The sequence below is a fragment of the Ochotona princeps genome, chromosome 16 (genome assembly GCF_030435755.1).
Source record: "Ochotona princeps isolate mOchPri1 chromosome 16, mOchPri1.hap1, whole genome shotgun sequence".
Taxonomy (NCBI): Eukaryota; Metazoa; Chordata; class Mammalia; order Lagomorpha; family Ochotonidae; genus Ochotona; species Ochotona princeps.
The window spans coordinates 56741980-56863875 of NC_080847.1; the positions used below are offsets into that span (position 1 = coordinate 56741980).

Here is a 121896-nt window from a genome sequence, read left to right on the forward strand (position 1 = left end):
GTGCCAGAGTCTTCCAGGAGCGCGCGGAGCCGATGAGGGGAAGGCCGAGGGAAGGGGCCGTGCGGTGGGCAGGGCCAGGGCCGCGTCAAAGAGTCAAAGGGTCAAAGGGTCCCGAGCAAGGCCAGGCGCCTGGGGGACACACTCAGCCCGGGCAGGGCGCGCCGGGAAACTACAACTCCCAGGCTGCCCCGCGGCGGCGACGCCCGCGGCCAGCCCAGGGCGCGGCCCCCGCGTGCGTGCGTGCGTCCTGACGCACGACGGCGACGCCGGGGTTTGTGTGCGCGAGAGGCCGCCGGTAAAGGTTGGGTGCCGCGCGCCGGGGGCTGCCGGGAGGGAGCGCCCCCGCCCCTCCCCGGCCCCCCGTCCCGCTCCGCCGCACCGGGGCCCCGCCTTCCCGCCAGCCCCCGCGGGGAGGCCCGGGCCGCCCCGTCCTCGCTCCCGGCCGGGGCCGCAGGTGAGACCGGAGCGCGGGGTGGGGGAGGCGCGGGGCGGAGACGCCGGGGGGCCGGGAGCGTGAGACCGGAAGGGGCGCCTTAAAGGGGAGGGCGCCATTTCAGCCCGCCGGGCCGGCTCCGCCCTCTTAAAGGGCAGGACGCGCTGCCCTCTGCGAGGGAACCCCGCTGTTCCCGGGCGGGGAGGTTCCGGGATGGGCAGGGCGGACGCCCGAGCCCTGGGCGCTGCGGAGGGCTCGCCGGCTGAACCCCACCGAGGTGGCCCGTCCGCAAGGGAACGTCAGCCCGCCGACGGGGCGTGGACCGGCTTGGGGGGGTGCCTGGGCATCCCCGGTGGGCGGCCGTGCGCACCCAAAGTGTGGACACCCGGCCCCGCTCGCTCCTAGCGTGCATGCGGCCATGACGAGGAGGGCGTGGCAGCGGGTGCCACCGGGTGCCCCCAGAAGGCAGGGTGGCAGCCTGCAGAGTCAGAAGGGGGAGCCGCGAGAGGCTTTATTAATTAAAATTGTAAAAAGGTTCATTTATCATGTACTTGAAAGACAAGGGGCTCTTTCATCCACTGGTTCTCCCCATCACAGTCACCATGGCCAGGTGTGTGCCATGGAACCCCGAGCTCCAGGCAGGGCTCCCCTACAGGTGCAGGGTCCCCAGGCTAGGGGCCGGCCTGCACTGCTTGCCCAGGCCACAGGCAGGGAGGTGGATGGAAGTGGAGCAGCCGGGACATGAACCGGTGCCCACATGGGACGTCAGGGCTGGGGGCGAGGGGAGGTGCGACCCTGCTGCTGAGGGTCCCTGGAGCTGCACCGTCAGGGACTGCCGGGTTGGAAGGGAGAGGCCGCAGCAGGGGTGGGAGCCGGCAGGCGCAGGCTGTCGGGGACCGGATCCCGGCTGTGATCTGGCTGGTCCAGGGGATCCTGCGGACAGATTGTGGACAGAGGGTGACGAGGCCGCGGCCTGTGGAAGGACACAGCTGCCCGTAGTGGGGACTGGGGCTGTGGACGGAGTCTGGCTGGAGTCCAGGTGGCAGGTCCCTGCGCACCGACTGGCAGGGGCCTCAGGAGTCAAAAGGGGTCCCCAGTGGCAGATGGGAGACTTGAGTTGAGAGGATGGCCTGGGGCACAGCTGGGGCAGCCGCTGGGGGCAGGCTGGCTGTGGGTGGAAGCAGTCGTCCTTGCTGGGGGGGATAGAGGCCCACGCACAGGCTTCCTGTTCCTTAACTATGGGAAGAAGGACTGGTGGGAGCCGCAGTGGGGTCAAGCGCGGGTGTACGCAAGGCTTGGTGGTGTGGGCAATGGACCAGGCAGCTGACAGTTCTGAGCCCAAAACTGCCACCACCAGACAAGATCCTGCTCAGCTGTGAGGATGTCCTGTGCCCCGGGGGCCTGTCCTGTGGCCCGTGGGTCTGTCTTGTGCCCCGGGGGCCTGTCTTGTGCCCCGGGGGCCTGTGCTGTGCCCCGTGGGTCTGTCCTGTGGCCCGCGGGCCTGTCCTGTGCCCCGGGGGCCTGTGCTGTGCCCCGTGGGTCTGTCCTGTGGCCCGTGGGTCTGTCCTGTGGCCCGGGGGTCTGTCCTGTGCCCCGGGGGCCTGTGCTGTGCCCCGTGGGTCTGTCCTGTGGCCCGCGGGCCTGTGCTGTGCCCCGTGGGTCTGTCCTGTGCCCCGGGGGCCTGTCTTGTGCCCCGTGGGCTTGTCCTGTGGCCCGTGGGTCTGTCCTGTGGCCCGGGGGTCTGTCCTGTGCCCCCGGGGCCTGTGCTGTGCCCCGTGGTGAGAAGAGACCCTGGCCTCTGCCCCTGCAGCTGACTGACACGCCTGGGTTCTGCGGGCGTTGGGAACGATGAGAGCAGCTGGGAGTCCCCTGTGTGGTTGAGTTGCTTTCCTTTTCTCAGGAACTGGCATGATCCAGCCAGGGGGAGGGGCTGCGGAGTGTTATGGGGGGAAGAGAAACCCCGAGTACCACAGGGTGGGCGTGCGCAGAGGGGATGCCTGCGGGCCTGTGCAAGCTGGGGGAGCGGGCTGCTGGCCCGGTGTGCGCAGCGGAGCTCCCGGCTCCAGGCACGCAGGGAGGGTGGTCAGCTTCACGCGGAGGGAGACGGGAGTGCAGACACTGTGCTGGCGGCAGCAGTGGTCGTGGTACACATTATTTAGGGTGAGCTAGGAGGCAGGGTGGTGGCGGCCACGGCCCTGGGGCTGGAGTCGGAGGAACGCAGGCGGGAAGGAAGCTGGGTCGCAGAGGTCCCTGGGGGGGTCTCCCCAAGGAGGGAGTGCAGCCCCGAGGGCTCCAGGGAGGAGGCCAGTGCTTCTGCTCAACTAGCCACCTCCCCCCAGCCAGCAGTCCCTTCCCCGGCACACCTGGCCACTGGAAGCTTGAAATCCGAGGGCGGAGGTCCACCCCCAAAGCCGCCAGTGAGGTTCTGGGCTGAGCAGATTGGATAGGCGGGCCCGTGCCCCAGCGTCCCCCTGACTCCGAATCCCTCCGCCAGGTGTGATGGTCGGCTCCCACGCGGACATGGCGCCTGCTTCTACCACGGAGGGCGCCGGCGAGAAGCCGGGCCCCGCGGCCCCCGCCCCCGCGGCTCAGTATGAGTGCGGGGAGTGCGGCAAGTCGTTCCGGTGGTCCTCCCGCCTCCTGCACCACCAGCGCACGCACACGGGCGAGCGGCCCTACAAGTGCCCAGACTGCCCCAAGGCCTTCAAGGGCTCCTCGGCGCTGCTCTACCACCAGCGCGGCCACACGGGTGAGCGGCCGTACGCCTGCCCGGACTGCCCCAAGGCCTTCAAGCGCTCCTCCCTGCTGCAGATCCACCGCAGCGTGCACACCGGGCTGCGCGCCTTCACCTGCGCCCAGTGCGGCCTGGCCTTCAAGTGGTCCTCGCACTACCAGTACCACCTGCGGCAGCACACGGGCGAGCGGCCCTACGCGTGCCCCGACTGCCCCAAGGCCTTCAAAAACTCGTCCAGCCTGCGGCGCCACCGCCACGTGCACACTGGGGAGCGGCCCTACGCCTGCGGCGTGTGCGGCAAGAGCTTCACGCAGAGCACCAACCTGCGGCAGCACCAGCGCGTGCACACGGGCGAGCGGCCCTTCCGCTGCCCGCTCTGCCCCAAGACCTTCACGCACTCCTCCAACCTGCTGCTGCACCAGCGCACGCACGGCCCTGCGCCCGCTGTGCCGGCCCCCGCGCCGCCCCCGCCGCCGCCCCCGCCGCCCTGTGAGCCCTGCAGCGGCAGCAAGGTCTTGGTTGCAGATGCGTATCTGCCGCAGCCCCTGCAGCCCCACAGCCCGCCCGTGCCCGCGCCCCCGCCGCCGCCCCCGCCAGTGGTGCCCGAGCTGTTCCTGGCCGCGGCCGAGACCACGGTGGAGCTGCTGTACCGCTGCGACGGCTGCGAGCAGGCCTTCTGCAGTGAGGAGCTGCTCCTGGGGCACCAGCCGTGCCCGGGGCCCGAGGTGGCGCCGCCACCGCAGGACGCCCCTCCCGAGCCGCCCAAGGCCGACCCGCCCGCGGCCCTGACCCCGGTGCCCTCTCTGCCGCAGCCCCCCGCTGCCGCCGTCTCTGGCTTCGCCTGTCTGCCGTGCGGGAAGTCCTTCCGGACAGTGGCTGGCCTCTCTCGCCACCAGCACAGCCATGGGACCGCCGCCGGGCAGGCGTTCCGCTGCGGCAGCTGCGATGGCGCCTTCCCCCAGCTTGCCAGCCTCCTGGCGCACCAGCAGTGCCACGTGGAAGAGGCGGCGGCGGGGCGCCCGCCCCCGCAGGCCGAGGCGGCTGAGGTCACTTGTCCCCAGGAGCCGCTGGTCCCCACCACCCCTGCCCCGCCACAGCCCCCGCCTGCCCCGGCCTCCGCCGAACGACCCTACAAGTGTGCCGAGTGCGGCAAGGCCTTCAAGGGCTCCTCGGGGCTGCGGTACCACCTGCGGGACCACACGGGCGAGCGGCCCTACCAGTGTGGCGAGTGCGGCAAGGCCTTCAAGCGCTCCTCCCTGCTGGCCATCCACCAGCGCGTGCACACCGGGCTGCGCGCCTTCACCTGCGCCCAGTGCGGCCTCACCTTCAAGTGGTCCTCGCACTACCAGTACCACCTGCGGCTGCACTCGGGCGAGCGGCCCTACGCGTGCGGGGAGTGCGGCAAGGCCTTCCGCAACACGTCGTGCCTGCGGCGCCACCGCCACGTGCACACGGGGGAGCGGCCCCACGCCTGCGGCGTGTGCGGCAAAAGCTTCGCGCAGACCTCCAACCTGCGGCAGCACCAGCGCGTGCACACGGGCGAGCGGCCCTTCCGCTGCCCGCTCTGCCCCAAGACCTTCACGCACTCCTCCAACCTGCTGCTGCACCAGCGCACGCACTCGGCCGAGCGCCCCTTCGCCTGCCCCGTGTGCGGCCGCGGCTTCGTCATGGCCGCCTACCTGCAGCGGCACATGAGGACGCACGCCCCTGCCAATGCGGCCGCCTGCCCCTCAGCCCCCGCCGCCCACCCGCCTGCCCCGCTGGCCGCCCGGGATGTCCATGTGCTCCCACACCTCCAGGCCACGCTGTCCCTGGAGGTGGCCGGCGGCACGGCCCAGGCCCAGCCCCCAGGCCCAGCGGCCCCCAACTCCCAGACTTTCCTCTTGGTGCAGACGGCCCAGGGCTTACAGCTGATCCCCAGTAGCGTCCAGCAGCCCGCGCCCCCCACGCCGCCTGCGCCCCCCAAACTGCTCCTGCTGCCCCCCAGTGCTGGCGGTGGGGGCAGCCGTACGAAGCCGTGTCCCCGGGCAGCGGGGAAAGCCAGTCAGGGGCCCGGTGTGGTGTGGCTGCCGGGCCCTGGTGGACTCGGGGGACAGGGCGGAGGCGGTGCAGGGACCAGCACGACTGGGCAGAGTCTCATTGTCCTGCAGAACGTGGGGGCCGGGGAAGCGGGGCAGGAAGTGAGCAGGGTGCAACTGCAGCCGGTTCAGGAGGCGCCCGCCGTCCAGCTCCAGCCTGTGGCAGGACAGCTCTCGGGTCCCGGCGGGGAGGCTGTGACTGCTGAGGCCCCCAGCCTGCTGGTGGTTGAGAGTGGCGCCGCGGAGGAGGCAGGGGCTGGGGAGGCCAGCCCGGGGGTGGTCCAGGATGTCCTCCTGGAGACGCTGCAGACGGAGGAGGGCCTGCAAAGTGTGCTGGTGCTGAGTGGGGCCGACGGGGAGCAGACCCGGCTCTGTGTGCAGGAGCTGGAGACCCTGCCCGCCCCCTGCCCGCCTGGCCAGAAACTCCTCATCATTCGCAGCGCCCCCGCCACCGAGCTGCTGGACAGCGGCGGGGCGGCCACGCTGCAGCTCTTAGCCCCGCCGCCCCCGCCCGGCCCGGGGCCGGCCCCTGCCGCGCTCCCCTCCTCCCAGATGGTGCAGGTGGTGCCCACGGGCGCCCCGCAGGGCCTGCCCTCCATCCACATCGTGCACACGCTGCCCTCGGTGCAGCTGGTGCACACGTTCTGACGCCCCGCGGGTGCCTCTGGGCCGCCTCCCAAACCCCGCTCGCTGGCTGGCTGGGCTAGGGGCGTAAGGGCGTGGGCAATAAAGACCTAGGATCTCTGCTCTCTCCTCTTCCTTGGGGTGCTAAGGGGGTGCCGGGTGGGACCAGACGAGGGGCTTGCAGTGCTAGCGCAGCCTCGGGGTCAGGAGCCTGGTCACTGGCGGGCCAGGAGGCCCAGCTGGAGAGAGCCGCGTCCCGCAGGGCGGTGCCAGTGCGGGCGAGGGTTCCCCGGCGGCGGCGGGTGCAGCGCCAGCGAGCCCGGCTGCCACCCCTCCCGCCAGTGCCCGGGCGCCAATGGGCGTGCGCCCGCAGTCGTCACCGCCCTCCCGCGCCCGGTTGCCGGGCGACGCGGGCACGTCGCGCGGGGGCGCACTCGGCCGTGCTGGTCTCCATCGCTGCTTCTCCGCTGGGGGTCGGGGAGGTCACGCGACGGGGTCACGGCTCCAGCCTCCGTCCCCCCTGCCCGCTCCTCCCGGGGAAGCTTGGCCACGGCCCGCTCCTCCCCTCACCCCTGCGCGAGTCTGACGCCACTTCCGCCCGCGACCCCTGCCCGACCCCGCTGCCCCGCGCCTGATCGCAGCGAGTCGCAGCAGGTGCTGGCGGCTCCTTCCGTGCCGCTGTGGGGGCGGGAGACGACCACCGGGGAGCTGGGGACAGGCCCCCCTCCTGGGGCTGCCCAGACGCATGCGGAACCGAGTAGTTGCCCGGGGGAGGGTCCTCAGCGCCCTGGGACACGCTGCGATGGCTCCGCACCCCGGGGTGGGACAGGGAGGACGGGCGGCCTCCCCTCTCTCCTCGCTCTGACCTCCATGTGATTTTGCCAGGTGCACGAAAGCAGCTCCCTCGTGGGGTGGTGGGCGCCTGGAGGGCTGCCATGGCGCCCAGCCACCTGTCAGTACGAGAGATGAGGGAGGATGAGAAGCCCCTGGTCCTGGAGATGCTGAAGGTGAGCCCTGGGGGCCCGTGCTGGGGACACCGAGGCCTCTGACACTCCCCAAGAGGTGTCCTGGCTGGGACTTCTCGCACCAACGGTTGGAGCTGGGTTCCCATGCCCTTAGCCCTAGGTTGGCCTAGGCTCCCCGGGGCAGGGCCAGGCTTCAGCCTGCACCCCCAGCTCTGGCAGCCTGAGCCAGTTCCCATCACGACCTGCTCCAGCCTCCTGCAGGGCTGTCACTGCCCCAGCCCTTCCCCTCCCGCTCCTGAATCACCCAACAGCCAGGGTGCCCCCCGGCCGGCCCAGTGCTGTGCTGGCTGAGGAACCCCTCCCTGCAGGCCGGCGTGAAGGACACGGAGAACCGCGTGGCCCTGCACGCTCTGACACGGCCGCCGGCCCTGCTGCTCCTGGCGGCTGCCAGCAGTGGCCTGCGCTTCCTTCTGGCCTCCTTCGCGCTGGCCCTGCTGCTGCCCGTGTCCCTGGCTGTGGCAGCCCTGAAGCTGGGCTTGCGGGCCCGCTGGGGCTCGCTGCCTCCCCCAGGCGGCCTGGGGGGACCATGGGTGGCCGTGCGGGGCTCAGGGGATGTGTGCGGGGTCCTAGCCCTGGCCCCCAGTGACACCGGCGCTGGCCGCGGGGCCCGGGTCACCCGCCTGTCTGTGTCTCGCTGGCACCGGCGCCAGGGCGTGGGCAGGAGGCTGCTGGCCTTTGCTGAGTCCCGGGCTCGGGCCTGGGCGGGGGGCTCTGGTGAGACGCGGGCCAGGCTGGTGGTCCCTGTGGCTGTGGCTGCCTGGGGCCTGGCAGGAATGCTGGAGGGCTGTGGCTACCAGGCGGGGGGCGGCTGGGGCTGCATGGGGTACATGCTGCTGAGGGACTTCAGCAAGGACCTGTGAGCCCTGGCCCCCGGAGCATTCGTCGCCTTTGTCACCACAGCCTTCTGGGGGCAGCATCTAATGAGCACCCACTGTATGCTGGTCTCACCCACACCCTCCACAAGTGCCCAGCACACCAGGGGCCAGGAAGAGGGAGTCCCCAGGGCAGGAGCCCTCAGCTGCCCATCCATCTGTCCGTCCACCGCTGCTGCTGAGTGAAGTCAGTGGGGAAAGAACCCCCTTCCCTGCTGTCCCCTGTGCCCCGTCCCCTGTGCCCTGTCCCCTGTGCCTGACCCCTGTCCCCTGTGCCTGACCCAGCCCAGCCCAGCCGACCTCATCTGTCTGCAGCGAGAGCTTTCCCCGGCTCAGCCCGGAAGAGACATGGCGGGAGGGGGGTGCTGAGCGGGTGCAGCTGGCCGGCGGGGTTAGGATCGACGTGGAACATCCCCAGAGGGACGAGGCCCCCGAGGAGGGGAGCCCATTGGAGCCTGTCCTGGGGTGGGAGTGTGCTGCTGAGGGCCCTGGGTACGGGGAGGTGGGCTGCCAGGCTGGGCAGAGTCCAGGCGGTGGCTGTGGGCAGCAGGAGCTGGGGGCAGGGTGGAGACACAGTGTCTGTTTTTGTGCTGTTAATAAAGCCTGAAGCTGCCCAGCAGCAGTCTGATGCCTTTTCCAGTCTGTCTCTGTTCCCCCCCGCCGACTCCACCCCCTCCCTGGCTTCTGTCTGGCTCCCCCCACCCCCGAGCTGACATTTGCTGTTAGTGTTTGGGGGGAGGCGGTGAGCTCACGGAGCCCCAGCCCCTGCCAGGCTCTGAGTCACGCTCCCTGTTACTGAATTTTTTCCACCTCACAGCTGCCTGCTGTGGGGAGTGTGTGTGTGTGTGCAGCCCCTTCCCCACACTCCCCCCACTCCACTGCCCTCTGGGGACCCCAGTTCAGCTCCTCTTGCCTATCAGATTGGGGGCCTTAAGCTCTCTAGTCCTTGTCTTGGCCTGGCGGTCCCTCCTGATGTCTGGCTGCAGGCTCTCTTGCTGCTGCCCCTGGACTCCCAGACCTGCCTGCCTGGCCCTTGCTAGGGTCTGACCCCCTCCCACTCCTGGTGCCCTGGTTGGTTCCAGGAGGAGGCAGGAGGGTGAGGGGTCCCATGTGTCCCCCTGTGTGCCGTCCCCTCCTCCGGAGCCTGCTGTCCATCCGACTGTCAGCTCCCAGGCCGGCCTGGCGGGCTTGGTGTGGGTGTTTGCCGTTGGCCACCCTCCCTCCCGCCCGCCACCCCCCTCCTCCCCACGCCTCAGCCGCGAGCCAGCCCCTCCCGCCCTCCTGTCCCCTGCCGCCTCCCCGCAGCCTCTTCCTCCTGGCGAAGCCTCGGGCCCCTGCCTGCTCCTTCCGTGGGTCCCGGGCGGGCCGGTGGGCAGGCAGGAGCCTCTCCTTCCCTGTCCTCCTCTGCTGCCTCCTCTCTCTTGTTCCCACGTCCCCTCCCCTGGACTCTGCAAACATGAGGGTCCTGGCCTGCCTCGGTGAGTGACCCTGCCCCTCGGGGCCCCGCCCCGACCCCTTAAAGCATCTAGTTCAGAGCCCCAGAACTTCCAGAGTCGGGAGCTGGTCCTTGGGGCTGCAGGAGCACCTTGGTATCTAGCTGTCCTGTCTGACCCTTCAGAGACTCAGCCTCCTCCCATGCAGGTCACCCAGCCAGCTGACCTCTGGCCGAGCAGCCCAGTGCCCAGCCCCACCTGGCTCTGCCCAGGCTGTGGCTCCCCAGTGTGGGGCTTGTGTGTCAGAGATGTGGCTGTCCCACATGTGAGCGTGTGCATGTGGGTATGGGTGTAAGTGCCTGTGGTGTGAGTGTGTGCGAGTGTTTTGGGGTGACCAGGGTGAGGCCCACCCTCACACTGCTGTTCCCACCTGTTGCAGTGCTGTTGCTTGGGACCCAGGCAGTGGGTAAGTCCCCTCCTCCTCCCTGCCCACCCTCCTGCTGGTCACCCCTGTCTGACCGGCGTCTCGGAGCGCCTGAGTCTGGCTGTAGCCCCAGGACAGCCTGCAGCCCCTGCCATACCCCAGGCCTCAGGGGTGCCCCTACCTGGGGTCACGGTGTTTCCCTCCTCACCTAGAGCGGCTGCGCCTGGCTGACGGCCCCCACGGCTGCGCCGGCCGCCTGGAGGTGTGGCATGGCGGGCGCTGGGGCACCGTGTGCGATGACGGCTGGGACCTGCGGGACGCTGCCGTGGCCTGCCAGGAGCTGGGCTGTGGCGGGGCGCTGGCCGCCCCTGGGGGTGCCTTCTTTGGAGAGGGCACAGGGCCCGTGTGGCTCAGTGAGCTGGCATGCCGGGGCAGCGAGGGGCACCTGGGTCTGTGTGCCCACCGCGGCTGGAAAGCTCACATCTGCAGCCATGAGGAGGATGCTGGCGTGGTCTGTGCAGGTGAGGGCAGGTGTCGGTGTGGGAGCCCGAGTCCTGGTCCTCCAGCCCTCCAATCCCCGCAAAGTCTCTCCCTGCCCTGGACCAGCATGGACCAGCATCGCTTCGGCACTCCCGGCCACAACCACACGGCTCCTCTGGGGGTCCCTATCCCTGTCCCTCTCCCCAGGGACTCCTGGGGGTCTCCACTCCCACCTTGTTTCTCTCTTCCCTAGGGCAACGTGTGGTCAGTTCCAGGGATGAGCCGGCTCCACCCCTGCCCGAGGAACCTTGGCCTGGCCTGCCTGTGGAGCAGAGCCCCAGCTCCGAGGAGCCCCCTATGATTCCGGGTGCGCCCAGGGGACCCCCTCCCTGGCTCTCTCTTAGCTGCTCTGGCCATGGGGCAAAGGGATGGGCAGGTTCCCACGCTGGCCCTTCCAGCCCAGGGGCAGCCCGTGTACGACAGCCCTGGGAAGGGGCTCTTGGGTCCAGCTCCTGACCTCCCACCCTCTCCCCTCCCAGTTCCCCGCCTGGCTGGAAGCCCTCAGAACGGCCCCCGGAAGAAGAGCCCCCGGCCCAAACAGATCAAGTCCACCCGGGCCCCCTTGCTGACGGCTGTGGCCCCCCGGCAAGGTGGGTACCCTTCTGGACTGGGAACCCTGGGCTCCCCCATCTCTGTGTTGCCCCATCCCACTTCTTTCCCTTGCTCGCTGTCTGGGTCCACTCCTGGCTGGATTCCGGCTGCTTCGTGCGGTCTCTCTCTCTGGAGGCTGGGATGGGGGACCCCAGGCCAGTGCCCCGCCTGGGCCTCCATTTCCCCAGGTGACAAATAACATGGGGTAGGCTGACTGCTTCTCCCAAGCCATGGTCGGGCCCCTTGGGCCCCTCACTGCCCTCCCCACTCTGCCCCCAGAGCGGCTGCGCCTGGTCTCAGGCCCCCACGGCTGCGCCGGCCGTCTGGAGGTGTGGCATGGCGGGCGCTGGGGCACCGTGTGCGATGACGGCTGGGACCTGCGGGACGCTGCTGTGGCCTGCCGGGAGCTGGGCTGTGGGGGGCCACTGGCCGCCCCTGGGGGCTCCCGATTCGGGCCAGGTGCGGGGCCCGTGTGGATGGACGACGTGGGCTGTGGTGGAGGAGAGCAGGCACTCCGGGACTGTCCACGCAGCCCCTGGGGCCGGAGCAACTGTGACCACAGCGAGGACGCGGGGCTGGTGTGCACGGGTACGTTAGGCGGGGCTGGTGCCCCACTCCATCACCTCCCTCTGCCCGGCCATGGCCTCGCCACCTAGAGTCACCATGCTGCCTTTGGGAAAGAGGCCAGGGACAGAGACCTGGGCTCCTGGTGGGGCCAGCCACCGTGTCTCCCTGATGGAGCCGGAAGACTAGGAGTGCCCTGTTTGGGGGCTCCAGCTAAGCCCCAGGGTAACAAGGCATGTCCATCCACTGTTCCCCCACCCCGCCCCATTCCCTGGGAGGGCAGTGACTTAGGGGTGTGGGAGAAGCAAGGGGCTGGGGCCAGTGGTGGCTGAGACTGCCCCACCTCACCGGGGCTCCTCCCCTCTGGGACCCCCTCATCTGCTCTTCCCTCCCCTCTGTTCATGAACCCCACAGACAGCTGCTGGGTTCACAGCGTTCATTGTTGCTGGGGTGGAGAGCTCAGGGCTGCGGGTGCCGAGTGAGTGGTGGGCTAGCCCCTGTACCCCCACTCTCCTGAGCCTCCTGGCAGCCCAGGGGTACACTCACCCTCTGACCAGCTGTACCCTGAGACCTTGAGCATGAAGCCACACAGGGACACGGTGGAGCTGGGATGGGCAATTTCAGGGTGCTGGGGCACAGTGGAGTTCACCATGGGTAGGGTGGGTGGGAGGCCTGTACCTTGCAGCTGTCCTTTCTATAGGGCCTGGGGCCCTGGGGTGGGGCCTGTGTCTGCACAAGGTGGGTGGGTGGGGATGTCCCAGCAGAGGGTCCCTGGATGCAGCTCGTGGCCTGCTCACCCATCCCAGCTTCCTTTCTCTCTTGCCCCACCCCACCCCACCTCAGGCCCAGCCCCCAGGCTGCGCCTGGCTGACGGCCCCCACGGCTGCGCCGGCCGCCTGGAGGTGTGGCACAGCGGGCGATGGGGCACCGTGTGTGATGACGGCTGGGACCTGCGGGACGCTGCCGTGGCCTGCCGGGAGCTGGGCTGTGGCGGGGCGCTGGCCGCTCCCGGGGGCGCCTTCTTTGGAGAGGGGGCCGGCCCCATCATGCTGGACGACCTTCGGTGTCGAGGGAACGAGACGAATTTGCGCTTTTGCCCAGCCCGGCCCTGGGGCCAACACGACTGTCACCATCGCGAGGATGCTGGGGCTGTGTGTGACGGTGAGGGGGTGAGGGGGAGACTGGGTGATGGGGTGTGTGGGTGAGGGAGTGTGGGGGCGTGTGGGGGGTCTTGTCCCTAGGCACCCTTCGCCCCAACCCTCCTCCTGGTCCCCATCGGATCAGCAGTTCCCAGCCCTGGGGACAAGCTGCGGGCAGTGTCTGTGGGCCTCCACGCACTTCAGGCGTGAGTGGGATGGACCTACTGATGTCTTGTGGGTGGGGCCAGGGCACAGGAGGTCCCCAGTCCCCGAAGATGGACAGTGCTGAGTTGAGCCCCAATCTGGTAGCAGCCCTGACAGCTGCCTCCACGCTCTACCCTCACCTTGCCTTCAGCACCCCCGAGTCACAGCCTCCTCTCTGGAAGTGAGGTCCGGGCTGGGTCAAGGGAGAGACTTGGTGGTGGGGGTAGCTGTGTGCACTGGGCAGGATTGGGGAGCCAGCATGGGGTGGGGTGGGTGGGAGCTCACAGCCTCTCCCTGTGCCCTAGGCATGCCGCTCGGCCACATGCCCCCCACGGCTCCCATGGTGGACAGCAGCAACAGTTCCGTGCCCAGCGAGGCTGCCCCCAGGCCGCTGCCTACAGCGGCAAGCCAGGCCCTGGCAACAGCAGGCGTTGCACCTCCTCAGCCCTCTCCCGCCGGCCCTCAGGATCCAGGCCCAGGTGCTGGTGAGTGTCCCACTGCTCCCTCAGGCAGCGGGGTCCTCATGTCCCCCGGCTCTGAGACTGTCTCCCAGGGGCCCCTGCTTAGAGGACACACGCTCTGTCTTGATATCCTTAGTGGGGCAGCTGGGACTTGAACTGGTGTCCATCTGGGATGCTGGTACTGCAGGTGGAGGCACAGCAAAGGCTCCGCTTTCCGTGTTTTGGAAAGACTGAACTAAAGATGGCTGTTGGTTCTTTGTGTTTGTCCAGGTGCAGTGAGGGCGGCAGATGATGAGGTCCCAGCTGTTGGGGTCCTCAGGGGGAGGGGCCGCGTGACACAGGCCATGGGGAACCGGTAGGCGTAGGGAGCAAGTGAGGGCGCCAGCGAGGCCGGTACACAAGCAGGGACAGCTTTGTTTGAGTGGGCTTTGTGGGCTCCAGGGTGGACTAAATAGCCCTCGTCGTTTGGTGCCCAGTGCAGCAGGGACCAGGGCGGTGGGTCAGGCCCCAGGGGAGCGCGTGAAGGTGGGTAAGGGCTCTGGATTCTGGGCAGGGGGTTGCAGTGAAAGGCACGGTCATTGTTCACCATCTCTAGGGATTAGCAAGCCCTGGAGGGCACTGATGCCTTGAGCGGCAGCAAGGTCCCCAGGCTGGCAGCCATCTCCAGGCTGGGCAACGGTAGCCACCGTCGTGGACAAGCTGCGCGCCAGCGTCTCAGGCTCTCCTCACGTCTGCCCGGCTGCACTGGCTGCTCATTGTCACCATTTTCCATGCTTTCCACGGGCAGATCAGGCCCTGCTTGTCTCCTGGTGTCTGGTTTATTTCACTTAGCCCAGCATCCTCAAGCTGTATGCATGTTATCACGAAGGCCAGGACCTCCTTCCTCCTCTGAAATGTTAGTTCATATGTGAAAAGCAGAGCTCAATCTGTCTTCACGGGCTGGTTCACTCCCCCAATGCCGACGGCAGCCAACACTTGGCCAGGCGGCAGCCAGGAGCAGGCAGGGTCATCTGCGTCTCCCATGGGAACGGCAGGAACCCAAGGATTACATCATCTGGTCTCCTCAGATGCACCGGAACCAGCAGATGGGACACAGGCACCGCAGACAGAGGCTTAACGTGCTGTGCCACTGTCTGCCCCAAGCTTTCCTGTTTCTGCAGGCTGGGTGGTGTTTCACGTGTCTGTACATACCGCCCCATCTGCTTTATCCATTCCTCTGTTCAGGACATTCAGTTTATTTCAGCATCCTGGCTGTTACAAATAGTGATGCAATGGACTTGAAGTGCTACTGTTTCTTCCAGATCCCCCTTTCCGCTCCCCCGGGTATGCGTGCAGAGATGGGGCCTCTGGCTCAGATCCTAGTTTGGGTTTTAATTTTGGTCAGAGGGGCCCACACTGTCTCCCACAGCAGCTGTGCCCCCTTCAGCTCTACCAGGCATGCCCGAGGCTTCCATCGCTCCACATTCTCACCAAAAATTTACTTGGTTTGTCTTTTTTTTTAAAAAAAATATTTTTATTGGAAAATCAGATATATAGAGAGGGGGAGAGACAGAGAGAAAGGTCTTCCGTCTGCTGATTCACTCCCCAAGTGAACGCCTTGGCCGGACTGATCCAAAGCCAGGAGCCAGGAGCCTCCTCCAGGTCTCCCACACGGGTCCCAAGGCTTTGGGCCGTCCTCGACTGCCTTCCCAGGCCACAGGCAGGGAGCTGGACGGGAAGCAGGCTGTGGGGACAGGAACCAGCAGTTAATGACCATGTCCTTTGCTGTGTTGGAGTTGATTTTAGCTCGCTGTTTTCCCACTTGCTTCTCTTTGTTTCGATGTCTGTGCTGTTGGGAATCACGCCCGAGATCACTGCCAAGACTAACCATATCTCTCGTGCCCCGCACATACATTGTGGACACCCGGCCGTCTCTCCACCTGGCTCCTTCAAGGAATGCTGGCGGCAGAGCCGCGAGCCTGGCACCTTTCCTGCTCATTTTTTGGCCTCTTTTCTACCCCAGGGTCCCCACAGCTGCGCCTGGTGGCGGGGCCCAGCAGGTGCTCCGGCCGGCTGGAAGTGTGGCACGGTGGGCGCTGGGGGACCGTGTGTGATGACGGCTGGGACCTACGCGACTCGGCTGTGGTCTGCAGGGAGCTGGGCTGCGGGGGACCCCAGCAGCTGGATCCTACGGTGGGCCGCTTTGGGTGGGGTGCCGGCCCCATCTGGCTGGACGATGTGAACTGTGTGGGCACGGAGGTGGTACTCACCGACTGTCCTGCTGCTCCCTGGGGGAAACACAACTGTGCTCACAACGAGGACGTCGGGGTCACCTGCTCTGGTAGGGACACGCTGGGACTGACACCCAGCTGGGACTGGGGAGCCAATGGCTGTCTTCCCATGGCTATCCTGGGCACCTACAGCTGACTGCCCACAGCCATGCTGGGCACCCACGGCTAACTGTCCGTGGCCATCCCAGGCAGCAACATGCCTCCTGAGCCGTCCTCCCGCCCTGTCTTGGGCATTCTCACCCACGTGACCACATTCAAGCAACAGGAGACAGAGCTGAAGCAGGCAGAGTACGAGTTATTCAAAGCAGGGCGCTTCATCCCCCAGGGGCCAAAGGCCGTGACAGCAGTCAAGCTGTGGGCCTGTTTGCTCCCACACCAGCCCTCCCTGGGGCCCCGAGTTTGGGTAGCCTAGGATGGACAGGGTCACATGGGCCTGGTGTCGCGGTCATGGCAGGAGACACCCCTGTGCCCTCTGTGGTGTCTGTGCAGGGGGTGGAGTCCCCAAGACCACCCTCTGCTTCAGCAACTCACCACGGGCATCCAAGAAACCCCCAGCTACAGTGGTCGCAGGGGAAGGCCGGAGTGAGTGCTGCCCTCCCGCAGTGGACAGCACTTAATTCCCTAGCTCTGACAGGTGACCGACACCCTGCAGAGCCCAATCACATGCGGACAGTTAGCACTGCCCGCCTGCATGGCCCAAGTCCCCAGACACTTCCAGAATCTCTTAGGGAGCAGAATCCCGGTTAGGCTGCCGCTGCACTCCCAAGAGGCCCTTGACCGTCCAGTCCCCAGCACCAGGCCGTGGGAGTGGGGGAGGGATGGGGACGTGCCTGGAAGGCGGTGCCCCAGCTTTTCTTCCTGCCGCCTGCCTTTCAGGAACTCCGGGCCTGGACACCATCTCAGACCCCTTCAGCTGGAGCTGGCTCCCGGGACTGGGCAGAGAGCGGGACGCCTGGCCCCCGGGTGGGTCGGTCACCAAGCCCACTGCCAGTCGCTCTCCTGGCGTTCCGGAGAAACCCACCACCAAGGCCCCGGGGAAGACCCCCAAGAGTACTAAGAAGTGGGTGACCAAAAGCGCCAGGAGACCGACCCCTCACCCCCCTGTGACGCCCACCACGACTGCCTCCAGGGCCCAGCATTCCTCAGCACTGCCCTCAGCCACCCCAGCAGCCCCGCAGGCACAGACCACGCACACCCCGACGCCCACTCCCCAGGCATCGGCGGAGACCCCAGGCTGGCCGGCAGCGCCCGCCACGGCCACGGCTGCCAGCCCCACGGGCCCCGCAGGTGAGTGCCGGCGGGGGCGCGGACTGGCGGGCCGAGGCCACGGCCTGCACCTGACCCCGGGCCTCGCCCCACAGGCCCCTTCCGCCTGCGGCTGGCCGACGGGCCCAACAGGTGCGCGGGGCGGCTGGAGGTGTGGCACGCCGGGCGCTGGGGCACGGTGTGCGACGACAGCTGGGACCTGCGCGACGCCACGGTGGCCTGCTGGGAGCTGGGCTGCGGCAGGGTCCGGCCCCGAGTGGGCAAAACGCACTACGGCCCGGGCAGCGGGCCCATCTGGCTGGACGACGTGGGCTGCGCGGGCAGCGAGGCGTCGCTGAGCCACTGCCCCGCCGGGCCGTGGGGCACGCACAACTGCGACCACGAGGAGGACGTGGGGCTCACGTGCGCCGGTACCCGCGCGCGGGGGGCGGCCCGGGGGACCCTCCCGCCTCGGCGCACGCCGACGGCCCGCGTCCCCGCAGGCTACCCCGAGGACCACGACTACCCGCCCTGGACCTGGGAGGCGCCGTCGGAGGAGGACCGGGCCCGGGGGACCAGCGCGACCGCGGCGCCCGCCGCCACCACCAGGCGCCCTCCTGACGCAGGTGAGGCTCGTGGCTGGCCCCCGGCCACTCGGGGCTGGCCACCCCGGCACCCCCGGCCCCCTCCGGGCTGGCCCCCGGCCACTCGGGGCTGGCCCTTCGCCTTGGCCTTTTCCCGCCCTTTCCTGGGGCCATGTACGCATGCGCAAGGCGGTTTGGTGCAGGCAGACGCTCTGCCCGGCGCCTCGTGACGTCACAGGCTCTCTGTCTCCTCATAGGCCGGCTGGGCCTGCGGGGGTGGGCGGGCCCTGGAGGCGCTTCGCCTGCTGACTGTGAGGTGAACAGCCCCGCAGCCCGACGCCGCCCCCTCGTGGCCGAGGCTCCCCACCCCAGGCCGAGGCTCCCCACCCCAGGCCGAGGCTTTCCCACCCCAGGCCGAGGGACTCCCCACCCCAGACCGAGGCTCCCCACCCCAGACCGAGGCTCCCCACCCCAGGCCGAGGCTTTCCCACCCCAGACCGAGGCTCCCCACCCCAGGCCGAGGGACTCCCCACCCCAGGCCGAGGGACTCCCCACCCCAGGCCGAGGCTCCCCACCCCAGGCCGAGGCTCCCCACCCCAGGCCGAGGCTTTCCCACCCCAGGCCGAGGGACGCCCCACCCCAGGCCGAGGGACTCCCCACCCCAGGCCGAGGCTCCCCACCCCAGGCCGGGGATGCGGGGTTGGCCCAGGAACAGCCACAGTGGGAGAGAGCAGTATGCGAGACGTGAGCTCAGGTAATGCAGCCTGCCAGCCTGCGCGGGTGGGGGCCCTGGTGGGGCAGCCACGGGGAGTGTGCCCAGCGTACTCCTGGGAAGATGGTGGGGGAGGGCGCGGGGACCCGTGGAAAAGTCACCGCTCCTGGGAGCGTCCAGGTCTCACTGTGGAAAAGGAGTGTGCCAGGGTGGTTGGTGAGGGTAAGGTGGGCCCGCTGTGTGCACTGCCGCGGGCTCCGGGGTGTGTGTGTGTGTGTGTGTGTGTGTGTGTGCCATTCCCCTGGAGGCCAGTGCTCCCGGGTGTGTGTGTGTGTGTGTGTGTGTGTGCGCATGCTCCATTCCTCTAGAGGCCAGTGCTCCCGGGTGTGTGTGTGTGTGTGCGCGCATGCTCCATTCCCCTGGAGGCCAGTGCTCCCGGGTGTGTGTGTGTGTGTGTGTGTGTGCGCGCATGCTCCATTCCCCTGGAGGCAGTGCCGAAGGAGTGCTGGCCGCTCCCAAGGCGTGTGGAATCATTTAAAACCACACCCTGCTTGCTTGTTAATTTGGTGGGAGTGAGTAAGCTGCAGGGTCCCTGGCTGCAGTCACCGTGTGCGGCAGCAAGTCAGAGGAGACCTTGGGGAGGGGTCGGGGTGACCTGGTCAGCAGGAACGGGGGCAGGGGTTCCCCGGAGGCGCGCGAGGTGTGGGCCTGGCACGGTCAGCCTCCGGGACACTGATCCGGCCCAGGGACGGCACAGGCGCACTGGCCGCGGAGGCACGTGTGGGCGGCGCTGGCCTCCAGGGGAGTGGGCTTCCCGGCCTTTTGCAGCTCCTGGAGCCCGCCTGCATTCCTTGGCTCCTGGCCCCACCGGCTTCAAAGCCGGCCTGCTGCGGCCTCTCTCTGACCCTTGCTCTCAGTGAAGGGGTGAAGGGTTCCCCGGCTTTGAGGATGTACTCCAGCGTGTCTGCAAGCCACCGCCCATTGCCGGGGAAGGCCAGGGAGTCCTGTGGTCCGGGGATCTGAGTGCGGGCGCAGAAACAACACCAGCCCTGGGGTGGACGAGGCTAGCGGGGAGGGGCAGGGCCAGCCAGAGTGAGTTGGGCTCACTGTGGTTTCTGCCGTGCAAGGAGCTGCAGGGACTAGGGGACCCCAGAGTGAAGGCTGGGGACGAGGCGTCGCCGTCAGCTCCCTGGTGCTGGGCACCATTTTAAGTGCATTTTGTGGCTCTGTCCCCCTCCTCCCCACGCATCCCTGTACATGCTGCCCCCCTCGCTGCTCTGCAGGGCAAGAGATGAGGTGAGGCGAGTGGACGGAAGAGCAGGGATCTGAACCCCAAATCCCCCACCCTGACAGCTCCTGCCAGCAGCTGGGGAGGGATGCCTTGTTGTCACAGGGAGGCGGACGCCCCGGTAGGGCAGGGAGGGAGAGTGGAGCTGTGGGATCTGATCAGGGAAGGGTCAGGTCCCCACAGCGGCTGTCATCCATGAGAATGGCACCTGTGGGTCCTGTCTGTCTGCCTCCAGGCCACCTCCACCCCTCGCCACCCCACACGGCTGGGCCAGGCTGGGCCAGGGACTTGGAGCATCCTGGGCTGCATTCCTAGGGGTGCTAGCAGGGAGCTGGATGGGAAGTGGAGCAGCTGGGACACAAACTGGAACCTGTATGGGATGCCTGCACCGCAACCAGAGGCTTAGTGTACTGTGCCACAGTGCTGGCACTGATTAAAGAGGGGAGCACACGCACACCCTTACACCTTCGTCCCCTGGCTCACTCTCCAGAAGGCCTCAAGTGTCTTGCACTAGGTCAGGCTGAAGCCAGGAGCCTGAACCTCCGTCTGGGTCTCCCATAAGCTGCTTTTCCAGCTCCCTGCAGCGAGCTTGGTTGGAAGTGGAGCAGCTGGAGCTCCAGTTGATGCTATGCTACGCCAGGGCAACCTGTCCTGTTGCCCCACACTGCTGCCTGGCCTGTTTTCCTGTCTATTCTGGAGAATCCAGTCCCTTCTTTGGCCTCATTGGTCTCTGTCAGTCTAGGGAGGCTGTTCCCCAAGGCACAGGGCTTGCAGGAGGTCTCCAGCAGAGGGCGCCCGAGTGCAGCCTGATGCAGCTGCCTGGGATGGGTGTCAGCCTGGAGCCTGGGATGGGTGTCAGCCTGGAGCCTGGGATGGGTGCCAGCCTGGAGCCTGGGATGGGTGTCCCCAGAGCCTGAGATGGGTGTCAGCCTGGAGCCTGGGATGGGTGTCAGCCTGGAGCCTGAGATGGGTGCCAGCCTGGATCCTGGGATGGGTGCCAGCCTGGAGCCTGGGATGGGTGCCAGCCTGGAGCCTGAGATGGGTGCCAGCCTGGAGCCTGAGACGGGTGTCAGCCTGGAGCCTGGGATGGGTGTCCCCAGAGCCTGGGATGGGTGTCAGCCTGGAGCCGGGGACGGGTGCCAGCCTGGAGCCTGAGACGGGTGTCAGCCTGGAGCCTGGGATGGGTGCCAGCCTGGAGCCTGGGATGGGTGTCAGCCTGGAGCCTGAGATGGGTGTCAGCCTGGAGCCTGGGACGGGTGCCAGCCTGGAGCCTGGGACGGGTGCCAGCCTGGAGCCTGAGATGGGTGCCAGCCTGGAGCCTGGGATGGGTGCCAGCCTGGAGCCTGGGATGGGTGCCAGCCTGGAGCCTGGGACGGGTGCCAGCCTGGAGCCTGAGATGGGTGCCAGCCTGGAGCCTGGGATGGGTGCCAGCCTGGAGCCCGAGATGGGTGTCAGCCTGGAGCCTGAGATGGGTGTCCCCAGAGCCTGGGATGGGTGCCAGCCTGGAGCCTGGGATGGGTGCCAGCCTGGAGCCTGGGATGGGTGTCAGCCTGGAGCCTGGGATGGCTGTCAACCAGGAGCCCTGTATGCCCCCTGCCTGGTTCTACTGGCAGCCTGGCTTCCCTGGTCATCGGGTCATAGGGCCTGCTGCAGCCTTGGCCAGGTGGTGGCGTGGTTGTAGCGACTTGGGGAATTTGGAGTCTGTGTGGATTTTGTATCTGTCTCTCCCCGAGTTGCGGGGCCTGGGTCAGTCGCAGGTGGCAGGGGCCTCTGCCTGTGTGAGCTGCTGTAGCCAGAACCTGAGCAAACAGGGCTGTCTCGGTGCCCTCTGGGGAGGTGTATTTGCTGCCCAGTGTATGGGTGTGTGTGTGTGACATGGGTATGTGTGCTCAGTTGGATGAGATCGTGGTCAGTGCCGTGCACCCCTGGCTCGTGTCGGCTGTCTTGTCTCCCGGGCTGAACTAACGCTTGCTGCAAAGAACGCAGAGGTGAGCCAGCAAGGCGGCCTTAGGTGCCCGCGCCCGGAGGACGGTGCCAGAGGGCAGCAGCAGGGGCCGGCTTCTGGAGAGTGGTGAGCAGTCGCCGTCCACGGGCTGGCTGGGCCGTGGACCTCTGCAGACCTCGCCTGGAGCGCTTGTGGCGTCCCCAGGACCAAGTTGGGGGCGGGGACGGAGGAGGGGATGGGAGGCCATGCCACATTCCCGACACGGATTCATGCAAGTGACGCAGCCATGCAGTCATAGTAGTAGACGATATTTTAAGTCAAAATTAATGCAAAAAAAAAACCAAAAAACCAACCCGGGATAAACTACAGGGTTGTGAGGAAGGCAGGATCGACGTTTTGGTTGTTGGCTGTGGGTCTTTGGCTCCACCCTCTGCCCTCCCGCCCGCTGCCGAGCCGTGCGCTGCGCAGCCGCGGACGCCAGGTGGCGCCCGACACCCCGAGCGGCAGGAGTGGGGGCGCTAGGGCCGGGCCAAGTCTGCCGGCGACCCGTGAGGTCACGAGGGCCTGCGCCTCCCATTGGCAGGTTCCGGGGCGGGGCGGGGCGGGCTGACCTCCCTGGGACCTCTATCCCCTCCCCCTCCTCTCCCTCCTCCTCCTCCTCTCCCTCCTCCTCCCCCCCTTCATCCCCTTCCTCCTCCTTTTCCCTCCCCTAGCTTTTCTTCTTCTTCCTCCTCTCTCTTCTTCCTCCAGGCTCCCCAAGGAAACCGGGTTTCCAGCACTGGCTGCTGCGCCCCACCCCGTCCCCGGCTCCCTGCGCCTCTCCGGGCACCCTGCTGACCTCTGCCACCCCCGACCCTGAACCCACTGCAGAGGCGACCTCTGACCCCAGCGCGACATCACCACCCACCACCGAGCCGGCCTCCTCGATGGGCCCCGACTTGGTTTCAACCACCCCTGACCTTCCTTGGCCTACCTCCGCCTCCAGTGCCACTCTGGGAGGGACGGCAGAGCCCTCCCCCACCCACAGCTCACTGCCCACCTTGTCCACGGAGCTGACCTCTGACCGCTCTGCCCAGGCGGATGTGAGCAGTCTTGCGCCTACCTCGGAGCTGATCCCAGAGTTAGACACCACTCCAGACATTAGCAGCACTTCGTACCCCAGGATTGACCCAGAACCTCCTGGACCCACCGACACCCCCATCCCCCCACCCCCCACTGCCCCCCCTCAGACTCCCACCACCCCTCATCCCACTCTCCCTGCTGTCCCCACCACAACCCCTGCCCCCACCACCCTGCAGGCCGCCAACAGTGCTCACGCCACTACCCCTCCTCTTGGCACGGCTCATCCCACTGCCCTCACTGCCCCTACAACTCCCGCTCCTACCTCCACACTGGGCACCACTAAGTCCCCTCCCACCTCCCTGGGGACAGAACTTCCCTTCCCCACCCCAGCGTCAGCCTGGCCACCCAGCCTGGCCGCCACCCCTTCCCCTTCCCTGGGTGCTCCCACCTCACACACGCAGCCCCCTGCGGCCTCCGAACCCAGACCCTCGGCAGCCCCAAGCGTGGACCCGGCATCCTTTGAGGACTCCAAAACCCAGAGAAGCCAGAGCCCCGAACTGATCCCTCCCACTGCCCAGACCCCACACTCGACCTCTGAGCCCAGCGTGACCCCACCCCGCCCCCTCCCCACAGCGGCCCACCCCTTAGATCTACCTCTTCCTGATCCGCCCACCCTTGGGCCAACACCTGCCCCAAGCCCAGGTCCCCTGGGCCCATGTGTGGCCCCCGTGCCAGCCGTGCGGGTCATGGCTTGCGAGCCCCCCGCCCTAGTGGAGTTGGTGGCCGCCGTGAGGGACATGGGCGGCCAGCTGCAGAGGCTGACCCAGGTCCTGGAGCAGGAGCGGCAGGAGCGCCAGGCCCAGTGGCTGGGCCTCACCCAGCTGGCGGATGCTGCTCAAGGGCTGGGGCAGCTGAGTGAGGTCCTGAAGAGGCTGGTGGAGGTGGCCTGGCCTCCCAGCACGCCTGTGCCTGTGCCAACCACCACTACCCCAGAGGAGGAGGAGCGGCCTCTGCGGGGAGACGTGTAACCACTGCTGGACTCAGGGGTGAGGTGTCCCGGTGCTCCAGACACAAGAAAACCAAAGTACCTGATGAGACACAAGGTGTGGCTTGTGATTCTTGGTGATCCGGACAGCCTGGGGGAGAGGGTCATGGAGTTGATCTTGATTTGTGAACGAATGGCACATGGGCTGCTGCCCAAGGTGGAGGCCATGCGAGTGACAGTGATGACAGTGATGGCGGAGGTGGTGGCCGTGGTTGTGTTAGTGGTTTTGACCACTCCGTGGTTCTGATGGTGCTGGTGGTGGAGGAGACGGTGGTGATGGTGATGATGGTGGTGAATGGGTGTGGCGATGCTGGCCGAAGCAGCGAGGCTCGTGTTAACACTGACGGTATTGGCAGTGCTGATGAGCCTGGTCGATAGTATTGACAGTGACCTGGAGGTGGTGATGGCGTCTTGGTCCCATGCTGCTGGTGACCTTGATGGCAAGCATGACGGCAAAGATCCAGCTCCCTGGGGGCGGAGGTCTGCTCGGTCCTGGCGCCTGTGCCAGCCTTCCGGCCCGAGGCTAGCGCAGAATCCTGGTCGTGAGCCCCTTCTGAGGCCATGGGCGTGTCACCATGGTGGTGAGTCATGTGGTGCGGCGCCTCCAGGGGCTTTGTGGGCTGTGTCATCGAGCCTGACAACACCCCCCCAGGAGGGGACGTCTACAGTTACCAGGGCTCAGCAGATGACCTGGCCGAGCCTTGTCGGGTAGGACCTGAGCAGTCCCAGCTCTGAACAGTGGGTACTAGTAGTGCCCGCCTCTAGAGGTTGGGCGTGGGGCAGGCGAGAGCGTACCAGCACGGCCTTCACCCCGCTTGCAGACCTGGTACCAAGGCATGAGCCCTTGGTGGGCACAGGAGAGCCATGACCTCCGGGCAGTGTCCCACGGCCAGCACCTGGCTCGGCCGTGTCCCCACAGGAAATCTAGTGGCTTGTCTTTTCCACTGAGCCTCAACTTTGCTGTAAATGGGGGTGACCTAGCGCTTGTCGAGGCAGGAGGGGTGATTGCTGTGGAGAGGAAAGCCAGAGACAGAAATCTTCCATCTGATGGCTGCAACGGCCGGAGCTGGGCCTGTCTGAAGCTGGGAGCCAGGTCTCCCACGCGGGTGGGGGCCCAAGCCCTGGGGTCTGCTCCGCTGCTTGCCCAGGCGCATGAGCTGGGAGCTGGGTTAGAAGCAGAGCGGCCTGGACCGAGACCTGCATCAATGGGCTGCGGCTTTGACCGTGGACTCCTGAGTGGACCCCTCCCACAGCCCTCAGTGGGCCAGAGAGGGCAAGGCCTTACCTAAGGCCGTACAGCGGGACCAGGACTCACCAAGCCCTGCCCGACCATCCATCGGGTAGGCTCTTCTGCCTCTCTCCTGGTGACCTTCGGCAGGAGCGACAGGTGGCCTCGCTGTAAACCAGGACCAGCAGCAGGGTAGCCCTCCTCCTTGGCTCAGTCACCGGAGGTGAGGGGGCCTGCAGGGGGCAGTAGGGGGCAGGTACTCCTGTCTGGGGGTTCTTGTGGGTGGGCCGTTTGTTCCTGCCAGCAGGCAAAGGGGCACACCAACAATTCTCCTTTTCCTGGCTCTCATGAAGCCTGAGACCTAAATAACTGCTGACTGGCCCCTCAGGGCGAGCCAGTGTGACAGGATGGCGCCCGCTGGGGTGTAAGCCACCTTTCTCCTCCCCAGGAGTGGCTGAACCCTGCCCCCAGGCTCCTCACTGCAGCAGGCCCAGTTCGGGGGTCAGGCTCTGGGCAAACAGAGCTCCCTCCAACCCCACCAGCCTCTGGCAGCCCCGCAGAAGCGAGTGCCCAATTACCCAGTCACCCTATGCTTGCTGGGCCCAGTGGCTAAGCCCAGACATCTGGCCTCTGGGCCCAAGGCCAGGATGGGTGGCCAAGTTCCCCCCCACCCCCGCCCCGGCCCTGACCCTGGCACCTCCCACAGGACAGCTGAGCTCTGCCCGCCAGCTTGCACCAGGCCCAGAACAGTAGCTGCCCAGGTCTAGCAGGCTCAGCCGATGCAGGAGGAGCCTGGCAGGTTTAGTGCCAGCAGCCGTCCCCCACACACAAGCCTTTGCCTGGGGCCCAGGGGAGTGGCAAGCCCCCATGCGCCTGCTGCCCAGTGCTGGGCCAACACTCCACCAACAGGCCTCGTGTTGCCACCAAGGCCGCCTCACCGAGCGGCAGGCACAGAGCTAACCCCTTGCTGCAGGCTTGGGGTGCCACAGTACCCAGGAGCCCTCACACGGTCCCCACCTCACCCGGGGACCTCCGGAGCACACACCCCCTCATTGTCAGTGATGTTGACAGAGCCTCAGAACACCATGGGAGCTGAGCGCTGCCTCCGGCCGGGTATTGACAGGTGGTTAGAGTGGGGTGTTTTCCTGATCTCCTGGATTTGAAACAAGAGGCCAGGTCTGAGGTTTCCCCTAGGATCCCTGCCCCTCCGTTGGTAGCCAGTCCTGCTTGCAAGCTCAGGGCCGTGTGGCCAGGTGGGGGCTGGGTGGGGGTCTGGTGCCCGCTACCTTCTGGCTTTGTGGGGGCCATGATGATCTTAGCAGCAAGGTGGGGAGAGGCATTTCTTCATTTGAGAGGCAGAATTAAAAAGAGAGAGGGAGACAGATCTTCCGTCTGCTGGTCTCCTCCCCACATGGCAGCCATGCTGGAGCTGGGCTGATCCGAAGCCAGGAGCCAGGAGCTCCCTCTGGGTCTCCCACGTGGCTGACAGGGGTCCAAACACTTGGTCAGCCTCCGCTGCTTTCCTAGGTGATTAGCAGGGAGCTGGATGGGAAGTGCAGCAGCTGGGACTGGCCCTGGAGTTCGTATGGGATTCTGTTCCTGCAAACAGTGGGCTTTACCGGCTGTGCCACCACACAGGCCCCCCGGGGAGATTGACTTCGAGGCCCTGGGTCTGGGAGCTTGATCAGGCGAGCGGGTGCTCGTACTGAGTCCTCCAGCCCCGTGCCTCCTTCCTTTGCCCCAGTCTTAGGGGGTGCTGAAGGGCGGAGCGCCCTCTCACCCCCAGTCCGCTGGGGGTCCGCGTCTCCCACCCACAGATGGCGCAGCGGCCCTCCTCCCTGGCTGGCTGTTTTCGCTCGCGGGTAGCTCAGTGCGCAAGGATTTCAGAGCCCACCCGCGCCAGGCCGTGTGTGAGCCCCCTGTGTGCGCGAGGGCGTCTCTCCTGGGTGGGGTGTTGGTTGGGATGCTGCAGTGTCTTCCTGCGGGTTTTCCTCTGGGGAGCTCACTCGGGAGCCTCGTTCCAGGGCAGCTTCCTGTCCCACCCTACAGCACAGTTCCAGGCAAGCTCAGGGGCTCCCTGCAGGGGCACAGCTTCCCTCACATCCCCCTGACCCAGCACTCATGGCACCACAGGGACCCCGCATGTAGCAGGCTTGGGTTCCAGTTTGGTCCTGCTGCTGGTGGCTCTGTGAGTGGGGGCAGGTGCTTGGCTACCGCAGCCAAGCTGCCCCAGCCTCAGCCAGGAGCCCTGCAGCCGGTGGGGGGTGGCGTCTGAGCAGCTGGCACTGCCTCCTTAGTGCCCCTGCGGGTCGGGCTGCCCTGCTACCTCCTTGTCACCTTCGCTGGATCCTCAGCTGCCTCCACTGCCCCGCCCCACCACCTCCAGCTTTTGCAGGACACATTCTGGAACTAATTGCCAGAGCTATTTCAGATCCGTGGTGTGCCCCCTCTGGCCTCTCTGCCAGGAAGGTCCACCAAGGAACTTACCTTCCAGGAAGCCAATCCCCACCCCCGGAGGCCAGATTGCCCAGGGCAGGGCCTTGTGTCCCCTGTTCTCTGGACTTGGACCCAGACCCAGAGGGTCCTGCAGTGGCTCCCCGAGGTGCAGACACACACACGGCCCTCTGCCAGGTGACACCTTGTGGTCGCAGCAGGGAGCCGGCAGCGGGTGACACAGGATCTGCCCACAGTGGCTGCAGCCCTGTCTTGGGCCTCCGGCCAGGCCTGGTACGGAGAGGAAGAGGGAGTGTCCACGCTGGGGTGGCTGCCAGCAGGGCCCAGGGAGGGGAAGGTGCCGACAGGCCTGGGCACCCGCCTGACCTTTCTTGCCCCGCTAGGCGCACACACACGCCCAAGGCCTTGCAGATGCATAAACACAGATCCAGTGTCCACCTGCAGACCGCCAAGAGTCCTCCCAGCCCCTGCCCCCGGCTCCCCGGTGTGCGAGCCAGGGTCTGTCCACTCGAACCACAAGTGTGTGTTCGTGTGTGTGTGTGCCTGCGTCCTGGGTTCCCAGAATCCGCCTTTGGTAGCGTAGTGACATTCCGCATCCCTGTGGTGCCAAACAAGCTTTGGGTTGGTGAAATAAAAAGTTTCTGGGAGCTCAGCTCTTTCCTCCTCTCTTCCTCCCCTGTCCTCCCCTCTCCCACACGGACAGATGTCAGTCTCAGAGCTTTTGCGGGGCCACATTGGCTTTATTCCCAGGGAGCTGGAGGGAGGGGGCGGCACCCAGCATCCCGCAGGCAGACGGGACGACCCAGCCCGGGAGAGGAGGACCGGAGGGCTCTTCGCCTTGAGCTGGTGTGGCTGGCAGCCTCATCCCCTCCCCTTGCTCCAATGGTCTGCGAGTGGTACTAGTTCTTGCTGTTGGAGGGACAGATGTGTAGCAGGGACCCGAGCTCCTTCGGGGGGGGAACCACCGCCCCTCCTCAGAGCTGCAAGGCAGGCTTAGGGAGCTGAAGGGGCTGAGAGGCCAGAAAGGGGTTCCGGTGAGGGTGGCAGGTGCCAAGCTGGAGACCCCGCCCCGGGTGCGCAGGTCCAGTGGGGCGGGGCCTTGCTCTCCTGTCCCCTCAATCTCCACCTGGGCCCTCGGCTTCCTCCAGCTTCCCCACCTCCTCCACCTTGTCCACCTCCTGCACCTCCTCCACTTCCTCCACCTCCCCCTTCCGCTGCCTCCAGGGGCGCCCCAGGTAGCCCCGCACCGCGCTCACAGGACTCCTCTTCCGTGGCCGAGGGTCCAGCAGCCCCCACAGGAGGGAATCCGCAGCAGGTGCCAGGCCGAACCAGGGCTGCGGCCGGTCCTGAGGTAGACCTGAGGCCTGCCACACCAGGAAGTCGTCGTAGAAGGGATCCGTCTCTTCTAGGGGCTGGTCCCAGGGGAAGTAGCCGGTGAGGAGGCAGAAGACCAGGACACCCAGCGCCCAGGCATCCAGGGCGGGCTGGATGGGGAGGCCGTCCGGTAGTGGCGGCGGCGCGCACAGCTCCGGGGCTGTGTAGGGAATGGGTGGCCCGGCCAGGCGCAGCATCGTGCCGCGGGGCCGCGTGTGGCCAAAGTCGGCGAGCTTGACGCGTTGCACGCCCGGGTCGCACACCAGCACGTTCTCAGGCTTCAGATCCCGGTACACCAGGCCATGCGCGTGGATGTGCTCCAAGGCTGAGGCCAGCTGAGTGGCGCAGCGCTGTGCTGCAGGCTGCGTGAGACCCACCTGCAGGGAAGAGAACATGGGAGCCCCCCTGCCCATCCCCGGATGCAGGGTGTGGACAGGGGAGATGCCAGCAGCAGGGACCCCCCATGGGGCCAGGGGGACACAGCATCGGTCCACTCACCCACCTTGGGCTGGATGAAGGCGATGAGGGCACCATGCAGGACAGGCTCACTCAGCAAACTGTAGGAAGCGGCAGACTCAATGCCAATGCCGTAGGCCTCGACGATGGCCGGATGCGTGCCCAGCGCCAGGCCCACGCAGAACTCATACAGGAAGCCCCGGAGGGAGGTGGAAGACTTGGGAAGCTGCTTCAGGGCCAGGGACGTGCCTGGGGCAGGGGGGCAGAGGGACAGGCGGCCAGCTGCCATCACCCGCTCCACCCTGTCCCAGTCACTCCCTGAGCTGGATCCCAGCGGAAGTGACATGGGAGATGGCGAGTTCCTGCAGGCCAGAGCTTGGGACGTCAGACTTCACGCAGCTGCCAGCCCGGGGGCCGGCACTCTGAAGCTGGGCCTTAGCTGAGCTCTGCTTCCCGGCGCCTCTCATCGTCCTTCTGTGCTTGGCAGGGGGAGTCGACCCCACACACACACACAGTGGGGCAGAGTCTCAAGTGCCTGGGACAGGGGTGGAGTGGGGGTGATGCTTTGCATGGGTGTGCTGGCTTGTCCAGCGGCCACTGGGTTTGCCTGTGCCTCGGTGCCTGTGCTAAGTGACCACCAGATGGACTGGTGCGTGGTGCCTGTGCTAAGTGACCACCAGATGGACTGGTGCGCGGTGCCTGTGCTAAGTGACCTTTCCCCAGATGGACTGGTGCCTCGATGCCTGTGCTAAGTGATCCTTCTGTTACTTAACAGAGGCTCCGAAGCAGCAGATGGAGTTGCTGGCTGTTCCACCCTGGGCTGCGACTGTCGTGGCTCTACTTGGGTGGGTGTCCTTGCTCCTCACTGCGTCCTGTCCATCTACAGTTATACGCCGTAGGAATGGTGGGTGGGAGAAAGCACGGTGCACTCAGGACTGCCCCCTACACCAGGCATGGGGGCAGGGCAGCCACTGCCTCCTCCAGGAATCAGCAGCTTCCTGGGGTGGGGCCCAAGAGCAGGGAGGTTCAGGCCCTCCCCAGGACACAGCGTGGAGGGGGCAGAGGAGACAGCCCTCCCTCCTGGGGCCATGCCCACACCCCCAATGCACCCTGGCCCTGGTACCTTTCTGTCGATGGGTGACCAGCAGGACCCGGCCAAAGCGGCCCTGGCCCAGGACACGCACTTCCTGGTAGAGCTCATCCAACTCCGCACGGACCAGGGACTGTGTACTCAAGGCCATCATGTCCTCGAGGGCCCGGGCCGCCTCCTGGCCCTGCTGGAGCTCCTCCATGGTGAGGCCCCCCAGGCCCTCCACAGCTTCATCCTCGGCCCCGGCAACCCTGGCCTCCGCTGCTGCTTCTGGCTGCTTGCCTGGCATCTGTGTGAGGATGGGCAGGACAGGGCTAGGGCACAGCCTGCCAGGCCCAGGCTGGAGGAGGGGCTGGCCCCCTAGGTGTGAGGGAGGAGGGGCTGGGCTGCACCGCTGGGTGTGAGGGAGGAGGGTCTGGACCCCTGGGTGTGAGGGAGGAGGGGCTGAGCTGGACCCCTGGGTGTGAGGGAGGAGGATCTGGGCTGGACCCCTGGGTGTGAGGGAGGAGGGGCTGGGCTGGACCCCTGGGTGTGAGGGAGGAGGGTCTGGGCTGGACCCCTGGGTGTGAGGGAGGAGGGGCTGGGCTGGACCCCTGGTCTGAAAGGGCGGGACTAGGGGGACCCTGGTCCAAGGAGGCGGGGCTGGGGGCTCCAGCTTCTTGCCTAACTTGGTCTCCCTCCTGGCAAACAGCCGTGGGAGCTGAGAGCCTGGCTGCTGGTGCGAGATGAGGTCAGGAGACAGGTCCCAGATGTCCTCCGCCCTCACACCCTGGCCACCCAGTGGCCCGAGGATGAAAGATGAGCCAGATCACTGGGACACCCCCCACCTTGTTTCCAAAGCAAACAGACTTGGGCCCAGGGGCAGGCAGGGGAGCAGGCTGGGTCTCCTGGGAGCAAACAGGTGCGCTGCCCCCGGGGCTCAGGGGGAGGCGAGGCTGCGCAGGCCGCGCCTGGTCCCTGTCAGCCCACCGGCCTGTATGACCGCCTGCCGGCCCGCCTGACCGTCCATCCCTCCGAGCCCAGCTTCCTCCCTCAGATCGGGGAGCCCTGCTCTCACAGTCCACCCTCCTTCCTCCGGCCTGGGTGTCTGGACTCCAGCCTCTCCTTCAGGCCTAGGTTCCAAGCCACCCTGTCTCCTGGAGCCCTGTAAAAGCCACACACCTACATACCCCCGAATCTGTTTCCAAAACACCGGACTACTGCTCTCCGGTCACGGGGTGCAGCCGAGCTCCCCCAGAGGACCTAGGTGGCCAGCTGGTGATTTCCAGTACCAAGTCCTGCCTGCCTCAGGCTGTGTAACCTTGCCCTGGTTCCCACCTGTGCCCAGACCTGCAACCCTCACCTCCTCCACGGCTTGCCTGACCCTCCGGCTGCCTGCTCTGCTCAGTGCCTGGCACTTAGGGCCCTGCTAGTAGAGGCCTGCCCAGGAGCAAGACCCCGCCCCCACATGGGGGTCGTAAGGCCCCGCCCCTGGCCCCACCCCTTCTGCCCCCCACTGGGGGCAGAGCGACATCATGCGTTGGCTCTTAGAACTGAAGGTGGTAAACAAGTACTGGGCACCCAGAACTCAGCTTCTCCCTCAGACCATGGCCCAGCCCCCAGCACCCCCTCCTCCCTCAGACTTAGGTCCAGCCTCATGCCCCAGACCCTCCTCCCTCACACCCAGGGGTCCAGCCCTCCTCCCTCACACCCAGGGGTCCAGCCCAGACCCTCCTCCCTCACACCCGGGGGTCCAGCCCAGACCCTCCTCCCTCACACCCAGGGGTGCAGCCCAGCCCCTCCTCCCTCACACCCATGGGTCCAACCCAGACCCTCCTCCCTCACACCCAGGGGTCCAGCTCAGCCCCTCCTCCCTCAGACCCAGGGGTCCAGTCCAGCCCCTACTCCCTCACACTCAGGGGTCCAGCGCAGACCCTCCTCCCTCACACCGGGGGGTCCAGCCCTCCTCCCTCACACCCAGGGGTGCAGCCCAGCCCCTCCTCCCTCACACCCAGGGGTCCAGCCCAGACCCTCCTCCCTCACACCGGGGGGTCCAGCCCAGACCTTCCTCCCTCACACCCAGGGGTCCAGCCCCTCCTCCCTCACACCCAGGGGAATCACTAAGCTGCCCCTGGCCTGACCCTCCCAGCTGCCCACCCCTGAGAGGTCAAACAGAAGTGTCAGTGGAGGGCATCCCTGGCACCAGATGCCAGGCTGCTGTTTTGGGGAAAGGATGAGACAAGGAGATTCCAGAATGATGTGGTGAGAGGTGACCTCACCCTTTGCCGGAGCAGGTGGTGGAGCAACTGTGTGGCTGATTGGGGTCGGGCCCACTGCTGTGGGACAGCTGCACCTGCCCCTCAGGTTTATGGCGACCCAAGGTCCGCAGAAGCACCGAGATGGGATGGGGAGACCCTAACTCCCCCACTGCCTCCTGCCTGCCCGTTACAGTGGCCTTGTGATGCTAATCCAGCCTCGGGCACCTGAGGTGGCAGATACTTCTTTTATCGTGGAGAAAATGTCACCAAGTGCCCCAGGAGCATGCTAGTGGGGTCCTCCTCCACCCACCCCCACCCCACCCCCGTTCTGGGCACTAGGGAGTCCCCTTCAGGCAGAGGCGCGGGGGTGAGGCCAGCCCTGGAGGTTGACAGGGCTCCGGCAGAGCTCCGGGACAGTGCTCAGTGCCAGAAGGGAATGCCAGCTCCACCCTGATGGTCTGAGAGGGGAGGCGGGAAAGGCAGAAACTCAGGGGGCTCTGATGTGAGCCATGGGAGGAAAGGGCTTGTGTGACGAGCAGGAGGGGGTGTGTGGGCATGTGCACGCATGTGAGAGCAGCTTGAGGTCCCAAGCCCATGCATGACTCCCCTAAGGTCGCCCAGACACCGGAGTGAGATGGACACGTGTCCTGGCCCCAAACTCGGGTTCTGCGCTGTAGGTGACAGGAGCCGCTCAGAGCCTGAAAAGGATTCCACGACAGGTGTTTATTTAGCCTCAGTCCCAACAGTGTGGAGACATAGACTTCAAGAGGTGCAATGCCTCTTTCAGGGAGAAAAACTCTGCAGAGGGTGAGGACGAGGGTCCTCAGGGATGACAAGTTCTGAACCCCTGGGTGTGAGGGAGGAGGGCTGGGCTGGGTCTTCCGCAGTGGGGAGGAATTTGCTTATCCTGGCTGAGCCCTGCAGCAGGCACAGTGCAGAGTGTTCCTCTCTGTCCTCCTGGGAGCAGCTGTCTGTTGTCCAGGTGGCCGTGTCACTGGGGGAAGGTCCCTTGGCTCTGGCTCTGCCACCTGTCCCTGTCACCTGGTCAGGAAGCTCCCCCACCTGTCGCCATCCCTCTGCTGTCCTCCTCCTCCTCGTCCTCCTCCTCCTCCTCTTCCTCCTCCTCCTCTTCCTTGTCTGTCCATTCCTCCAAGCTGGATCCCCCCTCTCCTTCCTCTTCCTCCTCATCCTCACAGCACACAACCCCTGGGCCGCTGACTTCCTCCCTGTCTCCATCCAGCCCCCAGTCGTCCCCCAGGGCATCCAGGACAGCCAGCGGTGGGCTCCTCGTCTCTGGATCCAGGTCCAGAAGCCCCCGGAATAGGGCCAGAGCTGGTGGTGTGAACTGGTCCCAAGGCGGTGGTGGTCGAGGGGGCCGGGGCCTGGCAGCTGCCCAGCCAACAAAGGCCTCAAACTCAGGGTCAGGGGCCAGGGCCACATCCCAGGGGAAGCAGGCGGTGGCCGTACAAAAGAGCAGCACCCCAAGGCCCCAGGAGTCCAGTGCTGGCCGCAGGGGCAGGGTGTCAGGTGGCAGTAGCAGGCAGAGCTCGGGTGGTGCAGTGGGCAGGGGCACTGCTGGGGCGGGCGTCGGGCTGCCCTCGGGCCGGGTCAGGCCCAGGTCACCCAGGGCCACACGGTTACAGGTAGAGTCAAAGACCAGCACATTGTCCGGCTTGACATCTGCGTGGACCAGACCCCGGCCGTGGAGGAAGTCCAGGGCTCCGGCCAGCTGGGCTGCCACCCGCTTCACCAATAGCTCCGGGAGGCCCTGTGGGCAGGAAGGGAGGAGGGGGTCAGAGGTTCCCACTGGGATTCAGGGTCCAGACCTCTCACCTCTGGTATCCCCATAGCACCCCCTCTGAGCCTCAGCCTTCAACCTGCTTCCCAGGGTCCACCAGGACCCCCGTGCTAACCAGATATCTAACATTCAGCTGCATTCCACTTGCGTCACACAACTCCGTTGCCTGGACCCCAAATGCTACCCAGGGATTTCCTCTGGTGAGAAGCTGAAGCCCTATACCTCATGTCCAGCTTGGTGGCATCTGAGCCTAGCCCCCAGCTAAGACTCAGCACTGCTCTTCAACCCGGCTCACTTCATCAGCCTTCCGTGTAGTCTGTAATTGTTCCCACAGGGTTCAGCAGTGGGTCTGTCCCCTCCACAGCCATTGCACCAGTTCTCAGCAAATCAGTAACTTATTACTTAATATCCAACATTCATTCATTCACTTGTCTATCCTTGCATCCTTCCATCCATCCACCCACCAATCCATCTTTCTGTCCATCCTTCTATCCATCCGCCTATCCACTCATCCATCCACCAACCCAGCCAACCATTCAGCAAGCCATCCATCCATCTATCCATCCATCCATCCATCCATCTATCCATCTATCCATCTATCCATCCATCCATCCATCCATCCATCCATCCATCCATCCATCTATCCATCCATCCATCCATCCATCCATCCATCCATCCATCCATCCATCCATCTATCCATCCATCCATCCATCCATCTATCCATCCATCCATCTATCCATTCATCCTCTCATCCATTCATCCACTCTTCTACCCACCTGCCCACACATCCATCCACCCATCAATGCATCCACCCATCTGTCCACTCATCCATTTGCCCACTCACCCATCTGTCCACCCACTCATCCAGCCATCCAGCCATCCAGCCACCCACCCACTGGATCCATCCATCAGTCTATCCAGCAAGCCACCCATCAATCTACTTTTTTTTCATCCATCCTACCCACCAATCCATCCACCCATCTATCCACCCATGTACACATCCACTCATCCATGTATACATCCAGCCAGCCAGCCAGCCAGCCATTCATTCACTCATTCCTCCACCCACCCTGCCATCCACCCAGCCATCCATCCACCCCACCCTGCCATCCACCCACCCTGCCATCCACTTTTCCATCCATGCTTGCATGCATCCATTTACTCATCCTTCCACACACCTTGCCATCCATCCATCCACCCATCCCTTCATTCTTTTTCCATTTATTCATCCATCCACCCACCCATCCATCCACTCATCCATCCATCCATCCATTCATCCTACTTTCCTTCCTTCCTTTAATCATCCTTTCTCGATCAAGCCTATCTCAAATCCAAAATCTATTCCTAAAACACCCATGTCCCTGGCACTCAAACTCCAGAGACCCCAGAACCTCATAGATTCAGTTCTGGTCCAGTCTCTTTCTGGAAGAAACCCAGCCCATCTCTAGCTCAATCTGAACTCATCCTCCGCTTCTCTGCCTCCCTCTGCATTCCCCTCCGTGTCAGTCACCAGCCTGTGATCACATCTAAACCCAGCCAACCCCGGCTGGGTCCACAACCCTACTCCCCGTGGCAGCTCTAGCTGCACCTCACCACGGTGCTCACTGCCTTACCCATAGCGTCAGCACTTGCTGGGAGGTTGGGGAGTGAGGACACCTTGCAGGATGGGAAGAGGGGCTTGGGGAGATGCTGGGACTGGAGATAGGAATTGAGGGGTTGGGCAGAGGCGAGCTGGGGTTAGCAGCACCCACTTGGCCCTCCCTGTCCACCCCCACCCCTCACCCTGCGCCTCACCCTCTCCTGGAGCATCCCGCTGAGGTCTCCGCAGGGTGCATACTCCTGGCTGAAGGCGAAATGTTGGGGTGTCTGCAGGGGCCCCGCGAAGGTGCGCAGCAGGCCTGGGTGTGAGGAGACACAACGGCCCACGCAGAACTCCCGCAAGAAGGTTGCCCTGAGCACCGTGTCCCTCCGCAGCAGCTTCAGGGCCACCAGGGGACCTGCAGGGCAGGGGAGGGAGACATGGCACAGGACAGGAGGTCCCGCAGTGCCTGGGGTCTGGCATAAGCCCGGCAGCCCTCGAGGACCCCATGGTGACAGGCAACAGGACTCACCCCCTAGGCGAGGCCTTGCCAGGAGCACGCGCCCGTAGCAGCCCGAGCCCAGCTTCCGGATGAGGCGGTACTGGGTGCTCAGGCTCCGCAGAGGAGTCACCCTGGTGGCCGTCAGCTCCACCAGCCTCTGCAGGGCTGTGGCCGTGTCCTCCTGCGGGAGGGGAGGCATGAAGTTGGGGCCCCTGCAAGGGGCAGAGGCTCAGCAGGAACAAGGGTCGCTGTCCCCGGGGGAGGAGGATGAGTCACGGTGAGTCACCACAGGCTCAGGCCACCTGTTTGAATGTCCTGCCAGGGGCTGGGGAGCATTGTTCCACAGGCGCTGGAGCCCCCAGCCACACCTGGAGCTGCGCCTGCCCCTTCTCTGGGTTCTGGGGCACACAGAGGCCTCATCTTGCCATGCCCTGAATTGTGCCCCCCCAGCTCACAGCCCCTTTCTCTTTCTGCTGTGTCCCTGCCCCACTCCGTTGCTCACCTCTGAATCCCCATCCTCGGGAGTCTCAGAATCCCTGAACTCCATCTTAGGGGGTCCCCTGCTACAGTTAGGGGGCCTTTGGCTGGCACCCCTTGTGTAGGTTCCTCTCAACAGCAACCAACTTCTGAGTGAGCCCCCCAGCAGCTCCTCTGCCAGGTGCCGCTGAACCGAGGGCAGAAAGGGTAAGTGGGGTGGCCCCACGAGCCCTGCCCCCTGTGCAGCACCCTTGGGTGGGCGGGTGTGTGGTGCTCTGCGTACCCCTCCTCCCACGGGGCCAGGGTCTCTCTCCCGGTCCCTCTCCTGGTCCCTCTCCTGGTCCTCTCTCTTGCTGCCTGGGTCTCTGTTCTCTTCTGCCGCCTCTCCGAGCAGCCCCTGGACGTGGGCTGGATCTGCCTCTCCCTGCCCCGTCTCAGGGTCCCCTGGCCTTGCTGTCTCCCCTCTCTTGGTCCCCTTCTGCTCTCCGACCCCCTGTCTCCGTCGTGGTGTCTCCACTCGCTCCCTGAGTCTCTGCCTGCCTCTCTCTCTCTCCTCTTTGTCCCCGACTCCCTGAGCCTTTGTCCCTCCCTTGCTCTGGGCAGGGGTGTGTGTGACGGCGACAGACAGAGACATCCTGTCTCCCGCGTGTCTCCCATGCCCCCTCTGACCGCTGCCCCTCCTCCCCCGTCCAAACTTAGACCAGCTTGGACTCTGGGCGCCGATCCCAGGACAGAGGGGACAGACGCACCGTGAACCCCCAAGGGCCAGACTCGGCTGGGAGAGACCCCTTCAGACACCCGGGGACTGAGGGCAGACCATACTGGGAGTTCCCATTCTCCTATTGCTATCAGTGCCCTGTTGTAGAACACCCAGACCCAGACCCCAGTGTCTCCGCCCTCATATACAGGGGTCCAGCCCAGACCCTCCTCCCTCACACCCAGGGGTCCAGCCCAGACCCTCCTCCCTCACACCCAGGGGTCCAGCCCAGACCCTCCTCCCTCACACCCAGGGGTCCAGCCCAGACCCTCCTCCCTCACACCCAGGGGTCCAGCCCAGACCCTCCTCCCTCACATCCAGGGGGCCAGCCCAGACCCTCCTCCCTCACACCCAGGGGTCCAGCACAGACCCTCCTCCCTCACACCCAGAGGGCCAGCCCAGCCCCTCCTCCCTCACACCCAGGGGTCCAGCCCAGACCCTCCTCCCTCACACCCAGGGGGCCAGCCCAGCCCCTCTTCCCTCAGCCTGGGTCCCCTCACACCCAGGTGGCCCTGTGGGGACTCACACCAAGTCTCCTCACACCCAGTGAGACAGTTCACAGAACAGGAAAGAGGCCACACGAATGGTGGGGTGGGACAGGAGCCAGCGTGGCACAAATGTGTGATGCCCATCCCACCTGACCCTGTTCGGCTGCCCATAGCCCTCCTGTTAATGAGGGGAAGTATGGGCAGGTGTGGGCAGGCACAGGCGCAGCGGAGGGTCTGACCTCCCCACGTCCTGTGTTGTTTGGGCGACAGGAACTATTTTAAAGTGAGGGTCACCCTAAGATTCTTCTTTGTGGGATTGGGCTCGGGGGACACGTGGCCTGATATTTGCTTAATAAAAAAGTTCTGGGAAGAGCTGCACCCTGCCCTCCGTATGCCCCTAAGCACTGAGAGCCCTCAGGATACCGAGCACTGCTCCCTGCAACCAGCCCGGGCCTCTGGCAAGAGTGGGCAGCGTCCCCCAGGCACCCAGAAGCCCTCTGTGGCTGCCGAGGCTGCATTGAGAATCAGCCCTACAGGACAGGAAACTTTGTGTTTACTCCTGTCCTTGTCCCCCCCAAGCTCCGCTCCACAAGTTTGGCAACTTGAAAGAAGCTGAGAAGGCGCCATAGTAAGCATTTACTTACTGCTTGAGAAGTGTCGGGCTCTGGAAATCCCACCCCACCCCCAGCCGCCCTTCCCGATCCCCTCTCGCTCATTTATCCACCTAAGACTTTATGGAGCCTCCCAGCCAGCCCAGGTGAGAAGTGTGACAGTGCCAGCTGAGTTGCTGCTAGGGAAACTGAGGCATGAGGCAGCAAAGCCAGGGAGTCTGGCGCTCCAAGCGATCTCTGCACCCGCCTGCCCGGGCCGCTCCCTGGAGACCCTCCCCAGGGCCCGTTGGAGCAGCTGCTGGACCGGGATGAGGTCAGCCACAGGAGCTGCCACCTGGGCCCCCGGGGGGGCAGGGACGCCGGCCAGGAGCCCTCCCCGTCCCTGCCCGAGCTCACGGATGATCCCAGAGCTTTGCACCTCCCCATTTAGCAACGGCTGCCTGGGGTCACCCGGAGTGCCCTCTGCACACACGTGTGAGGGTGGGTGCCCTCAGCCACTACCACGACCGGCCCTCGTGCCCCTGCCGGCTGCCCAAGGCCTCCCTGGGCCATGCCGAGCTGTCCTCTTGGTCAAAAGGAGGGCAGAGCATGGTTGTTACAAACTTAGTGGATACTGTGTCCAAAAGGGCTGTGTTAGATACACACATGCCTGAGACAGATCGCATTATACAGAGCACAGTCCCCGGGTGCTTCAGACAGCCAGGGTGCGTCCTGAGCGTGCTGTGTGTGGCATTCAGGAGCTGCTGCAGCAAGTGAACCTCACTTCCCAGGCACTGACCTCGTCCACTCGCAAGGCGGAGCAAGCCAGAGATAGACAAGGAGGCGGGCCTTGCAGCTCCTGGTTCACTCCCCGATGCCCGCGCCAGCCAGGGCTGGGCCAAGCTGGAGCCAGGAGCTTCTGGGTCTCCCACATGGGTGTGTTAGCAGGCAACTGGATGGAAAGTGGAGTGGCCACTCGTACGGGAAGCTGCTCTTGTAGGTGGCAGCTTGACTGCTGTGCCGTCAGGCTGGTCCCAACAAACCTCTCTCTCCATTGCATTTTCTCATGAGCTTTGTGACACCCCTTGTACGTTGTACATGTAATATGCGAGTGATCTATTTGTAAGTGAACTTGGTGGACAACCATGAGCTCATCGAGACCCGTCTACACTTCAAAACCTGTGCAGCTCACGCCCGTAACCTGTCTTCCCTGCCATCCCAGACTCAGGTTGGAAAAGAGAAAGAAAAAGAGAGGTTGTTACTCCAGAAACCAGTGACCCGTTTTCCTCCTAAGAGGTTAAAACCTGAGAAACTAAGGTCCTGGTTACCCCAGGGGGAGCCCCGGGGGGTGGGCGGCCTCGCCCCGGCCCAGGGTGCTGTTGCCTTCCTTTGCTGGCAGATCAAATCCATCAACCGCTATGCAGTATCACCTTGCATGTTGCTGAAGTGTCTTATAAATAGTTTCCTGTCCATGACCTTGCGTGGCCAGCTCTGTCCCCTGAGGTTCCCCAGGATGTTACCTGATCCGAAGCTCGGTGTCTGCTCTGCTTAGCCCTGTCCTTCTGCCAGTGGTGGCCGTGGGTTTCTTACAGGCTGGGGTGCCCACGCATGCTGCCCCGCCCCAGGGGGCGTTGGCCCTGAGCGGAACGCCTGGCTGGGACTGCAGCAAAGGGTGTGCTGTGTCTTAGTGAGGGCTCGCCAAGGATGCCATTGCCTGGCTTTGTGGCTCTCTCTGTTGGAGGTTACAGCCCGCGTGAGGACCTGCAGACAGCTGGAGCATTGTGTGATGCGGAGCGGGGGCCCATGGATGCCCCAAACGGAGGTGCCCAGAGGTGCAGGAAAGAACCAATCAACCCTGGTATTCACGGATTCACCATATGCCTGCTGCCCCCCAAATCAGCAGTCACAGCCATGGTGAATAGCTAAGACTAGATTTTTTTTTGAAAGATTTATTTGGAAGAAATATCAGCACATTTCTTTCCTTTCCAGAGATTAAATTATTTGAAAGCATTACGGAGAGAATTGGAGAGGTCTTCCACATGCTGGTTTATCTCAAATGAAAGAGCGAGCCAGGTCTAAGCCAGGAGCTTCATTTTGGTCTCCTGCAGAATGCCGGCGCTACAGGCCACGGCCTATCCTGCTGCGCTGTATTGCCAGCCCCCAAGAGGGTAGTTTCTTTGTTTTGTTTTGTTTTGTTTTGTTTTTTAAAGAGTTATTTATTTTATTACACCCAGATATACAGAGAGGAGGAGAGACAGAGAGGAAGATCTTCCATCTGATGATTCACTCCCCAAGTGAGCTGCAACGGGCCGGTGCGCGCCGATCCGATGCCGGGAACCTGGAACCTCTTCCGGGTCTCCCACGCGGGTGCAGGGTCCCAGTGCATTGGGCCGTCCTTGACTGCCTTCCCAGGCCACAAGCAGGGAGCTGGATGGGAAGTGGAGCTGCCGGGATTAGAACCGGCACCCATATGGGATCCCGGGGCTTTTAAGGCGAGGACTTTAGCCGCTAAGGCCAAGTAGTTTTTTTTTTTTTAAAGTGTTCTCACCATTTGGGTCCAGTGCAGTGGCCTAGCGGCTAAAGTCCTCATCTTGAATGCGCCGGGATCCCATATGGATGCCGGTTCTAATCCCAGCAGCTCCACTTCCTATCCAGCTCCCTGCCTGTGGCCTGAGAAAGCAGTCGAGAATGGCCCAAAGCTTTGGGACCCTGCACCCGCGTGGGAGACCTGGAGGAAGTTCTTGGCTCTTGGCTCCTGATTGGCGCAACACCAGCCGTTGTGGTCACTTGGGGAGTGAATCATCAGAAGGTCTTCCCCTCTTTCTCCTCTCTGTATATCTCTGCCTTTCCAATAAAAGTAAAATCTTTTAAAAGAAAGTGTTCTCACCATTAAACACAAAACGAAGCAGTTGGTGTTTTGGTGATCCTCCTGCAACCACTGCCCAGGGTGCCCACATCTCCACGCCTCGAGTCCTGCAGTGTCAGTGGGCACGGCTTCCTGTGATAGTAACGGAGGGGGCGGAAAGCAAGGGCTACAGCCTGTGGGTGTCACCTGGAGGAGCCGCTTGTCCAGGCAGAGCTCAGGCTGTCGGGGTCAGTGTCTGGGGTGTTGCCCTTGCAGGTGTGGGGGGCAGAGCTCAGGCTTTCGGGGTCAGTGTCTGGGGCGGTGCCCTTGCAGGTGTGGGGGGCAGAGCTCAGGCTTTCGGGGTCAGTGTCTGGGGCGGTGCCCTTGCAGGTGTGGGGGGCAGAGCTCAGGCTTTCGGGGTCAGTGTCTGGGGCGGTGCCCTTGCAGGTGTGGGGGGCACAAGCATGAGGCACAGGTGCCGCAATGATGGATGGACATCTTGGGACAAGGCCTTGTACGTCCCTGCTCCTTGGCTCGCCTCAGTGCCAGCCAAGCCTGTGTTCTGGGCAGCTCTGCAGACCCTAACAGGAAGTGACTGCACAGAGCCAGTGGCAGAGCCGGCAGAGCTGCCAGCCGTGCCAGCATCCCCTGGAGCCGGAGTTGGCGTCCAGGCTGCCCCACTTTTCCCGCAGCTCCCTGCTGGTGCACCTGGGAAGCTTGGGTCCCTGCCACCTGGCTTTGCCTTGGCCCTGCCCAGGACTGAACCAGTGGATGGAAGAGCTCTGTCTCTCCCTCTGTGATGCTTTCAAATAAGCTAATCTTCAGAAAGGAGAGAAATGTACCACCGACCTCATCTTCCTCTCCTTTCTTTTTTTATGTTTGTAAAATGACAGCACAAGATGGCAGGTGGCCCAGGTCACCCAGGATGTCTCCAGAGGTGCCGGAGCCCGCTGTGAGCTCCCTGAAGTCCCGCGGAGCTCCCCAGCCAAGGGCCTGAGCTCCTCCCGGGTCTGCAGCTTGCTGGCCCAGCCAGCCGCGTGCGGGCGGAGGGACCCGGGCAGCGTGCCGGCGGCTCCCGATCTTGTCTCGCCTCACCCCGGGGGCGGAAGGAGGATTGCAGGGCAGCTCGAGCTTGGGCCGCCGGTGGCTCTGTAAATCCCGTGCGATTAACGATCATTACCACCCGGGTTCTCTGACCTCGGAGCCACAGCAGCCCCCCGCGCTAATCCTGGCGGCAGCCCGACGCAGGCGGGCGAGGCGAAGCCTATTATTAGCTCCAGGTTCGGGTTCGGAGTGGTGGGAAGCGAGGTCGGCTGGGGTTTAAACCTCCTTCTGCCTGCGCCCCGCTGTGGCGTTTCCCGCCTCCGGGCCTCTGCTGTCTGTGAGCCAGGAGCGTTCAGGCGGCGTCCTCTCTGGATCGGAAAGGCTCCTCTCCCTGGGGCTCTGTAGAGGCAGAACAGGTGAACCTAAGGGGGAGCCAGGAAGGTACCTCACGTGACACGTGGGGCGGGGGACACAAAGGGGCTCCTCAAGTAAAACCTGTGTGTACCGGGAGGTAGGGGGCAGCGCTGTCAGAGCAGAACCTGGGTGGGGGATGACAGCTACTCAGACCCAAGGGGGCTTCGGAGGTCCCATGACCCCACAAAACAGCACACTGATCTAGATGCAATGCAGTGAGCAGGTGAATTGTGTGCAATATGCATTAAATCTCAATGAAGTGTTTCCTTTAATAAAAACAGATTTATTTTATTAAAGATGATATATTTGTTTGAAAGGCAGAGTTACAGAGAGGGGGACAGACATAGATCCCCCATCATCTGGTTCACTCCTCACATGGCCTCAATGCAGCTGGGTCTGTCTGAAGCCAGGAGCCTGAAGCTTCTTCTGGGTCTCCCACTTGGCTGCAGGGGACCTGGCTGCTTTCCCAGGCCACAAGCAGGGAGCTGGATGGGAAGTGGAGCCACTGGGACATGAAGCAGTGCCCATGTGGGATGCCAGGACTGCAGGTGGAGGATTAGCTTGCTGTGGCAAGGCGCCAGCCCCTTATACTGCTTCCAATTTGGCTTTTATTTGGAATCAGAAATTCCAGGGTGTGGTGAGAAGTATGCTCCAATGTTAGAATTCAAACCCAGTAAACAGCTCAGCCAGAAACAAGAGAAAATGTGCCCTTACCCGATTCACAAATAATCCCAGCGTGTAGCCGACACTCTGTTTTGACACTGTCATCCCGGGCACAGATCTAAATTCCAGCAGTCACACAGGGGCCGGAGTTGAAGCCACCCGAGCCACATCCTCCTCGGAGTGCCTGCGTTATCACCGTTTATTTTGGTGACCGTCCGCTAAACAAAGCAGGGACACGCAGCGCCATGGGTGTCCGAGGCACACACCGAGTGTTGCGAGCTTGGACTGAGCCCAGCTCCGCCAACGCACCCCAAGAGCGAGGCCTGGGGCTGAGTGCTGTGAAGGAGCTGGTCCTGTGTGCGGTGGTCAGCTTCCTAAGGGACAGGCTGTGGCCGAGGGTGTGTCGATCCTGGATGCAGACATGTACATGTGTGGCAGAGATGGACACGCCAACGCAGGCACATACGTGAGACCTCAAGGGTAACAGTGGCAGTGAACACTCAGACCAACCAGAGGCATCTTTTACCACCAGGCTATACCTGCAAGCACAGGACAAGCACACCCACCTTCCATGTCCTCTGCAGCCCAGAGTACCCCCATTACCCAAGTCTGGGACAGCCCCCCACCCCAAGTGGTAGCTCTGGGGGGAGATTGTGCTGGAAGGGAGAAACTGAGAAAGGGCTGCGGTGTGAGGGGCCAGGGGCCTGGGTGCCACTGGCCTGAGTGTCAGCTGCAGGAGGAGGCAGGGAGGACCACCCACAGACCCTCCCCCACCACGCACACAGCCTGTGCACGGGCTGCTGGGAGGACGTGGACGTGCTGGCCGCCTCTGCCTGTTGGAAAGTGCATGGCTGATGGCAGGCTGCAGCACACGGTGGCCACGGAGAGGGAATAGCACAGGCAACCGGGTACAGCTGTCCCCGCTGGGCCTCCCTGGGGTGAAGTCAGGGGTCTGGCTACTGTGTACCCCGGGAGGCGTGGGCACAGGTTTGAATGTCCACATCCTACGTGACAGCACCAGGGTTCAAGTCCTGCTCAGATCCAGACTCCAGCTAGACGCTGGGACAGCAGGTGGTGCCTCTGTAAGAGTCAGGATGGAGGTCTGGGTCCTCAGTCAGCCCAGGCTGCGGGGAGGTGGGCCAGCAGGTGTTGGGAGCGCTGCCCCTCTCCCCCTGTACCCATCCAAGAAGTCAGTAGTTAGACAACTGGGTAGTTCTAAGTAACTTGGCTAAGATATGCTGCAAGGAGCCGGCGTGTCCTTGCAGAGGGGTTGCTGGGCTCTCTTTCCCTGAGACTGTGAGCTCTGGGGACAGGCTGCATTTCACATCCCTACCCTGGCCACCTGCTAGCCTTGGGTGGCAGCCCCAGAGTCCTGTGCCTCAGTTTCCTGAACTGTAGAGCAGAAGCAGGACAGTCGCTCTTTGCCTGACCGGGGCTGTGGGGCCGGAGGGTCTGGCCGCAGCGGCTTCCCCCACAGGGTCAGGCCATGTCACGGCCAGCCAGACGGCAGCCAGCCCTCGGTCACGAGACTGACTGTCCCCTGTGCTCTCCAGGGCGTAGCTGAAGGGTGTGAACGCCATGAGGCGCAGTGGGGGCGTGCCAGAAGCTGCCTGTCACCACCTAAGCTGCCAGGGCACACAGGCGGCCGCCCGCACAGGGGGCTTCGGGGAGCAGGACCGAGAGCTTTGGTGTATTGGGGGCATAGAAGCACTTGAAGCTTATGCTTTTCCCCAAAAACTGATGGAAGATGCAAATTAGGAAAAAGAAAAGTAGGTTTCAAATCACCCCCTTTTTTTTAACACAATAAACTTTGCCTGTAAGTTCTGTTCTGGCTAAGACAAGTCACTGCAGATGGGGTTGATTAGGAGGCTTTACTTTGGGAGTGGGGTGGGCCCAGACCCAGAGCCAGTGGGACAGGGATCCTGGGCTGTGTGCGTCCTGCAACCACACAGCCAGACACCAGAGATGGCGGAAGGTGCTCCCAGCGCCAGCTGCAGGAGCCAGGGAGAGGCCGAGGGAGATGAGGGAGACGCTGGGAGCTTGGCAGATCTGCTTGGAATAGTTGCAACAATTTCAGCCAATGCAAAGGCACCAAGTTACTCTGCTGATACTCGGCCAGGAGAGTTCTTTTCCTATACTTTGTAACCAGCCTTCCGTGGGTCCCGAGGCTAGGGTGCCTTGGAGACCCAGTTGGCTGGCCTGGGTTCTCTCTCTTGGATCCTGGGTCCATTCCTTCCCCCACCCCCAGTTAGGGGTTCACTATTTTCAGACTGAACCTGCCATGCAACCCCCTCCACCTCAAATCCAGCCAGCTAGCCATGTGGCATTGGCATTGTGCCTGTGTGCCACTACCCGCACCTCACTCCGTCAGGGCCCCACCAGGCAGGCCCTCTGCCATCCTCAAGGTGGCTGGTCCGAGGAGGGCAGGTGGACAAAGAGAAGCAGGGATGGGGCAGCCTTCACAGGATGTGTAGAAGGAAGGGGGCTCCTTCCAGCGCTGTGGAAAGCTAAGCAGGAGGGAGATGAGAAGAGCTCAAAACAGATAAGGCGCCCCCAGCCCCGGCTGCAGACTCAGCTGGCAGCTGCAATTCTTGCTGTTATTAGGAGTTGAGGGGCTCCTGCGGCCTCTCTCTCCCTCACAGCAGCCCCACCTCTCCCAGGAGCATGGGTCCCTTCTCTCTGCCCTTCCTGAGAGCTCTCCTCGCTGCTAGCAGAGCAAGCTAGTGCGGAGCGGCGATCCCCCAGGGGATGGCACGGCTGGGAGCAGGCTGGGAGCAGGCTGGGAGGAGCGGGCAAATATTTATGGAGCGCACGGGTCGGTGCCAGGCACGGGGCGGGCGAGGCGAGATAAGGGGCCGCGGAGGCGCCGGGCCCTGGCCTCCCAGGCTGGATTCCACACGGCGCGCAGCGGGGAGGCCGGGCAGGGACAGGCGCGGCGCGGCGGGGTTCACGTGGAGAGGCGCCTGCAGCAGGTGGCTGGCAGTCCCTAGGAGCCAGAGAAACCCGGGGCGCTGCGCTCAAAAGCCCCTAGGGCCTGCCCCGCATTGGGGGTAGGGTGGGGTGGCGGGTGGGGCGGAGGTCGCATGATCCAGCCCTCTGGGCAGCCGCGAACTGCTGCCCTCTCCTCGGACCCGCTTTGGATGGGGCACGGGTGGGCTCGCACTCTGCAATAATTAAAATACCACCCCCAGTCTGCAAAACCCGCCTTCCTGAGGCGTAGCTTGGCTGGGCTGTTACTCTCGTCCCCTCCTCCCCTCTCTCCCCGGAGCCCTCCCCCTTGGGTTTGGAAACGAAGAGAAAGGAACCAGCAGGTCCTACAGGCAAAGGAGGTGGCTCCTGGCCTGGGGTCTTCTTTCCCAAGACCGCTGAGTTCACGCGGCCGCGATGCCGATCTGAGAAGAACTCATGGGCCATTGCAGGTGCCAGGAGGCACCTGGTGAAGTCCTGGGGCAGGAGTGGTTCACCAGTGACTCTGCAGGCGGACGTGTCTGGATTTTGGCAGATGTACAGGCTGGCCAAGCGATCATATTTGGGGAAAGGGAGTCAGGGCCCTCCCCAGAACTCGACTTTCCCCAAGGCATCCCATGTGGAGTGCTCCACTTGTAGACCAGCTCCCTGCTGATGCACCTGGGCAGGCAGCCAGGTGGTGACCCAAGCTCCTGGGGCGTGCCCTCCTCGTGGGGTGTGCCCTCCTCATGGGGGACCTGGATGGAATTCCCGGATCCTGGCTAGTACGGCAGATCAGGGGCTGGAAGATCTCTCCCTATCTCTCTTGTCACTCTGCCTTTAAACGAAACAAAATTTTTTCCCTAAAGATTTATGTATTTATAAATAAATAATCCATAATTTAATTTGTATTTATAAATTGGAAAGGCAGATACACACAAAGAAGGAGATAAAGAAAGATCTTTCTTTCACTGGTCCACTTTCCAAGTGACTGCAATGGCTAAAGTTGAGCCGACCCAAAGCCAGGAGTTCTGGGTCTCCCATGCGGGTGCAGGGTCCCAAGGCTTTGGGCCGTCCTCCACTGCCTGCCCAGGCCACAAACAGGGAGCTGGATGGGAAGCGGAGCTACTGGGATGTGAACTGGCACACACAAGGCGAGGATTTAGCCACTAAGCTATTGTGCTGGGCCCTCAGTAAATAAATCTTTTTTAAAGAGGGATATTGTTTAAAAATTGACCAAGGAGAGCAGGAGAGCCAGTGAGATGCCTGGGATCCACTCCCTGCCTGGCTGGGCTCCACCCACCCCTTGGAGGGTTGAGATAACCGGAGGGGCTAGGGCTACCCAGGCTGTGTTTCCCAAGTCACCAAATGGTGCTAAGGAAACCACTTGTATTCACCGTATTTCACCCATGCCATGGGGTTGGTGCTGTGGCACATCAGTTAAGCAGCCATCTGCAACGCCATGTCCCCTGGTTCAAGACTCGGCTGCTCCACTTCCAGGCCCCTGCTCCCACATGGAGGCCCGGTGCTGTTCTTTCCTGGCTTAGCCTCGCCCAGCCCTGGCCATCTTGGTCATCTGGGGAGTGAACCAGCAGATGCAAGATCTCTCTCCCTCTCTGTAACTTTCAAGTAAATTAGTCTAAAAAAATCTTCTAAAATCTTAAAAAAAAACAACCCTCGAAAGCGATACAAAAAGCAAGGCAGCTGTTTCATGTTATGCTATACATGTGTGTTTAGGGCTGAACTGGTAAGTTTGAATTTCTTTTTGAAATTTTGTTTTTAAAAAATGAGCATATGGGATATCATTACTTTCTGCTCATTTTTTTAAAAAATGTATTCGTTTATTTGAAGGGCAGTCATACAGAGAGAGGTCTTCCATCTTCACGTTCTCTCCCTAGATGGTGGCCACAACCCCAGCTGGGCCAGGCCGAAGCCAGGAGCCAGGAGCTTCTTCTGGGTCTCCCATGTGGGTGTCTGGGGCCCAGGTTCTCGGACCAGCTTCTGCTTTCTCAGGACATTCGCAAGGAGCCAGGTGGGAATAGAGCCGTTAGGTCACCCCCACAGGGGTGCTGCAGGTGGGGGCTTAACAACCATGCCACAGCACTGGACCTTTTGCTCAATTTTATTATGAACCTGAGCTTGCTCTAAAAATAAAGTTTATTAAGCCAAAAGGATGATTGTTAGATGATAAAGGAGGGGACGGACAGGTCATGATGCTTAGACAATGAATGGTGATGGATAGATGGATTTGCTTGGATAGATGGTACATGATGGATGGATGAGGGATAGGTGGGCGTTTGGTACGGTGACGAGGACACCCCCTGGGGGCCTGGATCCCGTATCCGAGTTCCTGATTTGAGACTCAGATCTTCTGGGGAAGCAGGATGCTACTCACGTGGACAGCCAGGATGAGTTCCAGGCTCCTAGCTTCAGCCTGGCCGTGGAAGGCATTTGAGGAGAAAACCAAAAGTCCTTTATTTCTCAGAGCCTCAGTGTGTCCCCTTGGCTCTCCTCACAGGCGTGAGGTGTGGTCAGTGGGAGAGGGGCCAGGGAGAACGCCCGCCTGCAGGGGAGGGCAGGCACACATGGGCTGCCTCAGGACGACTGGCTAGTGGACCCCTGTGGCATCTTCTCTGGCAGGGGATGGCGACGCTGCAGCTGTCCTCCAGGGACATGTGGAAACGCAGTGGCTCAGGCCTCTGGATCCCGCCCCGCATGTGCCGCGACCTTGCCTCCGCTCACCCTCACAGGCGCTCCCTTCTGGTCGGGGGCGCCCTGGACAGAGAGGCCCTCGTGGTCTGCCGTCCTGCTCGGCCGCCACCTCCACAGGGGAGGGAGGACAGACCTTGGGCTCTCATTCTTTGAATTCACTGCAGCACGTGGCTGGTGGTGGACACTGTAGTGGACATGGAAAGCCTAGAACATTCCACTGCCACAGAAAGCTCTAGAATGTTGGCTTTTGAGGGGGAAGGGGCTGTCCTCCTGGCAGCCCACAGGGCCCGGCACACATGAGGGCATGGCCTTTGCTGCAGGAATGGGGGCAGATTCGACAGAACAGCTGTCAGTCTGGGTGGGCACACAGAGGAGGGGGCCCCCCGGCCTTCCAGGAGCCCCTCGGCACCCCCCAAAAGACGGCTTCCTCACTGTCCTGGGTTCCAGGAACGCACATTTATTCACCGACAGACAGAGGCACAGGGCAGTCCTTGGTTCACTGGGGACCCCCCCAGGGTCTGGCAGTTTCAAAGAGGTGAGGTGTCCAGTGTGTCAATGGGGGAAGACAAGCAGGTGGGGTCTCCCCACCACGCTTCTCCCGTGGGGCCAGCTGCCCTCCGCCTCCTTCTAGGTCACCTGCCTTAAGACACACGTTGGGGCGAGGGATTCCAGGGAGGGGGAAGAAGGGGTGGGGTGGGCGCACAGAGGAGGGGGCCTCTCCTTCAACTTCCCTCCTCCATTCTCAAACAGGGGGCGCTCCTCGGGAGGGCAGAGGACCCGGGGCAGGGGTCAGGAGGCCAGGCCTCCTAACCCGCGCAGGTGGGCTTTGCTGTCCACCTCTTCCTCCTCCATCTCGAAGGCCGAGTGGTCCTGGCTGTCGAAGCAGGAGGCGCTGAGAAACACAGGGTGGGTCGGTGGGGACCGGGGTGGGGTCCCCGGGGAGGGCGGCTCCTCCTTGATGTGTGTGATGGGCAAGGGGAGCCCTTCTCCCTCCTCCTGCTCGGCCTGCGGGGCCGCTGGGGGCTGAGGGGCCTGGGCCTGAAGTGCCTGCAGCGCAGCGGCCCTCTCCAGCTCCGCACGGTGGCACCGCTGGTGGCGCAGGAGGCTGTAGGCGCGCGAGAAGCGCCGTGGGCAGCGTGGGCACGGGTGTGGCGCTGGGCCGCCCGCATGCACCTGCGCGTGGCGGGCCAAGTCTGCCAGGCGCTTGAATTCACGCTGACAGCGCACGCACTGGAAAGGGCGCGCCCCCGAGTGGGTCACGCCATGCTGCCGAAGGTGCGCCCGGCGCCGGAAGCCCTTGCCACACTCCGGGCACCAGAAGCGGGGCTCCCCTGCAGGAGGCCGGGTGGGCGCCGTGTCCCCTCCGATCTGCCCGCCTTCTCCCCCTCCCGAGGCGCCCCCGCACTCGGCCCCTTCACTCCCCTCGGGCCCCTTCCCTGAGTTCCGTCCTGCAGAGGCCTTCTCGTCCTTCTTGGCTGCCCCGGGCAGCGGAGCCAGGAGGCTGAGCGCGCCATGGACGCGGCGGTGCTGGCGGAGGTAGGAGGCGAGGCGGAAGGCCAGGCCGCAGTCCGGGCACACGAAAGGGCGGTCAGTGGAGTGGACCAGCCGGTGGCGCGACAAGGACCAGGGCCTGGCGAAGGCCTTGAGGCAGACGGAGCACTGGTGTCGTTTCGGGCGTGGTGGGGGGCCCCCCTCACCTTCCTGTTCGCCCTCCGGGCGCAGGCACGGGTGCGCCTTGAGCTCGCCCTTGGTGGCGAAGGCTTCGCGGCAGCGGAGGCACAGCAGCGTCCAGTCGGCCTGGAGCAGCACCTGCTTCTCCTCTTGCCGTCCGGCAGCCAGCGCCAGCTCGGCGCTCAACTCCGCTGCCCCGGCCTCAGCCTCCTCCGATTCCAACTGCCGGGGCTCGGCGCCCGCGGGGGCGGCCTGCGGGGCCGGGTCCCCAGCGGACCACGTCTCAGGCCACGCAGTCGCTGCCACCTCCTCCTCCTCCTCTGTGGTGCCCGCAGCCGCCATGGTGGGCTGCTCCGCTCCCTGGTCCTGCGGGCCCCAGCTGGGCTCGGCCGCCTCCTTGGCTGCCCGGTCGATGGCCAGCTCCACCTCGCCGCCCGCGTGCTCCTGGGCCAGGTGGCGCCGCAGCTGCGCGGGCTCCGGGAAGGTGCGGGGGCAGGCGGCGCAGCGCAGCGGGGGCTGTGGCCCGTGGCCGCGCAGGTGGCGGGAGAGGTGCGCCGGCCGGCGGAAGGCCTTGGGGCACAGGGGGCACGCGTGCGGGCGCAGGCCCGAGTGGCTCAGCCGGTGGCGGGAGAGGTAGTAGGGGAAGCGGAAGAGGCGGCCACAGGTGGGACAGGGCAAGGGTGCCCGCGGGGTTCCTGCGCCTCCCCGGCCACGGCCTCGACCCCGGCCTCGACCGCGACCCCGGCCCCGGCCTCGGCCCCGTGGAGTCGGGCTGCCCTGGGCAGGTGGAGGGGGCTGCGGATCCATGCCTGTGGGAAGAGACGGAGACACGGGGTAGGGCCGAGGAAAGACAGGTGTGTGTGGGGCGGGGCAGAGAGGCAGCCAGGGGGTGGGACAGACGGGGTGGAGGGGAGAGAGAGGGAGGGAGGGAGGGGGAGAAAGAGAGAGCTAGAGGCACACAAATGATGGAGAGACAGATAGGGACAGAGAGACAGAGCAAAGCAGACAGAAGAAAGGGACAGAGATACGGGAACTGGGGAGGGGGACAAAGAGATGCAGCCGAGAAGGCAAAGGCAGAATCCCGGAGGGTCGGCGAGAGCGGCGGTGGGCAGAGAGGAGGCGACACAGGGGCGGATGCAGACGGACACAAAGTCAGCCCGGCAGCCCTTGCTCGGAGACCCCCACCCCGACTGCACACTGGGGAGGGGCCAGGTGGAGGCCCCGGAAATGAGTGTGCCTTCCTCAAGCCGGGGCACGGGCAGGGCCTGCGAACCGCGACCCTGTGGGCTGGGGTCCCTGGCCAGCAGCCTCCTCACCAGCCCTGCTCCTGCAGCCCGCAGGGCCTGGGGGCGGGGCGGGGCTGCCAAGACAAGCGGCGGAGGGGCCGGGGCTGGGGGCGCCCGGGGGGCTGGGGCGGCCGGGGCGGGGTGTGTGGGTGGGGGAGGCGGCTGCACGGGGTCCCCGAGGGCGCGCACGGGCTGGGCCCGGCCCGCAGCCCCGGGCGCCATCCGCAGCTCCCGCGCGGCCAACTCGGGCCGGCGGCGGCTCGGAGGCGGCCTGGCTCGTGCGCCGGGCGCCCCGGGCTTACCTCGGCCTCCTGGCTCCTTTCTTCCTTCCCCGCGGCCGGCCGAGGGCGGACGGTGCTGGCGGGGAGGGAGGGGGCCTGAGCGTGGAGGGGCTGGAGGAGGAGGAGGAGGAGGAGGCTGGCTCGGTGTCCCCGCCTAAGCCTTCCCTCCCGGAAACCCGGCTCGTGTCGGGGCCTGCAAGCGGAGACACCGGCAGGAAGGCCGGAAGCGGGGTGCGCGGGGACAGGGGCGCTGGGGTGCGCGGGGACAGGGGTCGTGCGGTGCCTCGGGGCTGGCGCAGCGAGGAGCGACGGGGCTAGCAGGGTCCGGTGCGCACTCACCCGCGCGCCTCTCGGTCCCGCGTGCGCCACGCGCTGTGCCAGGCGGGAGGGCGGCGGGCGCGGGCTCCCTGGATGAGGACTCGGCCCCAGCCCGCCCTCGACTGCCTCCCGGCCTCCTCCGGGCCTCAGTTTACCCTGTGTGCGCCGGGCACCACAGCCTCGGCGACCAATGGTTGCTAAGCACCTACTATGGGCTGGCCCTGTCCTTGGTGCTGGAATAGCTAAGGCGGAGAAGAAGGCCCCTGTGGGTCTGGTGGCAGACAGACACAAACACGCACACGCGCCCCGGGGCTGGAGGCTGCTGCTCCGATATTTTAAATTTATTTGAAAGGCAGAGTGAGACACAGAGAGCTGGCACCCACGGCTTCACTCCCCAAATGGCCCCCAAGACCAGGCTGGGCCAAACCAGGAGCTGTGTCTCCCCAAATGGGCGGAGGGACCCAAGGAGTTGGAGTCTCTTCTGTGGCTTCAGCAGGGAGCTGGGTCGCTAGTGGAGCGGCGGGGAATCCAACGGGCGCGCATACAGGATGCGAGCAGGCTGCAGTGTACCCCGCAAGCCGCAGCGCTGGCCGTGTGCGGCTCCCGTGTTGAAGCAATGCAGCTGACAGCAGTGGCAGGAGCTGAGCTCTCTCCTGGGAATGGGCCAGTCCCTGAGGTCTTACCGCAGGCTGGAAGCCACCAGGGCTGTTTCTTTCCCCAAATGAGCAAGCCCGTGGCAGGGTGTGTGTGCAGCTGACGCTGTTTGCCCAAGGTCAGAGTCGTGTCAGAGCGCGGGCAAACAGGTCCTTTCTGTACGTGTTTGGCACAAACAGAAGCTGCAGCAGCCTTGAGAGGCAGCCAGGGGAGGAATGCATCCTTCAGAGACGTGGGGGGAGGGGGACGAGGAGGAGGAAGGCATCAGGGCCAGGTTAACCTGGGCACCCCACTCCAGCCACCTGGTCAGGAGGTGGGCGCGCACTCAACGGTGGGGGCAGCTGGGAGAGGAGGCCGTGGCAACACAGGCCACTGCCAAGGCCGAGCGGCTGCCCCTGCAGGTCGTACGCTGTGCACAGACTCCGGTTACAGCGGCTCAATTCGTGGGGCCGGAAGGGTTCCACACCACATGGAGTTTGTTAAAGCAACAGAACAAGGCAAGCACAGCCGTGTACCAGTACATACATGACCATCAGCCAAGGCGCCCTGCAGTCCTGCGAAGCCGGTGGCTGCAGCCCTCTCACGGGGAAGTGTCAGCGATCTCTGGTTTATTCCCGACTCCTTCCACACCTGTCTCAAGCCAAAAGCAGCCTCTGTTTGTGCGTCCTCGGTGAGAGACGCAGGTTTGGCCAGGATCGCCAACACTCAAGTCTGGCTGTTTCTGTTCCGGACAAGAGGCGGCACAAGCAAACTGAAGACAGGCACACATGCCTTGACATGGCTTTGTGTACATGTATGCAGATAAATCACCTTTTACAGCACCTTGACAATATCTACACCATCTTTTAAACTTTTTATCACAGTCCTCCTGTGTGTTTCCAACATAAAATCGTGTGAATGTACTATGTGCTAAAAAGAGAGAGGGGCCTGGCACGGTGGCATGGCAAGTTGATCCTCCACCAATGATGCTGGCTTCCAGATGGGCGCCAGTTCATGTCTTGGCTGCTCTACTTCCCATCCAGCTCCCTGCCTGTGCCCTGGGAAAACAGTGGAGGACGGCCCAAAGCCTTGGGACCCTGCATCCACGTGGAAGACCTGGAAGAGGCTCCAGGCTCCTAGCTTCACATTGGCTCAGCTCCTGCCATTGCGGCCACTTGGGGAGTGAATCAACAGATCAAAGATCTTCCTCTCTGTGTCTCCTCTGTATATCTGACTTTGCAATAAAAACAAATAATTTTTTTTAAAATAGGAATTATCCCTTATGATGGAGGCAACTTGTGTTATGCCTTTTAATTTTTATTTTTTAAAAATATTTATTTTTTTCCTTGGAAGGGAGGCAGAGTTACACAAAAGACAGGAAAGACTCCTCCGGCTGCTGGTTCAGGCGCCAGAGGGCGGCAGCAGCCACAGCCGGGCTGACCTGACGGCAGGAGCTTCTTCTGGGCCTTCCAAATGGGTGCAGAGTCCCAAGCACTGGGACCACGCTCTGCTGCCTTCCCCGGTCACAGGCAGGGAGCCGGGTGCGAAGTGGAGCAGCCGGGACACGAACTACCACCCATACGGGTTGCTGGCATCATAGGGAGAAGCATAGCTTACTGTGCTATGACACCAGCCCCAACTTACCAGGCTTTTAGGGTCACTGGATCGCCACACATGCCAGCATGCCATGCCTGTGCTGTGAGGGGGCCATGTTTTGTTGGTGGACGTTTGGACGGTTCCCTTCTCCCAGCTGTGATGGGCACTGCTGTGCTGCTGTGTTTGCACAGCTCTTTTCCAGGCTCCTGGCACATGAGGAGAAAGAGAAAACGGTGTTTGAAAGGGTGGAGTAGGGCTCAGGGTCTTAGATGGGGTGTGTTGGAGGCCACCGGGCCAGCCTGACCTTGGACACCACTGGACAGGTTCTAGGCAGGGACTCACATGAGCCAGGAGTGCTTGCCCGGCACTCCTGTAGGCTGCAGCCGTGGAGGCCCCGCCGTGGAGACCCAGCCGTGGAGGCCCCAGCTGTGGAGGCCCAGCCATGGAGGCTCCAGTCGTGGAGGCCCCAGTCATGGAGGCTGTGCCCCTGTAGGTCCCAGCTGTGGAGGCCCCCGCCATGGAAGCTCCAGCTGTGGAGGCTGTGCCCCTGTAGGCTGCAGCCGTGGAGGCCCAGCCATGGAGGCCCCAGCTGTGGAGGCCCAGCCATGGAGGCCCCAGCCGTGGAGGCTGTGCCCCTGTAGGCTGCAGCCGATGCTGACAGCAGATGGGGCTCAGAGGGATCCCCAGGCAGGGGGATGGGGTGGGTACCCAACTCAGAGATTGGCTCAGGGACACACTCCTGGATGCCATTCCCATGGCAACCGGATCCTCATGGGCTCTCCTGCTCCCAGTACAGCCTCCCTACCTCGCAGCACCCAGGAGGCATCTCAGTCACCCCCAAGCCGGACATGAGACTTTCTGAGCACGTCCAACCGAAACCGGTGCCCAGATGGGGTGCTGGGACTGCAGGCAGTGTAACCCACGGAGCCCCGGTGCCCCCTTGTATGTGGACAGACATTTCAGTCGCACTGAATCCAGGGGTGTGAGTGTCGCCATGGTGAGTGCTGTGAGTCTCCCGCGAGGCCGAGGGTGCCCCAGCCCTTCCCGACTCTGCTCCTCGCTGCCCAGAGCCACCTCCAGCTCCTTCCTGCTCGCTTTCCCGCACACACCCAAGCCCACCTGCTTCTCTTAGCCATGTCTGACCGGGGACTCCACACGCCCTTCCCAGCAGGCACCTGTGCTGCAGCCCCCCAGGTCCCTCTCCATGCAGCAGCGGAAACGACCCTGGTAAACTGCAGGTGTGTGGTCACACACATTAAGCCTGCTTAAAACCCAGCTGCCTCTCGGGCCCGTGCTGTGGGCACAGCGGGTACAGCCTCTGCCCACGGTGCCAGCATCCCCCATGGTTAGATCCACGTCCTGGGTGCTCCACTTCTCACCCAGCTGCCTGCCACTACCTCTGGGGAAGCAGCAGAGGACGGCCCTACTTAGACGGGAGACCCAGAAGAAGCTCCTTGCTGCTGGTTCTGGTTTGACCCAGCCTTAGCCTCGAACCAGCAAATCGAAGGCCTTTCTCTGACCTCCCCTACACTCCCCCACCTCACACACAACTCTGCCGTTCAACTAAAACGCCTTGACCCTGACTTTCCCAGCACACCTGCCGAAGGCCACCAGCGTGCTGGGAACAGCCTTTTTCATTCCTTGTATCCGTCTCCCCCCCAGGGGCAGGCTCACACCCCTGAGTATAAGCCTGCCCAACAGGGCCTGGCCTCCCTGCTTCCTGCAGGGTGGGATCCCGCTCCCACCCTGGGCAGGGTGTCAGAGCTTGGCCCCGGGGGAAGCCCTCAGCCGAGAACAAGCTGGGAGGGCAGGCCCCATCCAGCTGGCAAGCTGCTCTCGGGGGTGTGTCCTGTGGGCTTGACTTTGGCCACCTGTGGGTGATGGACCTTGCCCAGAAGGGCCAGCGCTCCACCTGGGTGGGCTACCCAGTGGCCCGCCTGGAGAGGGGCTCCTTCCTCACTTAGATGTCTGGCCCAGGTCAGGACGCGGAGGGTCAGAAACCGAGGGGGCAGTGCAGTGACGGACAGGACAAGGTTTATTGGGGTCCTGGACACACGGGGCGAGGCGGAGGTTTGCGAGGGGGAAGGTAGGGCAGCACACCCTGGCCAAGCACCCCCTTCTCTTTGGGGTGGGGAGGGACACGGAGACAGACAAACCAACAGAAAGGCAGTGAAGGACCTGGGAGGGCAGGGCCGCCAGCTCCCGGTGACTCACTCCGGGAGACGGGGAGCAGGGCCCACCCTCTACCCACTACAGAAAAGGGGGTGTCTGCCCTTCCCACGCTAGGGAGGTGGCACAGGCCACCGCCGTATCCGGTCTTTTCAAGGGGCAGCTGTGTGTGTCCGGGTCAGTCTGTCTACAGGGCAGGGTAGGGGTCGGCCCAGCCTATCCCAGCCTAATCTAGTGTCGGGTGAAGGAGAGTCATGGCCGTGCACTCCGCACTGGGGGTGGGAGAAGTAGGGGCAGAGGGCATCTACCCTGGTCCTCTAGGCTCAGCAAACGGAAAGGGGAAAAGGAAGATTTGGGCTGTACCCATTTTCTGGGGCGTGGGGACAGCGACTCAGCTCGGTCCGTGGGAGCTCCCAGGGAGTGGGTGCTGGGGCACGGTTGTTGAATGATGGCCCTTGGTCGTAGTGTGTGTGGGAGGGCCCTGTCCGGGGCTGCGCCGGTCTCTGGGGCCTCCCAGACCTGGCTCCCACCCAGGTCCAGCATCTGAGGTCTCTGCAGACTCCGGGCGCGCCCATCCGGCGTGTCCTTGGACCCCCAGCCAAGGAGCCACTCTCGGTGTTCGTCCTCAGCCTCGCCGGCTCGGGGTGGGGGTGCTGAACCCCCTCTTGGCGCGGGCCTGTCAATCCATGCCGCGGTGCAGTTTGAGGTGCCGGGAGAGGTTGCTGAGCGTGATGAAGCCCTTCCCGCAGACGTGGCAGGGGAAGGGGCGCTCGCTGCCGTGGAGCAGCCGGTGGCGCTTGAGGTAGCACTCGTGGCGGAAGAACTTGCCGCACTCGAGGCACGGGAAGGGCTTCTCGCCCGTGTGCACCAGCACGTGCCGCTCAAGGTCGCGCGGCGAGCGGAACAGCTTCTCGCACTCGGAGCACCCAAAGATCCTCTTGCTGCCCCCGCCGCGGCCCGAGCCAGAGGCGGGCTCCCCGGGCGCCGCGGGCTCGCCCTCCGGGGCCGCCTCCGCCCCGGCGCCGCCGCCCTGGCCGTGGCTGGCCCGCCGGTGCTCCTCCAGGGCGGCCAGCGCCGCGTAGAGCGCCCCGCAGTGACCGCAGCCGTAAGTGGCCGGGCCCGAATGCGCCTCCAGGTGCCCGGCCAGGGCCGCGGCCGACGCGAAGAAGGTGCCGCAGTCGCACTGGTACAGGGTGTCTTCGGACGGCTCGACCGCCGCCTCCGGGAGCCCCCCGAGCTCGGGCACGCCGCCCCGCTGGGGGCCCAGGGGCAGCCCGCCGTCCCTGGCCGGTGGTGGTGCGTCCCCTGCCGCTGCTGCAGCCCCGTCGCCGGCGCCCGAGGCCCAGGCCTGCACCGAGGGCGCGCCGGGCCCCTGCAGGTCGTGCGTCAGCTTGTGCCGCTCCAGCAGCGCGGGCGCGTTGAAGTCGCGCTCGCAGCGCGGACACTTGAAGGGCTTCACGTCGGTGTGCGCAGCCCAGTGGGCCGCCAGCTCCCGGCCCTGGTCGAAGCGCCGCGCGCAGGCCCCGCAAGCAAAGGGCGGCAAGGAGGCGGCGGCCGCAGCGGCAGCCTCCGCCAGCCCCCAGCTGGCCGCTCCCGCCCCTTCCAGGCCCTCCGCACCGCCGGCCGCCGCGCCCCCGCACACGGAGCAGGGTCCCACGTTGCAACAGACCGAGCAAGGCGCGCTCAGAGCAGGCAGGCCCGCGCCGGGCTGCAGCGGGGACGGCAGCACCCCGCGGTGCTGGCGCTTGAGGTGGCGACCCAGGCTGGAGCGCGAGGAAAAGCGGAGCTCGCAGACCAGGCAGCAGTAGGGCTTCTCGCCGGTGTGGACGACCTGGGGTGGGAGGAGGCGGAGGAGAAAGGGGGCAGGGAGGAGGAGGAGCAAGTGTGAGCCCCCAGCCCTGCCCAGGCGGCCCGCTTCTATCCGCTGTGGGCCCTGCGGGCGTTCTTCCAGAGCGCAACTCAGCTGGGTTGCCCGGGTCCTGCGATCACTCTCAGAGCGGCGGACCCAGCCCCGGCCAGGCCTGCGGGTGGTGCAGGAACCTGCGCACCGTGTACACTGCTGATTCAAAGGCTTGGAACAGCAGAGTGCTTGCAGGGCGGGGGTAGTGCGGAGGTTGGCCAGGCTGCACCACGGGCTGCCTCGCGCCACCGGGATCCGCTGCAGTGGCCCGCGCCTGGGCTTGGGGACTGTCCCTTCTGTTCCTGCCTTTATCCTCTCCACTGACACAGGGCCGGACTGCCTGGGGGCCTGGCACCTGCTCGCCGCGCTGCCCGAGATGTTCTTGGCGACCAAAGACCCCTGTCTGCCCAGAAATGTCTTTGGAAATCTTTCCCTGAATGGCTGCCCACCCCACTCCCATTCCCACATCTTAATTCCCCCGTTGGAGTAGGCATCTGACACAGAGGTGACACTGCTTGGGGGGCTGGCGTTGTGGTGTGGTAGGTTAAGCTGCTGCCTGCAATGCTGGCACCCCATTCGGACGCCCAGCTAGAGCCCTGGCCGCTGCACTTAGCGCCAAGTGTGAGAGCCAGGGAAGCCTGCATTTGGGAGTGAAGATCTCTGCTTCCCCCTGTCTTGCCTATGTTCCACCAATAATTACAGACGGGTTTCCTGTGCCACACTCTGCCTTCCTAAACACCCCTGCCCTGTATCTGCTGTCTCCCAGGTCAGCCCAAGGAACCTAAGTGCTTGAGAGACCCAGATTTTATTGATTGATCCCCCTTGGCAGCCCAAGGAAGACATTCAGTTGGGGACTGCTGAACCAAAGAACGCAGTGTGTTTGTGGAGAGCGCCATTCTTACAGCGGTGAGGGAGGGGACGACAAACCCGAGGAGGCAGGGTGGGAGCGGGAGATGCAAGCAGGCAGGGGTGACATTACAGGAGAGTTCTAAGTCCCGGGCTGAGACAGGGATGGGGGAGACAGGACTGGTGTGCGGGAGGAGCGGCGGTGGGCGCGCCCCAGGGAGGCACTCACCTGGTGGTGCAGCAGGCCCGTGGAGTCCCGGAAGCCCTTGGGGCAGGCGGAGCAGCGGTAGGGCCGCTCCCCGGTGTGCGAGCGCAGGTGGTTGGCCAGGTTGAAGCTGTGCTTGAAGCCCTTGCCACAGCGGGGACACGCGTGGGGCTTGAGCGCTGTGTGCCGTGCGAAGTGGCGCCGCAGGTCGGAGCGGTAGCGGAAGCTCTTGCCACATTCACTGCAGTGGAATGGGACCCGGGGGGCGGCGGGGGCCGGGGTGGAGGCCGGGCCGGGCACTGGGGGCGCTGGCAGCGGGGCGTCATCCATGGTGGCTGGGTGTGCAGTGGCACGCGGGGACTCTGTGAGAAGGAGAACAGGCTGGGCCCTGCACAGCCATCCCACTCGTCCAACAACTCAGCCACGCTGCCAGCCTTTTCCTCCTGCGAATGGTCCCCGTCCCAAGCGCCTCTCACTCTTGCCCAAGCCCCTTCCACTATTTCCTGAATCTTGAGTCCCTGGCTGAGCTCACATCCCGTCCACTCTAGACACTGGTGGCTTAGCAAACAGGACTTGGGGTCATCCTTGGGGTCATCCTCCCTAGAGCCCGCCACTCGCTGACACTGACAGTCCAGCGAATGACATTTAGGTTCCACCCTGCCTACTGCCCCGTCCACGTCCCAGTCCCTGCTCAGCAAATGGGAGGACAGGGCTTCGGACCCAGCAACCCCGCAGCCATCACCCAGGGACATTTTGTGCAAGTGGGTAAGATGGTAAATGGTGGCAGGGGGTGATGCCTCCGGGGGTCAGCGCATGGCCAAGAGCTGCGCGGCAGCTGCCCAGCGCGCCCTCCCCGCCGCCCGGCGTCCACAGTGCCTCTCTCCCCTTCCTCTGTCCTCCCTCAGGCCCGTCACCGTGGCTGCTCTGCCCTGGGCTCCCCAAGCCCTGGACCTGCCAGCTCTCCTGGGATTCTCCAAGTTCCCTGCAGGAAGCGACCCTCACCATGCCTCCCCCCACCTCCTCAGGGGGACCCCCAGCTAAGACCTCAGCTCTCGCACCTGGGCCTTCGGGACCCCCACAAAGCCTCAGGGAGGCTCCCTCCACCCCAGGCCCCGCCCAGCACGCTATGCCCCGCCCCTCGGTAACCCCGCCACTTGTCCCAAGCCCCGCCCCTCCGCGCTAGCTCCACCCACCCAGCCCAACCCCGCCCACCCACACCAGCACCGCGCCAACAAAGCCCCGCCCCTCCTTGCCAGGCCCCGCCCGGCGAGGCCCCGCCCCGCCCCCCGAGCCTCCCCCACCGCAGTGAGCCCGGGACCAGGCCTCGGGAGCCGGCCTTCGTGCCCCTCCCCCTGTCCCTGGGAGGTACCGCCCCCGGGGGCCCCGGCCGCCCGGATGCCAGAGTCCACCTCGCTCGGGCGGAGCGCCGGTCCTGGAGCCCCTGCGCGGCCCCGGGAGGCCGGAGAAGGCGGTCGGCTTTCCTCTTTAATTACTTACACCTCCCTCTGGGCGCCGACATTTTGGGCAGCGGGGGCAGCGTCACTTCCACCCGGGGGGCCCCTCGACTTCCGCCTCCCCCGACTCCCCCCTTTTCCCGCCCTCTTGCTCCCCTGCCCACCCCCGCCCCTTGGCCCAGCCCTGGAGCTTGGAGAAGCCGGGCTGCTGCCATCTTGGGTGAGGGCAAAGAGAAGGGCGGGGCTCAGGGCACCCGCGGCGCCATGCCAACTGAGGGCAGCAGGGTCAGCGCGCGGCGTCGGCCCGTCGCGGGTGACGCTAGCGGGTGCTGGCTTAGTCGAGGGAAGGTACGAGTCCCCGTCCGCAGCCGCGCTCTCATTCCTGAGGCGTGGGATTACATCAGGAGAAAGGAGGATTCGAACAGCGTCGAGCGGGATCGAGATAAGACCAGGCACCATGTTAACACTCGGCCCTTCAGGCGACCAAGAAGCCGGCCAGGCGCCATGTTCGTTACGGGCAACGAGCTGCCATTTTCTCGCCTCTCCTCCTGCTGTTCCGATGCTCGGGTCTCCCGGCTGGGTGCTTTGTGACAAAAATAATGATAATAATAAAAACGTGTGGACGCGTTCGGCGATGCGGGGGGGCTGCTCCGCAGTGCGGGAGACCGGGGCAGCAGGTGCACGGGCTCGCTCCGCGCGCGGCCCTGCGGTCCTTAGGACCCAGCGAGGCCCCTTTGTTCCCCGCAGGCGCGCGACCCGCGTGGGGGGAGCGGAGGCCCCGCGTCCCCGCCCCTTCCCACGCGTCGGCCCCGTCGCCCCCCGCACGCTCTCGAGCGAGCCAGGCGACATGCAAATGAGGTACCCGGGAGGCGGGGGGCCCGGCGGGGGAGGGGGCCAGGCCGCGGGCGCGCTCCCGGGAGTGCGCCCCCTCCCCCGACACCTGTTCTCCGTGCGCGCGCGTGCGGAGCCGGCCCTGGGCGCGCGCACGGGCGCGCGGACCCCCTTGCCCGCAGCCCCCCGGCGGTCGCGGCGCCGCTCATTGGCCGTCGCCCCCGCAGGGCCCGCCCCGCGCCTCCCGGGGCCGCGACCAGCTCTCCGCGTGCGCGAGGGTGGCGGGGAGAGGGGCCCCGCTGTCGCCTCCTGATGGAGGGGTGGGCCACGCTTCTTCCTGCAAAGGGGTGCGGGGTCAGCAGCAGCACCTGCTCCCCGCGGCACGTGCGCTCCCGCCCCTCCCCGCTTCCGCTGGCGCCTCGCGCTCCCAGGACCCCAGTGGACACTGGAACCTGGGGGTGGTGGCCATGAAACGCGCACTGCGCACCAGGTGATGTGCTGGGGTGTTTAAGTGCCGTCTCATTTGATGTCCACTGCCATCCCCCCCCCCCCCAGCCAAAGAAAAAGCCAGGGGCGTACCTATTCCACAGAGAAGGAAAACTGCTCAGTCCCCAGTGCCGGTGACCAGTGGGGTCCAGGGCCTGGGGCCGCCGACCCGGCTACTCCGCACAGCTGCCCACTGCCCTGGCTCCCCCCGGTGCACTTTATGTCCGGCGATTTGGTAGAACAGAGTCGTCTGCCTCTGCCTGCCCCCAAGCAAAAGGCTTAGCTGTGGCTTGGAGGCCACTCTTCGTCCATAGCCCCGTCCCCACTGGAGCCAGTTGGGGTTTGTTGAGGTTGTCGGGGGCTCTTGGCTTGGCCTGCATCCTCCCTTCCTGGAGGGTTTCCTTTCTGGTTCATGTTGACCTTGACCATCTAGAGGAAGGTCAGTTAGGGAGGCGTGGGGGCAAAGGGCGGCACTGGGGCAGCAGACTAGGAAACCGTCTTGTTCTGTCCTGATCAGCGTGACGTGGAGCTGCCTCAGTGGGTGCCGGGTCGGCCCACCCGGAGATGGGGACAGTTGGGGGACACCCGGACACTCGAGACAGTCCCAGCCCTGACACTGCCCCTCTCTCTCCATAGCCAGCTCCAGTGTGTAGACCCAAGCCCCCCACTGCTCCATGGACACCCCCAGCCCAGACCCGTTGCCTTCGCCTTTGCCTGGAGAGGAAGAGAGACCGCTGGCCTTGCCGCCTGCAGCTCCCGGAGGCCCAGCTCCCGCGGGGGGCACCTCCTCCCGCCGGGCGCTCAAGGCCTCTGGTCCACGCAGGCGGGGTCGCCGCTCCAAGGCAGGGCGGGAGCCGGCGGGGCCGGGGGCCACAGCAGGGGACCTGCTGCTGATCGATGATCAGGGGGTGCCCTACACGGTCTCCGAAGGGTCTGCGTCGGGCGGGCCCGAGGGCTCAGGCCCCAGGAAGGCGCCGCACCTGTGCCTCGTGTGCCTGCGGGCCTTCCCCTACCTCTCCGACTTGGAGCGCCACAGCATTTCGCACTCGGAGCTGAAGCCGCACGCCTGCAAGGCCTGCGGTAAGACCTTCAAGCGGTCCAGCCACCTGCGGCGCCACTGCAACATCCACGCCGGCCTGCGGCCCTTCCGCTGCCCACTCTGCCCGCGTCGCTTCCGCGAGGCGGGCGAGCTGGCGCACCACCACCGCGTGCACTCCGGGGAGCGCCCCTATCAGTGCCCCGTCTGCCGACTGCGCTTCACCGAGGCCAACACGCTGAGGCGCCATGCCAAACGCAAGCACCCCGAGGGCTTGGGCGCGCCCCTCTGTCCCCCGGACCCAGGGTCCGAGCCGCCGTGGGACGACGAGGGCATCCCCGCCACCGCAGGGGCCGAGGGGGAGGAGGAAGAGCAGGGCGAGGAGGAGGAGGTGGGAGGGCAGCAGCCGGCCTGACCCGCGTCCCCGGCCCCCGCGCCCCAGGCCAGACTCAGAGCTGGCGCTCCAGCGGGTGCTGGGCCTGGGCAAGGAGGCCAGGGCACACTTCCGGGAGAGGGCGGAGGGCGGACACCGAAACTTCTGGATCCTGCTGCCGTCTGTCGCGGTGCCCCGGACTAGGAGGCGCTCAGTGGCCAGCATGGAGGAAACACACCCTGGCTCCAGGCTTCCTGCGTGTGCGCACTCGCGGACGCACGTGGGGTGGCGGTAACCTCCTCTCCTCCCCGTTATTCTTCCGTGGCGACACTGCCCTGCCGGAGTGCCTGGGGTGGGAGAAGACCCCCACCCACGCGCGTCACGCGCGTCATTAGGTGCCAATCACCAAAGAACTAGCGCCGAGGAAGCCTTCACTCGTCCGCCGCCGTCTCCGGGAGACCCCAGGGTACCCCCCGAATAAATATGCAATCGAAGTGAAACCTTGGAGACCCTTCTATGCAGACGCCCTCCACACTCGCAGAGGTTTTATCTTGGACCCGCCTCCCCTCCAAGGTTAGGAAGGTGTGGGCAAGGCTGAGACAGCCGGGAGCGGTGAGGCTTGGCGGGAGGGAGGCCGAGAGGTCAGGCTTACTGGGCACGGGGGACTAACGCCGGCTGACCTGCGCGCGGGGGCTTCAAAACCTTGAGGAGGTCTTGAAGTTAGACACTGAGCAGATTAGGAGGGGTGGGATCGAACCCCAGGAGCAGGTGCTGAGTGGAGGACGCAACTGCCCTCCTGAGGGGCCGCATAGCGACCACCTCAAAAAGACTGAGGATGCAGCCCCTTGCCCCCCTGCCTTGGTTTATGCCCCGAGGACTCCTCTGAGAATGACTGACAGAGTGGACGCTGGGGTGGGAGACAGCCGCCGTGCACCGGGTAACCTGAGAGGGGCGGCCTGCGGGAGGCCGGGGCGGCGACCTGACTCGGTGAGGGGGCGGGGCTTCGGCTGGGGGCGGGGCGAAGGCGAGGGACCCGCAGAGGGAGCGGGGCTTCGGCTCTCGGGTCGCCGACAGGGGCGGGGCTTTGGCTGCCCGAGTGCCGGCGGGGGCGTGGCTTCGGGTGGAGGGGCGGGGCTTTGGGTGCCAGCGCGCGGACGGGGGCGGGGCTCAAGTGTGAGAGCCGAGCCAGGGGCGTGGCTTCTGCGACCCTCCGCGGGCGTGTGGGCGGGGCCCTGAGCGGCGCGTACAGCGCAGGCCCCACGAGCTCGGCTCGCCCGGCGGAAGCGGCCCCGGCGCTCCCTGCCCGCAGCCGCGACTCAGTGCGCAGCCGCAGTGGCCGCAGACGCCGCCGCCGCCGCCTCTTTCCGATTCTCCACGCCGGCGCCTGGAGAACGGGCGCGACTTCCGCTTCCGGGCGGGCGGCCCGGGGCGGCGGGGGTGCAGGGGGCGGCGCTTCCGGCCGGGCCCTCGGGTCTCCCCGGAGCGGCGGGCGCCTCCTCTGCCTCCTCGGCCTCCTCCCGGCGGAGACCCCCGGCGCCGGTGAGTGAGTGACGGGGCTCGGGGCCCGGGCGCGGCGAGGGCGGGGGGTCGCTCCCGCCATCCTTGGTGCTGCTCCCCGCCGGGGCCTGGCCGGGGCGGGCCACGCCAGCTGCCCTGCCCGTGAACGCCCCCCGGGAGAGGACCTCCGCTGGGGGTCCCTCGAAATGCCGGGGGGTCGCACAGCTCCGCCTCCCCTCCCCCATCACTGCCGCCTGCAGCTCCGCCCCCCTCCGCCGGGCCGGGCACCGCTCCTGAACCCCCGGGGTTCTCCCCGGAGCATGGGGGCCAGGCGGCATTGCAATAGTGCTTTGCCACGGACTTGCCCCCTCGGCCCCCGATGTTTCTCTGCAGAGACAACAGCCCCCCACTAAAGCTCCTGGCCGCCCATGTTTGTTGGTGTGATAATACTCTGCATTCTGGTCACTGCTTCCCCACACACAGACACAGCCTTTCGAACCTGGAGAACATACTTCTCACCCACTCTCTCTAGGGCAGTGTGTCTGCACCCCCACTTCTACCCCTCGAGGTAGGAAGAGGGACCCGCCTGCCCGGCTGCAGGCTCCCACCCCAGCCCCCAGCCTGGTCCTGCTCAGCCTCGCCCCCGGTGTCCACCTCTCCCTGCTGGCCCCTGCCATCTCAGCCCTCTTCTCCCGCCGTGGTCCTGGACCCCCGGCCACCGAGGGCGTCGAGGGGCAGGCAGCCTGTGGTTGCTCGTTGCAGGTCCAGTAAGAGATGAGCCACTGACCAGGGTGGGAGAGGGTTGCGACTTGGCCACGGGAGGAGCTAGCACAGCAGGTTGAAGGGCGTGGGGTGCAGAGGGACCCCCAGGCTTGGGAGATGAGAGCGATGCCTGGAGTGGCATCTCTTCCTTCGATAGTTGGCAGCACATGGCGTAGTGGGCAGCTGGCTCTCCTGGGGTGTGTCCGCATGAGGATTCTCGCGTGACGTGGTGGAGGGGGTGGGCAGGGCCGGGCGCTGTGAGGGCCTCTCAGGAGAGTTCTGTCCCCCTCGCTGCCCTGGCACGCGTGTGGGTATGAATTCCCTGCCCGGAGGGACTGCCTGTCCTGGACTCCTGGGTACAGGCTTTTTTTTTCTTTTCTGGCAAATGTTGGCCAAGGCAGGCACTGCTGCAGCTCCTGCAGCCAGAGCAGCAATCAGAATCTAAAAATCTTTGACCTGCTTGGGGGTCAAGGGTGAGGACAGCAAGGTGGACCTTAAGGCCAGGAGGTAGAGTGCAGGTGTGTCCGACGGTCACGGGGACAGCAGGACGCGAAGGCCGTGAGACGCCCGGGTGTGGGCCTGTGGGGTGAGAGCAGCGGATGGGCGCTCTGTGGTCCTGAGGGTCCCCCTGGGAAGGTGGCTGAGGCTGTGAGCCGGGAACCTTCAGGCATCGGAGCCAGGAGTCCTGCCGGTCATCGCGAGGGTTCTGCTCTTGAGTGAGATGGGTGGTCGCTGTGTTGGAGGGACGCAGCTTGGGCCTTGTCTCTGCCGTCTGGGAAATGTGAGAACAGTCACGTTTGTAGGGTTGTTGTGAAGCTGGGGAAGCCAGCCGTGCTCGCAAGGGTTTTGACGTGGTTGTTGGGTAAACCACGGGAGGAGGGAGGCTGGACTCAGCGCTGGAATTCACCATGGAGGCTGTGGCCTTGGACGTGGAAGCCCTGCGGTGTGTATCAGCTCCTCGGGTGGGACTGCTTGGGTCCCTCGTGGTGGCACTGAGGGCAGGCGTGCGACGGATGAGGAGCAGGAGGGGCACAGGCGCCCTCACCCCTGCACACATGGAGAGTGGACCCAGGAGCAGCCCAGGACTGAGTGGGCCCCAGAGCCCTGCATGCATGGCACGGGCTGTGGGCACTGGGGCCGCTGCACACCATGGGCTGTGGATACCAGGGCCACTGCACGCCATGGGCTGTGGGCACCGGGGCTGCTGCGTGCCATGGACTGTGGGCACTGGGGCTGCAGATACCAGGGCCACTGCACGCCATGGGCTGTGGGCACCGGGGCTGCTGCGTGCCATGGGCTGTTGGCACTGGGGCTGTTACATGCATGGGCTGAGGGCCCCTGTGGCGCTGGCACTGCCATGGTGGCTATGGGTCACCTGTCCCTGTTGTGAGGGTCATGCCGTGAGGCCTCTGTGCATGACAGCCTCCTGTGTCTTGTCTCCCCTCCCAGGAAGGCTCCCCAAAAGAAACGGCTCCCACAGGCTGATGCACCTGTAGCCCCTGCCCAGGCCCTCTTCATGCGTGGCCCCCCCGACATCAAGGTCCCCCTGTGAGCTCCTGGGCTGCCCAGTGTCCACTTCCTCTGGGCGTTCTGGTCAATCTGGTCTTGTTCTGCTGGTACCAGCACAGCACCTGTGGCTACTGTTCCCCTCTGAGTGAAGCTTTAGCTCATCTCCCGCCTCCCCGGCCCGGGGCTCGTGTCCACTCCTCGCTGTGCTGTCTCCTCGGGCCCCTGGTGGCTTAGGAAGGTGGTCTGACGCCCACACCGCCGAGTCCTTGCTTGCTTGGCATCTGTGCCAAGCTGGTGGCCATAACCAGGACAAGAACACGCAGCTGGGTGAAGGCCCAGAGAGTGCTTGGGGTGGGGGGAGGGGACATGTCTCACCATGTTGTGAGCACGCCTCTGGAAGACACTGGGCCTCACCTGTGGGAACACCCTTCCTCCCCAAACACGGTTCCGGCCACCTGGCGTCCCTGCACCCTGCCCACTCTGAGGGGCTGCCTCAGCCCCAGGCCTCGGGCAGGGGGAGAGTGGAGTCGGGGCTCTCCCTGAGAGTCACTGGGCCCCTCTCTGCCTGTTTCCTTGTGTGTCCTGTGGCGTTGGGACTCTGAGTGCAGGGCTGCAGCGGGCTGGGCGTGGTAGCAGGTGACCACCCAGGCTTTCTCCCACAGCACCTGGGTCGCCCCTGGCCCCTGTCTCCTTACAGGGTGGGCTTCCCTGGGCTGTAGCCCCCCAACCCACGGTGCCCTCTGCTCATGGGGGTCATGTTTAATGTGGGGGTGTGGAGGGCATGGAAGGAACATAGCCCGGGCTGGAGACTAAAAATACCCAGTTCCTGGGTGGGAGCGGAGTGGGACGCATTCTTTCTGCACCTGTGGGCTGAGGGAGGGGCGTGAGCAGAAGGCAGGGTTGTCTTGGGCCCCCCGGCAAGATGGCGGGGAAGAGGACTGCAAGGGCAAGGTCCTACCTAGGGGCAACCACGGATGGGTGGACAGGTGCCAGAGCCTGGCAGCGAGGAGGGGCAGGAGCAGATGCCTCAAGGGAGCAGGCAGGGGCCTGGGCCTCTTAGATGTGCCTGAGGTCAGGCCCCTGGGGTCCTCCTCCCACTGCCCCCTGAGACTCGGGGCAGGTGTGGGTCCCAGGTGCCCCACCCCGCCTTCCTGCTGGGCAGTGGGGGACTCCCACCCTGTGAGATGCTGTGGGGAAGGGCCTGGGGCTTGGGGGCCTGCCACCGTGATTCCTCTGGAGCAGGGCCGGGCTTGCTGTCCTGTGAGTAGGTAACACCATGCGAACCCAGGGGCTGTTTCCGACAGCCTGGATTGGAACTGGTTCTGGGGCTTCCAGGAAAGAACAGGCACAGGGCTGGGCTACTGCTCCGAGGAGAGCAAGTGGGGAGCTGGGGTGCTTGGAGAGGGGTGCGGCGGGGCCCCAGGAGAGAGGGGCGCCGGGGGTGGGAGGCCAGAGGAAGCCCCCGCCTGCGCACCTGCTCAGCCCCACCCTCTCCTTCCCTCACAGGGTCTCCCCTTCCCACCGCTGGAGATGGAGGCAAACCCGCCGGGGGGCGGCGCCGGGGGCGGCGGGAGCAGCGGCCTGGGGGGTGAGGACGGGGTCCACTTCCAGAGCTACCCCTTCGACTTCCTGGAATTCCTCAACCACCAGCGTTTCGAGCCCATGGAACTGTATGGGGAGCACGCCAAGGCGGTGGCGGCGCTGCCCTGCACCCCGGGACCCCCGCCGCAGCCGCCGCCGCAGCCGCCACCCCCGCAGTATGACTACCCGCCGCAGGCCACCTTCAAGCCCAAGGCGGAGGCGCCTTCCTCATCTTCATCCTCTTCCTCTTCCTCCTCGTCCTCGTCTTCCTCCTCCTCCTCCTCCTCTTCCCAAGCCAAGAAGCCCGACCCTCCGCTGCCGCCCGCCTTCGGGGCGCCCCCGCCCCCGCTCTTCGACGCTGCCTTCCCTGCCCCGCAGTGGGGCATCGTGGACCTGTCGGGGCACCAGCACCTGTTTGGGAACCTGAAGCGTGGCGGGCCGACTTCGGGGCCAGGGGTGACTCCGGGGCTGGGCGCACCCACGGGGGTCCCAGGACCCCTGCCTGCCCCGACGCAGACGCCGCAGACCCCCGCGGCTGCGGGGGCGGCCTGTGACCCCTCCAAGGACGACAAGGGCTACTTCCGGAGGCTGAAGTACCTGATGGAGCGGCGCTTCCCGTGCGGCGTGTGCCAGAAGTCCTTCAAGCAGTCCTCGCACCTGGTGCAGCACATGCTGGTGCACTCGGGGGAGCGGCCCTACGAGTGCGGCGTCTGCGGCCGCACCTACAACCACGTGTCCAGCCTCATCCGCCACCGCCGCTGCCACAAGGACGCGCCCCCCGCCGCGGGGGCCCCGCCGCAGCCTGGCCTGCCGCTGCCCCCGCCGCCGCTGGGCCTGCCCGCCGCGCCCCCCGCCCCGGCCGCCGCGCCCCCAGTCTCCTCCGCTCCCCCAGCCACGCCCGCCGCACCCGCCGTCTCCGCCGATGGCAATGCGGGGCCCGTGCCCCCAGCCGCGACCCCCACCACGCCCGGGGGCGGCGAGGGCCCGTTCGCCTGCCCGCTGTGCTGGAAGGTCTTCAAGAAGCCCAGCCACCTGCACCAGCACCAGATCATCCACACGGGGGAGAAGCCCTTCTCCTGCTCCGTGTGCAGCAAAAGCTTCAACCGGCGCGAGAGCCTCAAGCGGCACGTGAAGACGCACTCGGCCGACCTGCTGCGCCTGCCCTGCGGCATCTGTGGCAAGGCCTTCCGCGACGCCGCCTACCTGCTCAAGCACCAGGCTGCGCACGCGGGGGCCGGGGCGCCGCGGCCCGCCTACCCCTGCGACCTGTGCGGGAAGTCCTACTCAGCGCCGCAGAGCCTGCTGCGCCACAAGGCCGCGCACGCGCCGCCGCCCGCCGCGGCCGAGGCGCCCAAGGACGGGGCGGCCTCCGCGCCGCCGCCCGCCTTCCCGCCGGGGCCTTACCTGCTGCCCTCCGACCCGCCGGCCACGGACAGCGAGAAGGCGGCGGCGGCCGCGGCGGCCGTGGTCTACGGCGCCGTGCCGGTCCCGCTGCTGGGCGCGCACCCGCTGCTGCTCGGAGGGGCGGGCCCCAGTGCCGCGGCGTCGGGGGGCGCGGGCGCCGGCGTGCCCGGGAAGACGTTCTGCTGCGGCATCTGCGGGCGCGGCTTCGGGCGCAGGGAGACCCTGAAGCGCCACGAGCGCATCCACACGGGCGAGAAGCCGCACCAGTGCCCGGTGTGCGGGAAGCGTTTCCGCGAGTCCTTCCACCTGAGCAAGCACCACGTGGTGCACACGCGCGAGCGGCCCTACAAGTGCGAGCTGTGCGGGAAGGTCTTCGGCTACCCGCAGAGTCTCACGCGCCACCGCCAGGTGCACCGGCTGCAGCTGCCCTGCGCTCTCGCTGGCGCTGCCGGGCTCCCCGCGGGCCAGGGCGCACCGGGCGCCTGCGGGCCTGCCGGGGCCTCGGCCGCGGGGCCCGCCGAGGGGCTCAGCTACGCCTGCTCGGACTGCGGGGAGCACTTTCCGGATCTCTTCCACGTCATGAGCCACAAGGAGGCCCACATGTCGGAGAAGCCGTACGGCTGTGACGCCTGCGGGAAGACGTTTGGCTTCATTGAGAACCTTATGTGGCACAAGCTGGTGCACCAGGCCGCGCCCGAGCGCCTGCTGCCGCCCACTCCCAGTGGCTCGCAGCCCTCCGACGGCGCGGGCGGCCCCGACGCAGCCAGCGTGCTGGACAACGGCCTGGCGGGGGAGGTGGGGGCGGCCGTGGCTGCGCTGGCCGGGGTGTCTGGAGGCGAGGACTCGGGCGGGACGGCCGGGGCTGGGGGCGGAGGGGGCAGCGGCTCGGGCCCTGAGCGCTTCAGCTGTGCCACCTGCGGCCAGAGCTTCAAGCACTTCCTGGGCCTGGTGACGCACAAGTACGTGCACCTGGTGCGGAGGACGCTGGGCTGCGGCCTGTGCGGCCAGAGCTTCGCGGGCGCCTACGACCTGCTCCTGCACCGCCGCAGCCACCGGCAGAAGCGCGGCTTCCGCTGCCCGGTGTGCGGGAAGCGTTTCTGGGAGGCGGCGCTGCTGATGCGCCACCAGCGCTGCCACACGGAGCAGCGGCCGTACCGGTGCGGCGTGTGCGGGCGCGGCTTCCTGCGCTCCTGGTACCTGCGGCAGCACCGCGTGGTGCACACAGGCGAGCGGGCCTTCAAGTGCGGCGTGTGCGCCAAGCGCTTCGCGCAGTCGTCCAGCCTGGCGGAGCACCGGAGGCTGCACGCCGTGGCCCGGCCCCAGCGCTGCGGCGCCTGCGGCAAGACCTTCCGCTACCGCTCCAACCTGCTGGAGCACCAGCGGCTGCACCTGGGCGAGCGCGCCTACCGCTGCGAGCACTGCGGCAAGGGCTTCTTCTACCTGAGCTCCGTGCTGCGCCACCAGCGCGCCCACGAGCCGCCGCGGCCCGAGCTGCGCTGCCCCGCCTGCCTCAAGGCCTTCAAGGACCCCGGCTACTTCCGGAAGCACCTGGCGGCCCACCAGGGCGGGCGGCCCTTCCGCTGCTCCTCCTGTGGCGAGGGCTTCGCCAACACCTACGGCCTCAAGAAGCACCGCCTGGCGCACAAGGCCGAGGGCCTGGGCGCTCCCGGGACGGGGGCGGGCACCGTGCCCGGGAAGGACGCCTGACTGCGGCTTTCCCGGGCCTCCCGGCCGATGACCCTCAGCAGGCTGCAGGCCACCGGGCTGGCCCTCGGAGCTTGGTGCAGACCAGTTCTGGACACAGTGGACACCGGACTGAATCATCCCCTTCCCTGCCTCCCCTGGGCCCCAGCAAACGCTGCGACTGGCTCCTCTGTCTGCCCCTGTCCCGCGGCCTTCCCTCAGTGTGCCGTCCCCCCGCCCCTCCCCCAGCCTGTGGCCTCTGGCTGAACAGTGGGATATGAGCAGAGGTGGGAGGGCACAGGGGGACTGGGTGCTCCTTCGGATTGTGGGGGGTGGGCGGGGTGACTTGTACAGCGTGGAAAACAATAAATCTTGTCCCCGGGTGCCTGAGTGTGCGTGCCAAGGGTGGGTCTGAGGGCTCGCTGTTTCCTGTGCTGTGTCTGCTGGGAAGGGGCCAGCGTGTGTGGGAGGTGCAGGTGGGGGCAGGGAAGTGCTTGCAGGAACAGCTCCAGCACCAGAGCTGCCCCCGTCCTACAGAGGGGACCCCGGCTGGAACCCCTCACGTTTGCTGCGTGGCTTGTTCTTGCCACCTGTCCCCCCACTCCAGGACCTCCTGCCAGCCTCAGAGTTGCCCGGATGGTTCACTTTTCCCAGAAGGGGAACCTGAGGTGCAGAAGGTGCCCAAGGGTGCCTGGTTGCTGGATCTGGGAGATGAGGCTTGGTGAGTGGAAATGCCAGGGCAGCAGCGAGCCAGCGCAGCCTCTGAGGTCTAACACCCTGTGGGCGCTGGTGGTCGGGCGAGTAGCGGCATCGCTGAGGACCGAGGGGGTGCAGAGATGCCCACCCGGCCCTTTCCCTTGGCAAGACTGGGCTCCCCTAGCGGGGACAAAGGCCAAATTGGACAGAAGTGTGCAAGGTGAGTGGGCAGCTCAGCTCCAGGAGATGTGGGAGGCAGGGTGGACACGCCGATCTACATGCCTCGTCCACAAACCACAGGCCAGTGGGCACTCCTGCGGGGATGGAGGCAGCAGCTCTTCAGAGCGCTTCCAGGCGCTACCATAGCTGCCCGCCTGCCTCACTTCCTCCCACGGCCACTCAGCTCTAGGGAGCCGCGTGGCGAGATTACACTCTGTTGTGCGGCCATTGTTCTGTCTCAGCAGTGAACAGGAAACACGGACGCTTGTATGGGGGAGGCAGAGTGCCAGGCACTCGCCTGTCTGTGCATGGTCTCCTGGGGCAGGACCCCACCCCACCATACCCTCTGCTTCTTCCTGCTCCCCTGACCCTGTTCCCTGACACGCAACCACAGCCCTGGCCTGGTCCCCCTGAAGACAAGACGGTGTAAGAACAAGTGGGCCTTCAACAAGTCCTTTAATAGGAACCCCAGCCCCAAGTGCTGCTCACCCACCAGCGACCCCCTCACTCCATAACTCAGACCCCCCAGAGGGGGCTGTGAGCCCTGCCTTTGGGTGGGGGTCAGTTCCCTTGGCCGTGTCGGGAGGTGGGTGGACAGGCGGCCCTGGGGTTGGCACCATCCTTCAGGCAGTGACTTGGGGACCCACGGCTGTGAGTGGGGGTTCCTAGTCTCTGAGGTGCAATGCAGTCCAGTGAGGTAGGCCAAGATTCTACCCTGGTCACCCCCAGGGAGCCCCCAGGAGCCTGGGTGTTGCAGAGACCTGGGCGGGAGGCGTGATGCGGAGTATGTGAGGGGCTGCACCCGCCCCTTTCAGAGTCTGGCAGAGGGTGGTGGGGGTCCAGAACCTGGGGCCCTCCAGCGCTGCCCCTGCCTCTAGGCATCGGCCTCCGTTTTCACCGGCGCTGGCGTCTCCCCACGCCCCGTTAAAGGGTCGCCGAAGCCTGGGCCAGTCCCGTGGAAGTGCGTGCGCTGGTGCTTGCGGAAGTTGGAGGAGTTGTTGAAGGTGCGGTCGCACAGGCCGCAGCGGAAGGGGCGCTCGCCCGTGTGGATGCGCGCGTGGCCGCTCAGCACCGAGGACTGCGTGAAGCCCTTCCCGCACACGCCACAGTGATAGGGCCGCTCCCCAGTGTGCACGCGCTCGTGGTCCCGCATGTCCGACGAGCGGCGGAATGGCTTGGCGCAGAAGCGGCAGGCGAAGGGCTTGCCCACGGCCGCGCCGGCCACCGCTGCGGCCAGCACCTCGGGCAGCCCGGGCCCCTGCGCGCCCGCCTCCCCGCGCGCCTCCCCGCAATGCCGGCGCTCGTGGCGCAGCAGCGGCGCCAGCGCCCGGAAGGCCCGCGGGCAGCGGGCGCAGCGGTAGGGCCTCTCGCCGGTGTGCAGGCTGTAGTGGGCTCGCAGGCTGGCCGCGCCCGGGCAGCGGTGGCCGCACACGTGGCAGCGACCCGGCTCGCCGCCCGCGGGCCCCGCCACGTGGCCGTGCTCGTGGAACAGGAGCTCGGACACCAGGCGGAAGGCGGCGGGGCACAGGGCGCAGCGGAGCGAGCCGGGCTCGGGGGGCTCTGGGGGCGCGGACACCAGGCTGCTGTCGGTCACCTTCACCACCTGGATCTCGATGACGTCACTCGGCGGCGTGGCGGGGCGGCCGGGCTCGGGCAGCAGGACCTGGGGCGACACCAGGGGCCAGCACCTCTCATCGGGGAGCCACCCGCCCCCCTGTGCTGCCCAGCAGAAAGCGGGGTGTCCAGCCCGCCGCTTCTGGCCTTGGCAGCGCACAGCTCCAGCCCGAGGTCCCACTGCACTGACCCCCGAACCAGCTCGCGTCTGGCTCCCGCCCGCACTAACCTCGGCTGACCCGGGCTGGCTCCCTTCTAAATTTAGCGTTCCCCACCCCCACCCCTCAGCGCTCACTTCTCCTCTCCTTTCCAGAACAATCGACAAGGAATGTCGCCAAGGTTTTCCTGCCGCCCTCCCGCACCCAGGACACACCCACTGCCCGGACAGCGGGGTCCCAGCCCGTCCCGCAGGGTCCAGCAGTCCGGAACTGCAGTGTCTGTGGTGTGAACAAATGGTGTCCTTGGCCCCAAGGGTCCAGGGAGGCAGCAGGGGGCCCCAAGTTCCCGGCAGCGTGACCTGGGCCAGAGCCTCGACCCCAAGGGTCACCTTCCCCAACCTCGCCCTAGGACGCCTCGAGCCACGCCCACGCGGAGGGCCCACCCCGAAGTATGCATATATGCCCAGGGGCCCCGCCCCGCCGCACTGGCCCCTCCCCAGGCTGCGCTCCAAGCCCCGCCCCCGGCCCTCCGTCACAGGCCCCGCCCCGCCGCACTGGCCCCTCCCAAGGCTGCGATCCAAGTCCCGCCCCCGGCCCGCCGTCACAGGCCCCGCCCCTGGCTGCACGCCCCTCCTCCAGGCCCCGTTTCACCCGCACCAGGTCCGGCGGCCCCGGCGAGCGCGACCCCGGGATCGGGGAGCCGGGACGCGGGGGATCAGGGCGAGCGGCGGCCATCTTGTGCCCGAACCCCGCCCCCAGGGCCCGGGATCGCGGCGGGCGGGGGCGGGGCCCGGGCGGGCGCGGGAGGCACCGCGCAGGCGCCGAGCGGGATGCAGAGGCGGGGTGCTGAGGGGCGGGGCCGGATGGCAGCGGTGGGCGGGGCGATACCGGGGGCGGGGCCGAGCTCAAACTGAGCAGGCACAGGGAGCACGGACAGTTTTTCTTTATTTTTTTTTTTGTATTATAGTTTTTACAATCTTTACATAGTTAATTACGGTAAAAAGGTTCAAGGGTTATAGGGAAGTGGGTAAGACTATTATTTTCGTATTGTTTCCTTCTTGTATCTGAGGTAAAGGGGATATTGAGGGAGAGGCCCCACCCGGTCTCCCACCCACCCCAGGTCCCGGATGTAGGGCATGCTCCGAGGGCACTGCTCAAGTGGTTTTGACAGTTCACCAGTTATGAATCGCTGCCAATCTTGCCACTCCAAGCATGATGAGGTCACTGAAGAATCCACTGAATGACACAGTCCATCTTAGAGTCTTCATTTGCCCAGTATTTCGCTGCCAACATACAGCTGAGGTGGTTGATTGACCTGTTCTGTCTTCTGTCTTTTCTTGGTTAGGGTTCTGAGTCCGGCATTTCGATTGGGAAGATCCCCAAAGAAACTTTGTCTGAGGTGTTCCCAGACCAGATTCTTGTACGTACTAGCAAGCACAGGGCCCGGCACAGTTCATCACCCCAATCAGCTGGTGGTTGCAGTTGCTGGGTTGGTTCTGTTTTCAGCCGCGACTTCCACTGGAACCAATGCAGTCCAGCCTGGTTCTGCCCAGCACACACTCAGCCTTCACATAAACCAGTGGGAGCTGCAGCCTAGTCAAAGCGACCCACAATGAACCCTCACCAGGCCCGCCCCCTACCCTGGTTTGCCAGTCTGTGTAGCAGACTAGTCCAGTCTGTCCCACATCCCGTTTGGCTCTCGTACATGTGGATGGGTATTGAAGCTTAGTTCCATCCACGTGGGTCTCCCAGGCGGGCGTCAGGGAAGCTGTGTGGGGAGTGGAGGGGCCGGGACTCCATCCCTGGCAGCTCCTTTGTGGGCTCCGGGTTCCCCGGGCCGTCCCCTCCCCTGGGTCATCGTGGACAGTGTCTCCTTGAGCTGTTAGCTGGCTTGTCTCCGCCTTCCCCGCTTTAAGACTCTCCCGTTTCTGCTTATTTTATTACTGATTATTGCTCCGTGCCAGAGCAGGCTGGTGCACACGGTAGCTCCTGGCTTCACTCCTGAATCCCTAAACCACAGCTTGCAGGCTCAACCCCGTACCCGGTGTCCTGCCATCCCTGCCAAGCCCCAGGTCATTCACCCATGCGTGGCTCTGCTTGCACGTTGCTGTGCGTGTGCAAGCAGGCGTGGGCAGGCCAGGCAGTAGCAGGGACGCCGCATCCTGCGTGGGAGACCCGGGAGGCGCTGCTGGGTTGGGTCTGACCCAGACCTGGCTATTCCTGCCATTTGGGAGGTCAGCCAGCGGACACCTATCTTCGGCTCTTGCTCTGTTAAGTATGACTTTCAAGTCAATAAATGAACCTTAAAAAGAGGAAATGTTCAGGGTATCATGTGTCCTGACCTCCCTGCCTCGCCGGGGGGTTGTGTTTGCAGCCCTCAGTGTGATGTAATCCTGTGATGTCACGCCGGCACGTCCGGTGACGGCATCCTTGTGTCACGATTCTGACGTGGTCCTTGTGGCCACTCAAGAGGCAGCTGATGCCACACCCGGACTCCAGAGCTGCCCATGCATGGCTTCGGGCAGCGAGAGCACGTTGGCCCGTCAGCGGGTCATCAGCAGGTGCACACGGTGCTGCGGGGTGTTCGTGTGCCTGTTGGATTCAGATTCGAGCTGAAGAGATGTTCCTGAGTCCCTGAGAGCTTTCTGTGCCCCAGGTGCCCTGTTACACTCTGGCATGAAGATGCCATGGCCCGGCCCCCACCATTATAATCATGGGCGTGAGCCAGGTGGGAGCCCTTGCTGTCTGTCAAAAATTTTTTCTTTAAGAAAAATAGAAGGGGCTGGTGCTGTGGCACAGCATGCTAAACTGCAGCCTGTCACACCGGCGTCCTGAGTTGGCTTATGCTCCATCTTCCTGCTTGTGTGCCCAGGCAGGCAGTGGCAGATGGCCCATGCACGTGGGCCCATGAGAAGCAGGGATGGATTCCTGGCTCCCAGTTTTGGCCAGTGACTGTTGTGGCCATTGTGGGGAAGTGACTCAGTAGCTGGAAGATATTCTCTCGCCGTCCTTCCTTTCATTTCCCCCTTACAATCTCAACCTTTCCAGCACCTGTACCAGGCCCTTAGCACTAAGGTGTGATGGCAGGCTAGCCCTTGGCCCGCGAGAGGGCGGCGGGAGGGCGGGAGGCCGCCATCCTGCGCGAAACCAGAGGAGGTGCCGGGCAGAAGGGCACGGAAGGGACATAGAGAGGAGGAAGACGAGCGGAAGACCGTGGGTAGAGGGGCCGGGAAAGACCACAGAGAGGCGGAAAACGAGGGGGGAGGCGTGGGGTAGAGAGGCACGGGAGGACCAATAAGCCTAGGAAAAAGAGCGGAAGCGTGTGGGTAGAGGGGCACAGAGAGGAGGAAAGAGAGCGGGAGGGCCGGGTTAGAGGGGCACGAAAAGAGCATAGAGAGGAAGGCAGTGGGCGGAGGCGCGGGGCAGAGGGGCTCTGCGCTGAGGGGGAGGGTCCTGGGCCTGATGTTCCTCGGACCCGGTGCTGTCACCGGCCGAGGAGCCGCAGGTGGGTCCCTGCCACCCACGTGCGAGATTGGCGTGGGCTCCCGGTGCCTGGCCTGGCTGGCCAACAGGCAGTGGGCGGCTGTGCACCCTCTATGGACGCCGGTTTGTGTCCCGCCAGCTGCACTTCTCATCCCTCTGCGGATCGGCTCAGCTCCGGCTGTTTGGGGAGTCGGGAGCCAGTGGAAGGAAGATCTCTCCCCCTGTCTCTGTCTCTCTCTCTGTCTCTCCCTCTGCCTTTCAAATAACTAAGTACATCTTTTTGAAAGAATCAAAGAAGACAGGTGCCAGTCCAGCCCGCGCAGGTGGAAGGGGACGGAGGTGTGGAGGGGAGATGCGAGAAGGGATTGGAGATGAGCTGGTTGGCGGGTGAGCAGGCAGTTCCTACGCGTGAAGGCTGTTGGTCACAGGGCCTGGCAGTGACCCCACTGGCCCTCAGCCAGTGCCAGCCGCACCGCTGGCCTGGGGCCTTTGACTTTTATTTTATTTTTTTTTAAGATCTGTTTATCTTTACTGGAAAGTCAGATACACAGAGGAGAGACAGAAAGGAAGATTTACTCCCCAAAGGGACGCAACAGCCAGAACTGCACCAGTTTGAAGCCAGGAACCTGGAGCCTCTTCCAGGTCTCCCACTCGGGTGCAGGGTCCCAAGGCCTCAGGCCGTCCTCGACTGCCTTCCCAGGCCATAGTAGGGAGCAGTATCTGAAGTGGAGCAGCCGGGATTAGAACTGGCTCCAACATGGGATCCTGGCGCGTTCAAGGTGAGGATTCTAGCTGCCAGGCTACTCTGCTGCTCCCCCCTTTTTTATTAGAAGTTTTTATTTTTGATGATGTTTGCGTACATGATGAGGGTGGGAAGGTACAAGCGTTAGGGAAAAGTGGGAGTAATTATTGTTTCCAAATTTTCTATTTCTTCTTCTTATATAATCCTTGCACATGCTGGGATCCCATCTGGGTGCCGGTTCTAATCCTGGCAGCCCACTTCCCATCCAGCTCCCTGCTTGTGGCCTGGGAAAGCAGTGCAGGACGGCCCAAAGCCTTGGGACCCTGCACCCGCGTGGGAGACCTGGAAGAAGCTCCTGGTTCCTGGCATTGGATTGGCTCAGCTCTGGTCATTGAGGCCAGTTGGGGGGTGAATTGGCGGATGGAGGGTCTTCCTTTCTGTCTCTCCTTTCTGTATGTCTGACTTTCCAGTAAAAATAAATAAAATTTTAAAAATGTAACCTCAAAAGAGAGTTTAAGATGGAGATTTCTTGCCAGTGGCCGTGCCAGCTAGAAGCCAGAGCTCCTTCCTGCTGTGAGGGGTGGTATGCTCCCAGCACCTGGGCGTCGTCTCCCTTGTTCTCCCAGGGACACCAGAGGGGAGCCGGGTAGAAGTGGTGCAGCCGCGATAAGGACCGATGAGTTTCAGATGACCAGGCTGGTTCCTGGGGCATCCTCCACACCACTCTGCTGCTAGGAACAGCCTGGGCCGCGATCCTGGGTGCTGGCTGAGCCCTGGAGCAGCAGCGGCCAGCAGGGAGCAGCCTGGGCCGCGATCCTGGGTGCTGGCTGAGCCCTGGAGCAGCAGCGGCCAGCAGGGAGCAGCCTGGGCCGCGATCCTGGGTGCTGGCTGAGCCCTGGAGCAGCAGCGGCCAGCAGGGAGCAGCCTGGGCCGCGATCCTGGGTGCTGGCTGAGCCCTGGAGCAGCAGCGGCCAGCAGGGAGCAGCCTGGGCCGCGATCCTGGGTGCTGGCTGAGCCCTGGAGCAGCAGCGGCCAGCAGGGAGCAGCCTGGGCCGCGATCCTGGGTGCTGGCTGAGCCCTGGAGCAGCAGCGGCCAGCAGGGAGCAGCCTGGGCCGCGATCCTGGGTGCTGGCTGAGCCCTGGAGCAGCAGCGGCCAGCAGGGAGCAGCCTGGGCCGCGATCCTGGGTGCTGGCTGAGCCCTGGAGCAGCAGCGGCCAGCAGGGAGCAGCCTGGGCCGCGATCCTGGGTGCTGGCTGAGCCCTGGAGCAGCAGTTGCCAGCAGGGAGCTGTCCGTGGTCCTGGACACACTAGGCGTGATTGGCAGAGCCCAGCGATGGCACACCCTGATGAGCAGTGCGGGGACAGTCAGGTGGGTTTGTTTCCAGGTATGGCAGGAGCAGCAGCATGTGTAGTAGGTCCGGGTTCGGCAGGGTGTGCTGGTTGAGGGGACCCAGGGAGGGCCCAGGGCTGGTCCTTTCTTGACACTGGGGATTCCCTATGTTCAGTCTGCATGGGACTGGGTCCACTGGCCTTGTGAGGGGCAGCCTGCCTTTTTATTTATTACTTTTTAAAGATTTATTTATTTTTATTGGAAAGGCAGACATACAGAGAGGAGGAGAGACAGAGAGGAAGATCTTCTGTCTGATGGTTCACTCCCCAAGCGACCACAACAGCTGGAGCAGCGCCAATCCGAAGCCAGGAGCCTGGCGCCTCTTCCGGGTCTCCCACACGGGTGCAGGGTCCCAAGGCTTTGGGCCATCCTCGACTGCTTTCCCAGGCCACAGGCAGGGAGCTGGACGGGAAGTGGAGCTGCGGGGATTAGAACTGGTGCCCCATGGGCCTCTGGTAACATAGGGTGGAGAATTAGCATATTGATTCATGGCGCCGCCCCCCAGGCTGCCTTTACCCTTCTTGTTCCAGAAAGATCCTGAATTGTGTTTGACTAAATGCCCAGCCCTGGGGACGCACAGACCTGGCCCTCTGGACTGTGCCCAAGCCATACCCCTCCTCCCGCCCTTGCCAGTTACTTTCGTGCTAAGTGGTCACACACCTGCTCACAGGTGGTGGTCATCCTTGTGCTGGGCCACGACTACCAAACGTGACACTCAGACTTGGGAGCGGGCAGTTGTGTAATTCTCTGTGTGTGTAGCCCCCTCCACATTGACCCCAGGACACTCCCACTGCCCACAGCAGCTCACTCCTGCCCTGGCCTGTCCACGGCTCAGCCACCTCCGTTGCTTCAGGACTGACTGCCGCCTTGTCTCAGGGCAGTGTGTCTGAGGGTCATGTGTTGTGACCATCTCTGCTCTGGGACTCCTTGTGTGACTGGACGGCACGAGCCCGTGTGGGGCTGCGGACTGGACCCCAGCGGTTACTAGCTCTTGGTGTCAGAGCTTGGCGAGCGTGGGTGCAGCGTGTGGGTGGCCAATGGAGGGCACCCTGGCTGCTCTGGCAACCTGCAGGTGCAGGCCTGGCCAGCAGGGTCCTGTCCTGTATTATCAAATCCCACTTCAAGTCTGTATTGTGAAGTTCATTGCCTTTATATAAAACAACTTAAAATATGAAAATCCCTCACCGAGTCCGCTGTGAGAGGCACTGGGTGCACCAGCTTTCTGCCAGTTCGTCAGAGAACCCGCAGAGTGGCAAGCTCCTGCCCGGCCTCTGTGGAACTTGGTCAGGACCCAGAGCTCAGGTCCGTGTGGGGCAAGCCCGTGGGCGAGGGCACCACATCCAGCTCAGCACGGACTGTTCCTCCGCCCGTTCTGGCTGTCACAAGCTGGGTGGTGGTCCCTAGGGTGGGCTGGGGGCAGCTGAGGAGTGGAGGCGGCCCTCAGATCCTGCTCTCTGTGTGTGTGTGTGTGTGTGTGTGTGTATGTGTATGGGGGCTCTCATGGCGTCTTAACAAGCTGGCTAGTGCTGGTTCCAACTTGCTTTCTGCCTTGATGAAAAGGTCCTGCTGTAACAGTGTGATGTTTGTGCACCATTGAGAAATGATAAGCTCTCAGGTTGGGTGAATTAAGCTCATGTTTCAATTTTATTGTTTTTTTCTAAGTTACCTGATTTCTCATATAGTTTGGAAGGAATATGGGGCTGGCACAGTGGCATAGCAAAGCAACCCTCTGCTTGCAGTTCTAGCATCCCATATGGGTGCCGGCTCATGTCCCAGCTGCTGCACTTCTCTGCTTGTGGCCCGGGAAAGCAGTCGAGGACGGCCCAAGGCCTTGAGACCCTGCACCTGCGTGGGAGACCCAGAAGAGGTTCCTGGCCTCAGACAAGCCCAGCCTTAGTTGTTGTAGCCATTTAGCGAATGACCCAGAGGGTGGAAGATCCGGCTCTGCCTCTCTCCACTTCAAATGAATAAATAATATTAAAACTTTTCAAGAAATTGTTTTAATTGGAAAGGCAGATCTACAGAAAGAAGAGACAATGATCTTCCATTCACTGGTTCACTCCCCAAGCGGCTGTAATGACTGGAGCTGAGCTGCTCCGGAGCCAGGAGCTTCTTCTAAGTCTCCCACGTGGGTGCAGGGTTCCAAGGCCTTGGGCCGTCCTCTGCTGCTTTCCCAGGCCATGAGCAGGGAGCAGCTGGGATACAAGTCAGTGCCCATAGGGGATCTTGGTGCATGCAAGGCTACGGGGTAGCCACTAGGCTACCATGTCGAGTCCAATTTTAAAACATTTTTAAAAACAGCTTTAGTGCCCTGTGGAGGCAGATACTGGGGTGATGATGCCCCTGGTGAGGGTTAGTGACCCCCAGGGTATGGGAGGAAGTCCCCCTGGGTGCTGCGGACAGGCACAGGCCACACCAGCCCCTGCAGCTGCAGGCTGACAGCCGCTTGGCAGTGGGAAGTGAGGCCAGGATGACGAAGCTAAGGAGGTGAGTGGGCGCTGCTCAGCCATTTAGGAGATTTTATTTATTTTAGATGATTCACTTATTTTTATTTGAAAGGCAGATTTACAGAGAGGAGACAGAGAGAAAGACCTTCCATCCACTGGTTCACTCCTCAAGTTGTCATGACAGCCGGAGCTGAGCCGATCGGAAGCCAGGAGCCTCTTCCAGGTCTCCCATGCGGGTGCAGGGTCCCAAGGCTTTGGGCCGTCCTCTGCTGCTTTCCCGGGCCAGCAGGGAGCTGGATGGGAAGCGGGCCAGCCGGGACTGGAGCCCGCACTCCAGTGTGTAATGTGTAACCCTCTGCAGCAGCGTGCGGACCCTGAGGTCTATGCCGAGATGAGAACTGTCAGGTTGCCGAGATGAGAACTGTCAGGTATCAGAGGCCTCACTGGGATCTGATTATTTTATGTTACAGTTTTTGAAGCTGGGAGGCCCTGATAGGATGGCCCATCCTTCCAGGCTGCCCCCTGCGAGAACACACATCCCCTGCCCGGAAAGTGGGGGCTCATACCCCACCTCCTGCCCTCCACCACCAGCACCCACACCCAGGGGGGCCCTCTGCCAGGCTCTGCTTGCCTGGCAGCACCCACATCCAGGGCGGGACCCTAAGGACGTTGTCGAGGCTCAGAGACCTGACGGCCCCCCAGCTGTTCCTGGGCAGAGCTGGGAGGGGTGTCTTGGTGTTGGTGGCCCCCATGAGCCCTCGTAGGAAGGCAGGCAGACTGCCCTCTGCCAGCTCCCATGGGACAAAGTTGGCCCTGTTCAGGGACAGTGTTGGGAACGCCACACCTCGGGACCCTGCCATCACATCCGGCCTCTGCCTCCCTCCAGTTCCCAGCTGCTGTGCCTGGGCCCCCAGGACCTGCTAGAGACCTGAGGCAGCTCCTGGCCCCACCCTGGCTCTGGGCAGGTGTTGAAGGACTGAGCCATTCTCCCTTTGTCTCTGACATTTTACCTGCCAGACACAAACCATCAAAACAATGAAAGAAAGGAAAAAGTTCCGGAGGTGGGTTACGTTGCCCACCACTCTTAGTCGTAAACTTGGGGGACCCGTCCCGAGAGAGGGCACAGTTTTGCAGGAGTGGAGTTCAGCCCCCAGTATTGCCTATGCCACCTCTCTTGGGAGCTCCCCTGGAGGGGCGGGCGTGGCCACGTCTCGATCTTTCCCCCCTCCTGTGACAAGTGCGAGGTCCAGACCCTTACTGGGTGGGCTGCCTCGCCCTCGTGCGGCCTCTGCTGTGCAGATGGTGTGGTCCAGCGCGGCAGGTGGCCATTGGGGTCATCCCTGTCCGAGTCCCTGGCCTCGCGTTGCGGACGACCCTCGGGTGTCTCTACCCCCAGCCCCCCGGGGTGGGCTCGGTCGAGGCGGGGCCCGCTCGCAGGCAGCGGAACCTTCGCACCGGCCACGCGCGCTTCCGGCCGGCGCCTTTTCCCAGGGACGCCGCCGCCCCTCGCGCCCCCGCGCCCGCCGCCCCCGGTCCCCCCGAGTCCCCAGCGTCCCGGTTCCGCCGCCGGCGCCGCCTCGGGGACCGCGGCTTCGCTCCTCCTCCTCCTCCGGACCCGAGAGGCCGCTGCACCGGGTACGGGGCAGGCGTGGAGGGAGGAGCCGGGGCAGGGCCGGAGGGCGTGGGGAGCAGAGCCGCGGCTGGAGAGCGGGGGCGGTCCGGGGGTCCCGGGAGCGATCCATGGAGTGGGGAGCATCGGGGGTCCCGGGGACTGGGGGCGATGTGGGGGACCAGGGGGCGACCCGGGGGTCTCAGGGACTGGGGGGCAGGGGGAGATCCGGGGGTCCCGGGAGCGATCCATGGAGTGGGGAGCATCGGGGGTCCCGGGTGATCCGGGCAGTGGGGAGCAGGGGGCGACCCGGGAGTCGAGGGTGGTCCGGGCAGTGGGTCTCCCCGGGTGCCCTGGCGGACCAGGACAAGGGGGTGACAGCCAAGTGGGGAACTGGGTTAGTGGGGCGCACCGGGCGCGGGCGGCGAGGCTGAGCCCTGTCCCCCGCAGCCCGCGCCCCCAGATGCTGCTGCTGCCGCCGCGGCCGCCGCCCCCGCGGGCCGCCTCCCCGGAGGCCGTGGAGCCGCCGCCGCCCAAGGCGCCCCCGTTCCCGCAGGCCGAGGGTCCCGCGTCCGCTCCGTCCTCGGCGTCCGGCCCGCGGCCCCCGCGGCTGGGCCGCCACCTGCTCATCGACGCCAACGGGGTCCCCTACACGTACACGGCGCCGCTGGAGGAGGAGCCCCGCGGGCCGGCCCCGCGCGAGGCGCCCCCGGCCGAGCCCGCGCCCCGCAAGGGCTACCCGTGCCCCGAGTGCGCGCGCGTGTTCGCCAGCCCGCTGCGGCTGCAGAGCCACCGCGTGTCGCACTCGGACCTCAAGCCCTTCACGTGCGGCGCCTGCGGCAAGGCCTTCAAGCGCTCCAGCCACCTGTCCCGCCACCGCGCCACGCACCGCGCGCGCGCGGGACCGCCGCACACCTGCCCGCTGTGCCCGCGCCGCTTCCAGGACGCGGCCGAGCTGGCGCAGCACGTGCGGCTGCACTGAGCGCCCCCGCGCCCCGTCCACCCCGCGCGTCATGTAGACCAAAGCCGCCGCCCTCCCCGCGCGTGGAGAGGCCTCCCGGGGCCCCGCGTCCCTGCACGTGCGGGGCACCGGCGGAAGGGCAGGGGCTCGGGCCGGCTCCCTGTCGTTCCTTCCCTTCCCCGCCCCCTGACCACTCGCCCTCTTTGCTCAATAAACATTCCGCCCTCGGTGCTCGGGCTCCTGCTTGCGCGTCCGCGTGCGCGCGCGTCCGCGTGTGCCGGGGGGGACCCTGGGCGCGCGCCGCGGCCCGCAGCCCCCGGGAACCTTCCTGGCGGCGCCCGTTTCCGGCCGGAGCGGCTTCCCGGCGGCCCAGGCGCCCCGCCCCGCCGTTCCTCCCGCGGACCCTCCTTCCGCCCGGCTCCGCGCGCCCCTCGGCGGGGCGGGGTGGGGGTCCCCGAGCGGCCGGCGCCTGGAGGCTGCAGCAGCGGGTACGGGGGGCTCCGGGGCTCCGGGGCGGCGGGGCGGCGGGGCGGCGGGGCTGGGAGCCGCTCCCCGCGCCGCGCTCTCAGCCGCGTCCCCCTCTCCCCCAGGCCATGGCGGCCCCCGAGCCGGACCCCGCGGCGCCCGGGCCGCGCCCGCACCGCTACCTGCTCATCGACACGCAGGGCGTGCCCTACACGGTGCTGGTGGACGAGGAGCCGCCGCGGGCGCCCGCCGCGCGCGCCAAGGGCTACCGCTGCCCGGTGTGCGCCCGCGTGTTCGAGTACATGTCGTACCTGCGGCGCCACAGCGTCACGCACTCGGAGGCCAAGCCGTTCGCCTGCGACTCGTGCGGCAAGGCCTTCAAGCGGGCCAGCCACCTGGCGCGCCACCGCGCCACGCACCGCGCCGGGGGCGGCCGGCCCCACGGCTGCCCGCTGTGTCCACGCCGCTTCCGGGACGCGGGCGAGCTGGCCCGGCACCGCCGCGCGCACTCGGGGGAGCGCCCGTTCCAGTGCCCGCACTGCCCGCGCCGCTTCTTGGAGCAGGACACGCTGCAGAAGCACACGCGCTGGAAGCACCCCTGAGGGCGGAGCGGCGCTGCCCCCGCGCCGGGTGCTGCCCACGGGGCCCCCAACCCCCGCTGCCCACCGTCCTGGTCCCTGGGCGGACGCAGCGCCGTGCTAATAAACGCCTGCTTCCAGCCCTCGCTCGCCTGGCCTGTTTGTGCTCCCCGGTGTCCCCCCAGCGTCCACCGCCCGCTGACCCCCCAACAGCAGCCACCCTGCCCCGGGGGGCGCTCAGTCCTGGCCCGCACAGGCCCCCGGGCTGCTGAGCCGAGAACCAGCCCCAGTCCACAGGTGAGTGCGGTGGGCACGCGAGGGCCGCCCTCCAGCTGCGCTCCACGGCCAGCGGGAGGGAAATCGGGGTGCCACCCGCCAGGAAAGTGGGGTGCGCGACCCGCTCCCAGGATGGGACCAGGCCTGGGGCTGCACCGGCCCGTTCCTCTACGGGGATAGCGGCTTTTTTTCCCGGCTGCTAGCACTTGTCCTGGCTGTTGCCTCCCGGGGCCGCGGCCACCCCCGCGCGGACATCCCGCACGCCCCGCAGCCGCGCCAGCGCTCCGGGATGGGAATTTCGTGACGCTCCCTGCCTGAGCCTCGGGCGGGCGGGGGAGTGCTGCTGCAAGGGGCCGTCGCGCAAGTGCGGCCCCCAGCCCGTGCCGCAGACCAGGGCGCCGGGACTCCGGGAGGACGCGCGCCGCCCGCCGGCCCCGGCCTCCGAGCCCCGCCACCGGACCCAGGCCCGCCCCGCCGCCCCGTCTCCGAGCCCCGCCCGCTCGCCGCCTCCCTCCGCTCTCCTCCGTGACACTTTGCAGACGCTCCCCGCGCAGCAGCTCCCCGGCCCGGATTCCGCGCGCGGGTGGGTGAGCGCGGGCGCTGCGGCCCCTAGGACCGGGCGCCGGGCGGGCCGAGGCGGGGACGGCGGGTCGCGTCCGCGCCCCCCGGCCCAGTGTGCGGACAAAGGGCGGGGGCGGGTTCCCACGCGTGACCGTCCCCACACCGCGCACGCGCCGTGGGGGAGGGGATGGGCCGACCCCCCACCGGTGCGGGGGAGATGCGGGCAGGGCGTCCCCCCCTCCCCCGCGGTCCCGCTCCTCCTCCCCGGGTCTGGGGGAGAGTGGGGGGCCCTTGGCCTTGGTCCCAGGGCATGGGACCCCCTCCTCCTGCCCGGGCCTCGGGGTGGGGGGCCCCTCCTGCAGACCCCAGCCCTTCCTCTTCCAGGCCGACCCTCCGCCAGAGTCCATGCCCCTGCGCCTCTGGCCGCTGTCCGCGTCCAGTGCCCCGAGCGCTCGCCCCGCTGCCCGGGCCCGTGGGAGGCCGAGCCATGAGTGACCGCCACGGCCGGAGGCGCACAAGTGAGGGCGCGCGGACCTCCGCCCGGGGATAGGGGCACGGTGGGGCGCCCCAGTGACCCCGGCCTCTCCTCCCCCGCCAGTCAAGAAGGACGAGGAGGCCTTGGACATCTCCGTCCCCTTTGAGGAGGCGCCCCCTCTAGACTCGCAGCTCTTCTACGGCCTGAGTCCATCGCGGGGCCCCTCGGAGGGTGAGCCAGGGCCGGCCAGGGGCGCGCCGCCCGCCGCCCGCGAGGTGACCGCTGCCCGCAGCTCGCGAGGTGACCGCAGCCCTCCCCCGGCCCCTCGCAGAGCCTCCTGAGGCCGCGTCGCCCACCCTCGCCCTCATGAACGGCATCAAGGCGCAGCTGCACTTGGCCCTGGAGCGGAACTCTTGGCTGCAGAAGCGCATCGAGGACCTGGAGGAGGAGAGGGACTTCCTGCGCTGTCAGCTGGACAAGTTCATCTCGTCGGCGCGCGTGGACGCAGGTGCGGGCAGGGGGTGGTCCCTTCCAGGGCCCATCCGCCCCCACGACCCCTGGTTGGGCTGCCCCTCCGCTGACGGTGTCCTCTCTCTCCCCCGGGGCCCCGTCCACCCCCAGGGCCCCCGTCCACCCCCAGGGCCCCGTCCACCCCCAGGATCCCCGTCCACCCCCAGGATCCCCGTCCACCTCCAGGGCCCCATCCACCTCCAGGACCCCGTCCACTCCCAGGATCCCCATTCACCCCCAGGACCCCCGTCCACCCCCAGGATCCCCGTCCACCTCCAGGATCCCTGTCCACCTCCAGGACCCCGTCCACCCCCAGGATCCCTGTCCACCTCCAGGACCCCATCCACCCCCAGGATCCCTGTCCACCTCCAGGACCCCGTCCACCCCCAGGATCCCCGTCCACCCCCAGGATCCCCCTGTCTGCCCTTCCACTGTCCCTCCACTGACGCCCCCCTCTCCCCCAGAGGACCACGGCCGCGCCAAGCCCGGGCCCCGGCGGCTGGAGGGGGATGGCCGGGCAGCGGCCGGCGGCGAGGCCTCCTCGGACCCGGAGTCGGCGGCCTCGTCCGAGGAGGGCGGCGGCGCGGGCGAGAGGCGGCGGCACAAGGCGGGCGCCGGCCGGGGGCGCCTCGGGAAGCCCAGGGCGCGCGAGCGGCAGCGGGGTGAGCTCCCCGTGGGCGCGTGGACGCCGGGGGCCGGCCTCGGGCGGGGGGCCGCCCCGGGCCTGACCGCTGCCCTGTCCCTCCTGTCCGCAGTCAAGGACGCCGACGGGGTGCTGTGCCGCTACAAGAAGATCCTGGGCACGTTCCAGAAGCTCAAGAGCATGTCGCGGGCCTTCGAGCACCACCGCGTGGACCGCAACACGGTGGCGCTGACCACGCCGATCGCCGAGCTGCTGCTCGTGGCCCCCGAGAAGCTGGCCGAGGTGGGCGAGTTCGACCCCTCCAAAGAGCGCCTGCTCGAGTACTCGCGCCGCTGCTTCCTGGCGCTGGACGACGAGACGCTGCAGAAGGTGCAGGCGCTCAAGAAGAGCAAGCTGCTGCTGCCCATCACCTACCGCTTCAAGCGCTGAGCGCGTCCATTAAAACCGGGAAAAGAGCTGGCCGCTGCAGTGCACTGCGCCGCCTCGGGAGGGAGCCGCTGTCGCCATGGACACGGCGTGGGGCCTCCGGGCGGGGGGCGCGCCGAGCGGCGGCGTGACGTCACGGGTCCCGGAAGCCGCGCGTCCCCCAAACCGTTGCCAAGACAACCAGGGGGGCGGTCAGGCTTAACGGTCGCGAGTTTCCGACTTCTCGCTAGAGGCCAGCCAGATCCCGCGCACGCGCCCTGGGCTCTCTGAAACTTAACCCCCCCACCCGCTCTCGGATCTGGCTGGGAGGGTCCGCGCCCCCGGGCGGCCTCCGCGCAGGCGCAGAAGGCCGCCTCGGCGCCCGGGCTCCCACGCCGCGCAGGCGCAGAAGGCCGCCCCGGCGCCCGGGCTCCCACGCCGCGCAGGCGCACTGAGCGCGCTGGCAACCTCCGCAGCGGCCGCGCGCAGCCTTCCGCCCGCCGGCCGCCTGGGCCCCGCGCAGCGCTCAGGCCCTCGGGAGGCTCGGCCCCGCTTCCTTCTCTTCTCCCGTCGGCAGAGCCCGGTGCTGAGCGCCCGGACCCGCCCCCTCTCCCGGATCGGCTTCCCAGCCCGCTCGCCTCCGCCCTCCCTCCTTCCCTTCTCGGCTCCCGAAGCCGGAAGGAGCCGAAGCGCAGGCGGACAAAGCCGAAGCGGCCTGCGGGAGCCAGGCCTTCGGAGGCGGGGTGGAAGGAGTCGGAGGGGCCGAGTGGAACCTCCGGAAAGAGCCGAAGCTCGTGATTGCGTTTATCGAGTGAGCACCGAATCCTTGGAGAGAAGGCCGGAGCCCCGGGACGGTTAGGACCGCCGGGAGAGAGGGCCCAGCGCAGGAGTCTACACGGGGACGGTTTGGATTGTCGGAAAGAGCCGAGCTCGTCGGACCCACGGAAACGCCCGAACGGCGGCGGAAACTCGCGAAGCCGCCTCAGCCCGCCCTTCGGCCGACCCGTCCGGACTTTGCCGAAGCGCCTCGGGTGGGCGGGGCCGGCCGGCCGAGGGGGCGGAGCCTGGGCGGGGCCGGGCCGCCGCGGCTCGCTTAGGCAGGAGCGGGGAGGCGCCGGCGGCGGCCGGAAGTAGCCGAAGCTAGCGGCGGAAGCAGCCGAAGCAGCCGGAGCGGGCGGGCGGCGAGGCGAGGCGAGGCGAGCGCTGCACAGGGCCCGACGCGGCCGCCTCAGCATGTCGGACTTCGACGAGTTCGAGCGGCAGCTCAACGAGAACAAACAAGGTGAGGGCCGCGCGGCGTCGGGGGCGGCTGCGGGGCCGGCTGCTCGCCCCGTTTTCCCGGGCCCCGCCGTCTCCCTCCTCGGGTCCCGGTCCTCCGCGCGCCGCCCCTCCCCCACAGCCCGCCCACGTGACCGCCTGCCGCGCCGACGGGCCGGGCGGGGCGCATGCGCGCGGCCCTGCGCGCCCACGTGGGCGCGGCGGCGGTGCGCACGCGCTCTCGCGGCCCCGCCGGCCCCCTGGCCCCGGGCGGCGGAGATTAAAGCGTTGCGTCCTGTTAGTCCGCGCTTCTTCTGCCGCGGCGGCACTTCCGCTTCCGGCCGTGCTCGGCCGCCGTCCCCCCACACCCCCTTTGTTTCAAAATGGCGGCGACGGCGTGGGTGGACCCCTTCCCCGCGTGCGAGGGTCGGGGACCGGGGAGCGAGGGCCGAGGGGACCGGGGATTGAGGGGTCCGGGGGAGCAGGAGTCCAGGGCCGGCGGAGCGAGGGCCGAGGGTCCAGGGGAGCAGGAATCTAGAACTCTAGAGCAAGAGGTCGGGGGAGCAGGAGTCGAGGGCCGGGGGCCCACTGAGGGCGGGCAGGGGCGACGCCGGTCCCCGTTGTGGGAGCGAGGGGCGAGGCGGGCTGGTCCCCGGGGCCTTGGACGGGCAGCAGGTGCCGAGCCTGCAGGACACGGCTGGGGCGCCCCGCGGCCGTGTGTCTCACCGGCCTGGGAGGCCTAGTCGGGGAGTGCCTGGAGTGCAGGCAGCGGCCTTGTGCGCTCCCGTCTTCCGCCCCCGGCTCTGGTCTCACGTCGCGTGTTGTAGACAGGGTTTTTGGGGAGGAGTCGGGGCAGGCGCATCCGAGGGCATGGAGCTATTCTGGGCGATGCTAACGTGACGGGCTCCCCGCCCTGGGCTGGGTGGGCTGTGCTGGTGCTGCCGGGAGCTGCCCGGGGCCGTGCTGGGCTGGACCTGGAAGGCCGGTGGAGTTGGCCTGCGCTGGCCAGGGGAGCTGCTGTGGGCTGCGGCGGTGGCCGGCCCGGGTGGGCAGCTGGGTGCTGGCGGCCCCGGGCAGTGAGGGGCAGAAGCTGTGCCCACGTGGCTGCTGTATGCCTTTATTGGCAGGCCGGCGCCCAGTTCCTAATTTCCGATGTCTTAGGCTGCTGCCTTGTCCCACTGGGTCTGTGATCCTGGTGTTAAGAAGGAGATGGCGCTGCGGTGTGTAGGCGGACCCTGGCGTGTGGCTGGCCTGCGGGACGTAGGGTTCCTCCTGGCAGGGCCCGCGGCCTGCCCTTCCGTGCTGGCTCAGCTGCTAGGCACGCCGGGCGCTGTCTTTCCGGAGCTGGGGAGTAATCTGGCTGAGTGTGCAGGAGGCTGCTCCCCCCAGCAGGCTGGCCCTCTGCCTGGTTGTCCGGGAGCGTTCGTGGCTGTGGAATCAGCGCAGTTGGAAGTTCCTTTGCTCATGGGTCGCGGGGGTGCAGCCGTAGTGTCCAGGAGCACTGCCCGAGCCGGGCTGTGGCGCTGCGAGAGCGTGCGTGGGGACAGCGGGGCTGCTCGCTGGGCCGACAGCCGCGTCTGCAGGGCAGCGGCCCGTGTGGGCCAACATGAGGGGCCGGGGCAGGTTGGAGACTGTTCTGCCCGGCCCTTGCAGGTCCTGGGGCTGATGAGGGCGGGGGGCTCCTGGAAGCCCCTCTCCGGGCCGGGTGCCCGCGTGACTCGCCTTGCATGAAGGGATGGCATTGAGTGTCCTGCAGCTTGGGGATATCCAGTCGCGCCTGGCACCTGATCCTGGTCGACTGGGGGACTGTGGGTGCCAGCTGGTTGCACAGCTCTTTCCTGAGGGGTTCTTGGGTCCCTTCAGGAAAACATCATTGGGTCTCTTGATTCCCCAGCCTCTAGCCCTGCCCCTCTCAGGGACGACCCTGGGTCAGGCCCCTCAGCCCTCGAGGGGGACCGGGAGCCAGCTGCTCTGTCTTCTCTGGCTCCTCCGCTCCTCCTGAGCGTCCTCAGGTATCTCCCCCGCCGGGGGCACTCCAGGCCCTGTTCCCCCCGGCCCTCAGGGGGACCCAGGAGGCCTGTGCTCACACCTCCTTGGAGTCCCTTCCCTTGGGGGTGGCCTCCCCGGGTCTTGGGGCGTAGCCACCAGCGTGCAGGGTGGGCTGGGCTGCACCCCTTTCCCTCGCTCATCCGGTTCCCTCCTGTCCGCTTGCCCAGAGAGGGACAAGGAGAACCGGCACCGGAAGCGCAGCCACAGCCGCTCTCGCAGCCGGGATCGCAAGCGGCGGAGCCGAAGCCGGGACCGGCGCAACCGAGACCAGCGGAGCGCATCCCGGGACAGGCGGCGGCGAAGGTACCAGGGCCTGGGGACGCTGCGTGCTGGGGCTGCTGGCCGGGACAGGCTCCTCAGGGCCTGAGGCCCTGGTGTGTACTTGGCCCTGACTCTGAGAGCTCTCGGGGGGTTGGTGTTTTTTCAGAAGGCGAGTTCTTGACAGCGGGCGGTGGGCGAGGGTGCGTCTACCCACGGTCACTGCCCCAAGCGGCTGGGCAGCTGGGCTGGTCCGGGCCGAAGCTCTGAGGCTGGAGCTCTAGCCTGAACCCTCCCTTGTGCGTTCAGGGGCCGAATACTTGAGTGGGCCGTTTTTCTCTGTCTTCCTCCTGCATTGGCGGGGCCTGGCGGGGCCTGGCTGGGAGGTGGAGCCGCCAGCACTGAGTGGACACACAGCTAGGGCCTGTGCTGCGTCGCGTCGCCATGGCAGCCGGCCCGGCAAAGCCCGGGGCTTTGGGCTCTGCCTCCAGTGCCAGGGGCCGTTGGGATGGGGCTGTCTGTGACTGGGCCTCGGGCAGGCCTGTCTGCCCTTCCCGCCTCTGTTGTGCACCCCTGCCCCCGCCAGGGGCTGGGTGGGAGATGGCCTTCCAGCCCCTCGCCCCGGTGTCTGGAGATGCGCTGCCCGCCCTGTTCCTCTCCTCTTCCCCCTTCCGGGGCTGGGAGCATTCGGGGGAAGTGGCAGGGCTGGGCCTGCCTGCAGCGTGGGCTGCTCGGCCCTACCCCGGTCTTGGGGCTCAGTGACGGGGGGGTGTGGCATGTGGGGAAGTCGAGGGTCCCCAGTCACCCCTCCCCATACCTTTCCCTCCCCCCCCAGCAAACCTTTGACCAGAGGCGCTAAAGAGGAGCACGGTGGATTGATGTGAGCGTCTCTTCCTGCCCCTTCCGTCCCGGTGCCCACCCTGTGTCCCCTGCCCTGCCCGCACCCGGCCCTGGCCCTGCAGCCCTTCCCAGGCCTGGGGGCGGCCTAGGCGAGCCTGGGAGGGGCTTCTGGGTGGGATCCCCAGGCCCACTGTGGTCAGACCGAGGCGCCCCCCCGCTCTCCCCCCAGCCGCTCCCCCCGCCGGGAGAAGAAGAAGAAGGCTCGCAAGTACTGGGATGTGCCCCCCCCCGGCTTCGAACACATCACCCCCATGCAGTACAAGGCCATGCAAGGTGGGCCTGGCTTGGGGGTGCGTGCAGGGTGCTCGGGCTGGGGGACAGCCTTGTCAGGCTCCCGTCCGCTGGAGGAGGTGCCCCGAAGTCCCCGAGACCCCCATCAGCCTGTGGGCAGGAGGTGGCTGCTGGGAGTCATTCCTGGGGGGCCTCCCGCCCGGCCGAGTCTCCGCGGAGTGTGTGTGCGGTGGGCCCTGGGCCAGTGCCAGCTTGTCCTGACGTGTCGTCGTTCTTTGCCTCCCTGAAAGCCGCGGGCCAGATCCCAGCCACCGCCCTCCTTCCCACCATGACCCCTGACGGTCTGGCCGTGACTCCTACGCCCGTGCCCGTGGTTGGGAGCCAGATGACAAGACAGGCCCGGCGTCTCTACGTGGGCAATATTCCCTTTGGCATCACTGAGGTACTGCCCCCTCTGCCCTGCCCTCTCCCACTCCCCCCCACTCCCTCCCCCAACCTGCACGGGTCAGACTCTGTTCCTGCGAGACCCCCCGGCCCCCTCCCAGACGGACGGATGGAGTTGAGCCAGCCAGGGGCCGGGCTGGGGGTGGCCCCTCCCTCCCTCCTCTTCCCCCTCCCCTGTCCCTTCCACACCCTCCTGCGGCGCCCCAGGGCTCGAGCGCAAACGTACCAACATGTCACACCTACGTGTCGGAGAGAGACAGAGAGGGAGACGCGGACACACACACACACACACACACACACACACACACGACGTGCCCTGGTGTTTCTGACACCCTCTCCTTCTGTGCCGGCTGTCCCGTCCTCCCACATCCCTCCCACGGTCGCTGATCTTGTTTTGATTGCCCTACCTCCTCGCCCACCTCGCCCACCCCTCTCCCCCACCCCTTCCCGGGGCACCCCCTGAGAACCCCCAGATCAAAGAGCTGTTTCCATTTCTCTTTAAAGTGAAATATTGTGGGGCTGAGATCCCTCGTAGCAACAAAGTTTGCTACCGTCGTTGAAGGCAAGTAAGGTCCATTCTGACTTCTCAACCTGCACTTTGCTACATTTGATAAACCAGCCCCCGGACTCCAGGGCCAGGTCCCTCCACATCACTGTTCTCTCCTCCCCTCCCGCCCCCTCCTCCCCCCGCTCCCCTACCCCGTCTCCTTGCTCTGCTCTGTCCTGGTCGCCCTTCCTGTTCTCTCACGGTCCCTGCTTCCTGTCTGCGTCGCCCCACTGTCTCTTTTCTCCTGGCCACCTTCTCCATGTTGTCTGTCTCTCCCTGTGTTCTGGATCGGCTGCCCTGTGGCTCCCCTGCCGTGGTCCCGCCGGCCGCTCTGCTGCCTTGCTGTCCCTCGCCGTCCCTCGCCGTCCCTCGCTGTCCCTTGCTGTCCCTCGCTGTCTCGCCCCCGCCCGTCCTCCGCGTTCTCACCTTCCTGCCCCTTCGCATCTGTTCCCCACCCACACTTCACTGTCCCCTCCCCTTCCCCCGCCCTCATCCCTCTCCCCTTGCCCCCAAACCCCTCTGTGTCTCCCTCTCTCACCCTTCCCCTCCTCTCTCCACCCCTTCCCCGCCCCCCCCTGTCTCCTATCCCCTCTGCAGGAGGCCATGATGGACTTCTTCAACGCCCAGATGCGCCTCGGCGGGCTGACACAGGCGCCTGGGAACCCCGTGTTGGCTGTGCAGATCAACCAGGACAAGAACTTTGCTTTTCTGGAGGTGAGCTGGGGCTGCGCGCTGGGGACTGCCACCCTCGGGCCACAGCTGTCCCGTGGGCTCTTTGGGTTGGGGCCTCATCCTCCGCTCTGGCCCCTAGGCCAGCTGTGCCTTGCTGGCTGTGCGCCCACCTCCCTCTGCTTCCCTTGGCCTCCCTGTCCCCTCTGATAGTGTGGGACGGCACCTTGGCCCTGCTCTGCAGCTCATGGTTTGTTTTGGAGCTGTAGTCTCTCCTTTTCATGTGAGAATTTTGTTTTTCTAAGTTTAATTTGAGAGGCAGAGAAGGAAAGATGTGCTTATCATCCGCTGGGTCACTCCCCAAGTGGCCGCTGAGTCCGGAGCTGGGCCGACCCAAAGCCAGGAGCCAGGAGCTTTTCCAGGCCTCCCACGCGGGTGCAGGGTCCCGAGCACTTGGGTCATGCCCTGCGGCTTTCCCAGGCCACGAGCAGGGAGCTGCCGGGACTGGACTTGTGCTCATGAGGCTTCGTGGTTTTACCCACGGCACTGCTCGCTGGCCCCTGGGGTGTATCGGCACGGCTTTCCGGGCTTCTTGAATCTTCTTATGCAGCAGGGAGCTGAGTGGGAACTCCAGCAGCAGGACTCGAATTAGTGCCTGTAAGAGAGTCCAGTGGAGGCTTAAACTATAAACTAGGCCATGGCTCTGGCCCCCGGGAATTTTTTCCCCCCAAAGATTCACTTACTTTTTTTATTTGAAAGGCAGGGTTACAGAGACGAGAGATCTTTGTTGGTTCACTGGCCAGATGGCTCTGCGGCCATGGCTGGGTGAGGTGGCATCTGGGGCCCAGAGCTGCTTCTGGGTCCTTCCGTGACCCAAGCACCTGGATCATCTCCCACTGCCTTTCCAGGCCTGCGAGCAGGGAGCTGGGTGGGAAGTGGAGTGTCTAGATCTCAAATTGGTGCCCAGCTGGGGTGCTGGCCTTGCAGGTGGAGGCTGGCCCTGGAGCCCTGCAGGCTGGGAAGTGGGGCTCGGTTGCTGTGAGGGCTGCGTTTGGCCCCTTTTGTGAGCCGCCCCAGCCTGTGGTTTGGTGCGTGCTGGTGTCTGCTCTTGGGGGGACATGGGCCGCTGGAGGCCAGCCCCGGAGCTGGGCTTCCCTGACTCATCCCCCACCGCCCACTTCTGTCCTTTAGTTCCGCTCAGTGGACGAGACCACCCAGGCCATGGCCTTCGATGGCATCATCTTCCAGGGACAGTCGCTAAAGATCCGCAGGCCTCATGACTACCAGCCGCTGCCCGGCATGTCGGAGAACCCCTCTGTCTACGTGCCTGGTGAGTGGGGCTGCCTGTGCTGCTCAGTGTGGTACAGGTGGCGCCTGCAGCGGGGCTGTGGCTGCGCTCCTGCTGGAGGATGCCAAGCTGCTCCAGCCTGCTGGGGCGGGTGAGAGGCCTGTCTGGGCCTTGGACTCGGGGACCTCGGGCTACAGCCCTGCAGCGTGCTCTCTGCGTGCGGAGCTGCACTGGGAGTTGAAGCTACCGCACGGCTGACGCACGTGGGCCTCATGACACTTCTTTCTGACATGCGTTTCTTGTCCCGGGGACATGAGGACTTGAGGACTGGGCCTTTAGGAGTGCCTGGGTGCTTGAGGCAGTAGGGGCTGCCGGAGGCCCCAAAGAGTCTGTGGGTTTGTGGAGCCACCCACAGGCCCCTGGGGAGTCCAGGCACCCTGCATGTGCAAGTGGGCAAAGGCTGCTTGGCGCGCAGCCAGTTCCTCCCTGGGTGTGACCAGGGCGGGCTGTTCACGGCCGCACAGGAGGCGAGTCACGTGTCCAAGCCGGCTGGCCGCCTCCAACCCGCGTGGTGGCTGACTCCAGGGCCTGCTTCCACCGAGGCAGGTGGCTGCCTGGGCCCCGGCTGCTGTCGCTGTGGCCGTGGTGGGGACCAAGTTTGCCGAGGGCGGAGTACCTCTGAGGGGTAGCTCCTGCCCTGGGGTGGGACTGGGAGTTGGGGGGCTGCTGCAGGACTCTCCTTACCGCTGTGGTGATCCGGAGCGGGCCTTCTGAGCGGAGCGGAGCAGAGCAGAGCAGGCCACCAGTGTCTCCATGGAGATGCTGCAGAGCAGAGCGGGCCCTACAGGCAGCGTCTTCCTGTAGGAGGCAGGTGTTGGCCTGCGGCCCACAGACCTCATTTGGAATAGCAGGGTGCCTGCCTCCCTGGTGTGGGGTCGTGGGGAGATGTGTGCTTTGTGTGACCTGTGCTGCTGGGGGCCTGGGGAGCCCCTTAGCCTGTGGATCTGTTTGGGGAGATGTGTTTGAGTCAAGTCTTGGGTCCCTGTGCCTCAGTTTCCTCCTTTTGTGGTGACGGCCTGTGGTGCGTGCCCAGGCTGCAGGGAGCATCGCCGGACCCCTGCCCGGCATGGCTGCTCTTGCTTCCCCCAGGCGTCTGGTGGTGCCAGGGAGATAACTGGGTTTTCCTTGCCCTCCTCCATGCCCTGGCTGGGTGGCTCACTCCCTGTCTTTGTGCTCCTCCCGGGATGAGGATGGAGTGGGAGGTGTGGCAAGGGGGCACGGGCTCTGGGTCCTTTCCTCCAGAAGGTTTATCTGAAGAGGAGAATGGAGTGGGTGTGTGGAGGAGGGAGGCAGTGAGCGAGCAAGATCTTACCTTCCCTGGTGCACTGCTTCCGTGGTCGCCTGACTAGAGCTGGGCCAGGCCCGAACCCTGAGCTCCCCAGGTTTCCCACGTGGCAGTTGGTAGCTTAGCGAGGCCAAGGGCAGGCTTGGGGTGCGGAGCTCAGTTGCTCACATGCCTGTTCTGTGACACGCAGCCTTCGTGGGCACCCCGTTGATGCTGCCTGCCTCTGGGTAGGCTCCTAGTTCCTCGGGACCGGGAAGCGGAAAGTTAACGGGGAGACTTGGCGAGGTCTCAGGGCTGGAAAGGGGTTCTGTGGGTCTCAGCAGCACGTCCTGGGCCGGCGTGGTCTGCGGGGTTCCAGGGTTGCAGGTGGCTTGTTAGGGTGTGCACCCAGTTTAGGGATGCTGCTGGGGTGTGAACCCTGCCCCATGCAGAGGCACAGCCTACGTGGTTGGTCCCAGCTGTTGGTGTGTCTGTCAGGTTGGACGTGGGAGCAGGGGGGACCATCGCTGTGCCGGGGCCGTGGGGGCGTGAGCTGGCACAGCGTTGAGTCCTCTCCTTTCTCGCCTTAGGAGTTGTATCCACAGTGGTCCCTGACTCTGCCCACAAGCTGTTCATTGGGGGCTTGCCCAACTACCTGAACGATGACCAGGTGAGCTCTGGCCTCCTGCCTGGCCCTCCCCTGCTCCTGCCCTGGCCTCCTGCCCTCCCCTACCCTCCCCTGCTCCCACCCCGGCCTCCCGCCCCGGCCCTCCCCTGCTCCCGCCCCCGGCCTCCTGCCCGGCCCTCCCCTGCTCCCTCCCTGGCCTCCTGCCCGGCCCTCCCCTGCTCCCGCCCCGGCCTCTGCTTGGGCCCTGATGGCCTCTGCGTGTGCTGTAGGTTAAAGAACTGCTCACTTCCTTCGGGCCTCTGAAGGCCTTCAACCTGGTCAAGGACAGTGCCACGGGGCTCTCCAAGGGCTACGCCTTCTGTGAGTACGTGGACATCAACGTCACGGACCAGGTGAGCCCCAGGGCCCCGGCCACTTGCTGCGCCCGTCCTCGCCCGCCCTTGCCCGCCCTGCGCTATTTCCACGCCGAAGTCTCCTTGGGCTGGGCGGGAGGCGGCTCGCCCCTTCCCTCCGTCTTGGCTTCTTCTGGACTCTTGATTCCTTGGCTTGGCCTCATCCCCCACCAGCGCTCTGGGCTGGGGGAGGTGTCAGGCTGCTGGCCTCTGACCTGCACCCCTTCTTCCCTGGCCCCCCCAGGCCATCGCGGGGCTGAACGGCATGCAGCTCGGGGATAAGAAGCTGCTGGTGCAGAGGGCGAGTGTGGGAGCCAAGAACGCCACGCTGGTGAGCTCCCTGGCACGTCACTTCTGTTGGCTAGAGGCCCCGGGGGAGGTTCTCCTGAGCTCTGCCCAGCTGGGGGGACCTGCGCCCCTTGACCCGGGCCCTCTGTCCACAGAGCACCATCAACCAGACGCCGGTGACCCTGCAAGTGCCGGGCCTGATGAGCTCCCAGGTGCAGATGGGCGGCCACCCGACCGAGGTGCTGTGCCTCATGAACATGGTGCTGCCCGAGGAGCTGCTGGACGACGAGGAGTACGAGGAGATCGTGGAGGACGTGCGGGACGAGTGCAGCAAGTACGGGCTGGTCAAGTCCATCGAGATCCCCCGGCCGGTGGACGGCGTCGAGGTGCCCGGCTGCGGGAAGGTGAGCTGCCCTGCCCCGGCCTGCCCCGGGCCGACGCCTGCAGGCTGGGCTGCGTGGCGGGTGTGCAGGGCTGTGGGTCTGTCGGCGCAGCGCCTGCTTGCAGAGTGAGCATGGTGGGGGGATTGCAGACCCTGGCAGGTCTCTGGGTGGGCGAGGGAAAGACCTGCCCTGCCCCCTGTGAGCACGGTGGGGGCGGGAGGGAGGTGGCCCTCCCCTCCCTGCTGGTTGACCACAGCAGCGCGGGGGACAGAGATGACCCCTGACGTTTCCTGATGGGGGAAGGGTGTTAGTCGAGTCAAGGAAGCCCTCGTGGTCTCCAGTCGACCTGCGCCCGGTCTTCCAACCCCTTCTATCTTAGAAACACGCAAGAGGGGACTGCCCGCGTACTGGTGGGCCTGGGCAGGCAGAGTGCCCGCCAGCTGCGGGCTGTACCAAGTGTCCTTGTCCAGGCAGTCTGGGCCGGCGCCTGTACACGGGGGAAAGGGGGCGCCGCAGGTTCCTGCAAGTGGGTCTCCGAGCCCTTAGGGGAGGCCCTCCAGGCACCGTGCTCGCCCAGTTTCTGGGGCCTGCACACGGTGGCCTGCAGCTGAGGAGAGGACGTGGAGCTGCTTTGCAGGCAGGCAGTGTCCTAGGGGTGGCAGGAGCTGTGGCCCATGGCAGTGGGTGTCCGGGGAGGTGGCAGGGCTGAGCGGCCTGGCAGCTGCAGCCGGCCCTCCTTGCCGTGGGCGCCGGGGGCTGTGTGGCTGAGGAGAGGTGCACCAGGCTGCACAGCTCCCACGGAGTAGTTCATGAGCAGCCACAGGATGGGGAGCCGGGAGGGCCGGGGCGGCGTCAGGGGTGTGGGGGTCGGTGCGGGCCCACGGCGCAGTGAAGTGTGCAGGGAGCATTCGGCTGGGCCGGCTGGTCTGGGGCGTGGCTGCACTGGCTCCCTGACGGGGAGGCTTGTTTGTCCCCTGTGCAGCAGGGCTGTGCCCTCCCGGGCCCCTGCTCCACACTCCTGGTCACAGCCAGTGTCGTCTCACTGTGCCGTAGGGTCAGGCCCCGTGTCCCCTAGCCATTGCTGCACTCCCAGGTTAGCCTGAACTGAAGGCCCTCTGACCGCGTGTGCCCAGACTGCCTGCGGTTTAGAGGCTATTTGTGAAGGGTCCTGACCTTGCCCCGCTGCCCTGGGCTTGGTGGGCTTGGGGGGTCCTCGCTGCGTCGCTGTGTCCAGTCCCCCTGCCCCTCCCTGGTCACAGCCCTGCCTCCTGTCCCCCAGATCTTCGTGGAGTTCACCTCGGTGTTTGACTGCCAGAAGGCCATGCAGGGGCTGACTGGCCGCAAGTTCGCCAACAGAGTGGTTGTCACCAAGTACTGCGACCCCGACTCGTACCACCGCCGGGACTTCTGGTAGAGGCGGCCCGGGAGGAGCGAGGCCGGGCTGACTGGGCGCCCCCCACCCCTTCCCTGCGAAGACGATGGGCAGCCGAGTGACCGCCGGGACAGCCGGCAGCAACTGGAATGGCGGGGGGCGCAGACAGGGCGGGGGGCGCCGCAGCCCCTCCCCCAGTAGGAACACAGCCTGTTTATATTTTACGGCCAAACTTTGGAATTTCGTTGTCTGGCCCTCCCAGCCCGCTGCCCCGACGCGCCCGTTTCTTATGTAGTTGACCGACCTCTAGTCTCCCGCCCCCGGCCCCGTGGCCCGTCCCTCCTCTGTGGCAGTTTCATATTTGCTAAGACGAATTTGCTCATTAAACATTTTGTTGTATTTTATTTGACGGAGCTGCTGTGTCCAGTGTCCACGGTTCCCGGGGGTTGCGGGCGTCTCGGAGGGTGGGGTGGCAGGGCAGAGCATGGGCGGGCAGTGGGCAGCCGGGTGGGCAGAGAGCGTGGGCAGCGGGGCTGGCGGGCGGGCAGACCGTGGGCAGCGGGGCTGGCGGGCGGGCAGAGCGTGGGCAGCGGGGCTGGCGGGCGGGCAGAGCGTGGGCAGCGGGGCTGGCGGGCGGGCAGACCGTGGGCAGCGGGGCTGGCGGGCGGGCAGAGCGTGGGCAGCGGGGCTGGCGGGCGGGCAGACCGTGGGCAGCGGGGCTGGCGGGCGGGCAGAGCGTGGGCAGCGGGGCTGGCGGGCGGGCAGACCGTGGGCAGCGGGGTTGGCGGGCCTCCGCGGCTTCAGAAGGCTGACTGACAGCGGGCGGAAGTGGCGTCAGGACGCCCGGTTCCTGGGGCCGCGCGCCGGAAATGATGCCTCAGGAGGGCTGGGCCGAGGCGCCGGGTGCGGCGCGGGACCACTTCCGCTTCCGGTCCCTGGCCTCTGGTCGCTTCCCGTCCTCGGGGCCGTCGCCCTCCCCCGCCCGGCTCTGCTCGCCGCTCCGGGCGCCGGGGCGGCGGGGCCGTCGGCCGGCGGGCCTCCTCCGTGCATCGGCGCGCGCCCGCGGCCCCGCGACCCGCCATGCCGCTGCCGAGCCCGGCGTGAGGAGGCCGAGGTGAGCGCCGGGCCGGGCCGCGGCTCGTCGGCGTCCGGCGGTGCCGGGTCCGCTCGCGCCCGGGGGCGTCGCGGCCGGTGTCGGCGTTGGCGACGCGGAAGGGGCGGCCCGGGCCGGTGTCGGGCCCCCGGGGCTGGCTGGTCCGCGTGCGCGTCGTGCCGGGTGCCGGGTGCGTGAGGAGGCGGCTCGGGGTCCGTTCGGGGTGGGTGTGCGTGCTGCGAGCTCCGGGCAGCGCGCGGGTGCGGGAGTGACCCCGGCCGTCGGTGTCCCCCGTCCCCCGCAGGCTCTCCCTGTCGTATTGGCTCAGTGACTGCGTGCCCCGGGCCGGGGATGGTGGTAGCCGACACCGGGGCGGCCCCTCCCGGCTGAGTCAACAGGCTGGCCAGGCGGCAAGTGGACTCGGGCCCCGCCGCCGAGGTGGCCAAGCCAGGGCCCCAGACCTCCTGTCGTCCCTGTTAGCATCTTCTGTCTTCCTGGTTCAAGGCCACCGACTTTGCTCCCTGGCACCGCCGTGTCCATCTCCCCACCCCCACGTCCCTGGCCGGTGTCCTCCGCTGTCTGTCCCTCGGGTGCTTGGTCAGTCTGCGTTCCTCGGGTGTTTCCATGGGGTTGTCACTGAGAAACGAGGTGCGGGAGCCCCCCGGGCGGGCGTGGATGCACCCGGGAGCTGGGAGACCACGCTGGTGAGCCGTGAGGCGCCCGGGCTGGACCGGGCACGGGCTGGGCACGGGCTGGGCACGGACTGGGGCTGTCCTCCCGGGTTTGTCTTCCCTGGCTGTGAGCGTGCAGGTTAGCTGGAGCTGTGTGAGGTGGCCGGGCCTCGGCTGCCTTGACCTTGGCAGCGTTATCTGGGCGTCCCGGTCCCCACAGGTCCCCACGCACAGTGTTGGCTGAGATAGTGGTGTTGGGCGACCCTGTTATCTCCCCCACCCCCGGCCCTGGGGACGCCTCATCCCCTGGGGACGCCCACCTCCGCTGCGCGTGCTTATCTCAGCCTTTCCTCAGCCTTGGCTCTCTCCTTGGCCGCTCTGGGCGCCGCAGTTCCCCTAAACCCTTGCTGGGGAGGGGTATCCGTCATCCTTGCCTCTTCCCACTTTGTTCCCACGTTGTGTGTGGCGTGGGTTTCCTGGGCCAGCAGCCACACGTGGTCACTGCCTGCAGGCGGTGGGATCCGGTAGCCCTGCAGTCAGGAACGTCAGCGTGAGACACACCAGCCTGCCTGGTCAGCTCAGGCTGTGGCCCTGGTGGCCTTTGTGCAGTCCAGGGTGGGGCTGGAGCCCCTGGGGCAGCCGGAGGGAGGAAGAGGAGGAGTGAAGGGTGGGGGTGGGGCAGAGTCTCAGGCTCCCTGGGCTGCGCCGGGAACCCCATCTTGGAGAAAACTGGGCTGCCGGGTGGGGAAGTTGGGGAACTGGGTGTGGCTGGGCCGGCGAGCTGGGGGCTGCTGAGAGCAGAGGCCCCCTCCTGCCCAGTTGTGTCACCCTCTGTTGGGAGCTCCGGTCCTAGGCACCCCCGTCTCGTCTGTTTCCAGGGGTCCTCATCCTTCAGATGCGGTGAGCCGCCAGCTCCTGCTGCCCCGCCAGCCGCTCGGTGTCTCGGCAGCCCGGGGCCGGTGCCCTGGCCGCGGCCACCATGTCGACCTCGTCCCTGCGGCGCCAGATGAAGAACATCGTGCACAACTACTCGGAGGCGGAGATCAAGGTGCGCGAGGCCACGAGCAACGACCCCTGGGGCCCGTCCAGCTCGCTCATGTCCGAGATCGCCGACCTCACCTACAACGTGGTGGCCTTCTCGGAGATCATGAGCATGATCTGGAAGCGGCTCAACGACCACGGCAAGAACTGGCGGCACGTGTACAAGGTCAGTGCGACTGCCGGGCGCGGGCGCCGCTTCGGGCAGATCCCCACCCCCGCTTGGTGAGACTGAACTTCCTGGGCTTCGTGCGACAGACAGCGCTTGATACAGTTTTGAGCTTTGTGATTATACTTGGAAGTGTGTATTCTGGAAGACAGATAGATGAGGGGCTGATGGGCGGGTTCTTCCATCCATTGCATCTCTCCTTGCTACAACAGCCAGGCTGAACCTCAACTCCATTTGGCTGTCCCACTGAGTGTCAGGGCCCGAGCCCGTGGACCGTCAGCTGGCTGTCCCACTGAGTGTCAGGGCCCGAGCCCGTGGACCGTCAGCTGGCTGTCGCACTGGGTGTCAGGGCCCGAGCCCGTGGACCGTCAGCTGGCTGTCGCACTGGGTGTCAGGGCCCGAGCCCGTGGACCGTCAGCTGGCTGTCCCACTGGGTGTCAGGGCCCGAGCCCGTGGACCGTCAGCTGGCTGTCCCACTGGGTGTCAGGGCCCGAGCCCGTGGACCGTCAGCTGGCTGTCGCACTGGGTGTCAGGGCCCGAGCCCGTGGACCGTCAGCTGGCTGTCCCACTGGGTGTCAGGGCCCGAGCCCGTGGACCGTCAGCTGGCTGTCGCACTGGGTGTCAGGGCCCGAGCCCGTGGACCGTCAGCTGGCTGTCGCACTGGGTGTCAGGGCCCGAGCCCGTGGACCGTCATCTGGCTGTCCCACTGGGTGTCAGGGCCCAAGCCCGTGGACCGTCATCTGGCTGTCCCACTGGGTGTCAGGGCCCGAGCTCGTGGACCGTCATCTGGCTGTCCCACTGGGTGTCAGGGCCCGAGCCCGTGGACTGTCATCTGGCTGTCGCACTGGGTGTCAGGGCCCGAGCCCGTGGACCGTCAGCTGGCTGTTGCACTGGGTGTCAGGGCCCGAGCTCGTGGACTGTCAGCTGGCTGTCATCTGATGCCTGCCCAGGTGCAGGAAGCTGGATCGGAAACCAAGTAGCCAGGGCTCACGTGGGCGCTGTCATATGGACTGGGTATCCCGAGTGGTATAACCCATTGAGCCACAATGGGCACCCCTAGATCTACCCTTGTGAAATTAGGGCCTATCCCCTCTGAGGGCCGCTGTGTGTGTGTGTGCCTACGTGCTAGGCTCTGACACTATTAGATTGAAATGTACTGTGGGAGGCACACCCCATTCCTGCTGTCTGCCTGCTGCCAGGTCTCAGCCGGGGGGGCCGAGTTGGTGGGGATGGCAGGCCTGCTCTGTGCTAGGGGAGCTGGGCTGGTTGGGCTGGCAGGGGGCGACAGGGGCCACTGGCCCGCCCTTGGTCCCACCTGGGTGTTCCGCCGTGGTTGTGAACCCCTGCTGCGTGCTGAGTAGATCCTGGTTGGAGCAGGGTGTGGACCAGCTGTGCCTGCGGGATTTTCCACTCTGGTTGACTGGTGTCCCCACAAGATGATGCCCTTTGAGAGGGTGGGCGTCTGGGCTGACAGTTAAGCTGCTGCCTGGGATGCCAGCACCCCGTCCTGCTTGGGTCCTGGCTTCACTGCTGGCCCAGAACCTGCTGATGTGCCGACCCCTGGAGACCTGAGTTGAGAGGTGAGCACGCGCATCGCCCTGGCCCAGGCTTCTTGGTGTGGCCTCTGGGGAATAGGCTGTGTCTCCTTGCCCTTTAGACACACACACACACACACACACACACACACGAGCCACGCTGGTTGTCGGTGTTTGGCGTAGCTATGAGGATTGCCAGCTGAGAGCGTACGCGCATGTTCCTTGGCAGCTGTGGTCCCGCATGAACATGTGCACCCCAGGCACAAGGTACGACTATGGCTCTGCTCTGGGGGCCAGGGCCCTCACCCGACGCCCATCCACCCCCCTGCCCTCTGTGATCGGGGTAGACCCTGGCGCCAGGGTGCTGGATGCCACTTGGGGTTGGCCTGGACCCCTATTGGGAGGCTGGTGAGTGGTGCCAAGCCCTAGGGCAGCCGTTTCTCTTGCCAGGGCTGGATCCCCCTGCTCTGTGTTCACGCCCAGCCTCCTTGGCTTGGCCGATGGTAGCCGTCTCTGGCTGAGGCCCGAGGCTGGGAGGAGAGACTTGGGGTGTCTGGGCTAGGTCACCCTCTCCAGCTCAACTCGGTACCTGCCCTGACAGGATCAGGTCATGGCCTGGGCTCAGCCACAGCTTGAGTCAGTTCTTGGTCATTCATGGGCAAGCACTGGGTGGCGTTTGTGCCACTAACTGTGGGGAAGCTGGATGCCGGGGAGCCTGTGGGGGGGACAGGGAGAGGCAGAGGGCGGTGGGTGCTGAGGCGCTGGCCTCGGTGGGCCTCCTGACTTGCGGACCAGGGTTCTCAGCTGCGGCAGCGAGCGGTGGGTGCCTTGGGGCGGGGGAGACTGACAGGTGCCAATCCAGAGAGCATTGTACCTCAAGTGCCAGAGAGGACCCAGACTGCTTTCCAGGGGTGTTGGGAGCCTGCACGGTGGGCGGGTGAGCCCCAGCATCCCAGGTCTCCCTCCCTCGGCTTCCTGGGATCCAGCCCCCACGGCCTGCTACTGGGCCCTGGGCCCTGGCGTGGGGCAGGTCGTGGCCAGCTCCCCAGAAGCTCAAGACTGGGTGAGACTGGTCCCTGAGGCTCCCAGCCAAGATGGACTTGCACCCACACAGCCCCCCAAATCAGGGTTCCTGTTGCCCCAAAGACCTGTCCTTCCTGCTCTGCCCTGCTTTCTGTCACCTCCCTGGCCACGCCCCCAAGCTCAGCATCTGGTGCTGGGAGAGACCGTGCAGGGCCGCGTGGGACGCCGCGCTTGTTGCTGTGGGCCCAGCCCCCTGGTGGGGTGGCGGGCCCTGTGGGAGGGAGGTCTGAGGCTGCCCTTGGGGCTCAGCAGACATTGCTGCAGTGAGTAGGGTGCAGGCAGAGTGGGGCTGTGGAGGGGTGCCCAGGCTTGGGGCTGGCAGCTCCTTCCTCAGGTGTGGCTGAGCCTGTGTGCCCACCGGAGCCAGCAGAGAGAGGCCTCTGCCCTTGCCACCTCAGCCCTGGGTGGGCTGAGCTGGTTGCGCGGGAGTGTCTGCTCCTGGGTGAGTGGGAAAGGCGCTGCCCAGCGTGGGGCCTGACTTATGCAGGGCCTTAGGGAGCCTGGGGCAGAGCAGGGCGGCCGTGTCCGCTGTGGGGTAGCAGGGTTCCAGTGCTGGCTGCCGCGGCTTCTGCCTGTGTCCCCCTGCAGGCCGCAGCGACAGCTTGAGCTGGCCCTGCCGCTCGGAGGGGAGAGTGTCGGAGCTCCAGCTTCCTGGCCTTGGGCCACTTGAGTGCCTTGGAGGATGAAACTGGAGGTTGGGAGAGCTCTCTGTTTCACTGTCTGCTGTGTAAATGAGCAGATTGTAGTAAGTGCGGCCGCTGTCCCTACGGCAGGCTCCCCCATGGGCACAGTAGGCTCCCCACGTGGGCACTCTGCTCCCTGCCAGCTCCCTGCTGACGGCCTAGGAAAGCAGCAGAGGACTCAGGCCCGCCCTCGGGCCCCTCTGCTCACGCAGGAGACCCAGGAGAAGCTCCTGGCTTCAGTGCAGCCCGGCCGCAGCCATTGTGCCCAGCTGGGGAGTGGGCCAGGGATGAAAGGTCACTAACTCTTCAACACACATACGTCAGGATCAGTAGGCCAGCCCCGGGACATTCCCACCCTCCGCCTGCTTTTGTCAGTGAAGTGTTGCAGCACGGGTGCCTTGCTGGGCACTGCCTGGTCAGCTCAGAGGGTGGAAGGCCTGGACTCGGCACGGACAGCGTAGAGGTGGCCTTGGGCCTGCGGGACACCTGCTCTTGTTTCTTTTTTAGTTTCTTTGTTTTGAATTATTTGCACGGCAGAAAGAGAAGAGCTCTTCCACCCAACGTTCACATCCTAGACGCCCACGGTGCCGGGCCCGGGTCAGGCCCAAGCCGCCAGCCCGTCTAGAGCTCCCTTGGGAGCAGCACCCACCATGGTGGTGGTCCCTTAGGGTCTGTGTCACACCCCTGGGGTCTGCATTGGTCCTTGATTCTGCGTTGCCTGGAACCTGGATCAGGAGCAGGGCTGGCACAGAGCCTGTGTGCTCTGAGGTGGTGTGCCCACGGCCTGGTAGCTGCCTGGCCACAGGGTGGTTACCTGCCCAGGGGCTGGGGAGGCACCATCCTCTACGTAGCCCTGTTACCTGCAACTCTAAAATCCACCGAGCTCTGGGGATGAAAGTTTCTGATAACCCGTTTGGCCCAGGCCTGGTGGGGGCCGAGGCGAGGTCAGCAGGTACTGTTTGCTGTTCCCATACAGTGGGTGTGGCTGCTGGTGTGGGGAGAGCTGGGTAGGGCTGCTCGGAGTTCTGGAGTGGCCTTCCCTGCTCCCTGTGTGTGAACGCCTCGGGCCGGCTGGCTGATCCTCTCCCAGGTGCTTCGTTGAAAGCCCGCCGTGCCAGCTGTCTCGGCCCCTTTGTGCCCTAGAGGGATCGGTGGGTCCCGGTGGGTCCCTGTGCAGCCCAGGACTGGGTCCCTGCTGGGCTCTGTGGACAGGCAGACAGAGCCTCGGAGACCCTGCTGGGTGTGCCGGGAGCCCAGGGCGCAGCAGAGGGGGGCTGGAGTGGCAGCTCTGCTTCTCCTGGTCCCCTGACCGTGGTGGTGTTGTCTGTGTCTGCCTGTCTCTTCCTGGGCGGACCCCGCGAGCCTGATGTGTCCCACGCCTGGCGCCTGGCCCTGCAGTTCTCCGCCCCAGCGTCTGTCCACTCCTAGTGAGCAGCCTCAGGGCCCCGGGGCAGTGGCCGCTGGTTCCAGCCCGTCCTGCCTCCGGCTTCCACTGGGGCTTCCACCCCGTCCCAGGGCATTTGTTTGCTTTTTTCTTGTTGATATTTTGTTTTTAATGTTCACAGAGCTGAGAGGGATGCAGGTCCATGTGGGCCACTGACGGGTGGGAGAGTCCAGTGTGGAGGAAATGGGGGCCATGGTTTCCGTTCTTCTCATTTCTCCTGTATCTGTGGGGCTCAGGGGGAAGGAGAGAGGGCTGCTCCTTGTGGCCAGACTACAGTAGCACCTGGGGCTGAGGGGGGTCACTTGGGGATGTCTCAGAAACCCCAGTGTGAGGGATAGTGTTCCAAGAGTAGTCCTTGAATGCCTGGTTTTGTTGCTCCTGGGTTGAGAAATCTTTGCAAGGTCTGTTGGTTGACAGAGTCCACCTTGGTGCGTGCACAGACCCAGGAACATGCTGCAAAGCTTGGCCAGGAGAACTGTTCAGCCTGATCTGCTTTCGGTCCTCTGACAAAGCAGCTGACCCCCCTGCTGGCCTAGAGGAACTCGCTCTTCTGTCCCCTGTGTGTGACTGGGCACCAGAAACTGAGTCGGGATACATGCCCTCTAAGGTCGGACCACCGGTGGGGCTGGGGCCTAGTCTATCCCAACCCTTAGGCACACCAGCGGGAACTGCAGCCTCGTTGGGGCAGTCCCCAGTAAGCCCCGCTAGGCCTGGCCCCCAGCCTCAATTTCTGCTCATGCTGGCGTGTGCCGTAACCTGACTGGCCTGTCTTGCATCCCATTTGGCTCTCATGTACACCCTTGGGTGCTGTGCTTAGCTCAGCCCACCCTGCCTCCTAGACCTGGCCCACGTGTGCTGATAGGTGTTGTTGCCTTCATTAGCCTGGCCCAACAGTCATGCCCACCAATAGGAGCAGTGGCCCAGCAGGGGCGTGCCCACAGTTCCCCTACCAGGCTCACTCCCAGCCTTGAGTCTTGCACCTGTCAAGGAGTAATGCAGTTTAGCCTGACATGATCAGCACCCAGTCCTGGCACTTGGCAGTGAGTGCTGTGGCAGTGCCCAGTGGGCCTTCACTTATTCTGACTCTTGCATGTGCCAACGGATGCCATGGCCTAGCCTAGCCCAGCCCTCCCCAACCCAGCTCACATGTAGACCAGTGGGTATCGCAGCCCTGTCCAGCCCAGCTCACATGTAGACCAGTGGGTATCGCAGCCCTGTCCAGCCCAGCTCACATGTAGACCAGTGGGTATCACAGCCCTGTCCAGCCCAGCTCACATGTAGACCAATGGGTATCACAGCCCTGTCCAGCCCGCTCCACTTGCAGTCCCAGCTCTTGAGCTCAGCAGTGGAAACAAACAGTGGCCCAGTAGGGCAGCCCTGCTTAGCCCTGGCTCCAGGTCCTATGGTGCCCAGTCTGGCATAGTCCACCTCACTGTGGCATTTGCCAGCAGGTGCTGCAGCCTGACTGCCTGGCCTGCCACTAGTTCTGGTCCTCATGTTAACTGGTGGGTATTGTGGTCCAACCCAGTCTGGCCTGCACTCCATCAGAGCTCTCACTTGCCAGTGGGTGCTGCTCTGTGGCCCAGCCTGGCCTGTCCCCAGACCTGGCATGGTTGTTCAGTGTTGTGCTGCCGCCTCCATAGGTTGTGAATCTTTCTGTCATTCTGAAGAGAGCCCTCCTCCATTTTGGGGATGCCTCATCGCTCCCTTCTCTGTTGGGTGGCGTATGTGTGCGTCATGCCCTGTGTGCACCGTGTGTCCGCAGGCCATGACGCTGATGGAGTACCTCATCAAGACGGGCTCGGAGCGGGTGTCCCAGCAGTGCAAGGAGAACATGTACGCTGTGCAGACGCTCAAGGACTTCCAGTACGTGGACCGCGACGGCAAGGACCAGGGCGTGAACGTGCGTGAGAAAGCCAAGCAGCTGGTGGCCTTGCTGCGTGATGAAGACCGCCTCCGGGAGGAGCGTGCCCATGCGCTCAAGACCAAGGAGAAGCTGGCACAGACGGCCACAGGTGAGCCCAGGGCCCTGGAGTTGCCATCCTGCTCTCCTGCCACGCTGGCCTCTGGGCGGGCGGAGCCCGGTGTCCCCACCCTGAGCTGACTTTCTTCCCCTTGCAATGGGGAGTTCCTTCTCCTCACCCACCAGTTAAAGGTACGTCTGTGCCCCAAGGGCAGCCTTACTGGGGGGCAGTCTGCTTCTCTGAGGGGGACACAGGCTGACACCTGAGGGGGAGGGAGAGTGTGGTTTTGCGCCAATGGGCCTGAGTGGGCTCAGGAGGAAGGGGTGGGTCCTGGCGTCCTGGGTGGGCTCAGGAGGAAGGGGTGGGTTGGTTGCCTGGCTACCAGAGTAACAGCCTGTAGGTCTGCACTTGGCCTTGAGGTCTGTTTTCCAGTTTTGTTTTGTTTTATCAAGTTGATTTGAGTGAGAACAGCTCTGTTTTGCTGGTATGCTTCCCAGATGCCCCCGTGACCGACACAGGGCTGCAGCCAGGAACTCGGGCCAGGCGTCCCTGTGTCAGGCACCTGTTTGCTCACGCCGTCACTGCTGTCTTCTCTGTTTACACGGACAGGGAGCTCGGATAGCTGTGGCCTGGCTCTCTGGGATGCACAGGGAAATCTGGATCTCCGGGGACAGGCTCACCCCAGCGTTCTGGGTTTGTCTGGTGGGAGCCGGCCAGTGTTGGCAAAGCCCTGGGTGGAGGGCACCCGTGCCTCCTGGATGTAGGTCTCATCCTGGCTGCTCTGCCGACTCCTGGGCGGTGTGGAGCAGGCTCAGCTGCCCGGGGCTCTGCCTGGTATTCAGGGCGCCTGGCTGGTCCTGCCCTGGCTGTTGGCACATTTAGGGAGTGAAATGATAGATGGGAAAACATTTCCTTTTTCTTCTTTGTTGCTCTTCCTGTCAAGTAGATGCAGATAAATAAACATTTAAAGAGTTGAACGAGAATAAATAGGAAATGGAGTGCATTGCTGTTTGACGGCCCATGTGAGGTCATGCAGGCAGGTGTGGGGCAGTGTGGAGGGCGGGTCAGCTGGCCAGGGGCGCCTCAGGAGGCTCTCTGAGGTGGGGGAGTGGGGGCATTATCCTGCAGGGATCCTTGGAGGTCTGCAGGGCAGGCTCTGGCTGGGGAGATGCGCCCCCGTGTGAGCCTGTGACAGGTGCCTTACCACTGAGCCCTCCTAGAGATGGTGGTCTGGGGACCTGCGTGTGGGTGGGAGGCAGAGTGGGGCCCCAGAGCAGAGCACTGGCCCCTTGGCACCAGACTGCAGACTTCTTGTTTTTTTTTTTAAGGTTTATTTTTATCGAAAAGGCAGAGAAGGAAAGACAGAGAGAAAGATCTTCTATCTGCTGGTTCACTCCCCAAGTGGCCACAATGGCTGTTGCTGAGCCAATCCTAAGCCAGAAGCCAGGAGCCTCTTCTGGGTCTGCCCATGCAGGTGCAGGGTCCCAAGGCTTTGGGCCGTCCTCTGCTGCTTCCCAGGCCACAAGCAGGGAGCTGGATGGGAAATGGAGCTGCCGGGCGGACACGAATCGACACATTGGATGCTGGCCCTTGCAAGGGGAAGATTAGCCAAATGAGCCATTGTGCTGGGCCCAAGCTGAGCTAGCCTGAAGCCAGTCTTTTCCTTTTGAAAAATGGGCTTTTCTTCGTGGCTAGGTTGGTGTTAGTCATGGGCCCAAGTGTGCCAGGCCCTGGCCTAGAGCTGTTTGGAGGGACCTGGGGGAAGGTCAGGGCAGGCATGGGCAGCCCAGGTCCTTGCGGCTGGGGTGGGCTGGGGGTTGCCACCTGCGCTGGTTCAGTGCCTGTGAGCTCTGGAGTGGAGGAGTCTCAACCTGGGGCTTAAGGGTGTTTCACTGGCAGAAGTTTGCCTGCGGGCAAGGAGTGGGAAGGTACTGAGGTCCCTGTGGGGCCACTGCCTTTCTGGCCTGGGCAGCTCTCTGCAGCCGTGGGAGTCCCCACCAGGGCCTGGAGCAGGCAGCCACGTGCCCGAGCACACATGCTTTGCCTGTGGCGGGCAGGGTCCACTGGCACGGGCCGTGCTGGGGTTGTGAGGCTGACCATGGGGGCAGAGCATCCTGGCCTGGACGTAGACTGTTTTTTTTTCTTTCTTTCTTTCTTTCTTTCTTTCTTTCTTTCTTTCTTTCTTTCTTTCTTTCTTTCTTTCTTTCTTTCTTTCTTTCTTTCTTCTCTCTCTCTCTCTCTCTCTCTCTCTCTCTCTCTCTCTCTCTCTCTCTCTCTCCTTCCTTCCTTCCTTCCTTCCTTCCTTCCTTCCTTAAGATTTATTTATTTTTATTACAAAGTCAGATATACAGAGAGGAGAGACAGAGGGGAAGATCTTCTGTCTGATGAATTACTTCCCAAGTGAGCGCAAAGGCCGGTGCTGCGCCGATCTGAAGCCGGGAACCTGGAACCTCTTCTGGGTCTCCCACACGGGTGCAGGGTCCCAAAGCTTTGGGCCGTCCTCGACTGCTTTCCCAGGCCACAAGCAGGGAGCTGGATGGGAAGTGGAGCTTCCGGGATTAGAACCGGTGCCCATATGGGATCCCAGCGCGTTCAAGGCAAGGACTTTAGCCGCTAGGCCACACCGCCGGGCCCAGACTGTTTTTCTTGTACCCTGCTTCCCTTTCCCCTCCTTTTGCTAGAACCTTCTCCCCTCCCCTGACCGGGCCATAGTCTGAGGGATGCTGGTCCCTGCTGGAGTAAGAGTATTTGGTCAGCCTCGACACCTCCAGGCCAAGCCCTGGTGTCCTGTGAGCCCCAGCTGGGGCCGGTGGACACCCCCCACAGGTCAGCGGGGGCCAGCCTGTCTGGTGGCTGGGCTGTGAGCGCTGAGGGCTTTGAAGACGTCAGCCTGTCCGTTCCCGTCTGCAGCCTCGTCGGCCGCCGTGGGCTCCGGGCCCCCGCCCGAGGCGGAGCAGGCCTGGCCGCAGAGCAGCGGGGAGGAGGAGCTGCAGCTGCAGCTGGCCCTGGCCATGAGCAAGGAGGAGGCCGACCAGGTACGAGCCGCCCACTGGCCGCATGTCGGCCTCGTCCAGCCATCCTGTCTTCATTGTTCCGCATCTGCCCTGCTCTCCGCAGCTCCCAGGCTCTGTTCTCTGTCCGCCTCCCCTTCCCTTTGGGAGCCTCCTGCCTCCTGCCTAGGCTCCGGGCTTTGCTCTTCCCTCTGCCTGCATTCAGGGCCCGGGCCCTCGCCGCCCTGCTCTGCTGCCTCGGCCTCTCTCCACTCCGCCCGCCCTCTCATGCTCTCTCCCCCAGCCCCCGTCCTGTGTGCCCGAGGACGACGTCCAGCTCCAGCTGGCCCTTAGTTTGAGCCGAGAGGAGCACGATAAGGTCAGAGCAGCTTCCCTGCTGTCCCCTGCTGTCCCCGCGGCCGGCCCCCGTGTGAAGGATGTGGGGGCGCAGGGCGCCTCCCCCCGCAGGCCCGTGTCCCACAGGGCCCCGCACACTCATCCTCGCGGCTCACCCCATTCCATGCATCGTCCAGCTCCATGTCAGCGTTCCGGTGGCCTTTGTCAGGGCGGGCGGGCGGGTGCCACGGGGGCCTGGTTCGGGCTCTGACTCGGCGCTGGTGGCGCCTGCGCCCTCACAGGAGGAGCGCATCCGGCGTGGGGATGACCTGAGGCTGCAGATGGCGATCGAGGAGAGCAAGCGGGAGACCGGGGGCCAGGAGGAGGTGAGTGGAGGCCCGGGGAGGGCGGCGTGGCCGGCACTAGGTGCCACCCCAGGGCATCAGGCAGAGAGCAAGGGGCTCCTGGTGCAGGCGGGCGGTGCTCTGACGTTGGCACCACATGGGCGTGGCCGCCCTCCAGCACCCACAGCAGCTCTGTCACTTCCCTGCCCCGGGGTGGACGAGCCTTAACTTCAGTCCCAAGTCCCACGTCCCGTGGTGTGGTTCCTCCTGCGTCCTCCCTTCCCTGTCACTGCCGTGCGCTGCTGCTCAGAGACGTGCAGGCTGGGGTGGGTACCCGACTAGAAGGGCAGGGCCAGCCAGTGGCCATGGTGGGGAAGGCCTGCCCAGGCCAGTGCTGGCCTGAAGGGTCTCCTCAGTGCCCACACAGGGCACAGTGTGGACACCTGCATCGGAATGCCCCACGTTCCCTGTGGGGTGGGTCAGGGTGCTCCAAGTCCAGTGCTCAGTTGCCAGCACACGTGTGTGGCTGGGTCCATGCAGCGCTGGGGAGTGGGCTGGACATCAGGAGAGGCTCAGGGTGCCCTGGGTGGGGGCTCGGGGGCTTGCAGGGCTGTGTGGGGGGCAGATGCAGGAGGCGCCCAGGGTCCTTGTGGGGGTCAGAGGGCTTGGAGGGACACACAGTTGCTGTTTGGGGAGCGGATCTGGGGGCTCTTTGTGGACCCTCGGTGCCTGGCCCCCCCCCCCGGCCCTGTGCACTCACGCTTGTCTCCCCGCCACAGTCGTCCCTGATGGACCTCGCCGACGTCTTCACGGCCCCGGCTCCTCCAGTGGCTGCTGACCCCTGGGGGGCCCCTGCCATGCCCACAGCCGCCCCCGCCTCAGACCCCTGGGGGGGACCTGCTGTCCCTCCCGCTGCTGACCCCTGGGGTGGCTCTGCCCCCACGCCGGCCGCTGGGGACCCCTGGAGGCCTGCCGCCCCTGCAGGGCCCTCCGCTGACCCTTGGGGAGGGACCCCCACACCAGCGGCTGGAGAGGGCCCTACGCCTGACCCATGGGGAAGTGCCGCTGGTGAGTTCCTGCCCAACGCACCTGCCCTGGTGCCTGTGTGTGCCTTTGACTGGGCTGTGTGGAGGTGGGGTGTGCCCTGGGGCCTGTGTGTGCCTGTGACTGGGCTGTGCGGAGGTGGGGTGTGCGCTGGGGCGTGTGTGTGCCTGTGACTGGGCTGCGTGGAGGTGGGGTGTGCGCTGGGGCGTGTGTGTGCCTGTGACTGGGCTGCGTGGAGGTGGGGTGTGCGCTGGGGCCCTGGGGTTCTGTGGACAGCTCGGGAGGGTTCTGGGAGAGGAGCCTGGGAAAGTGCTGCTCAGATGTGGTGGGGGAGGGGCCTCATGCCCGGGTAGGGCCCCATCCTGGCTGGTGGTCTTAGGAGCTCCCTGGGGGACTCGGGGGCTGTTCAGGCTCACGGGACAGAAGAGGAGGACCGGGAGTGGGCTGGGAAGGGCTGGGTTTGAGTAGCCGGTGGGATTGCCAGCCCCTCCTCCTGCTCCTCCATTACCCAGGTGGGGCCACAGTCAGTGGACCCCCGGCATCAGACCCCTGGACACCGGCCCCTGCCTTCTCAGACCCTTGGGGGGGTTCGCCTGCCAAGCCCAGCACCAATGGCACTGCAGGTACGAGGGAGCACGGGGTGCCACTGGGGCAGGGTAGAGGTTGGACTGGAGAGGAACTGGTGCTGAATGGAGCATCCTGCCCCCACCTTCCCCGCAGTGGCTGGGGGTTTCGACACGGAGCCCGACGAGTTCTCTGACTTCGACCGGCTCCGCACTGCCTTGCCAACCTCAGGGAGCAGCACGGGTGAGCCCCGCTACCTAGGGGAGCCCTCCGTGGTTCCCCGGGAGCCCTCTGCCCTGCCCTGCTCTGCAGCCTGGTGGCACAGAGAGCCGTCTGTGTGTCAGGCAGGCAGACGGAGATGGCCCTCCTCTCAGTGCTTGCTGTGCCAAGGCTGGGCCAGGCCGGGCCAGGCTGAAACCTGGAGCCTGGGGCACGTCCGGCTCTCCCGTGGGCAGGGGTCCTCGCTGTGCCTTGCAGGGGTGCGGCTGCAGGGAGCTGGGTCAGACGTGCAGGTGGAGTGGCTGTGGGCTGGAGGCTTACCAGCAGCGACTGGCCACTGTGGCATCCTGCGGCGTGGCATCCTGTGGCGTGGCTGAGGGTGGCTGATGGGGAGGACAGTTGTGTTGTGAGGAAAGCTTTGCAGGGAGTAGAGGAACTTCTGTGTGAGCTGGCTTGCCCAGGACTGCCAGTCGCTGGATTGAGTGCCAGCCTGCAGCCGCCCCAGTGGCCTCCCCCTCAGCTCTGCTGGCTCCTCATGCTGGGCCTGTGTCTGAGCAGCGAGCTGGCAGAGTGGGTGCCCTCTGTCCTGTATGTCCCCTGAGACGAGTTGGCTCTTGGAGCTGAGCACGCGTGGTTCGTGCTCCCTGGGGGCGACCTAGCACCCATAGGGCTGCTCATGGCGATCTGCGTGCATCCCCGCGTGGGGGTCTTCAGTGGATATCCACAGAGTCCCCACACTGCCAGGAGCCCGGGGTGGTCCCTGTGGCTCTGCTGGGAGGCTGCACCGGGGGCCAGGGACCCCAGTCAGCCGTCTGTGGAGTCTGGGCTCCACCTGAGGGGCGTCCCCAGGGCCCTGGGCCATAGCCTGCCTGCCATCCCTGTCCCCTGCTCCCGGCTGGAGGCCTTGCCGTGGCCTCTCTGAGCCCCTCTCCCTGCTGGCTGCTTCCAGGGGAGCTGGAGCTGTTGGCAGGAGAGGTGCCCGCCCGCAGCCCTGGGGCGTTCGACTTGAGTGGGGTTGGGGGGTCTTTGGCTGAGGCTGTGGGGAGTCCCCCGCCTGCAGCCACCCCCACGCCCCCCACACGGAAGACGCCAGAGTCATTCCTGGGGCCCAACGCTGCCCTTGTGGACCTGGACTCGCTGGTGAGCCGGCCGGGCCCCGCCCCGCCAGGAACCAAGGCCTCCAACCCCTTCCTGCCGAGCGGTGAGTGTGGCCGTGGGCTCCGGCTCTTGCCCCGGGCCGTGCCTGGCACCTGCTGATCGCTGTGCTGTCCTGTCCTTTCTTTCCTTGCAGGAGCCTCAGGCACTGGTCCCTCGGTCACCAACCCCTTCCAGCCAGCACCCCCTGCGACGCTCACCCTGAACCAGCTGCGCCTCAGCCCTGTGCCCCCTGTTCCTGGAGCCCCACCCACCTACACCTCTCCCCTCGGTGGGGGCCCCGGCCTGCCCCCCATGATGCCCCCAGGTGCCCCGGCTCCCAACACTAACCCCTTCCTTCTATAATCCAGGGCAGGAGGGGGACCTGGCACGCCCCCGTCACTGCTCCCTGGGAAATCAGTGTTGTGAGTGCATGTGAAACGGGGGACACCCACCCCAGAGCCCTTCCCCTCCTGGGGCCACTCACACTACACTCTCTTCCTATATTCCCCAACCCACCTCCCCTGAGATAAACTGGACATGGGGGGCGGGAGAGGGGAGCTGGCCTGAGGAGGACCCCTTTCCCATGGCATTAGATGGGGAGGACAGCTGGGGTCCCCCACCATCCCTTTCTTCCTGGACCCAGCCCCCCCAATCAGTGTTTGAGCCCCCCCACTGTCCTGTGCACCCCTCGGTGAATCCTTGGTGATGATTTTGGCAACTTCCGGAATAAACAACGATTCCCATGGGCCTGGCTCCCCAGGACCCCATCCAGGATTTGGTGTTGCTTATGGGCTGAGGCTCGACTGGTTGCCCCCGGGTGACAACTGGGTGCTTGCTCCCCTTCGGAAGCCTTCGGGCCTGAGGCCCGCCTGGGCTTCAGTGAGAAGAGGGTCACCAAGGTCTGCTGGGGATTCTTGGGTAGGCCCCCAGCGCTGTCCACACGACTACTCCCAGTTCGGTGTGAGCCCCCTCTGCCGGCTGAGCTGGCACTAAGCTGCCTTGTGCTGTGCGTTGGGCCACCCTGACCAGGGAAGCTGCAGGTGGGCATGGCCCTTGTACCACATGGGGTGATAGAGCAGCCTTCATCTTCATCCTGGGTGACCAGGCGGCGACGTGGGCTGCATGGGAGGGGAGATGGCGCTGTCCGAGGGGCTCTTGGTGCGGTGGGGGGTGCCTGCGCCGGCTGGGGCTCTTGGTGCGCTGCGGGGGTGCCTGCGCCGGCTGGGGCTCTTGGTGCGCTGGGGGGGTGCCTGCGCCGGCTGGGGCTCTTGGTGCGCTGGGGGGGTGCCTGCGCCGGCTGGGGCTCTTGGTGTGGTGGGGGGTGCCTGCGCCGGCTGGGGCTCTTGGTGCGGTGGGGGGTGCCTGCGCCGGCTGGGTACTGGAGACAGCATGTGAGCTCTGCACACGGTGGCGTGTGACAGCCTGGGGAGCCCACGCGGGTTACAGAGCCAATGTGCCAATGTGGAGGAGATAGGAGGGCGTCCTTGAGTTCCTGCACAGCAGCCTGCCTGCCTCGCAGGCCCAGGAGTGCTGAGAGGGCTGTGGAGACCCCCTGGAGATCGGGGGGAGAGACACTCAGTGGGGCAGGTCTGGGGCCAGGCCGAGTGCTCCACAGCCTACAGGTAGCCCAGTGTCTGCCTCAGGGGAGGGGCGTAGGCTGCGAGGCCCTGTTCTCCTCCTTTCCTTCATGGTCAAAACAGGAAACATGACAGCCCCAAAGCCCAGCTGTGGCGTAGGCCTGCGCATGGCATCCTGGTACTGCTCGAGCTTTCCCGGAGCACCGCATGCCACCTGCTGCCTGAATGGGGGAGGTGTGTGAGTGCCTGGGTGCCAGCGCAGAGCACCTATGGGCTCCCTGGGCGGTCCCTGTGACATCTCTGTGTGGTTGTCATGCTGTCCTCTGGCCTGATTCCAGGAGCTTTGGTTGTGAGCTTCTGGCTGAAGTGGGAGCAGGTTCCCTGGGCTTCTGGGGCTGGTGGTGCCCCACCTCTCAGCCCAGGTCGCCTGCCCCTGAGCAGGTGTCTGTGGGTACGGAACCTCCCTGGTGGTGGGAGTAGGGTTCAGCTCTGACAATGGCAGGGGCAAGGCAGGGCGGGTCCAGGAGGGAGCCAGCTCAGGCCCTGGGGTTGGGGGCTTCGGCCGAAGACTACCCGGGGTGATCTGTCACCTGGGGTGGGACAGAGGCTGCGTTGATGAGCTGAGGGCTGGCTCAGCCCCAGGTGGTGAGCAGCTGGGGTCCAACTGGAGAGGGTCATGGGTGGGTGGCTGTGGGTCCTCTCCCTCCCCCCCAGAGCTCTGAGGTGGAGGGCGTGCCAGGAGCGGCAGGCTGCAGGGTGTGGACATCCTGTCCCCAGTGATGGTTTCAGCTTCCCTCAAGCCCTTCCCAAGGTGTTCGGGAGGCTGTCTTGATGGGCGTGTGCTCCATGCCTACTGAAGCAGTGTGGCTCCTCCCCAAGGCTTCCCCATCTCAATGGTGGGAGATGCGCCCAGCCGCTTGCTGCACTCAGGAATGGCCCATCCGATGGACACCACGGTCGGCTGCTGTGTGTCGGGGTGCAGTGCCCTCAGCGCCCTAGGAGCCCTCTGTGCATGTGCCCCTAGGATTCGTGTGTCCATCCGTTAGGGAGAAGACGGGTACCTGTGCACTGCTGTGGCCCTTGCTAAACAGAGAGCCAAGAAGGGGCCAAGGCAGCTGGGCTGCAGTGTTCCCTAGGGCACAGTGGGCCAAGTTGCCAGCGCAACCTAGCTGCTACACTGCACCCAGCTCTCTGTTATGTGCCTGGGAAAACAGCGGAGAATGACTCCCATGGGTGACCCGGTGAGAGTTCCTGGCTCCCGAGTACTCTGGCCCAGTCCTGGCTGTAGATCAGAGATCTCTCTCCTCCTCTGTCTTTTAAACAACATCTAAACTAGCATACACACAGGGACATAAGCCAGTGCCTGCAGCGCTGGCCTCCCTTGTGAGTGCCAGTCTGTGTCCTGGCTGCTCCGTTTCTGATCCAGCCCCTGCCCTGTGGTGCACCTGGCAGGGCGTGGGAAGGTTGGTCCAGTGCTGGGGCTCCTGTGCCAGTGTGGGGGATGCGCGTCAAGCACCTGAGCCTGCGCCCTGACGGGATGTCAGCATTGCAGCGGTAGCTTTAGCCGCCGTCCCGCTCACAGTGGGGCCTGTGGGTCGTGTGTGCGCCCTGCATGTTTGGTGGGCCCTGTGTTGTGTATCATACTTGCACGCTTGCAGGAGGTGCATGGTGCACCAACAGGCTGTCCGCCTCCTCAGCCTTGTGTTGGGAGCGGCCAGTTTCTCCCTGTGGCGCTTGGGCCTGCAGGGTCAAAGGTGGCACCCAGGGCCGTGACCCACGGCACCACAGGACTGCAAGCAGCCTGCCTTGCCATGCGGGTTCTTGGCCTGACCAACTGCTGCTTGCATGTTTCCCTAGTTTGGGGGGTTACCTGTGCCACTGTTGAAGTGTTTGTCTTGTTCTGGGATTCAGGTGTCCTGAGTGGCGGCTCAATGTGTTGCACCACAGTCTACTCCTCAGGGAGGTGTCTGACCAATTCCGAGCTGATTGTCCTAGGGGTGGGTGCTGGTGCTGGGGGGAGGGTCCTCCTCTTTCCCGGGGTCATTCTGGGAAGACTATCACTGGTACTTTGGTGGGAATTGATTGATTCTGTAAGTTGTGTTGGGTATTTATTTTTGATTTATTTAAATCTGAGTTGCAGTCCGGACCTTGGGGTTGGGAGTGGCTTGCAGCTCCCTGCAGTGTGGCGACTGCGGGGGGTGCCCCTGCCAGGCCAGATCCAAGGCTGTGGACTCAGGCCAAAGCCACTGCCGAAAGGCAGTGACTGAGTCCTTGGCTTTGGGAGGCCAGTTCAC

At 65.4% G+C, this 121896-nt stretch overlaps 15 protein-coding genes across 23 annotated transcripts; 10 read left to right on the forward strand and 5 right to left on the reverse strand.

The window, feature by feature from the left end:
* The first annotated feature begins 266 nt into the window (after positions 1–266).
* Positions 267–5991, forward strand: ZNF628 (zinc finger protein 628). Its single transcript, XM_058674756.1, has 2 exons — positions 267–454; positions 2928–5991. Exon 2 carries the CDS (start codon positions 2933–2935, stop codon positions 5891–5893), a length of 2961 nt encoding a protein of 986 aa, XP_058530739.1. The 5' UTR covers positions 267–454; positions 2928–2932; the 3' UTR covers positions 5894–5991.
* A 430-nt stretch (positions 5992–6421) lies between these two features.
* Positions 6422–7990, forward strand: NAT14 (N-acetyltransferase 14 (putative)). The gene is made up of 3 exons (XM_004596923.2): positions 6422–6523; positions 6755–6876; positions 7203–7990. The coding sequence occupies exons 2-3, from the start codon at positions 6805–6807 to the stop codon at positions 7752–7754; spliced, it is 624 nt and encodes a 207-aa protein (XP_004596980.1). The 5' UTR covers positions 6422–6523; positions 6755–6804; the 3' UTR covers positions 7755–7990.
* Positions 7991–9033: 1043 nt separating this feature from the next.
* Positions 9034–23256, forward strand: SSC5D (scavenger receptor cysteine rich family member with 5 domains). The gene is given in 13 exon segments (XM_058674167.1): positions 9034–9244; positions 9639–9665; positions 9836–10144; positions 10357–10470; positions 10643–10753; positions 11034–11342; positions 12162–12479; positions 12967–13146; positions 15125–15442; positions 16269–16682; positions 16685–17068; positions 17141–17263; positions 21917–23256. Coding segments are annotated over 13 exon segments (3969 nt in total). The 5' UTR covers positions 9034–9222.
* A 4814-nt stretch (positions 23257–28070) lies between these two features.
* On the reverse strand, positions 28071–31481 carry SBK2 (SH3 domain binding kinase family member 2). The gene is made up of 4 exons (XM_058673963.1): positions 31045–31481; positions 29909–30164; positions 28832–29034; positions 28071–28706 (listed from the first exon to the last, which is right to left on the reverse strand). Exons 2-4 carry the CDS (start codon positions 30162–30164, stop codon positions 28071–28073), a joined length of 1095 nt encoding a protein of 364 aa, XP_058529946.1. The 5' UTR covers positions 31045–31481.
* Positions 31482–33006: 1525 nt separating this feature from the next.
* SBK3 (SH3 domain binding kinase family member 3) lies at positions 33007–37011 on the reverse strand. Its single transcript, XM_004597090.2, has 4 exons — positions 36494–37011; positions 36022–36172; positions 35705–35907; positions 33007–33880 (listed from the first exon to the last, which is right to left on the reverse strand). Exons 1-4 carry the CDS (start codon positions 36536–36538, stop codon positions 33158–33160), a joined length of 1122 nt encoding a protein of 373 aa, XP_004597147.2. The 5' UTR covers positions 36539–37011; the 3' UTR covers positions 33007–33157.
* Positions 37012–49487: 12476 nt separating this feature from the next.
* ZNF579 (zinc finger protein 579) lies at positions 49488–52310 on the reverse strand. The gene is made up of 2 exons (XM_058674196.1): positions 52187–52310; positions 49488–51407 (listed from the first exon to the last, which is right to left on the reverse strand). The coding sequence occupies exon 2, from the start codon at positions 51403–51405 to the stop codon at positions 49717–49719; it is 1689 nt and encodes a 562-aa protein (XP_058530179.1). The 5' UTR covers positions 51406–51407; positions 52187–52310; the 3' UTR covers positions 49488–49716.
* A 5167-nt stretch (positions 52311–57477) lies between these two features.
* On the reverse strand, positions 57478–60188 carry FIZ1 (FLT3 interacting zinc finger 1). The gene is made up of 2 exons (XM_058674299.1): positions 59857–60188; positions 57478–58712 (listed from the first exon to the last, which is right to left on the reverse strand). The coding sequence occupies exons 1-2, from the start codon at positions 60160–60162 to the stop codon at positions 57561–57563; spliced, it is 1458 nt and encodes a 485-aa protein (XP_058530282.1). The 5' UTR covers positions 60163–60188; the 3' UTR covers positions 57478–57560.
* A 1743-nt stretch (positions 60189–61931) lies between these two features.
* Positions 61932–64274, forward strand: ZNF524 (zinc finger protein 524). Of its 2 annotated transcripts, none has more exons than XM_058674297.1 (2): positions 61932–62144; positions 63240–64270. In XM_058674297.1, exon 2 carries the CDS (start codon positions 63278–63280, stop codon positions 64052–64054), a length of 777 nt encoding a protein of 258 aa, XP_058530280.1. In that variant the 5' UTR covers positions 61932–62144; positions 63240–63277; the 3' UTR covers positions 64055–64270. The 2 variants fall into 2 exon arrangements, with proteins under 2 accessions (XP_058530280.1, XP_058530281.1); XM_058674298.1 differs by lacking the exon at positions 61932–62144 and adding an exon at positions 62289–62607 and having other exon boundaries at positions 63240–64274.
* Positions 64275–65441: 1167 nt separating this feature from the next.
* Positions 65442–89705, forward strand: CCDC106 (coiled-coil domain containing 106). Of its 5 annotated transcripts, XM_058674935.1 has the most exons (6): positions 65446–65551; positions 88033–88166; positions 88247–88354; positions 88455–88631; positions 89098–89295; positions 89389–89705. In XM_058674935.1, exons 2-6 carry the CDS (start codon positions 88136–88138, stop codon positions 89703–89705), a joined length of 831 nt encoding a protein of 276 aa, XP_058530918.1. In that variant the 5' UTR covers positions 65446–65551; positions 88033–88135. The 5 variants fall into 5 exon arrangements, with proteins under 5 accessions (XP_058530914.1, XP_058530918.1, XP_058530917.1 ...); XM_058674931.1 differs by having other exon boundaries at positions 65442–65551; positions 89098–89705; XM_058674934.1 differs by lacking the exon at positions 65446–65551 and adding an exon at positions 87023–87108 and having other exon boundaries at positions 89098–89705.
* On the forward strand, positions 69296–72535 carry ZNF865 (zinc finger protein 865). Its single transcript, XM_058674868.1, has one exon. The coding sequence runs from the start codon at positions 69311–69313 to the stop codon at positions 72470–72472; it is 3162 nt and encodes a 1053-aa protein (XP_058530851.1). The 5' UTR covers positions 69296–69310; the 3' UTR covers positions 72473–72535.
* Positions 74158–75947, reverse strand: ZNF784 (zinc finger protein 784). The gene is made up of 2 exons (XM_058674936.1): positions 75793–75947; positions 74158–75026 (listed from the first exon to the last, which is right to left on the reverse strand). The coding sequence occupies exons 1-2, from the start codon at positions 75868–75870 to the stop codon at positions 74238–74240; spliced, it is 867 nt and encodes a 288-aa protein (XP_058530919.1). The 5' UTR covers positions 75871–75947; the 3' UTR covers positions 74158–74237.
* On the forward strand, positions 84624–85845 carry ZNF580 (zinc finger protein 580). Its single transcript, XM_058674939.1, has 2 exons — positions 84624–84833; positions 85258–85845. The coding sequence occupies exon 2, from the start codon at positions 85271–85273 to the stop codon at positions 85787–85789; it is 519 nt and encodes a 172-aa protein (XP_058530922.1). The 5' UTR covers positions 84624–84833; positions 85258–85270; the 3' UTR covers positions 85790–85845.
* On the forward strand, positions 85976–86840 carry ZNF581 (zinc finger protein 581). The gene is made up of 2 exons (XM_058674942.1): positions 85976–86256; positions 86359–86840. The coding sequence occupies exon 2, from the start codon at positions 86362–86364 to the stop codon at positions 86833–86835; it is 474 nt and encodes a 157-aa protein (XP_058530925.1). The 5' UTR covers positions 85976–86256; positions 86359–86361; the 3' UTR covers positions 86836–86840.
* Positions 89706–90118: 413 nt separating the features above from the next.
* Positions 90119–101866, forward strand: U2AF2 (U2 small nuclear RNA auxiliary factor 2). 3 transcript variants are annotated; one of them, XM_058674909.1, is made up of 13 exons: positions 90122–90963; positions 92833–92950; positions 93155–93290; positions 94081–94125; positions 94315–94418; positions 94667–94818; positions 95965–96081; positions 97228–97366; positions 99239–99318; positions 99546–99668; positions 99913–99999; positions 100112–100360; positions 101619–101866. In XM_058674909.1, the coding sequence occupies exons 5-13, from the start codon at positions 94397–94399 to the stop codon at positions 101751–101753; spliced, it is 1104 nt and encodes a 367-aa protein (XP_058530892.1). In that variant the 5' UTR covers positions 90122–90963; positions 92833–92950; positions 93155–93290; positions 94081–94125; positions 94315–94396; the 3' UTR covers positions 101754–101866. The 3 variants fall into 3 exon arrangements, with proteins under 3 accessions (XP_058530891.1, XP_058530890.1, XP_058530892.1); XM_058674907.1 differs by lacking the exon at positions 92833–92950 and having other exon boundaries at positions 90121–90963; XM_058674908.1 differs by lacking the exons at positions 92833–92950; positions 94081–94125 and having other exon boundaries at positions 90119–90963.
* Positions 101867–104375: 2509 nt separating this feature from the next.
* On the forward strand, positions 104376–118799 carry EPN1 (epsin 1). 2 transcript variants are annotated; one of them, XM_058674885.1, is made up of 10 exons: positions 104381–104682; positions 111193–111442; positions 114302–114426; positions 114686–114760; positions 115020–115103; positions 115841–116129; positions 116618–116728; positions 116826–116912; positions 117838–118089; positions 118180–118799. In XM_058674885.1, exons 1-10 carry the CDS (start codon positions 104455–104457, stop codon positions 118386–118388), a joined length of 1710 nt encoding a protein of 569 aa, XP_058530868.1. In that variant the 5' UTR covers positions 104381–104454; the 3' UTR covers positions 118389–118799. The 2 variants fall into 2 exon arrangements, with proteins under 2 accessions (XP_058530869.1, XP_058530868.1); XM_058674886.1 differs by lacking the exon at positions 114686–114760 and having other exon boundaries at positions 104376–104682.
* Positions 118800–121896: the final 3097 nt, after the last annotated feature.

What these genes read in the sequence shown, in the direction of transcription:
- ZNF628 (XM_058674756.1), top strand. Translation starts at nt 2,933, where the DNA reads ATGGTCGGCTCCCACGCGGACATGGCGCCTGCTTCTACCACGGAGGGC.
- NAT14 (XM_004596923.2), top strand. Translation starts at nt 6,805, where the DNA reads ATGGCGCCCAGCCACCTGTCAGTACGAGAGATGAGGGAGGATGAGAAG. An exon ending in TGGTCCTGGAGATGCTGAAG is followed by an intron (nt 6,877 to 7,202) that starts GTGAGCCCTGGG and finishes CCCTCCCTGCAG; the next exon opens with GCCGGCGTGAAGGACACGGA.
- SBK2 (XM_058673963.1), bottom strand. Translation starts at nt 30,164, where the DNA reads ATGCCAGGCAAGCAGCCAGAAGCAGCAGCGGAGGCCAGGGTTGCCGGG. An exon ending in GGTCACCCATCGACAGAAAG is followed by an intron (nt 29,035 to 29,908) that starts GTACCAGGGCCA and finishes CCCCTGCCCCAG; the next exon opens with GCACGTCCCTGGCCCTGAAG. An exon ending in TCGCCTTCATCCAGCCCAAG is followed by an intron (nt 28,707 to 28,831) that starts GTGGGTGAGTGG and finishes TCTTCCCTGCAG; the next exon opens with GTGGGTCTCACGCAGCCTGC.
- SBK3 (XM_004597090.2), bottom strand. Translation starts at nt 36,538, where the DNA reads ATGGAGTTCAGGGATTCTGAGACTCCCGAGGATGGGGATTCAGAG. An exon ending in CCGAGGATGGGGATTCAGAG is followed by an intron (nt 36,173 to 36,493) that starts GTGAGCAACGGA and finishes CCCCTCCCGCAG; the next exon opens with GAGGACACGGCCACAGCCCT. An exon ending in GGCAAGGCCTCGCCTAGGGG is followed by an intron (nt 35,908 to 36,021) that starts GTGAGTCCTGTT and finishes CCTGCCCTGCAG; the next exon opens with GTCCCCTGGTGGCCCTGAAG.
- ZNF579 (XM_058674196.1), bottom strand. Translation starts at nt 51,405, where the DNA reads ATGGATCCGCAGCCCCCTCCACCTGCCCAGGGCAGCCCGACTCCACGG.
- FIZ1 (XM_058674299.1), bottom strand. Translation starts at nt 60,162, where the DNA reads ATGGATGACGCCCCGCTGCCAGCGCCCCCAGTGCCCGGCCCGGCCTCC. An exon ending in CGGGCCTGCTGCACCACCAG is followed by an intron (nt 58,713 to 59,856) that starts GTGAGTGCCTCC and finishes CTCCCACCCCAG; the next exon opens with GTCGTCCACACCGGCGAGAA.
- ZNF524 (XM_058674297.1), top strand. Translation starts at nt 63,278, where the DNA reads ATGGACACCCCCAGCCCAGACCCGTTGCCTTCGCCTTTGCCTGGAGAG.
- ZNF865 (XM_058674868.1), top strand. Translation starts at nt 69,311, where the DNA reads ATGGAGGCAAACCCGCCGGGGGGCGGCGCCGGGGGCGGCGGGAGCAGC.
- ZNF784 (XM_058674936.1), bottom strand. Translation starts at nt 75,870, where the DNA reads ATGGCCGCCGCTCGCCCTGATCCCCCGCGTCCCGGCTCCCCGATCCCG. An exon ending in CGCCGGGGCCGCCGGACCTG is followed by an intron (nt 75,027 to 75,792) that starts GTGCGGGTGAAA and finishes GTGTCGCCCCAG; the next exon opens with GTCCTGCTGCCCGAGCCCGG.
- ZNF580 (XM_058674939.1), top strand. Translation starts at nt 85,271, where the DNA reads ATGCTGCTGCTGCCGCCGCGGCCGCCGCCCCCGCGGGCCGCCTCCCCG.
- ZNF581 (XM_058674942.1), top strand. Translation starts at nt 86,362, where the DNA reads ATGGCGGCCCCCGAGCCGGACCCCGCGGCGCCCGGGCCGCGCCCGCAC.
- CCDC106 (XM_058674931.1), top strand. Translation starts at nt 88,136, where the DNA reads ATGAGTGACCGCCACGGCCGGAGGCGCACAA. An exon ending in ATCGCGGGGCCCCTCGGAGG is followed by an intron (nt 88,355 to 88,454) that starts GTGAGCCAGGGC and finishes GGCCCCTCGCAG; the next exon opens with AGCCTCCTGAGGCCGCGTCG. An exon ending in GTCGGCGCGCGTGGACGCAG is followed by an intron (nt 88,632 to 89,097) that starts GTGCGGGCAGGG and finishes CCTCTCCCCCAG; the next exon opens with AGGACCACGGCCGCGCCAAG.
- U2AF2 (XM_058674907.1), top strand. Translation starts at nt 90,915, where the DNA reads ATGTCGGACTTCGACGAGTTCGAGCGGCAGCTCAACGAGAACAAACAA. An exon ending in GCTCAACGAGAACAAACAAG is followed by an intron (nt 90,964 to 93,154) that starts GTGAGGGCCGCG and finishes CCGCTTGCCCAG; the next exon opens with AGAGGGACAAGGAGAACCGG. An exon ending in CGGGACAGGCGGCGGCGAAG is followed by an intron (nt 93,291 to 94,080) that starts GTACCAGGGCCT and finishes CTCCCCCCCCAG; the next exon opens with CAAACCTTTGACCAGAGGCG.
- EPN1 (XM_058674885.1), top strand. Translation starts at nt 104,455, where the DNA reads ATGTCGACCTCGTCCCTGCGGCGCCAGATGAAGAACATCGTGCACAAC. An exon ending in AGACCGGGGGCCAGGAGGAG is followed by an intron (nt 115,104 to 115,840) that starts GTGAGTGGAGGC and finishes TCCCCGCCACAG; the next exon opens with TCGTCCCTGATGGACCTCGC. An exon ending in CAGCACCAATGGCACTGCAG is followed by an intron (nt 116,729 to 116,825) that starts GTACGAGGGAGC and finishes CCTTCCCCGCAG; the next exon opens with TGGCTGGGGGTTTCGACACG.